Raw genomic sequence first — 144,179 nt, forward strand, 5'->3', positions numbered from 1 at the left:
TGAAAGCAGGGGGTTTTAATCTCACACTGTGGGCTATAACATCAAATGAATGTTAAACATAAGCTGTTAAACCACAAATTTCAAGGTTCAGGTCGGTAGCAAAATAATTGAGAGCGATTAGATGCTATGTTCTCCATTAAATTTTATATGAATTTCATCCAGCCCCATGAAAACGGCTGCTTTCATCATAAAACATTTTTAAAACTGAATTCACCTTCTGTCATAGTCAGCATTACTTACTATCATAGAACTATATGGAGCTGTATTGTATCTAAATCATACTATATGACTATACACATACAACACATATTAAAACTGCTATTATCACTCAAAATAGATTGTTTTACTAGTGAACATAGAGTTGATATTTGCAGATTAACATACTACTGATGTTATAAGGGGCAGTTGCCACAAACACAGAAGAGGACACAAATGCAAAAACCTCAAGACGAACAGATAATAAGGAAAAATAATGTCTTTTATTTTAAAACGCAAAATCACTGGAATGAGACCAGGGCCAGGAAATCAAAAGTTAAGCAACCAAAAAAAAAAAAAAAATCATCCGAGGGGGACAAAAGCAAACACCAGTCCCAAAAACTCTCAAGTCCTTACTCAAGTCCAGGAGGTAATGTAGGCAGGGGAACAGGGCAGAAAACACAGACCACAGGACGGACACAGGAGGAGCATGACAACATACAAACTGACAAGAAGACAAGGGAATTCCAAGACTTAATTATAGTAGGGTAACAAGCAACAGGTGAAACCAATTAGGGCGGGGCAGTCAATCAAAAAAAGGAGGGAAACCAGACAAAGACAGGAAGTAGACTGAGACAAGATACTAAACCAAACTGTAAACCCAGGAACCAAAACACAAGTAACAGGACTAAAAACTAAACCCCAGAAATACCAAACAAAACCTCAGGAGCTAAAACAAGAGTACGTGACTTTAAAGAAAAAACAGCAACTCAGGAAACTGAACAGGAATTCACATCAGCCCAAACCAGTTCCACAACAGTTCCAGATAGTCCAACATGAGTTGCAAGAGTCTATATAATCCAAAAGCTGCTGCAAACGGAGCTGCAAAACACACATGACGTGTTACAGGTAAGTTCCACAACCAGGGGGTCCGTGAAGGTGTTAATCCATGTGTGTCCTGTGAGGATAAAGAGATGAAAAGGCTGAAGGGAAACTGGTTGACCTGCTGCGGGTGTGGTCCAGCTGATGTGTGTGTGTGTGTGCGCTCTCTGTGATTATCAGGGTCATGTCTTTGAATAATACATGTTGGCATTTAATGCAGTCTGTGTGGACAAATTGCTGTTATGGTGCCAGGGGAAAGAGAATGGAAAATTATGAGCCAACACAATGGCACAGTTTGCACTGTACGTCCATGAAGTTCCATGATTCCCTGCTCCTGATGAAACCAAATATACACATCAGGAAAGAGGCGTGTGTGTGTGTGCGAGTGTGTATGGGCACGCACGCTCCTCCTTGGCAGCAGCTCTTCTAATATGAATGTGAATTAATGTGATTATGTAGCAGGAGCAGTGTTGTTTGTAATTAGATGAGAGATCAAGCAGCGACTTCTGCTGAAACCATAATTGTTGAGTCTGGCGTGATGTGCTCCCCCTTGAAATGTTTCCATAATTAGAACTCCATGTCTCAGCCTCTTTGTCCTCAGTGCTCCTTTCAACGCAGATCATTTTGCCAAAAGCTTTTATACAACTCTTGTGATTGTAATCACCGAAGGAACAAAACAGGATGCGCCGTAATGTCGGCACGGCCTGTAAATCTCAGCGTCGCTGCAGGTAAGATTACTGGAAATATGAGGGGTGAAGCGTGGGGGGCGAGGTGGGTGCAGCAGTGAATAATTACAGAGAACAGGGGAAAGTGGGCATTAAATGGAACAGAAAAATGCTGTTTCTGCTACAGCTAAGGTACCAGTGCAGGTTAGTAGTACAGCTCAGTGCGAGTGGGAAGGTGGAACTGATCCTTAAAAAGTCAGACACCAAACATTTAATTAATGTTTGCCTTTGATTCCTCCCCAAGACGATGTAAATAATTACTCTTCTTAACTTAACTCTTCTTAACTATGTCTAATTATTTTTGTAGAGTACCTCAAAAGAGTCAAACAAATGACGAATGGAGAGAATATATTTATAATCAAGGCCATAGCTGCCATTTAGGACACTGTGGTCATGTCTTATTCTTTGGGGGTTTAAGCGACAAGGGTATTCAACTGGATCATTTTAGTATTTTTCGGCCTAGTTTAAGGCAGGTTTTACAGCAATGAATGGCTCAGTACTTCATATAAATGACATGTGAGGCGGAACATGTGATGACATGGTTGATAAAGTACTTCTATTGTGAACACTGTTATTACATTGAGCACATCCTCCACATTTGTAACATCTAAAGGACTGTCATCACATGTTCCACTTCACTTGTTGTTTATATGATCAAACGTCCTTGTAGTAATATCAAATCCATTAAAACAGGGGATATGTGAACACGAAAGTTCCATAAGGAGCAACAACATTTTAATGATTTTCTCTTTTTCAGTTTTATATACATGAGATATTGTATATGACAGATTATACATGTGTCAGGGTTGGTTGTAGAGAGACACTGCCCCCACACCTGTGCACACGAGATGGGTGGAGCCTTATGTATTTAAGATCATGGTTGTAAGAATTTGTTTTAATACTCTTGATGAAGGTCCAGAGGGATGGGAACGTTAGTATGATTAATAAATGGTGATGCTGAGCAGGAGCAGTGTATCACATTTTTGTTTCATGACAGTTGTCACTGGAAAATGGAGTGCACTGTGTCCCCTGTTCTTGGGAGTTTGGATTTGAACTCGCAAGGATGAGAGCTGAAGAAAGTCAGAGGTTTACTCGCTGACTTCTCAACTAAATAAATGCCAATTAGCAAGCGAGGACCAGAGCGTTTATTCCAGTCCCCCCTACTCTTTTCTAACCATGCCTCTTTTTCATCCACTGGCTTCTGTTCTTATCTATACGACATGAAAATCGACATCTTATCAATCCCAGTAATTATACGTTCTGAGGCGATTTATTGCTTCTAAAAATCATTTTAAGGTCTTTTTGGAACCATAGCTCTTCACCTCATTGTGTTTCACAGCTTTTTCATCCCCCCTCCAACAAATGATTATTGATTATTGCTCAATAATGGAGGACAAAACCGTGTACAGCAAAACTTTGCAGAGGGAAATGAGCTCCATCAGTGTTGCTGCATTTCTTCCTTGTCGCCAACAGAGGTCATAGATGGATAACAGTTGTCTTCAGTTATTCTTTTATCTAAGGACATGATTTTGCTTGCAGACAACCATAATGATACAGTGAAAACACCTCATTATATTGAAATATATTGAAAACACCTCATTATATTGTAGAAAAGAGGAGACAGGTGACACTGGTAGACTAGAGGAACAAAATGTGTTTTTTCTTTGGGATGTTTTTTATTTTGTGTAATGGTATCATGAAGGCAAAAATAAGGAGAATTAGTGAGATGTATTCGAATGTTGTTAAATTTTTTTAAGCATCAGTAAATATAGAAGGATGTGGAAAGTCCACATCATCTGTCGGGGGGCGGTCCACAGAACTACTCTCTTCATCTCACTACAAAGCTCTAAATGTCAGTGTTATTAAATGTGCTGGCCTGGGGAGTGACCACTGGCCAGAGGTCATTGTCTTACCGCTTAGCTTAGCAGGCGACCCATTTTTCTCTCTGATTAATTCCTGTGTGTGTGTGAGAGAGAGAGAGAGAGAGAGTGCGTGTGTGTGTGTGTGTGTGTGTGTTCTGTAAAGCGGCTGTGGGTGGGACATGGCTGGTTATTCCCTTGTAAGGCTGCAGCACGTTTCCGCAAAACTCCCGCATCATGCCCCATCATGGCGACAGACCAGTTGCCATGGAGATAATCTCCTCTGCGATACACTTTGATCACAGCGCTTGTAGACAAGGCGGTGCTTGTTGGGGAAAATGGAAGGGGCAGGGTGGGGTCATTGTCTGATACAGCTCGTGGAAAAAAAAAAACAGTGCATGTAAATTTATTTTTCATATTGATTTGGAAGATTTGGACATGTGCATTCATGCACATTCGCTTTCATGCATATAATAAACAACAAATATAATTAATTTCATTCTATTAATTAACAACTTTTGATCAAATTTCCATGTGGTCTCTGTTTACTGATGCACCAGTAAATTTCTACTTCAGCTGCATACTCGGTTTTGCCTCCTTTGCAGGCAGCCAGTGGGTTAGTTCTTATCTGTATATGAAAACTCCTTTGCGTGGTCATATACCTTCCCTGTCACAGGCAAAGATATGGGATTTGAGTGTGTGGTAATGTAACACAGATTTTTCAAATCAATGAATTTTCCAAAGGGAAAAAGGTCTTTTAGTGATTTGGGGGACGGACTCTGCATTGTAGACAGACTCTGGCCTTGTAGTGACAGTTTCAGTTCCAGTGGAAAGTAACGAAGTACATCTACCAAAGTTATTTTTTCTGCTGCTTTAAATTTCTACTCCCCCACATTTCAGAGGGAAATATTGTACTTTTTCCTCCACTACCTTCATCTGACAGGCATTTCAATGCGCATCGATTTTTGCTGAAACTGAATGTGTATTATGGTCTTAGCTTGTCGTCCTCGTGGAGTGATCTGTCAGTTCCTGACATGTCATGGTTCACCTGAGCTGAGTGTGTGTGTTTAAATGCTCTGAGCAATGAAATACAACACATCTTCACTGTAGCGTCCATGTGGTTTCTACATTCAGACTTAAAAGCACATGAACACACCAGAGTTGGAAGAGCGACTTCCTCACTTTGGATATGGGACCATCCAAGAAGCATGTGAATGATACAACAATATACTCTACAGTTATTAATGGTAACAAAAGAACTCTACAGTAATAATGAGATATATTTTCCCTGCTACGTGCAGGTATTTTGGGTTTTTTTTTTTTCCTGAGGTTATTTCTAAGGTGGAGTACATTGGGAACTGGAACCTGAACTTCCCTACTAAGGAGGACCTTGAAGTGAACTATGATTTAGCTGGAAACTGAACAGTCTCCACATCGAAACTAATGAGGGTTAAATGGTAATGTAATTTCATTTGGTTGAAATTCTTTGAAATGATGATTTGTTTTGTGATAAATCTGTTAGCTGTGTCAAATATCACAATATATTGTCGCTCTGTGGAAATTCATTAGTGGGTGCTTGTTGTGTGTTGCACAAGAAATGATGTAATAGTCCCATGGTGCATGTACACATCTGTGTCATAGTCTGTAAATTTATGTCAAGTTATGTTTTTGTCTGGTGTCTATATTGTCTTGTGGGTTCTTGTTTTATTTTGAAATCATTGCCCTAGTGTATCTTGTCTTGTTATACTTCCTGTCTTTGTCTTGTTTCCCTCCGTTGTAATTGTTTTCCCCCGCCCTAATTGTTTCCACCTGTTTCCCCTTACCTGTTGTGTGTATATATAGTCTGCGTTTCCCCTTGTCCTGTGCCACTTCGTCTTGTCAGAGAACCAGCCTTTGTCCATGTTTACCTTGCCCTCGCCAAGTCAGGTTGTGTATTTTTGTTACTTTATCCAAGTCTTTACTAATGTTCTCGTTGTTAGATTTTCTTTGTTACTTTGTTTAGCACGTTTGCTTTTTGTCCTCGAATGAGCAATTTTTCGTTTCCTGTTCTTACGTTTACTCATTGCCTCTTAGAGTGATTTTCAGTTGTTACTTCGTTGCCTCTTAGAGTGATTTTCAGTTGTAAATAAATAGTTTTCTTTGTACTTTGTTGGTGAGTCGTGCATTTGGGTTCAAGTCCCAGCTCAGTCTTATCAATCTGGAAGCATGGCATTACACTTGTGTGTGTGTGTGTGTGCACATGTAGTGAAATTATATAAATAATAAGCTGTTTTCATTCTAGCACTTTTCGTTCCTGCTTTTATGTAAAACTCAATGAGGACGCGTCACAAAGGGAAAAATGTGGTTTTCAAAATTCCAGTCAGCGGCTCTCGTTTCACTCGAGCTGGAGTTTTTGTAACCTTCATAACTCAGCATCGCTAAAGGTCAATAACAATAAACTGAGTGAAGGCTGAACGCGCTCATCTCGATGAAACAAAGCCCTTCAGACGCAAATCAGATTGAAAGGCTACTGAGCGAAATCCTCTTGACAGCATCCAGGGCTCCCTGAGCTCTGAATGGAAGCTGAAGTGGCAGTCTGGGGTAAGTGGAGTTTTGAGAGTCGGTCAGGAATCAGACTGAGCAGAGACTGGAGCTCAAATTAATTTATATGTCCTGGATTAGGGTTATGGTGATAAATCATGCTGGTCTTGGTCTTTAGAAAAAAAGCTGCACAAGTGTGCACAATTTCAGCAAAGGGTTCCAAGCACAAAACTCTTTGATTTATGGGCTTTCAATATCCAGCAATGCTTTAAAAGGTGATGTCTTCCTGTGTGGAAGGATCCTGATCACACAGGAAACTTGGCGTCAGTTTAGTGGATCTAAATGTTCTTTTTCTTACTGTATATATGGAAAAATTATGTATGAATTCAAACGTTAAAGCATTAAAGTAAAATCCAGACCAAAACTAAAATGACTAACAAAGTTTTTTTAATGCATATGTATCAATACAAATTCAAGCTGTGAGAAGTGACTGTTTGGGAAGAGATGTTTGAGTCTGTTGCACTTCTATGTTGTGGTGTATAATCTTCAGTCCTATTTGCAGTAATTATAAATCAGAGCGAACAAAAAGAAAGATAGTGATTTCCCTAAGGGACGGTTCTTGGATCTCTTCTGTGCAACTTCTCCCTGGTCCCACCAGCTCGTATTATAGAAAACAACAAAATATCTTGTTATAATTATGCAGACAACATGGATCTACACAACAACACTGCCTGTGACTACAGTCCCATACAGTCACTAAGAATATTGAGTAAGTCTTAAATAACTGATTTTGGTCCCAAACAACAAAATTATTAACCAGAGCTCACCTTGAATCCTTAATGTCTGAGACCACAAACCAAGCCAGAAATGTTGATCTAGTACTGGACTCAGACTTAAATTCACTGCACACATACTGACACCTGCAGCAGCGGATAACTGGTAAACATTTTTGATTTTCTTTGGAATCAACTTTTGCCTCAGTCACTTTCCCGTCGTCTTACGACGTTGCCTTCTCATTAACACAGATCCAAAATATTCTGGTTTGTAGCACAGTGGAAAACAAGGCAGGACTTGAACCTAGACCCAACCAGATCATGCTAAGATCCAGGTTATTAAGTTCCTTGATATCTTGGTCTTCATGCCTTTTATTTCTTGTATAAAGCACCTTGAATTGCCTTGTTGTTGATGCTATACACATAAACTTGCTTTGCCTTAAAAACAAATGAATTTTTAAGTAAATTAAAAAGCATTTTTAATTAAATGTTACCTTTTGGGAAGGTGGTTCTGGTCAGGCACTCCTAATACATCCCCCTCTTTCTCTCTCTCTCTCTCTCTCTCATGATGTGCAGGCACATGATTGCTTCATTCAGGGGAAGCAGCTTTCAGACTCCTCTGGGTAGAGGAGATTTCCTCTTAATGAAACGATTCTGCTCATTTTCCTGGATCACCTCCAGCTCTCAGATGCCTGAGGAATAAACGGGTATCCACGAAGAAGAAATATGTTCACACAATGCTCTTATGTGTGTGTACATTTTTTGCTCTTGGCGTGTGTGTGTGTGTGTAAGTGTGTGTGTTGCACTTGGCAAGACAGGCTGACGAATTAGCCTTCAATGAAGCGAGGTAATGAGCAATTTGAAGCTCTCCCATAATTCCTCAGTGGCTTTAGTGTTTCAGCACATCCGTTCTGATCTGCAGAGCGACGTTTGGCTGAATATGAAAACACAACAGCAAAAATGAACATTTGTCCCAATATTACCGCAGCGATAGCTCACCGATATCACATCTAGCTGAGGGATAAGAGAAATCTGTGAGATTACGAAGGTAAGGCATCATCTCAGTTCACACACACACACACACACAGCGAGAGGAAAAAGCTGAGCCTGCAGTTCTGGCCGTCGACCTGCAAGAGCTGCATATTGTCATGGAAATGAGAAGCAAATGTCATTGGTGGAGGAGCACAGATGAGAATGGATCCTCTATCCCTCTGGGGCAAGAGAGGGAAAAGAGCAAATGATAATGTGATAGCTTATAAAGTCATAAGTTGGTCGGTTACGTCACATATTTCTTTCCAAATGAGTCAAAAAAAATGTACTAAAATCATAACATTCCTCTGCATTTACTGATAGTTCTGAGACGTGTTCAGCGTAGCTTAGCAAAGCAACTGACCATATGGTTGTTGGACTAACTACACCTAAAACTACACTGTCTCATATTAACTTAACCTTTTTTTTTTAACAAATCAACAAGCTTCAAACTTTGGAGCTTTGAAAGGAGTACTTTCATTGTGTTTATGAAGCTTATTTTAAGCCCTGTTTTTTTCTGTCACCTCCACCAAAAACCTTTGTGCAACACTTCTTTCTTCCTGTGCAGACGCTGGACTTTGCCTCATCGTACTAGTTCTCAGCTCACCTCACTGGAGCTGATTTACATCCACGGTATTTAATTGGCTTATTTTGGAACAAAGGAGCGCAGGAGTCAAGAGTCACCAGACTAATTCAGCTGCCTGTCAGTGAAATGATCAAGAAAAGAAAGACTTCTTATTAATTCAGTTTTTGCTATTTCATTTTTTCCTGAAAATGAACTGCATGACTTCACCAGGCTGACAGTTTTCTGTGTTGTTAGTAAAAAAAGGACTTAGTAAATCTATCACAAAAAGAATGAAAGGGTATTTCCCCTAACCCTCAGGGTGAAGCTGCGCCACACTGACCCTGGATGACTAACCTGCCTAGTCTCAGCAGGCCTACCTTGAGTTTATCATCCTCCTAGGAACTGCAGGGCACTGGAGCCACCATCTGCTTTCCCTTCCATTTATAGTATAGTCCTGCTTCTTCCCCCATTTCCCCCACTTTCTCTTTCTATGTCTGCGTCTCTCTCTCTCAAAGTTTTCTTAACGTTTCACATTTTTATTTAGAGCAAGGGTTAAAAAGTTTGCTGCTTTGATGGACCTCGTGAGAGGCTGCTGCAAATGATGAGACTCCCACAGATAGATGGCATTATCGCCGCCTAATTCGTGTGTTTTAAAGCCAGTCGCCAAGGGATTAGAACATCATTACTGCCCGTCATGAGTTCATCGAAAATCTCCCACTGAGCGCTGGATCAAGAGGGAGGAAACTCACAACAAAACCATCAGGCAGTAGCACGCTGTTTACAGTAGGATGTGGTGAATGTTGTACAAACTCTGCGAGTGAAGCGTGTTAATTGCTCAACCAGCAGATGTTTCAAAGATGTGGCATGTTCTTCGCAGTCCCCCTTCGTCAAGCTCCTTGGGCTAAATGCAGTGCATTAGGCATACATTCTGTTCTTTTTCTAGCACCTGCCATGTTCTAATGAAATGCATGGAAATGTGAGTCAAGAGTTGGACGTACACAGGCTCTTGAAGACTGTGTTCACAAGAACATTATTCAGGAAAGTCGGGAAGTTTTTGTTTTTTTTAACCATGTCCAAAGTTGTTTCCTAATCTTGATCAAATTGTTTTTTTTATCCCGTCTTTCACAGTCATACAAAGCATTTCAGTGATAGACGTTTGTAATGGTATTGTGTTGTGTTCCTCAGCTGGGTTTCATTGGGAATGTAGACAGGAAGAATTTAGGTTCATTGAACATGATTCTGATGGTCCAGTATTTACTTTCCTGTCAATTTTCCAGCCTACAGGGACCACCAGCAGAGCCTTTTCTCGTTGGACAGTCTCAGCTGAGACTGAACAATATTCTGTGTTGATTCAATTTAACTGTCAAAACGTGAACTTTTTTTTTGTCAGCGTTAAGGAGCATGGAGGCTATTTTTAAGTATTACTAAATACAGGCTGAGCTGAGTCTCTTCATGGGGAAACATGGCGCTGCCTTATTGGAAGATTCAGTTTGCAAAAAAAAAACATCACTGAATCATCACTATTCGAATTCATAAATTGTGAATCAGCATCAGAAAAACTGATCCCTGTGGGGAAATTGCTTTGTTACAATTGTTCAACACTCATTCAATAAAGGAAGTAAACAAGCAAATAGTCATAATAATAACAAATATGCAGTTATATGTGGAGATATGAGGAGGAATGTATCAGTAAATGAACCATAATGTTCCAAGGTAAAGTGAATGAAAAGTATAATGTAGGTCAGCAGTAAATTAACGGTCATTTAACAGCAGAGTGCGGATGGCGATGTGTTTAATTGGATGGCCACAGGAAGGAAGGACCTCCTGTGGAGCTCTTAGTCATTCTGAGCCTCTGGCTGAACGTGCTCCTCTGGCTGACCAGAGATACTGTGTGGAGGATGGGAGATGTTGACCATGATGGAGAGGCGTTTAGACCACATGAGGAAGACAGAAAACCAAATTTCATGGCAGTTTGGACAACTCTAACAAAAAAAAAAAAAAGGTCAGCAATCAACCATGTGCATCAAGGAGGCTTTATCTGTCTTACCCTGACTTATGTAGCTAAGTCCCACTCGTCCAGCAGATTCATTTAGAGCTCGTCTATTTCCTCTGATGGAGAGAGAGTGACACGACTGAAACAGACCAGATAAGAGGCTGAAAGCTTCACTGGAAGGCAGCATCCCAGGTCAGACTGACGCTGCTTTCGAGGTCCTGATGTATAGGTCTGGATTAGTGCAGCTGCTGGTCTGGAGATATACTGTTAGGGCGAGTGGAGATAGGAAATTGTTGAATCAAATCCCATTAGTGCTCTGATCTCACTAATTGTTATAGCGATAAAGTCTGTTTGCATGAAGGGCATCAGGAAAGCATTTATGTAAAGTGCTCTTGAAAATGATTGCTGAGATGGAGATAATAATGTGCTCCTTTTAGAAAACTGATGAAATCTTTTCAATTCAGTACCTGAGTTTGACACCCTGTTGTGTTTGATCAAAAGGCAGAACCTAACATTTGATGGGCTACGGGATATATCCAAGGATATATTTACGCTGAAAATGATGTGAAAAGAATGATGCATTTTGAAGCAGGCGGAGAAAGTAACAGAAGGGGACAGGGGTGGGATGAAAGAGGCGACAGTGGGAGGTGGTGGGATGTGTGGATTTGTTTGCTATATTGCCTAATCCCGGCAGCACTGCATCACACACCAACACCATCTGTCACCATTCACATTTGGAGTCAGCTGCCTGGACTGGACTGGACTGCTGGGTCCTGACGGGTACTGGGTAACAGAGGCGGGTACCGGAGGGGGAGGTCTGGGTTCGCACACCCCACCCCTCGCAGCCTGTGGTCTGTGCAGAGCGTACGGGGGTATGTGTTTCAAACCAGAGAAGAGGCGGAGGGGGGATTTCTGATTTGCCAACCGGCATCGGCGGCACTCTGATGGTTCGGTGCGCTCAGAGGGGAGCGGGGAGGATGCAGAGGAGGGAGAGACAGAGAGAGACACGGTGATGCGGTGACACATGGCTGCCCGTACCGCCTGCACGCTCTGACTGCGGCTTCCACTTTCCATCCACCGGGAAAACGGGAGAGGCTGGACTCTCTGGGATGCCGAGAGGCGCTGCTGGAGGCTGCCGCAACCACCGACCGGGATCAACCACACAAACACGCTCTGGAGAGACTGGGGACCACATAGACTGCTGATCGGACAGCCTGCTGATCATACTGCCTTTTGGTAAACCCGATTCTGGCTCCACCTGTCATCCCCTGCAGTTTTGTTTTTTTTTTTTTTTTTTACTAATTGTAGCTGAGGTTGCTGATATAATGATCAATTTTGCAGCCATCATCAACGTGCAGCAACAATTATTCTTCTGTTTCCACTGAGACAGTTTAATCTGCATTTTATTGTTCTCACTCCATCCTCACATTTTGTTCCAGCATTGGTCACCAAAACAAAGAAGGTGATGTAATTTCAGCAATTTCTAAAAGCATAAAAAATGTTTTGCATATTTTTTTTAAAAATGTCATAAATTAACCATTGTCGGGGCCTATATGGAAAGCTTAGCCTACTCAAGGTGACATTCATTAGCTGAAGTTTTTTTTTTCCATTCAGGTGTTAAACTTAATGTCTCAATAATGGTCGATAAGCTGATGCTGCTTTAATTAATATATTTGAAAGTTTAAGCTGGGAAAACTTTTTCTTTTCTGATTTCCCATCAGGTAATTTGCCCTGGTTTTTATAAATAGGTTATTTGTTGAGAAATGTGAATTTCTAAATAGAAAACTTAAATTCTGATCATTACAAGAAAGCAGTATTAGTTATATTGTCTTCAAAATAAACGTAATTTTTATTGTTCATTTGTATATTACTACTTTATCATTCTTAAGCCTACATAGTTATTCTACTGTAAGGTTTGAAGTTTCTTTTTTAAATTGGCTGAAATTCATTTAAACATTTTGTTCTGTCTTTAGTATAATGAAAAGTAGCCCGGGATATAACTTTGCATGAAGACTTTAACACATAAAAACACATTTTCATGACCATATTCCATTATCATATCATTCATTCGTGTCGCTTTGGTGTGTTTTATCATAAAACAGTCAAATGTCTGAAGCGCGATTGCTTATTTCCACTTTAATGTCCCTACAGTGTGCCTGAGGATTTTTATCCCTGCCGAGCCACCGTAGCGATGGGAGATAACATGTCCAAGCGACTGAAGCTAATCTCGGCTACAGAGGCAGAGATGGAGGAGCGCTCTTTTCCAAACCCGTACCCTGACTGGGACCAAGGAGTCGTCACCTCCAACTCCGGAGCAGACGCAGACTACAATGAACCATTTGATGCTGAGGGAAAGGTGAGAGGTTTTTGCGTTCGCAGTATTTTTTTAAAATATAAAAATAACATCTGTTGACGTGCTAACACGAACAGCAGCTAGCTTGGCCCAAACTTTCACTAGTGTCGCAGTTTGCGAGATTTGCCACTACTTGTTGTAACGTTATATTTATCTGTAATGAGTGAATTAGAGACATTTGAGGCAGTGGTGGCATGTGGGGTTCATGCTAAATGGCGACATCGAGGACAAATGGTCAACAATTCTTCGGTCTCATCAACTGATGAAGTATATATATATATATATGTGTGTTTTTATAAGTTGGTTAACTTCATTGCGTATCATAGTAATATCTGTTATTTATTTGGATGCTGGTATAGTTTGTTTAGTGCCTGAAGAGCTTTTTTTTTTTTTTTTTACCTTGATATATGTAGAGTATTGAGTATTTTGAGCTGTGTGATGGGCGTTGCGCACCTTCAGGGCCCTCACAGTGCAGAGCACGCTAACATGATGTTTAGCTCTCAGGTGGAAGTGAAACAATATGCATCAATATCTTTCTAAAGTAATAAGCTGTCGGATACATAAAACTCTTAACTTATTAAATTAGTGTGTTTTTACTTTATTTAACTGTGACAATTGTGTTGATTCTACATATGTACTTTTACAGTAACTAAACAAAACTTTACCAACTGATGTGTTTATCATATGATGACGGTTGCAGAAATAATAAAGAACATGGAGACAGTTTAAGTATTCAGTTCAAAATGCAGAGCAATTTTTAGCATCATCAGCCAGTGAACGTTGTGCAACCAAACTGCAGCAGGGAGTCTCTCCAGAGTCTGCAAGCAGCAGGAATCAGGAGTAAAGTCCACAGGGCCAACAGGCACTGAGTCTGCTGTGACTTTGGTACAAATCTGGCGAGCCCCAAAGCTCCCAAGTGGTCTCTTTGGGATTCTTCTTCATATGGTCTCCAGTTCGGCATGTACGGGAAGTGTCGAGGGCTGGTATCACCAGCAGCTGAATCGAGTTGTGTATGGTGGATTGTAGGACTGTACGGTCTCAGAAGAAAACACGTACAGCTAACATTAAGCTTCGAGGGGGAAAGCATGTGACAGTCAGTCACTACCTGCGCTGCTTAAAGCAAGCTAATCTTGTCACACGGGACTCAGGTGAGCTTGTAACACAAATTCAAGTTGTAGATGCTTCCATCTACACAGCTGGCAGGTTAGTGGCATAGAAAACCAAATAGGTTAGAGAGGGCAAGTGCTTTTGTCATGTGAGAGGCAGCATTTTAAAGGTTGGCGGGTCATGACAGCTGGCAGCCAGAGGCCACTAGGCTTCCACATGCAAACTGTACTCTCAGGCGTGGCTGCAGGAATGGATCCCAATATCTCTAAACTGTGTAACTGTGCCATTAAAACAAAACGAGTTGTGTTGACATTGTTACATCAGGTGCCAATGAGACGATGACAAGAGATCCAGGAAGGTCAATTTGAGTCGTGCGTCTAAGAGTTTGCAGATGCATTTTATAATAACATGAAACACCACAACAGAAGTCACACACTATCACTTAGCTTAAAAATATAAATACAGCTTTCTTGTTATAAAATAATCTACTAAGAATGTGCCCTTGCATGTTTTTAATTGGCTAGCAGAGTGCGTTTCCGAATGATGGTGAATTGCGTTGCATGTTGCGTTTTGCCAGATGACCTTGCGTTGGCACTCCTGTTGCACCAGTTCACATTCAAATGAATGATAGGGCTGTGTTGCTGTCGTGTATATGAACATGGCTTTGTATTTTTTTGTGCACCTAATGGTAAGGGTCTAAGAATAACGCAACTGTCAGCATGTTGTTGGTTCCAAACAGTAATTTAGTACTGTGTATATTTGTGTGTAAGATACACCCAAATCCTACTAATAATTAATTATGCATTGTATAAATTGTTTATATTAGTGGAGCTTTAGGCTTTTCAGTCTTGTCTAACACTTTTAGTTGTACTCTCTCATTCTCCTCTTGGCTTTTCTGAACGTTCCATTGTTATGCTAAACAGTAACGTTTATTCTTGTGAAACAGTCCTGTCTGTCACTTTGCCTCTGCTTTGTTCTCTTTCCTCCACCATCCATCCCTTCATCCGTGGATGACTGCGGCAGTGAGTCAGAGCGGGGAGAACAGAAAGGCTTGGTCATAATCCTCTCTGTTTGAGGACAGAGGGCACACTCTGGTCAGCCTCTCTGAGTTTTGGCCTCAAGGGCTCCCTGTTCTTTTTGTACTACACTGGGGGGGGGGGGGGTTCTCTGACCGACGAGTGACTTCTCTGGATCAGAATGCAAACTTGGGGCAGACTAAAGCAGTTTTATCGATGGTAGTGTTTCCTGGAGGATAACAATACAACATGGTCAGGGAAAGTTTTACCACCAGTGACATAGCAATCAGTTTAGAAGGAAGATTATGTATGCTACCCCTCCTCCCTCCTCTGTCGGAGTTCAGAAGGAAAAACAGCCACCAGTTCGAGTAATCATGTTTCCTACAAAAGACTGAATTTCTTCTTGTATTTTTGTTTTAATTCCTATCCTTACATGACTTTTTTTTGGGTTGAAATGACTCACTTGCAAAATTAGATTGATTGATAGATTTATTGTTGTTGTGGGCAGATTTCTCATCAAAATTCTTAGAAATTTTTGAAATAATGCAAAAGCAGCTACTCATTTTCAGTTAGCGACTGACACTGTACTTTATTGGTCATATAGCTGTTGGATAATGTTGCTGGGGTTGCATTCAGGACCATGTTCCATGCAGCGAGAATATGGGGGATGTGTTATCCTGAACAGGATTTTTTTTTTGTTTATGTAACGTATCCCTGGAAACGAACGTGAGAAGTTAATGTTGTGGTAAGCTAATTAGCTGTACATGCTAATGTTTGCATTTTGAGCAGATAATAGTTTTTTTTTTAGTTTTTTACACATTCCTTTCTTTATAGATGGAGTTTCTGTCCTTCTACAGTCATGCAACCTGCTGTGCCTAGTTACGGTTTCTAAGCTATGATTGGACAAGTGCTGTTCAGGGGATGGGTTTAGCTGACGGTCAATTGATTAGTCATTGACAGCAAATAAATAATGAGTGAAAACACATTTGCCGGAAGCAGCATTTGTGAGGATTTGCTGCTTTTCTTCGTTTCATAATAATTAATTTCCGATTACAATATTTACCTTATAGCCCAATGTGCATTGAGTAAAATCAGATCAGAAATCAGATGCAGATAGGTGCCAGCTTGTGAAAAACTTTTTGCACAGGATCGGCTTTCAGCAGCAGAACAGAGAAATCCATTCTCTAAGCGGTTCCTGTTAATTTATCAGGCCAATGGATAGAGGAGTAAATGGGCCTTGAGTGCAACAAATAGCCCCTGCGTTCCTTGTTTGCTCCCAGACTCCCGTCTGTGTTCGTTTGAGGAGCTGGGTAGTGAGAGACACTCACTGAAATCTCTGTAGCTGCTTTGATTCAGGAAGCTCCCGAGTCCTTCTTTTCATACAGTTTCACACTGTAGGCTGAATGTGACTGGGGCCTGTGGAGAATTAATTAAATCCATATCCACGATCAGAACCAGCCTTTGAAGCATGTGCTGACCTGTGATGTTAAATCTGTAGAGGGTAAATAGAGCCTTGTGGAAAATTACCTCATTAATATAACATGTTTCCTGAAATGAATCCTCATAATTAAGAGTTTGGATCATAACCTTCTCCCTGATGTCTGAGAAATTATCAGGCTTACCATCTCTAATGGTAGATAATGGACAGGACACACTTTCAGGCATTTTATGACCTCTGGAATTAGCAAAGCAGATGTAGCCCTGCAGCTCACGGGTTATTTTATCACTTACCTGATTGAGTCATTAGTAGCAGTGTCGGGGAGGTCAGAAGTATAATCTGTGCAGGTGACATTAGCAGTCAGTTAAGGGTATGGCATCTCTGTTTGGGAATCTGACTGACTCATGCACAGTTGTAAGTAACAAATGAGTGATGTTTGACTTCCGTTTAGCTGCTTCATTTCATTTTATGTGTATGCTGGCCCACTAGAGGATTTGAACTGGATTTTGAGAAAATCAGCCAAAGAAAATTTAATTCATTTGCATTTCCATCCCCCTACTGTTGTGTGAAGAGGAGTTGGTTTGTCGGGATGAACAGCTGGTGTTGCTGATTTTCTGAGTTGGGTGCCATTAAAACTTTGCGGAAGCAGAGGAAGGCGCAGGAAAATGACAAAATTAAGTGTTGCTCAAATCACAAATGTAGAACATTCTCTCCTCCTCAGGTGAGTGCAGCGTTCCAGAGGAAGGTCCAGAGTAAGATCAAAGACCTCCTCCAGCAGATGGAGGAGGGCCTGAAGACCGCTGACCCCCACGACTTCTCCACTTACACCGGCTGGACAGGTCTGTCGCCGGCTTCTGCCCATTCCATGTTTCCGGTTCAGCCTACCACTCGTCTCCAAAGAACGGCTCAACCGTAGCATCCGCTATTCATGTGCTGTCTTCACTACAGGTATTGCCTTGCTGTACCTGCAGCTGCACCGGGTCTCCCATGAGGCCTCCCACCTGCAGAGGGCACTGGACTATGTGAAGAGGGCCATGAGGGTCCTCAATGGCCGCAAAGTGACGTTCCTGTGTGGTGACGCGGGGCCACTGGCCGTGGGTGCGGTGGTCCACCACAAACTCAACAACACCGCTGACAGCAAAGACTGTGTTTCTAGGTGAGTGACTGTGGATGTTGGTATGAATCTTAGTCTTTTTTTTTTTTTTTTTTAAACTGTATTTCTGTGTCTTAAATGACAACCTCAACCCTGTCAGCAATTGTGTGTTTCTGTCAGACTCCTCCAGCTGCAGCGGTCAGTGCTGAGTCCAGACTCCGACATGCCAGATGAGCTGCTGTATGGCCGGGCCGGCTACCTTTACGCACTGCTCTACGTGAACAAAGAGATAGGAGCTGACACGGTGGATGAGAGCACCATCACAAAGGTGAGACACACGGCAGAAACACATGCATGAAATGAGAGAAACTTTGTACAACATTTATTTTTATTCCTTAGTCAAAGCACGTAGAGTGTCGAGCATCTGCCGTTCCTGGAGTTTAAGCCCATGTTACAAAGAAATATTGCTGGTGTTTCCTCCCTTACTTGAAATTACCATTTTTACAGACATTACAGTGTGTCTCACAGGTTGAGAATTTACTCGTGGTTGGTGGGTGGCGCAGCATGGGACCGATATGCATCTAAAGACTCATGCAGTTTGGTGGGGTACACACAGTGTCCATGTCACTCTGCTCTGCAGCGATACAACAAATTGATTCCTTTAAAGTAAATCCAGGTGTCAGCCCGTTTGAACAGAACCGCTCACTGTCTGTCCTTCACTTGTTGCAGCTACCTGTGGTCCCCATTCATTCAGAAGCTGATTCACTCACTTGTTCACTAAAATGCTGTCCTGTCTCTAGGTTTAGCTTGAGACAAGCTGCTAAAATGTCTGATCAGATTAATGCTATAATAATCTCTCAGCGAACGTCTGTAGAAATATTTAAATGGTCGACGGCCGACATGAAAGCTTCTCTCATTCCTACTGAGCCTTTAAACAATAAAAATTAAAAAGCAAAAAGGGAACTTTTTGGTTTCCTCAGGTCAGGAAAGTAAATTCCGGTTTTTATGTGTTAATAAAAAGTGTAATGCATTTTGTCCTAGTTTTATTTATTTATCTATTTATAAGTACCGACTGTATCAAGAGTATAAACACACATGCATTATATATGTGCGGTTATACAGAATTTATAAGTAAATGGATGTGGACGTGCTCAGTAGAGCCTGAGCAATATTAGAGTTTTCTTGTGATACTGACATTTTTATTTGCGAATTTAAAAGAAGAATCCAATAACAAACTTTTAGCTGATAATAAAGTTTTTTTTTCCACATAATCACATCATTTCTGATAAATATCCCCGTAATTTGGTTATTAAACATTCTAACCAACATATGTGCTGAGTAGGACATTTTACCACACTTCTAAATTTCCTCAAACACATCTCTAGCATTTCTTACTGTGAATTCTTGTTACTTATTGGCTCTAATATATGCTACCAATAAAGTATTACCTTGCCGACCAGCTCTAGTTTATGTCCACTGAAGTGATTTTGCAGGCAGAAGTCTCTAATTTTAATTTTCTTAAAGACAGCAAAATAAATTTTCTAGTTCTCTGTGCTTCACCGTTACAGCTGTTAAGATCGTTTTCAATCTGATAAATAATGAGGAGGGAGGTGAGACTGTGCATAGGAAGGATCTTCAGATGACAGACATCATTTTCCTCAGTAAGGCTGCTGTAATAACCATATGCTCACACTGAGCGGGGACAAAAGTGGACTAGTGGACACACACACGCACACACACAAACACACAGTGGATAATAATCCCTCCAAACACTATTTTGACACACATACACGCTGCAGAAACTGCAGGACCAGCTGTCCCCTTTGGTAAAGTGCCAGGCCAAAAAACACATATACTGTACACACACACAGACACACACACACACACACACACACACACACAGGGACAGAACGGCTGAGCGAGTAGGCAGCAGCAGTGGGGTCGTAGTGGCTCTGGTTATTTTCAGAAATGTTAGAGGTATTTTTATGACCAATGAAGGAATAAAAGTTTTGAAGCTTTAAAGCTCCGGTTTCCCTGCAGCACAGCCAGCTCTTTTCATTTCGCCCATCATTTGTGTTCATATACCTGTCACCAGCACACACAGCACAGCAGCGCTCAGCAGTCTTTAACAAACAGTGACTTTGCTCTGGGGTGCTGTTTAGAGATGCTTTTGTCTTCGTTCTCTTACCTCGGCGTTGCTTTCTCTGAAGCGTCGTGAGACATGTTCTCCTTTGTGTCAAGATCGGCGCTCTAGTTTTGTTCGTTCTCCCACTCTTTGGGGTATTTTCTGTGTGTGTGTGTGTGTGTGTGTGTGTGTTTAGCCTGTTACCTGTATACATAGTTTTCTGCCTGGTCTGGTTATGATTGCTAGTTTTTCTTCTCTGACTGACGGCTTGCAGTGCAGGGAGTGTAGCTCAGTGCTGATTTTGTTTGGGTTACAGCCAAATACAGTATGTCTGCTTCGTGACAGAAACTAAAATATGAGGAAAAATTAAAAGCTAGTATTTGTCTTTTGCAGCTGTTGGACAGCTGGGTCCCCCTCCATGCAGACTGAAGCACACAACTCTTTAATGCTGCTTGTCTATTTAAATGTTGTGTACATGACTGGTGGATTAGGAAGATGAAGTACCAGATGATATTTTGTGTTGATAATTTCATACAACAGATTCGACGGTTTATTCAGTATGTGTTCAGTGTTAACTCCAGGCAGGAAAAACCTTGGTGAGACAGATGACGCTCATAATCAATAGCGATTAAGGACAGCATTTGCAAATCGTTAGAAGAATAAAGATCGCCCGAATCAGCTTGAATCGGACTAATATCGGCCCAGTGTGCTGACAAACTGACGGAGTCTGAACATAAATGAGGTCAGTCTCCAGCCTCTGCTTGTTCTGACAGCACTGACACAGTCTGAGTCTGAATCACTTCAGATGCACATGAAGAATTTGAATATTTAATTTAATTAGTTTGAATCTGTTTAGCCAGTTACAGTCAGGGCCTGTCCAATCCCCTCGGTGCTGAATCCCACTGGCTCCGGTTTGTTTGCAGTGATTAATTTACATGGCAAACAGATTCATTTCCCCTGAATAACATTTTCTCCCTTTAACAGAAACGACTGATTGCTTATTGAGGCTTTTGTGTTTGTGTGAGAAAGGGTCAGTTAAAGTTAAATGTATGCGGAAAGCCTTGAATATTCATACGTGTGGATAAATTTAAATAAAACTAAATGTTTTGATTTAGTTTTGATTTCCACACACCGGGAAATGTATGTTTTGAAGAATTAGTTGTTGTAGGGAGAAAGAAAGGAGCATTTGAGGCAAGCAGAGGGAGTGATGGCAGTATGGATGTATAGAAGTGAAGGGATGTGTAAATGAACACGCTGGCTCTAAATCTGCTTTGTCATGAGGGAGGTGTTACTGCTGCTGCTGCAGAACTGTTTTCCTTTCTTTTTCACTCACGCTGTCTTGCATTGGGACAATGTAAACTGCTGACTCAGAACCCCCAGCCCCTAAACACACACACGAACACACATATACACTGTATATAATCTAATCTAATAACATTTATATAATTCATTACAAAACGTTTCCTTACCGGGCTGAAGCTTGCTGTTTCGCAAATCTGCCTGCAACACACAACATATGTGGAGGCAATCAGAGAGAGAAAAGATAAAAAATAAAAATAAATTACTTTTACACAACAAACTGACCCAAAAGGTTGCCTGATTTGGAAAAAAAACAAAAACGATGCCCATAGAGAAAATGATTTGATCTCTGGCTCCCCTGTTTATTGAGTTCAGCTGTTGACCTTCTCAGATAATTTGCTCCTCTCAGGGCTTGCCTGGCCTTCTGTCACATTTCCACATTGGCCCTTTAATTATGGGAGGCACTGATGCATATGTATAGGTCTCAGTTAGCCCTAAACAGATTTGAAATGTCAGTGGAACCCACCATGTGCAGCCTTAAAACTAATACTCAGATTTACCAATTGCTTCTTTATATTTTAGTGCCCAGCAATGGCCTCTTTACACATATTAACTGCATTAAAGTGCACTGCATTAAACTGCATTAAATGCATTAACTGCAGGAAGGGCAAACTTCATGCAGTTCTAGAATTCCCAAAATGCGCCTCGCTAATAGGAGAAACAAAAATCCTTCAGAAGCAGAACATTGAATCACTGATCAATAAATTTTTTTTTTTTTTTTTTTTTTTTTTTTTTTTGGATCAGATGTGACAATGGGCCTTGTAATAATAAAAGAAAGACATAAAATTCAGACACAATATAAGAGAGAATTAAAGTCTAAACACACACACAGGTTGTGAACAGCGTTTTAAAAAAGGTGTTTCCACAGATTTTAAGTCCAAAGAGGAAGGAGCTCCAAAGCAGGAGACGTCACTTCAAATCCTGATTAGATATTGTTAGATATATTAGATGATTTCTTCAATCTTCTTTCGAAGAATTCTGTTCTAGTTTTGAAGACTCTTTCAGAATCTCTCTTTCGATTTTTCCATGCATATAATTTCTGGATAGGGCTGTGCGGTGATGTAGAAGGGCTCGTGGAGGTAATACCTCATGTGTAAACTTTTACAAAACAACACCAAGGCCTCGGCTAGTACGGTTAGTTGTGTAGAGACAGGCGGGCTGTTGTCTCTGTAGTGATGTCCACAGTGTGTGGTTGTCATGTTGTATAACTGGCGCTGCATCTGAATCACTGGAACTACTGTGACACGAGCGTAGTGAGGTGAGATCCCGGGTGTCAGATCTTTTTCTGCCTCAGCAGTGTTTACTCAGCATGAATCTACGCTGTATAAGGAGGCGGTGGTTAAATGTAGTAGGCTCTGAATCTACAAGAGGCATCGCATCAAGATGCGTGTTCTCGGTTTTTGGGGAAAGGGTGGAAGGAGTCAAGGTCTCAAAATGGAAATGAGATATACTTTATTTTCAGACAACCACAGAACTTGAGTTAGAGATATGAAAGTTGGAGAAATAAAGTCCCTCACAGGGGCAAAGGCTTTTTTTTTATCTAATCGAAAAGAATATATTAACCTTAAAATGAAGACCATCTTCCATATTTCTTAATATTATCTTAATAATATCTGCAATATACCTTGTAGACTGCATCAGAAAGCTGTTGATTCATTTCTATCATGCGATTTCAGAGTCATGCTTCTTTACACAGTCATACAAAATCAGACCTCAATAAAACATTCCAGTGGACTCTCAGTGGATGTTCTCCGGGACAAACCTGAGGACACATCCTGTTCTCAGAAATGAAAACAACTAAAGGACCAATTAGTTTTCCTCTCAAATCTTCCCCCCTCTCTCTCTCTCTCTCTCTCTCTCTCTCTCTCTCTCTCTCTCTCTCTCTCGCTCTTGCTCTCCGGTCTTCAGGTGGTGACAGCCATCATGGAATCGGGGAAGAACATGTCAGCGGAGCAGAAGAAGACAGATCGCTGCCCTCTGCTCTATGAATGGCACAAAAAGCAGTACATCGGGGCGGCCCACGGCCTGGCTGGCATCTACTACATACTCATGCAGGTGAGTAGAGGGCAAGAGGCTGAATGGGTCAACGGGCTGGTGGGAGGATGAAAGGATGGTGGTTATGTTTGCCTGGATGAGCCAGTGTCTCAAAGACATAGTTCGTCTTAGTTGTGTTAAAGCTGTGTGCAGTTCTGACTTGTGCACAGTTCCTGCAGCACTGCTGTGACTGAAAAGGCAGTGCCACACTTAATTTGTTCACACATCAGCCATTTTGCCTGCGACAGCGCGCTCGGTCTGTGTCGGTCTGCCATTTAAAAACTAGGAAGAAGGGATTCAAGTGGTTTCAGTAAGCATCACATGTGCTTTACACTTAAATCTCTCATCTCACCTCAGAGGATATCCCTGAAACAGTCATAAAACATGGCATAGATAAGTAGACTAACATAATGGTTGTCATAATATTAACACTGGCACTTTGTTAAATTAGATCCACATTTCCCATAAACTTTGGTGCAGTAAAGATAATCGTCAGTCAGAGCTTAGACCCACGTGGCTTTCATTTATGATAATGTTCTCAAATTGGCTTAAGATTCATTTCATCACTGGACTCATTCCAGTACAAACTGCAGCAAGGAACATTCATCGGTGGCTTAACGTTGGTGTAATGTCTGAAGTTTGGAGGGCTGTGTTGTCCTGGGCTGGGAGCCAGCGGAGCTGCTAACTCCTACAACCAGGCATCACGTAAGTGCTGTCGACTGCTTTGCTAAATCAGTTCGTTTTGTGGGATTTTATCAAGGTGGTGGGCTGCACGAAGTGGATCTTCGTCTGCCGCTTAATTATTTCTCGGCTGCATTAAGCATCAGAGAACAAATTAAATCAAAAACAGATATGAAAGTCGATGTAGGAATTGTTTTCGCATCTGTGTTTCATAGTTTGATATATGTGCCATAAAAAGTGTCACATTAGTGCCACTCATAGAAATTGAAACTGAGTCTGTTCTGATAATTCTGCTTGCGTTTAAAACCGGTCCACAGAGTTTACTGTGTCTCTGTGCATGTTCATTGATGTTCTCATTAACACACTGAACTCCTTCTTGTTGGAAATTAATAATTCATTCCTGCATCAATCTGAGGGTGTGTGCCGAGTCCATCTCCTGAAATTCACTTGGGAAATGTCCATAAAAAACAATGTTTATTGATAGTCAACAAAAAAAAAAGAATATTTACCAGTGCAATTCATTTGTTATGGACTTTAGTTTCATATAGCAGAAGCTTTTTTTATGATTACGTTACGTTTTAAACTGATCTACCCCAGCTCCCCGGGCTCCTCCTAGGGAAGGGAAGCCCCCCTGCCACAGCGTCTCTAGTGCATGTGCATGCTTGTGTGTGTGTGTTTTTCATTCACATAAGTGGAGACACAAACTGTGCAGCAGCCGGAACACAAGACAACCACATCCATCCAAGCTTGAGGATCAGTTTATGCTCAATCAGAGCTATTAAATTAAAGAGCAATCGAAGAAATCAGCATTGTTTATAGTTGTTCTGCAGGCAGTTCTGAAGAAGTGTACTGGCTGATTGAGAGTTACATCATGAACTTGGGTTCCCTGCATGACTAAAATGACAATAATGTTACTACATTATGCAGAGATGTTATAGTATGTTTCTTTTCTCTGTGTTGTGTCTCCAGAAGAGGACAGCATGAACTGAGTTGACCGGTAGAAATGAAACTAAGCTCTGTCACTGTCTCTGTCTTCCAGCCAGGAGCAAAGGTCCATCCGGACATGCTGTCAGAGCTGGTTCGCCCCAGCATCGACTACATCCGCCACAAGAGGTTTCGTTCGGGGAACTTCCCATCATCCCTGAGCAACGAGAGTGACCGGCTGGTTCACTGGTGCCACGGAGCGCCTGGTGTCATCCATGTGCTCATCATGGCTCATAAGGTAAGAGTGGTTTGGGCTGTGTGTGTGGTTCGCATCTTGCAGCACCGTCTGAACAGACCTGTCATTAAAGCCTTTTGAAACCACTGTGCCCATCTCAAGCACGTGAACAACACTACCACCTTGTGGCACAGCTGCGCACTGCACGGACAGTAGGTTGAAATGTGTAGTATGATGCCATTTTAAAGGGCTGTGAGCAGTTGACAAAGTTAGGATGTGACTACTTCCTTCCCGACTGAACACCAACTGTGCACACACACACACACACACACACACTGCAGTAATGCATTGCAGGCTAATTTCTTCTTTTCTTGGCAATTAGGGAGCCACTTGGCAGCTAATATGCAGCTATTCTGGTATTCTCATTTCTCTCACTAATGCAAAGACTCTTTGGCACCACAGGGAGGAACGCACAATAAGAGACTAAATTGCTTATCGCTAGCTCACAATGAAGAGAACAAACAACCAATCAGCCATTTGGTGTTTGCGGAAGGAGCGTTTCAGTGGGACCATGCGCCTATTTTGTTAGTGGAACATTTCAGGTAAACTTTTGCAGCTGTAATGTCTGTATTCCATTTAGGGCTGCCGTAATGGAGTTTATTACCCACCAAACATCGATTTACGGCAAACTAGAGGCTGCGTGATGGAGTCATTTTCAGAAAACATGAGCATATTCTCAAATATTCTCATCTCTAATGGAGATCTGTTACTATAAAGAGAATCTTGCACACAAGCAAAGCACTGGAGCATCTCCAGTAATATAGGAAGATGTCAAAGAACACAAGGAGCCTTACGTCATTCATGTTGCTATGCAACACAAATTTGTCAATATACCAGCTATGTGATAAACTGTCTCACGAAATAGTGATGTATTTCCCTTCGAAACAGATCAGTGAGGGGGTCGTTCTTATGTGTAAACCAATGGGCTGTGCTTGGACTTTTTAGCTACGCTCACTGGTGTAGGATGACATTGGCTCAGCACTGTTTTCCAGCATGTAGCAGTATTCCAGGAAGTTCAAGTGCCCATTTCACATGAGCTTTAATGGTGCTTTCAATCAGCGAGTTGTTACCACTTCCTAAAATCACAGCCATTTTTTTCCATTTTGCCCTCACAGCTTTTGATGTGTGACCATGGAAACCATAGGAACCACACTAAAGAAAACGATGTACAAGTTCGACATCTCGCTGAATTCTACCCAGCAGTGAATAAACAGGGGGATTTTACTTTGCTCTGTGTTACGCAGCAGCTTCATGTACACAAGCTGCAACTTTTAAAAGAAGTGCTTCCTGTTTGAAGCCGTCAGGGACCTCAGGCTGCTGTTGCAGGCTGGCTAATATAATAGCATCTAATCAGACAAACTGTCAGACTTCCACTGCGTTCTCGCCCTGTCTCGGTTCGTCTCATCAGCTGACAGGTAATCTGTCGGCTCTTTTATGAAACGTAGAAACATCGCGCTGCTCTGGTTTGGATTTATTACCTACTAATGAGGTCTGGACATGTGGGAACATTTAGTCTTTTATGCAGCTCTGCTCTCATCTCTTCTCCAGGGAAAGATACAACATAACCAACCAGCCTGTCAGGAAGATGTTTTCTACGGTGTATGGCTTAAGTGATACAAGGATTATAGCTCATACTGGTTGTTTTGGGTTGAGGCTTATGTTTTATTACAAGGGCTGCCCCCAGATTTTTCTTGTCAGCTTGTAGTTGTTAATACAAGCCATTAGTCACACATTTATGATATTAATTTAATAATTTAAATCTATTTCTTTTCCAGGGGAAATAAATATATTTTATTTATATTTATTTCCTATTTATTTATTTATTCTTGTGACCAACAGACCAATCAAACCTGTGTTGACTAAGACTTTACAGTTTTAGGTTAAAATACACATGTACCTTTTGTTGTTTTGTTTAAGTACAAGGGTGTCTCACAACACCTGTCACCTGTCTTACAGCAACAGCGGTTGTTCAAGCTACCCCTTTGCCTCAGGTTTCATTTGGCTCCATCTGTGTCTTTTCTAGGTGTTTAAAGAGGAGAAGTACTTGAAGGAAGCGTCAGAATGCGCTGAGGTGATCTGGCAGCGCGGCCTGCTCAGGAAAGGCTACGGTATCTGCCACGGCACCGCTGGCAACGGCTACGCCTTCCTGTCCCTTTACAAGATCACCCAGGACAAGAAATACCTGTACCGGGCCTGCAAGGTAAGAAAGAGGAAAAATACAACAAAAAAAAACATCTCTCAGTCTCAACCCTACCATCTCCAACCTTTATTTGGTGAGCAGTGATATTATATTGTCCTGTTTCCTTCATTTTCATGCACTTCTATTCTTTTTGTCCATAGAGAGCATCGGGGCTCATGATTAAATTATAAAAGCGGCTTTTAAGTGGGAACCCCATCAGTTTCCCACATCAGAGTGTTTCTGGCTGTTGGGAACCAGTGCTGCGTATGTGAACATAGTTGTGTAAAGCCTTTTGTGTCTCCAGAGGGAGCTGTGTGAAGTCTGATAGATGTCCTCAAGTGATGCTACTTAAGTCTTGGGGGTGTGGAGTTCGAAAGAAGTGAGCTTACCAGACCTCTGCATTCCATTCCTTATCTCTGCTTGAGGCTAGAGGCTCCAGGCTACATTAACCACTACTATCGTAACAGACCCAAATGTCCATCCAAGCTAAACTGTCAGCGGTCCAGTTGCATTGTGGGTACTGACCCTTAATCTTTATGTGGTTTGATTGTAGGCACCAGGTTCCTAAAAACAATATCTGTGGATCTGCTGCATCAGTTTTGATTGGAGTGTGATTCTCAGTCAGTGGACGTAATCTTAAGGCAGTAGTATAACAGCTGAGATACTGGTAAAGGTTTATGGTAACAGGCTAGGAAGATGATGCTTGTTGAAAAGTATTGAGATACATATATTGTGTGTTTACCAGCCTTAAAAGCTGCTGATGTCACATACCCTCATCAGAGGTCACATTATTTCACAATGCTGTTATTTCATAGTTTTCTTTTGAGACCAAAACAGCCGTCACACAAATGAAGCGTGAAACTAATTATTTCTGTTATGAAACCAGCAGAAACTGCATTGTGTTACACGCCAGGACTACATTAAAAATCTAATTTTCCTCACCATTAGCAACCGGTAGCCAATGGTATGCTTACTATTAACTGGATATATTTTATATATTTCATACAAGTCCTCCTCCCCAAAAATCTCATCAGTGGAGTTATCATAGCAACAGTCGCTAAAATGATCTAAGGAGGCTTTTTATTTCTCTTAGCATAGAATTAAAGAACATTTCATTCCCTGAAATGTGTTGTTGGTAGCAACATTTTAATGAAGTAATTATTTGAGGTATAATTTTCTATCTTTTTTTTTTTGCATTTTCTCAATTACATACTAATGAATGTCTATAAACATGTTGCTGTTACCTTTCCCCAGTTTGCTGAGTGGTGTTTGGACTACGGCACCCACGGCTGTCGCATCCCAGACAGACCCTACTCTCTTTTTGAAGGTACCAAATATTTATTATTCAGCTTTCCACCACGCCGACAAAAAAACTGCTGAGCCATTTGTCTTCCCATCATAGAAACCACATCTTCTAAATCGATGTAATATCGGACCTGTAATTTGTGTTTCTGACATTTAGCCTTCTGTCCATCAGAGGCCAATATTACAGCAGGCTGACTAGTTTTGTCTGTGTGAACTTAGAGTGGCCTTTCACTTAGCTGTGATGAAAGAATTAAAGACACAGTTGGCAGCACAACACTGCAGAAAAGCTCCTTTTTGTATTGTTGGAGATGTGGAGATACAATATACTTCTTATTTGTTATTTTTTTCGAAATAATATTGGGATTAATTTCTCTCATATTAACCCAGAGAGGCTTGCAAATAAGAAGATTTGTATTATTGAAACACAGCGTTTTCATCAGCTGCTTGGCTACCAGCTGAATAGTAACGTCCAGTAACACTGATGCATGTAATCTTTTGAATGTCTCACTACTCTGCTACGCTCATGCTAACACTGTTCACTGCCACAGCTTCCTCTACGACCCCACCTTCGCTGTTAACTCTATGCGTTCACATAAATCTTGATGTAGATTTCATTATGTGTCATGCTGAAATTTAGCACGAATTTCATCTTCGGCCCATGTCATCAAGTGTCGTGTCTGTTAGGACCGTCTGCATGTACCCCAGTTTGTGCGTAAAGTTCACTATAAGTTCTTGAAGGATTGGTGCACATTTTGGAAGTGATCGGGGACAAAATCCAAAGTCCCTGTTCTGTGCAAAAATATAGTCCAAAGTTCATATTGGGTTCAGCAGTCTGAGTTAGCCAAACCAGTGAAGTATCTTCCAAAGTTGCGGCCCTTTTTTTTACGGCCTCCACTGCAGGTCAACAAGGAATCATCTATCATCCATCTAGGCTCTAATACAATATATTTAACTTAACCTCCAATCCTTCATAAATACAGGTAAGCCTGTGTAATTTCTGAATGCATGCACTGAGAAATATGTGTTTCACAATTAGTAGTATTAGTAAGTTCTCACACTTATCACTGTTAACGGCTCATACATTAGCAAGGTTTGGTTGCACTCACACATGGCCGTCAGGAGGTGTACAAAATAAATAACTAATCTCCATCTTAATATTATAACTAGCCTGTGTTTATGCGGAGAACAGCTGGTACAACAGTCTGTCCAGTCTGAGTGTCCACGTGCTATATAATTATTTTACAAATGTCTGCATTTTTTTTTTCCCTCTTGTGGCTTTTATCAAGAATGAAGGCCAGTGAAATGTTTAGCTGGCAGTAATGGATGTGTTTCCTCTTCAGGTATGGCGGGGGCCATCCACTACCTTTCAGAAATGGCGAAGCCTGAAACTTCCTGTTTCCCGGCTTTTGAACTTTGACCTGCCAACTCAACTAGCGGGACTGAGGATGATGAAGGGGGACAGGGAGAAATGGTTTCTGGAGCTAACTTGAGTTTTTTTGTTTGTTTTTTTTGCTCAAACACTGGACAAGTATGTGTTTGTGATATAGCTTTTCAGCCATGGCCATCGGTGAGCAGCGACCAAATTGGACGGAAGTTAAAGAGGAGACTGGAACTAAGCAAAGTGCAAATCAAAGAAATATCAATAAGGATAAAGGGAAGATTATTTTTGGACAAAACTGCAGGTTGAATCTTGTTGATGCAGTGAAAACAAAAACAGCACTGAAGAGGACAGTGTTAATGGATATTTCTCTTCTTGCGGCCGGTCACTTGCTTCCTGTGCAGCTTCCTGTCATTCTTGTGGTCCTATGGCTCAGAGGTCCCCTGTCGTCCCTCGTCACCCATTACAGTTTATTGCCATCTGGCATGGACACAGAGGAACACACCCTAAGCCCTCAGCCTTTAATATCGTAGCACCTAGGCCAAGAAAGAGGGTGTGTGTGAGTGTGTGTGTGCGCGTGTGTGAAGTGAAGTGAACTAAAGCTGTTTTGGTATTTCTATGCCCCTGCATGCTCACCGTAAATGGCTTCTGGTGCCTCATATCCTGTCAATGTAGTGATTTCCTCTTCCTGTATTTGTAGCTGTGCTGTTGCAGTTCTCCAGGTATTTGTCACATATTGGAGGGGGGGCGAGGGAGTTTGTCTCATCTTTCGTTTCACTGAGAAGTCCAAACTGGCTTTGTACTGCTTATTGCGAAGACGACCCGTGTATCAGCTGTAAAGTCAAACGTTAGCTATCAGTCTTTAGCTATTTAAACCTTCTGTCCCTTTACAAGATTGGCCATCTGACAGCATTCATTACCACCAGACGTCATGAGGGAAGTGCTGAAATTGCAGATGGGGTTTAAGTTAAGCAACAGCTAACAAAAAAACTTCTTATTTATGGTAAGTTATTTTCATGTAGAAATTTCTTAGCAATTTTCTTAGCAAAACTGAATTTTAATTTCAGTTTGAAGTATGAAAGCCAAGCATACCATACATTCACAATTGTCAATTGTCAGTGATTCCTTGACAAATGAGAAATGTATGTGGTATTTAGGTTTTTTGTGGCATAGAAACTGTACTAGCTAGGTAGCTAGTTATCTAGGTAGGAAATTTTAAGTGAGATGATTTTTTTTCCCACAATATGACGAGTGTCTGATTAATTTAAATAAAAGTTAAAAGTCTTCTGCTAAAGAAGTTTTTTCCATTTGTTTTTTTAGGTACCGGGAAAAACAAAGCCTTGTTTTATTGAAAACCAGTCCAAGCTAGCTTGTTAGCTTGCAGCACGTGTTGGCGTTCAGTCAGGTATCAGTACATTATAAAATAAATAATTCAGTTGTAGGTATTGCCACACATTCATTTGGGTACGATAGATTATGCCGTGATGGTTTAAGTAATTTAGGAAGGGGAAAGGCCTAAAATTTGTGTTTTTAAACCATGTCCACTTTTGTCAGCTTAAGTACAAAGGCGTTGCTACTGGCGTTAAACTTTCTCTACCACAACATGTGCTAATCCTGTTTCTCAGGTGTCCCTCACTTTAGGTCGTTACTTCACCTACTACTGCTTAATGTACATAAACAGCTGTAAAATCAGACATCTGTCTTGTGCACATTCATGAGGTTTTTGAACAGAAATGGAGCCAAACACGGAGGTGTTGAAGCATACTGGCATATATATCATTTGGGTTAGATTAGCAGACTCAAACCTGATAGTGAGAACTACTCATGTTGTGGTTTAATGAAATCTGCATCCGAAGTAATATCTGCATTATTAGCTCAGATAGTTGTGCCCCCAACTTTTATTATTTTGTGTACCATCTAGAAATAAGACAGGCTGCAGGGTGTTGCTACCACGTCGGTTCAGGTGCCATCTGGGTTCAGTATCGTATCAGAGCTAGGCTTAAAAATGACATGTTTCGTAAATGTATGGCTGAATGCTAGTAATCCAACCACTTACTGAATAAACAAATACTTCAAGAAAAATCCCATTCTGAAATAACACAATCAGGGACTGCATAGCGATTGCCAAAAAGGGTTGCCTGAAACAGCTGCAGCAAAAAACTGAATTAAAAACAATGTAATAACATGCAAAAACGTTTTGCTACCAGGTTTTCTCAATAGCCTTGTCACCATTGAAACATTATGTAAAACATTATCTAAGTTAAAACTCTCTGCTGCACAGTATATTATGTTATTACTTAGAGTGTATGGTTTTTTTTTCATCAGACTTCCCACATTAGGCAGTTGAGTAGGTTTAGTTTAATCTGCACTCCATATGTCACTTTTAGGCTCAACTATAATGCAGCCCTGTGCTTAGATGGTCGCCATGGACTGTGTGATATCAACATAGAGTTAAAATCCAAAAATGATACCTGTACAGTATATCCAGTATTTCCGACAGCACATGAATGCACATAAATGCCTAATTCTCTTGCGGAGATCTCGTCACGAATGTCATTGCATGAGGATAATGTCACATATAAAACTGCGTGTGTGTGTGCGCGTGTGTGTGTGTGTGTGTTCTTCTGTTAGTGTGTTTCCAGGTTCACTGGTCCTTTATAAATGTGTTTGGTGGTGATCTGTCCTTTGCTGCCGGTCCCAGCAGCGAGGACTCTGGACATTAGTGGAGATGTGTTTCGTGTTTGACCTTTGTCCCTGTCTATTTGTTCTGACTCAGCCTAATTGGTGTCAAGTAATGAAGGTGTAAGTTTATTTTTCCTCATTGAACTCTTTGGCTTCAGTGTCAGAGCAGAGTAACATGTCTTAATTGTTCTTCTTAACATGCTTTCAGTGCTTACGAAGGTCATGTGAGGGAATTCAAGCAAGGTTTGATGTTGTTGGAAATAAAATGAACAGAGCTTCTGTAAAACTCGTTTCTTGTTTTATTAGTATGATTTCACACAAAATTACTTCACATATGTTGCTTTCTAGAAATATGGTCGTGTTTGTTCCTCGATTTTGTGTGTAAGGGGGCATTTTGAGCACAGATTTAAGATTTTTGTACGCACATAGGACAATTTATAGAGAAATGATAATTAAAGATCAAATTGATTAAGCAAACAAATCCCTTTTGTGTGCGATGAAACAGCTAATCAAAAATGTCCTACTCCAATCCTTTAACAGGCTCTCATGGTGGCTCGCTGTGTCCGTCAGGCACAACACAAATGAAGCTGTTCAGCACAGTGATTTTCGTTTTGCTCAAATTCAATTGGTCCTTGTGTGAAAATGTTTGCTTTACAAAATATTATTTATCTGTGCACAAAAAAAAAAAAAAAAAGTTCAGAATATCTGTTCATAATTTTGTTCCTGCACTTTTTGACAGCTTTGTTCCTGTTTACAGAAAGTGGAAACACTTGATTGAGCTTGGATGTTTGAAATGAAAGAGCGATGGTCATGTTTTCCAGGTAAGAAAGCTTTAAAACTTTAACATTAGCCTACTGGTTATCTGTCAGGGGACTGGTTGCTACCACTTTGGTGCTGTGGTGAATGTTTCTTCTGTCACTGAGACCTGCTCCTAACACTTTGCTCCCTGTTATTTCACAAAGAAACTGGAGGTAATGAGGAGGACATTTCCAACCATTTTCAGAACAGGGCCTAATAGTTGATGAAGAATTGATTCACTCAGAACTCAGGGTCACTTCCATAGCTGCAAATTCTTAGATCATAAATTCAAGCTTCACACAATGTTCATTTTTAAAAATGCATTGATTCAACTAGATGTTTATTATTAAGATCTTTGTGGTGGTCTTATACACCAAACTGTATTATGTTGAGTTTAAAGTCTGTCATCTGCATATAATATGTAAATAGTGCAGTTAAGCAAATGTAAACGAAGTAGTTCAGTTTGAATGTAAATGCAGTGAAATGATATAAAATCCACGAGTCAGGATCACATTTTATCAGAAGTGAGGTTTATTTACATATTTCACAATGTATAATGTTTTTTTTTTCTTTATGTTGAAATCCTCAAAGCAGATGAAAAGGACATGAAGTTAACAAGGGAGAGAGAACACAGGGTTCAGATGCTTTACCAATTACAGAATCTGTTGCATAGTTTGACATAATTAAACACAACACCTTTGCTAATATTGTGCTATGTATTTCCAATATCAAACAGCCTGAGACCAAAAGAGACTCTGTTGCTGGAAGGGGCCCCAGGCTCGTTCTAAAACCTGCTAGTGGTTTCCTTCAGGAGCCCAGAAACCAGACTGGGGTCAGGAGAGTCTCTGAAGAGGCCTCCCATTGAATCTACAGACTTGTGTGCTCTACAGATGTTCTTTCACTGTGGAGAATCACCACAACTGTGTTGAGAGCAGGGTGGATCAGGGCAGGAATCCCCTCCAAAATGCCGTAAAACAATATTTAAAACTGAAAATGAGCAAGTGACAATTAAATTACCCTAACAAAGAGTCAATTCAGGCTTTTCTGTTGCACAGAGCTTTTACAACCACATCTGGTGCCACAAGGGGAGTTAACTTCAGGACAGGCTGTGGTCATTCTTTAAATTATGTATATCACAACTGGGCATGAAAAAGGAAGAAGTACACCCACATTTATTATTTTTTTTTTTTCATTTTAATGGAAACTAATTCAGAATTATGAGACACATCTCATAATATATCCCATAATATACACATACCATCTCAAAAGCGTATCTGATGATTTGGTAACTTGTTATGACTTGGCACATCATAAAAATGATTTAGTGTCTTATTATGTGACAGTAACTAAATGATGTTAAGTTTCTCATTATTATAAGATGCCATGTCATTTTTATCAGACACCAAGTCATAATAATGAGAACAAATATCAATTATTTAATTTAATTTTTCTAAAAAGAAAAAAAAAAAGTGATTAAATAAAAGGGTTTTTATTTTTTGTTTTGAAACAGATTGGCGCGGCACCTGCCAGAGGAACCTGAGGCGTTCTCAAATTCCTCGCATCTTAACAATTTTTTTAATGAATGAATAAGGCCCATTGTGTTTTCAGCGTGGTCGGTGCTCACCGAGGGAGTGCATCAATTGGGATTGGCGGTGGGGGACAATACTACGCTACAGAGAGAGCTCGGCTACCTCTTGAAACTACCACATCATCAGCTAAGTTTTTTTTTTGTTTGTTTGTGTTTTTTAATTGCAGCACAAAAGTCCGAAAGAGAAACAAAATCATGAGCTACCCCACTGGAGCAGTCATTCTGTTCTTCAGCAAAATGACACACGTCACTCTGTACACACTAGAGCTACAATGTTTTTGACCTTTTTTTTTTTTTCTTCTTTTTTACAAACACGCAGTGAGGAGTCAAATCCCGGGACGTCTCAAGATTCTCTTAACACAAGCAATAAGGAACCGTGAGTGAGTACATGTAAATTCAATTGTGATCCAAATTTGAACAGATACACTTGTTTGCTCAGTCGTGTGATAGTTGGGATACAGGCTGGTTAATTTTCACTGATTCTAATGAGACAAATATATTAGATTTCAATTTGTATAAATTATTATTTATTCTGTTGTTATCAGGGCTTTCACTCTGACTTTAAAGCCTTTTCCAGCCTGATAAGTACAGAGTTTTGGCATAAATCCTGATTTTTTTAATTTATTTTTTTGGCATAGAAATGGTCACACTTGGTGAAATTGCACAGCCCTGATCCAGGACCATAAACTACTAAGTCACAGAGCTGCTCATAGAATTTGTTACAGGAACACTGTTTAAAAAAATACTAAAAAAAGGAGGTTTAAAGGGGAAAAAAAAGGATTATTTATTCAGACAGAGCTGCCAACAGTGGCCAGAAGATTTATTGCAACAATACTTGTGATGAAAGGCATAGTTTGCTTTCTTGTTAAGATGGAAAGATTGATATCAGACATCTGTGAAGCTACAGCCAATAGCCAGTTAGCTTAGCTTAGCATTCAGACTGGGCACAGGGGGAAACAGCTGGTCTGCCTCTGTCTACAGGTAACAAATCCACCAACCAACACATCTACACAACAAAACAAATTTCATGAGCTGATCTGTGATGAAGATGCCATGCAGTGCAATAATACATACATGGATCAGGGCCAGACATCGTATGTTAGCACAGAGTAGTGAATCCCTCGTTGCTAAGTGTACGCTCGCTCTAATAAACACAGCTGTAACATGTGTGTGCTGGAGAGGTTCTACCTGCCTCTGAACCTGCTGCCTTCATTTTCATCTCTACTACAGGAAGGGTGGACGTTCTGCTGAGAACATTTAGCTATATATTCAGCAGGATGTCCCAGAGCACGACTGTAACAGACTTATCGTACCAACCAAGGGGTGAAGTCGTTTAGACAAAAAATTAAATAAAAATCAACATATTCTACTGATGAAAAGGCAGCCAAACTAAGTGCACTGTCAAATAAGTCAATGAACAGTAATTTAGTTAAATCTTAAGTTTTTTTTAAATATAATTTACATAAAGTCCTGATAAAGCCAAGTCCTTCCCTTCTCATCCTCCCTTTCCTCTGATTTTCATTAGATATTGCTATAACCGCATTGAAAAAACTGTTTGAATTGCAGTTAAGATTTGATTTACCTGAGCAGAAACTGTCGCCCTGACAACTTAACCATATTCTTCCAATCCAGTATTTCACCATTAACATGTTTGGGATGTTTGTTGCAGGCAGCCCCTTGAAGGAAAACTAAACATCTTAAGGAGACGAACGCAACATTTAAATGGCATCAGATAACGTGAGTGATGCTAAACAGCCGGTCGAGCAACTGATTCTCCTCTTCACGAGATTTCCACTGATTTAAACAGCCAGTTTCCTGAAGCTGCCCTGAGCCACTCTGAGCTCGCTCGGTGTGTATGAGGCTCTTGGCGCATAACACTCAGTGATTCAGCAGGAATCTCAGATGAGGGACGTGGATCAGCACTGCAGCTCATCCACAGCACAATCACCCTCAACATCACAACATCACACTCACAGAGCAGAAGAATACACTTCTCTCCTTCCTCTCCCTGTTATTTAAATCTCACATTCAACCGTCTACTCATTTATTTATTGTATTAATTTGAAGTATTTCTCTGTAATGTAGGCCTACAGTCCATCCATCCATTTTCTATACCGATTGATCCGTCAGGGTCGCGGGGGAGCAGGAGTCTATCCCAGCTGACTACGGGCGAGAGGCAAGAACCAGGTACCATCAACTATTTTTCCATCTCTGCGTCACTGACAATGTCTGATTCAACTAAAAGCCTTCATTGCTGCTAAAAGGAGAATGAGCCAGTGACTGCTGTGGCTGCTCATTATGTCATTACATAACTGGACTACACATACTGTGATTAAAAATGTATCGAGAACTCATCATTTAGTAAAAAGCTCAGGGTGCAGTAAAATGCTGGATGGAAAATAAGTTGGTGTCATCCTTGGGACTGGTTTTAAGAACCGACACTGTATATCAGTGTCTTTTTTTTTTATTTTTTTTTTATAATTACTTTCAATTAAAAATCATATATCCAGCATTTTAATACATTACGACTTTGACAGGCGTTTTCTGATTCACTTCGCACAGTTATGGCTGTAGTTGCACTGGGAGGGTGGAGGAGGGAGGTGACAGTGGGTGAATCCAAAACCTTCACCTGTCCTCAGTTCAACGAGGCTGGTACGGTCACTGTACACATAGATCCACATAAACCAAGAGTAAATTAAACACTCCAGATGAAACGTATGTGTGTGTGTGTGTGTTTTCCAAGTTTTACGTCCGAAATCCTTCCCTGCATCCTTCCCTCCGTCCCTCTTGCCTTGTCAAGTTCGATCTCCTTTGTGCCTTGCAGACATTACTTCTTATCGCTGTTTTGAAATATTTGTTCGTAGGGCGGCGGTGGGTGGTTGCAGTAGGACGGAGGAGGGGGATAGGAGGCCATCATCATGTGGGCGGAGCCAGGCTGTGCCGCGTACGCCGGGTGTGTCATGGTAACCCCTGGGTCACCACCTGTCATCCCGTTGACCCCGAATCCCTGCATACTTCCTGGCTGCTGGGAGACTGGAAAGAGGAAGAAGAAAAACAGTTATCAGTTAGTTTCAGTTCACTTGCTTACAGACTGTGGTCTACGGCTCTGTGATCATACACTGTCATCTTTTATACACCACATATGGTTCATCATCTGTTCTAGCAAGTTTGGATTCAGCTCTTCAGAAGAGGCCAACATGGCTTTCTAGATGTTTCAAATGATAAAAGATTTCAGCCCTGCTTGATTTGGCAACACCTGTGGTTACTGGTACAAATATTTTGCATCCATTTTTTGTGAGCACTTTGATTACTTCTTGTCCTTATTGGCTTAGGAGTTAATTCTTGGGAAAAATGTAAATGTGTCAACTAGTGTTTTTAAAAAGTCCTCTCCTTGGTCTCAAGGTTGTATAGTATGTAATATACCAATGTTTACACAGTTAAATACTAATGTTAACACAGCAACATTCTATAACAATCACCTCTGATACATACATGTATAATGTCCAGTGATTTCCTTGGTCCTGAGTGCACTATTTGAATTCCATGTGGGAATGGTGGATTCTACCAGTAACAATCCAATTTTTGATGTTATTATAATCTTCAGGATTACAAACCTTAATGCTCGCTGTTCCTACATCCTTTGATAACACTATCAATGACTGCTCACAACGCAGCACCTAACTCCAAAATACCAGCTAGATCGATGACGAGCTAAAAGGCTAAACCAAAACCATTGACCTCATTAAAAAAAGGGCTTTGAATGTAATCATTGACGTGACTTAAAACGTCTTTTTTGTCTAAGCTACCGCTGGTACTGTTACATCACCGAGATTCCTTATTTATCTCTTCTAGGATAAAATGTTTGGCTGCAATCCAAAGCCCCAAATGAACTCTTACGAAACCCCTTTCATGCTGTATTCTCAGAGCAGAGCGTGTCAGAAATTATTAGAGCAGGGAGCTTGTGATAGCGACTATATTTTGAGTTCATCATCAGAAACTAGTAATAACTTCCTCCTCTGGGTCACCTTTCTTGTATCTAGTCTGCCTACAGAACAGAGTTTTGCATTGCGGTTTTCAATGGAGCGCCTCCGTTCAATTTTCTGCTTGGCTGACTGACACAGAGTGAAATTCCTTTCATTTAATATTAAGACTCAGAGAGTTTTATCAACTGCCCCCCCCCCCCAAAATCTCAAGTTTTAAATGAACACTCAAAGGCCACAGTGTGGGTCAGAATGAACAGAACTGGGGTTTGGTTCATTTGGCAAATACTCATCAGACATAATCAAACATCAGAGTTTTAACTTGAGAGTCAAACTGAAAACACGGTATTTTGAATAAGTCTTCATTACTCAGTACACAGGAAACAGCAGTGACCATAAACTATCAGAAAGCAAATTCACCTCTTGAGCAGGGTACGCCAAGCCCTCATATTTCTTTAAGCTTGACTAGCTCTTTTTCATCAACGCGCTTTCCTCCCATTCAGCGTTTTAAATCTTCCCTTTCTACCTTCACAGAAAGGATTTCCACAAATCCATTTTTTTTTGTGAATGATTGCCTTTTCTGTACACATTTAACTCTTAAGCACAAGTCATCGGTAGATATTGCATATCTGATCTGCTCTCACCTTCTATTTCAAGTCAATTTCTGTTTTTTATTCTTGAAGCACTTTTACAGAGGACTACTCTATAAACAGATGTTAGAGGAAAAGGGACTGGTTAAGAATAGAGCACATCAAATACTGAATGTCATATTATCTTCATAACCATACTGAACTCACACGCACTGAACCCCACAGTCTATTCCCCTGAGCCCCGGGACCTCCTTCTATCCATTCACTGTGCAATATCTGAAAATATCTGTATACTGTGCAATATTCATTAATGTGCAATAACCCATACTTTCTTGAACTGTGCACCTTAGCCCCCTAGTATTTTGTTTTTTTTAACTCTCTTCATATTGTTGTATAGCTTTCTTTTTATATATTTTTCGACTTGCACTAAACTTATTTAATCTTACTTAATCTTATGTTATTCTATTCTATGTTGTATATTTATACATGTTGCACTGAAGAAGGAGATGCTTTTCATCTCGTGCATGTAAAAGATGTATAATGACTATAAAAGGCATTCTATTATATTCTATCTGTGACTGCAGTGTATAGACACAAATGTCCTGTGGACCATAAGGATGGACACTTCCAGCATCCATCCTATACATAAAAGTAAATAAAATTTAAAAAAATATATATGTGTGTGTGTGTATATATATATATATATATATATTTATTTAATTATTTATTTGACGCCTTACTATACTATGACGTTTTTTTATGACATTTTTTTATGACATTTTGAGGCCAAAAAATTTTTTGACTTTTTTTGGCCGATTTTGACGGCTTACTATACTATGACATTTTTTATGGCATTGTGAGGCCAAAATTTTTTTTGACTTTTTCTGGCCGATTTTGACGCCTTACTATACTATTATGTTTTTTATGAGATTTTGAGGCCTAAAAAAAAATTTGACTTTTTTTGGCCGAAAAAAACGGCATACTATACTATGACGTTTTTTATGACATTTTGAGGTGAACATTTTTTTTGACTTTTTTTGGCCGAAGGAAAAGCCTTACTATACTATGACGTTTTTTATGACATTTTGAGGCTAAAAAAATGTTTGCCTTTTTTTGCCCGAAAAAAACGGCATACTATACTATGACGTTTTTTATGAGATTTTGAGGTGAAAAAAAATTTGACTTTTTTTGGCCGATTTTGACGCCTTACTATACTATGACGTTTTTTATGAGATTTTGAGGCCTAAAAAAAAATTTGACTTTTTTTGGCCGAAAAAAACGGCATACTATACTATGACGTTTTTTTTATGACATTTTGAGGCCGAAAAAAATTGTTGACTTTTTTTGGCCGAAAAAAACGCCATACTATACTATGACGTTTTTTATGAGATTTTGAGGCCGAAAAAAATTTTGACTTTTTTTGGCCGATTTTGACGGCTTACTATACTATGACATTTTTTATGGCATTGTGAGGCCAAAATTTTTTTTGACTTTTTCTGGCCGATTTTGACGCCTTACTATACTATTATGTTTTTTATGAGATTTTGAGGCCTAAAAAAAAATTTGACTTTTTTTGGCCGAAAAAAACGGCATACTATACTATGACGTTTTTTATGACATTTTGAGGTGAAAATTTTTTTTGACTTTTTTTGGCCGAAGGAAAAGCCTTACTATACTATGACGTTTTTTATGACATTTTGAGGCCAAAAAAATTTTTGCCTTTTTTTGCCCGAAAAAAACGGCATACTATACTATGACGTTTTTTATGAGATTTTGAGGTGAAAAAAAATTTGAATTTTTTTGGCCGATTTTGACGCCTTACTATACTATGACGTTTTTTATGAGATTTTGAGGCCGAAAAAATTTTTGACTTTTTTTGCCCGAAAAAAACGGCATACTATACTATGACGTTTTTTTTATGACATTGTGAGGCCGAAAAAAATTTTGACTTTTTTTGCCCGAAAAGAACGCCATACTATACTATGACGTTTTTTATGAGATTTTGAGGTGAAAAAAATTGTTTGACTTTTTTTGGCCGAAAAAAACGGCATACTATACTATGACGTTTTTTATGAGATTTTGAGGCCGAAAAAAATGTTGACTTTTTTTGCCTGAAAAAAACGCAATACTATACTATGACGTTTTTTAAGAGATTTTGAGGCCAAAAAATTTTTTGACTTTTTTTGGCCGAAAAAAACGCCATACTATACTATGACGTTTTTTATGAGATTTTGAGGTGAAAATTTTTTTTGACTTTTTTAGGCCGATTTTGACGCCTTACTATACTATGACGTTTTTTATGACATTTTGAGGCCGAAAAAAATTTTGACTTTTTTTGGCCGAAAAAAACGGCATACTATACTATGACGTTTTTTATGACATTTTGAGGTGAAAAAAAATGTTGACTTTTTTTGCCCGAAAAAAACGCCATACTATACTATGACGTTTTTTATGAGATTTTGAGGCGAAATTTTTTTTTGACTTTTTTTGGCCGATTTTGACGCCTTACTATACTATGACGTTTTTTATGAGATTTTGAGGCCGAAAAAAATTTTGACTTTTTTTGCCCGAAAAAAACGGCATACTATACTATGACGTTTTTTATGACATTTTGAGGCCGAAAGAAATGTTGACTTTTTATATACTATGACGTTTTTTATGAGATTTTGAGGCCAAAAAAATGTTTGACTTTTTTTGGCTAAAAAAAAACGCCATACTATACTATAACGTTTTTTATGAGATTTTGAGGCCGAAAACATTTTTGACTTTTTTTGGCCGAAAAAAACGGCATACTATACTATGACGTTTTTTATGAGATTTTGAGGCCGAAAAATTGTTTGACTTTTTTTGCCCGAAAAAAACGGCATACTACACTATGACGTTTTTTATGAGATTTTGAGGTGAAATTTTTTTTTGACTTTTTTAGGCCGATTTTAACGCCTTACTATACTATGACGTTTTTTATGAGATTTTGAGGCCGAAAAAAATTTTGACTTTTTTTGCTCGAAAAAAACGCCATACTATACTATGACGTTTTTTATGACATTTTGAGGCCGAAAAAAATGTTGACTTTTTATGCCCGAAAAAAACGCCATACTATACTATGACGTTTTTTATGAGATTTTGAGGCCAAAAAAATGTTTGACTTTTTTTGGCCAAAAAAAAACGGCATACTATACTATGACGTTTTTTATGAGATTTTGAGGCGAAAAAAATTTTTGACTTTTTTTGCCCGAAAAAAAACGCCTTACTATACTATGACGTTTTTTATGAGATTTTGAGGTGAAAAAAATTGTTGACTTTTTTTGGCCGAAAAAAACGCCATACTATACTATGACGTTTTTTATGAGATTTTGAGGTGAAAATTTTTTTTGACTTTTTTAGGCCGATTTTGACGCCATACTATACTATGACGTTTTTTATGAGATTTTGAGGCCGAAAAAAATGTTGACTTTTTTTGCCCGAAAAAAACGCCATACTATACTATGACGTTTTTTATGAGATTTTGAGGCCAAAAAATTTTTTGACTTTTTTTGCCCGAAAAAAACGCCATACTACACTATGACGTTTTTTATGAGATTTTGAGGTGAAATTTTTTTTTGACTTTTTTAGGCCGATTTTAACGCCTTACTATACTATGACGTTTTTTATGAGATTTTGAGGCCGAAAAAAATTTTGACTTTTTTTGCTCGAAAAAAACGCCATACTATACTATGACGTTTTTTATGACATTTTGAGGCCGAAAAAAATGTTGACTTTTTATGCCCGAAAAAAACGCCATACTATACTATGACGTTTTTTATGAGATTTTGAGGCCAAAAAAATGTTTGACTTTTTTTGGCCAAAAAAAAACGGCATACTATACTATGACGTTTTTTATGAGATTTTGAGGCGAAAAAAATTTTTGACTTTTTTTGCCCGAAAAAAAACGCCTTACTATACTATGACGTTTTTTATGAGATTTTGAGGTGAAAAAAATTGTTGACTTTTTTTGGCCGAAAAAAACGCCATACTATACTATGACGTTTTTTATGAGATTTTGAGGTGAAAATTTTTTTTGACTTTTTTAGGCCGATTTTGACGCCATACTATACTATGACGTTTTTTATGAGATTTTGAGGCCGAAAAAAATGTTGACTTTTTTTGCCCGAAAAAAACGCCATACTATACTATGACGTTTTTTATGAGATTTTGAGGCCAAAAAATTTTTTGACTTTTTTTGGCCGAAAAAAACGCCATACTATACTATGACGTTTTTTATGAGATTTTGAGGCCGAAAAAAATGTTGACTTTTTTTGGCCGAAAAAAACGCCATACTATACTATGACGTTTTTTATGAGATTTTGAGGTGAATTTTTTTTTGACTTTTTTTGGCCGATTTTGACGCCATACTATACTATGACGTTTTTTATGAGATTTTGAGGCCGAAAAATTTTTTGACTTTTTTTGGCCGAAAAAAACGCCATACTATACTATGATGTTTTTTATGAGATTTTGAGGCCGAAAAAAATGTTGACTTTTTTTGGCCGAAAAAAACGCCATACTATACTATGACGTTTTTTATGAGATTTTGAGGTGAAATTTTTTTTTGACTTTTTTAGGCCGATTTTGATGCCATACTATACTATGAAGTATTTCATGAGATTTTGAGGTGAAAAAAATTGTTGACTTTTTTTGGCCGAAAAAAACGCCATACTATACTATGACGTTTTTTATGAGATTTTGAGGTGAAATTTTTTTTTGACTTTTTTTGCCCGATTTTGACGCCATACTATACTATGACGTTTTTTATGAGATTTTGAGGCCGAAAAAAATGTTGACTTTTTTTGCCCGAAAAAAAACGGCATACTATACTATGACGTTTTTTATGAGATTTTGAGGCCAAAAAATTTTTTGACTTTTTTTGGCCGAAAAAAACGGCATACTATACTATGACGTTTTTTATGAGATTTTGAGGTGAAAATTTTTTTTGACTTTTTTAGGCCGATTTTGACGCCTTACTATACTATGACGTTTTTTATGATATTTTGAGGCCGAAAAAAATGTTGACTTTTTTTGCCCGAAAAAAACGCCATACTATACTATGACGTTTTTTATGATATTTTGAGGCCGAAAAAAATGTTGACTTTTTTTGGCCGAAAAAAACGGCATACTATACTATGACGTTTTTTATGAGATTTTGAGGCCGAAAAATTTTTGACTTTTTTTGCCCGAAAAAAACGCCATACTATACTATGACGTTTTTTATGAGATTTTGAGGCCGAAAAAAATTTTGACTTTTTTTGCCCGAAAAAAACGCCATACTATGACGTTTTTTATGAGATTTTGAGGTGAAAATTTTTTTTGACTTTTTTAGGCCGATTTTGACGCCTTACTATACTATGACGTTTTTTATGATATTTTGAGGCCGAAAAATTTTTTGACTTTTTTTGCCCGAAAAAAACGCCATACTATACTATGACGTTTTTTATGACATTTTGAGGCCGAAAAAAATGTTGACTTTTTATGCCCGAAAAAAACGGCATACTATACTATGACGTTTTTTATGAGATTTTGAGGCCAAAAAAATGTTTGACTTTTTTTGGCCAAAAAAAAACGCCATACTATACTATGACGTTTTTTATGAGATTTTGAGGTGAAAAAAAATGTTGACTTTTTTTGCCCGAAAAAAACGCCATACTATACTATGACGTTTTTTATTAGATTTTGAGGCCGAAAAAAATTTTGACTTTTTTTGGCCGAAAAAAACGCCATACTATACTATGACGTTTTTTATGAGATTTTGAGGTGAAAAAAATTGTTGACTTTTTTTGGCCGAAAAAAACGGCATACTATACTATGACGTTTTTTATGAGATTTTGAGGCCAAAAAATTTTTTGACTTTTTTTGGCCGAAAAAAACGCCATACTATACTATGACGTTTTTTATGAGATTTTGAGGCCAAAAAATTTTTTGACTTTTTTTGGCCGAAAAAAACGCCATACTATACTATGACGTTTTTTATGAGATTTTGAGGCCGAAAAAAATGTTGACTTTTTTTGCCCGAAAAAAAACGCCATACTATACTATGACGTTTTTTATGACATTTTGAGGCCAAAAAATTTTTTGACTTTTTTTGGCCGAAAAAAACGCCATACTATACTATGACGTTTTTTATGAGATTTTGAGGCGAAAAAATTTTTTGACTTTTTTTGGCCGATTTTGACGCCTTACTATACTATGACGTTTTTTATGAGATTTTGAGGCCAAAAAATTTTTTGACTTTTTTTGGCCGAAAAAAACGCCATACTATACTATGACGTTTTTTATGAGATTTTGAGGCCGAAAAAAATGTTGACTTTTTTTGCCCGAAAAAAAACGCCATACTATACTATGACGTTTTTTATGAGATTTTGAGGCCGAAAAAAATGTTGACTTTTTTTGCCCGAAAAGAACGCCATACTATACTATGACGTTTTTTATGACATTTTGAGGTGAAAAAAATTGTTGACTTTTTTTGGCCAAAAAAAAACGCCATACTATACTATGACGTTTTTTATGACATTTTGAGGTGAAAAAAATTGTTGACTTTTTTTGGCCAAAAAAAAACGCCATACTATACTATGACGTTTTTTATGAGATTTTGAGGCCGAAAAAAATTTTGACTTTTTTTGCCCGAAAAAAACGCCATACTATACTATGACGTTTTTTATGACATTTTGAGGCCGAAAAAAATTTGGACTTTTTTTGCCCGAAAAAAACGCCATACTATACTATGACGTTTTTTATGACATTTTGAGGTCATACTAAAGTATGACTTTTTTTGTCCGATTTTGACGCCTTACTATACTATGACGTTTTTTATGACATTTTGAGGCCGAAAAAAATTTGGACTTTTTTTGCCCGAAAAAAACGCCATACTATACTATGACGTTTTTTATGACATTTTGAGGCCGAAAAAAATTTGGACTTTTTTTGCCCGAAAAAAACGCCATACTATACTATGACGTTTTTTATGACATTTTGAGGTCATACTAAAGTATGACTTTTTTTGTCCGATTTTGACGCCTTACTATACTATGACGTTTTTTATGACATTTTGAGGCCGAAAAAAATTTGGACTTTTTTTGCCCGAAAAAAACGCCATACTATACTATGACGTTTTTTATGACATTTTGAGGTCATACTAAAGTATGACTTTTTTTGTCCGATTTTGACGCCTTACTATACTATGACGTTTTTTATGACATTTTGAGGCCGAAAAAAATTTGGACTTTTTTTGCCCGAAAAAAACGCCATACTATACTATGACGTTTTTTATGACATTTTGAGGCCGAAAAAAATTTGGACTTTTTTTGCCCGAAAAAAACGCCATACTATACTATGACGTTTTTTATGACATTTTGAGGCCGAAAAAAATTTGGACTTTTTTTGCCCGAAAAAAACGCCTTACTATACTATGACGTTTTTTATGACATTTTGAGGCCGAAAAAAATTTGGACTTTTTTTGCCCGAAAAAAACGCCATACTATACTATGACGTTTTTTATGACATTTTGAGGTCATACTAAAGTATGACTTTTTTTGTCCGATTTTGACGCCTTACTATACTATGACGTTTTTTATGACATTTTGAGGCCGAAAAAAATTTGGACTTTTTTTGCCCGAAAAAAACGCCATACTATACTATGACGTTTTTTATGACATTTTGAGGCCGAAAAAAATTTGGACTTTTTTTGCCCGAAAAAAACGCCATACTATACTATGACGTTTTTTATGACATTTTGAGGTCATACTAAAGTATGTCTTTTTTTGCCTGAAAAAAACGCCATACTATACTATGACGTTTTTTATGACATTTTGAGGCCGAAAAAAATTTGGACTTTTTTTGCCCGAAAAAAACGCCATACTATACTATGACGTTTTTTATGACATTTTGAGGTCATACTAAAGCATGACTTTTTTTGTCCGATTTTGACGCCTTACTATACTATGACGTTTTTTATGACATTTTGAGGCCGAAAAAAATTTGGACTTTTTTTGCCCGAAAAAAACGCCATACTATACTATGACGTTTTTTATGACATTTTGAGGCCGAAAAAAATTTGGACTTTTTTTGCCCGAAAAAAACGGCATACTATACTATGACGTTTTTTATGACATTTTGAGGCCGAAAAAAATTTGGACTTTTTTTGCCCGAAAAAAACGCCTTACTATACTATGACGTTTTTTTATGACATTTTGAGGCCGAAAAAAATTTGGACTTTTTTTGCCCGAAAAAAACGCCATACTATACTATGACGTTTTTTATGACATTTTGAGGTCATACTAAAGTATGACTTTTTTTGTCCGATTTTGACGCCTTACTATACTATGACGTTTTTTATGACATTTTGAGGCCGAAAAAAATTTTGACTTTTTTTGCCCGAAAAAAACGCCATACTATACTATGACGTTTTTTATGACATTTTGAGGCCGAAAAAAATTTGGACTTTTTTTGCCCGAAAAAAACGCCATACTATACTATGACGTTTTTTATGACATTTTGAGGTCATACTAAAGTATGTCTTTTTTTGCCTGAAAAAAACGCCATACTATACTATGACGTTTTTTATGACATTTTGAGGCCGAAAAGAATTTGGACTTTTTTTGCCCGAAAAAAACGCCATACTATACTATGACGTTTTTTATGACATTTTGAGGCCGAAAAAAATTTGGACTTTTTTTGCCCGAAAAAAACGCCATACTATACTATGACGTTTTTTATGACATTTTGAGGCCGAAAAAAATTTGGACTTTTTTTGCCCGAAAAAAACGCCATACTATACTATGACGTTTTTTATGACATTTTGAGGTCATACTAAAGTATGACTTTTTTTGTCCGATTTTGACGCCTTACTATACTATGACGTTTTTTATGACATTTTGAGGCCGAAAAAAATTTTGACTTTTTTTGCCCGAAAAAAACGCCATACTATACTATGACGTTTTTTATGACATTTTGAGGCCGAAAAAAATTTGGACTTTTTTTGCCCGAAAAAAACGCCATACTATACTATGACGTTTTTTATGACATTTTGAGGTCATACTAAAGTATGTCTTTTTTTGCCTGAAAAAAACGCCATACTATACTATGACGTTTTTTATGACATTTTGAGGCCGAAAAGAATTTGGACTTTTTTTGCCCGAAAAAAACGCCATACTATACTATGACGTTTTTTATGACATTTTGAGGCCGAAAAAAATTTGGACTTTTTTTGCCCGAAAAAAACGCCATACTATACTATGACGTTTTTTATGACATTTTGAGGCCGAAAAAAATTTGGACTTTTTTTGCCCGAAAAAAACGCCATACTATACTATGACGTTTTTTATGACATTTTGAGGTCATACTAAAGTATGACTTTTTTTGTCCGATTTTGACGCCTTACTATACTATGACGTTTTTTATGACATTTTGAGGCCGAAAAAAATTTGGACTTTTTTTGCCGGAAAAAAACGCCATACTATACTATGACGTTTTTTATGACATTTTGAGGCCGAAAAAAATTTGGACTTTTTTTGCCCGAAAAAAACGCCATACTATACTATGACGTTTTTTATGACATTTTGAGGTCATACTAAAGTATGACTTTTTTTGTCCGATTTTGACGCCTTACTATACTATGACGTTTTTTATGACATTTTGAGGCCGAAAAAAATTTGGACTTTTTTTGCCCGAAAAAAACGCCATACTATACTATGACGTTTTTTATGACATTTTGAGGTCATACTAAAGTATGACTTTTTTTGTCCGATTTTGACGCCTTACTATACTATGACGTTTTTTATGACATTTTGAGGCCGAAAAAAATTTGGACTTTTTTTGCCCGAAAAAAACGCCATACTATACTATGACGTTTTTTATGACATTTTGAGGCCGAAAAAAATTTGGACTTTTTTTGCCCGAAAAAAACGCCATACTATACTATGACGTTTTTTATGACATTTTGAGGTCATACTAAAGTATGTCTTTTTTTGCCTGAAAAAAACGCCATACTATACTATGACGTTTTTTATGACATTTTGAGGCCGAAAAAAATTTGGACTTTTTTTGCCCGAAAAAAACGCCATACTATACTATGACGTTTTTTATGACATTTTGAGGCCGAAAAAAATTTGGACTTTTTTTGCCCGAAAAAAAACGCCATACTATACTATGACGTTTTTTATGACATTTTGAGGCCGAAAAAAATTTGGACTTTTTTTGCCCGAAAAAAACGCCATACTATACTATGACGTTTTTTATGACATTTTGAGGTCATACTAAAGTATGACTTTTTTTGTCCGATTTTGACGCCTTACTATACTATGACGTTTTTTATGACATTTTGAGGCCGAAAAAAATTTGGACTTTTTTTGCCCGAAAAAAACGCCATACTATACTATGACGTTTTTTATGACATTTTGAGGCCGAAAAAAATTTGGACTTTTTTTGCCCGAAAAAAACGCCATACTATACTATGACGTTTTTTATGACATTTTGAGGTCATACTAAAGTATGACTTTTTTTGTCCGATTTTGACGCCTTACTATACTATGACGTTTTTTATGACATTTTGAGGCCGAAAAAAATTTGGACTTTTTTTGCCCGAAAAAAACGCCATACTATACTATGACGTTTTTTATGACATTTTGAGGCCGAAAAAAATTTGGACTTTTTTTGCCCGAAAAAAACGCCATACTATACTATGACGTTTTTTATGATATTTTGAGGTGAAAAAAATTGTTGACTTTTTTTGGCCGAAAAAAACGCCATACTATACTATGACGTTTTTTATGAGATTTTGAGGTGAAATTTTTTTTTGACTTTTTTAGGCCGATTTTGACGCCATACTATACTATGACGTTTTTTATGAGATTTTGAGGCCGAAAAAAATGTTGACTTTTTTTGCCCGAAAAAAACGCCATACTATACTATGACGTTTTTTATGAGATTTTGAGGCCGAAAAAAATGTTGACTTTTTTTGCCCGAAAAAAAACGCCATACTATACTATGATGTTTTTTATGAGATTTTGAGGCCAAAAAATTTTTTGACTTTTTTTGGCCGAAAAAAACGGCATACTATACTATGACGTTTTTTATGAGATTTTGAGGTGAAATTTTTTTTTGACTTTTTTAGGCCGATTTTGACGCCTTACTATACTATGACGTTTTTTATGATATTTTGAGGCCGAAGAAATTTTTGACTTTTTTTGCCCGAAAAAAACGCCATACTATACTATGACGTTTTTTATGACATTTTGAGGCCGAAAAAAATGTTGACTTTTTATGCCCGAAAAAAACGGCATACTATACTATGACGTTTTTTATGAGATTTTGAGGCCGAAAAAAATTTTGACTTTTTTTGGCCGATTTTGACGCCATACTATACTATGACGTTTTTTATGAGATTTTGAGGTGAAAAAAATTGTTGACTTTTTTTGGCCGAAAAAAACGGCATACTATACTATGACGTTTTTTATGAGATTTTGAGGCCAAAAAATTTTTTGACTTTTTTTGGCCGAAAAAAACGCCATACTATACTATGACGTTTTTTATGAGATTTTGACGCCAAAAAATTTTTTGACTTTTTTTGGCCGAAAAAAACGCCATACTATACTATGACGTTTTTTATGAGATTTTGAGGCCGAAAAAAATGTTGACTTTTTTTGCCCGAAAAAAAAACGCCATACTATACTATGACGTTTTTTATGAGATTTTGAGGCCAAAAAATTTTTTGACTTTTTTTGGCCGAAAAAAACGGCATACTATACTATGACGTTTTTTATGAGATTTTGAGGCGAAAAAATTTTTTGACTTTTTTTGGCCGATTTTGACGCCTTACTATACTATGACGTTTTTTATGACATTTTGAGGCCGAAAAAAATTTGGACTTTTTTTGCCCGAAAAAAACGCCATACTATACTATGACGTTTTTTATGACATTTTGAGGTCATACTAAAGTATGACTTTTTTTGTCCGATTTTGACGCCTTACTATACTATGACGTTTTTTATGACATTTTGAGGCCGAAAAAAATTTGGACTTTTTTTGCCCGAAAAAAACGCCATACTATACTATGACGTTTTTTATGACATTTTGAGGCCGAAAAAAATTTGGACTTTTTTTGCCCGAAAAAAACGCCATACTATACTATGACGTTTTTTATGACATTTTGAGGTCATACTAAAGTATGTCTTTTTTTGCCTGAAAAAAACGCCATACTATACTATGACGTTTTTTATGACATTTTGAGGCCGAAAAAAATTTGGACTTTTTTTGCCCGAAAAAAACGCCATACTATACTATGACGTTTTTTATGACATTTTGAGGCCGAAAAAAATTTGGACTTTTTTTGCCCGAAAAAAAACGCCATACTATACTATGACGTTTTTTATGACATTTTGAGGCCGAAAAAAATTTGGACTTTTTTTGCCCGAAAAAAACGCCATACTATACTATGACGTTTTTTATGACATTTTGAGGTCATACTAAAGTATGACTTTTTTTGTCCGATTTTGACGCCTTACTATACTATGACGTTTTTTATGACATTTTGAGGCCGAAAAAAATTTGGACTTTTTTTGCCCGAAAAAAACGCCATACTATACTATGACGTTTTTTATGACATTTTGAGGTCATACTAAAGTATGACTTTTTTTGTCCGATTTTGACGCCTTACTATACTATGACGTTTTTTATGACATTTTGAGGCCGAAAAAAATTTGGACTTTTTTTGCCCGAAAAAAACGCCATACTATACTATGACGTTTTTTATGACATTTTGAGGCCGAAAAAAATTTGGACTTTTTTTGCCCGAAAAAAACGCCATACTATACTATGACGTTTTTTATGATATTTTGAGGTGAAAAAAATTGTTGACTTTTTTTGGCCGAAAAAAACGCCATACTATACTATGACGTTTTTTATGAGATTTTGAGGTGAAATTTTTTTTTGACTTTTTTAGGCCGATTTTGACGCCATACTATACTATGACGTTTTTTATGAGATTTTGAGGCCGAAAAAAATGTTGACTTTTTTTGCCCGAAAAAAACGCCATACTATACTATGACGTTTTTTATGAGATTTTGAGGCCGAAAAAAATGTTGACTTTTTTTGCCCGAAAAAAAACGCCATACTATACTATGATGTTTTTTATGAGATTTTGAGGCCAAAAAATTTTTTGACTTTTTTTGGCCGAAAAAAACGGCATACTATACTATGACGTTTTTTATGAGATTTTGAGGTGAAATTTTTTTTTGACTTTTTTAGGCCGATTTTGACGCCTTACTATACTATGACGTTTTTTATGATATTTTGAGGCCGAAGAAATTTTTGACTTTTTTTGCCCGAAAAAAACGCCATACTATACTATGACGTTTTTTATGACATTTTGAGGCCGAAAAAAATGTTGACTTTTTATGCCCGAAAAAAACGGCATACTATACTATGACGTTTTTTATGAGATTTTGAGGCCGAAAAAAATTTTGACTTTTTTTGGCCGATTTTGACGCCATACTATACTATGACGTTTTTTATGAGATTTTGAGGTGAAAAAAATTGTTGACTTTTTTTGGCCGAAAAAAACGGCATACTATACTATGACGTTTTTTATGAGATTTTGAGGCCAAAAAATTTTTTGACTTTTTTTGGCCGAAAAAAACGCCATACTATACTATGACGTTTTTTATGAGATTTTGACGCCAAAAAATTTTTTGACTTTTTTTGGCCGAAAAAAACGCCATACTATACTATGACGTTTTTTATGAGATTTTGAGGCCGAAAAAAATGTTGACTTTTTTTGCCCGAAAAAAAAAACGCCATACTATACTATGACGTTTTTTATGAGATTTTGAGGCCAAAAAATTTTTTGACTTTTTTTGGCCGAAAAAAACGGCATACTATACTATGACGTTTTTTATGAGATTTTGAGGCGAAAAAAATTTTTGACTTTTTTTGGCCGATTTTGACGCCTTACTATACTATGACGTTTTTTATGAGATTTTGAGGTGAAAAAAATTGTTGACTTTTTTTGGCCGAAAAAAACGCCATACTATACTATGACGTTTTTTATGAGATTTTGAGGCCGAAAAAAATGTTGACTTTTTTTGCCCGAAAAGAACGCCATACTATACTATGACGTTTTTTATGACATTTTGAGGTGAAAAAAATTGTTGACTTTTTTTGGCCAAAAAAAAACGCCATACTATACTATGACGTTTTTTATGACATTTTGAGGTGAAAAAAATTGTTGACTTTTTTTGGCCAAAAAAAAAACGCCATACTATACTATGACGTTTTTTATGAGATTTTGAGGCCGAAAAAAATTTTGACTTTTTTTGCCCGAAAAAAACGCCATACTATACTATGACGTTTTTTATGAGATTTTGAGGTGAAAATTTTTTTTGACTTTTTTAGGCCGATTTTGACGCCTTACTATACTATGACGTTTTTTATGATATTTTGAGGCCGAAAAAAAATGTTGACTTTTTTGCCCGAAAAAAACGGCATACTATACTATGACGTTTTTTATGATATTTTGAGGCCGAAAAAATGTTGACTTTTTTTGCCCGAAAAAAATGGCATACTATACTATGACGTTTTTTATGATATTTTGAGGCCGAAAATTTTTTGACTTTTTTTGGCCGAAAAAAACGCCATACTATACTATGACGTTTTTTATGAGATTGTGAGGTGAAATTTTTTTTTGACTTTTTTAGGCCGATTTTGACGCCATACTATACTATGACGTTTTTTATGAGATTTTGAGGCCGAAAAAAATGTTGACTTTTTATGCCCGAAAAAAACGGCATACTATACTATGACGTTTTTTATGAGATTTTGAGGCCAAAAAATTTTTTGACTTTTTTTGGCCGAAAAAAACGCCATACTATACTATGACGTTTTTTATGAGATTTTGAGGTGAAAATTTTTTTTGACTTTTTTTGGCCGAAAAAAACGGCATACTATACTATGACGTTTTTTATGAGATTTTGAGGTGAAAAAAATGTTGACTTTTTTTGGCCGATTTTGACGCCTTACTATACTATGACGTTTTTTATGACATTTTGAGGCCGAAAAAAATGTTGACTTTTTTTGCCCGAAAAAAAACGCCATACTATACTATGACGTTTTTTATGAGATTTTGAGGCCAAAAAATTTTTTGACTTTTTTTGGCCGAAAAAAACGGCATACTATACTATGACGTTTTTTATGAGATTTTGAGGCGAAAAAAATTTTTGACTTTTTTTGGCCGATTTTGACGCCTTACTATACTATGACGTTTTTTATGAGATTTTGAGGTGAAAAAAATTGTTGACTTTTTTTGGCCGAAAAAAACGCCATACTATACTATGACGTTTTTTATGAGATTTTGAGGCCGAAAAAAATGTTGACTTTTTTTGCCCGAAAAGAACGCCATACTATACTATGACGTTTTTTATGACATTTTGAGGTGAAAAAAATTGTTGACTTTTTTTGGCCAAAAAAAAAACGCCATACTATACTATGACGTTTTTTATGACATTTTGAGGTGAAAAAAATTGTTGACTTTTTTTGGCCAAAAAAAAAACGCCATACTATACTATGACGTTTTTTATGAGATTTTGAGGCCGAAAAAAATTTTGACTTTTTTTGCCCGAAAAAAACGCCATACTATACTATGACGTTTTTTATGAGATTTTGAGGTGAAAATTTTTTTTGACTTTTTTTGGCCGATTTTGACGCCTTACTATACTATGACGTTTTTTATGATATTTTGAGGCCGAAAAAAATGTTGACTTTTTTTGCCCGAAAAAAACGGCATACTATACTATGACGTTTTTTATGATATTTTGAGGCCGAAAAAATTTTGACTTTTTATGCCCGAAAAAAACGGCATACTATACTATGACGTTTTTTATGAGATTTTGAGGCCAAAAAATTTTTTGACTTTTTTTGGCCGAAAAAAACGCCATATTATACTATGACGTTTTTTATGAGATTTTGAGGTGAAAATTTTTTTTGACTTTTTTTGGCCGAAAAAAACGGCATACTATACTATGACGTTTTTTATGAGATTTTGAGGTGAAAAAAATGTTGACTTTTTTTGGCCGATTTTGACGCCTTACTATACTATGACATTTTTTATGACATTTTGAGGCCGAAAAACAATGTTGACTTTTTATGCCCGAAAAAAACGGCATACTATACTATGACGTTTTTTATGAGATTTTGAGGTGAAAAAATATTTTGACTTTTTTTGGCCGATTTTGACGCCTTACTATACTATGACTTTTTTATGAGATTTTGAGGCCGAAAAAAATGTTGACTTTTTTTGCCCGAAAAGAACGCCATACTATACTATGACGTTTTTTATGACATTTTGAGGTGAAAAGAAATGTTGACTTTTTTGCCCGAAAAAAACGGCATACTATACTATGACGTATTTTATGAGATTTTGAGGTGAAAAAAATTGTTGACTTTTTTTGCCCGAAAAAAACGGCATACTATACTATGACGTTTTTTATGAGATTTTGAGGCCGAAAAATTTTTTGACTTTTTTTGCCCGAAAAAAAAACGCCATACTATACTATGACGTTTTTTATGAGATTTTGAGGTGAAATTTTTTTTTGACTTTTTTAGGCAGATTTTGACGCCTTACTATACTATGACGTTTTTTATGATATTTTGAGGCCGAAAAAAATTGTTGACTTTCTTTGGCCGAAAAAAACGGCATACTATACTATGACGTTTTTTATGAGATTTTGAGGCCAAAAAATTTTTTGACTCTTTTTGGCCGAAAAAAACGCCATACTATACTATGACGTTTTTTATGAGATTTTGAGGCCGAAAAAAATGTTGACTTTTTATGCCCGAAAAAAACGGCATACTATACTATGACGTTTTTTATGACATTTTGAGGTGAAAATTTTTTTTGACTTTTTTTGGCCGAAAAAAACGGCATACTATACTATGACGTTTTTTATGAGATTTTGAGGTGAAAAAAATGTTGACTTTTTTTGGCCGATTTTGACGCCTTACTATACTATGACGTTTTTTATGAGATTTTGAGGCCGAAAAACAATGTTGACTTTTTATGCCCGAAAAAAACGGCATACTATACTATGACGTTTTTTATGAGATTTTGAGGTGAAAAAATTTTTTGACTTTTTTTGGCCGATTTTGACGCCTTACTATACTATGACTTTTTTATGAGATTTTGAGGCCGAAAAAAATGTTGACTTTTTTTGCCCGAAAAGAACGCCATACTATACTATGACGTTTTTTATGACATTTTGAGGTGAAAAAAAATGATGACTTTTTTGCCCGAAAAAAACGGCATACTATACTATGACATATTTTATGAGATTTTGAGGTGAAAAAAATTGTTGACTTTTTTTGGCCGAAAAAAACGGCATACTATACTATGACGTTTTTTATGAGATTTTGAGGCCGAAAAAATTTTTGACTTTTTTTGGCCGAAAAAAAAAACGCCATACTATACTATGACGTTTTTTATGAGATTTTGAGGCCGAAAAAAATTTTGACTTTTTTTTCCCGAAAAAAACGGCATACTATACTATGACGTTTTTTATGACATTTTGAGGTGAAAAAAAATGTTGACTTTTTTTGGCCGAAAAAAACGCCATACTATACTATGACGTTTTTTATGAGATTTTGAGGTGAAATTTTTTTTTGACTTTTTTAGGCCGATTTTGACGCCATACTATACTATGACGTTTTTTATGAGATTTTGAGGCCGAAAAAAATGTTGACTTTTTTTGCCCGAAAAAAACGCCATACTATGACGTTTTTTATGAGATTTTGAGGCCAAAAAAAATGTTGACTTTTTATGCCCGAAAAAAACGCCATACTATACTATGACGTTTTTTATGAGAGTTAGAGGTGAAAAAAAATGTGGACTTTTTTGGCCGAAAAAAAACGGCATACTATACTATGACGTTTTTTATGACATTTTGAGGCCGAAAAATTTTTTGACTTTTGTTGGCCGAAAAAAACGGCATACTATACTATGACGTTTTTTATGAGATTTTGAGGCCAAAAAATTTTTTGACTTTTTTTGGCCGAAAAAAACGCCATACTATACTATGACGTTTTTTATGAGATTTTGAGGCCGAAAAAAATTTTGACTTTTTTTTCCCAAAAAAACGGCATACTATACTATGACGTTTTTTATGACATTTTGAGGTGAAAAAAAATGTTGACTTTTTTTGGCCGATTTTGACGCCTTACTATACTATGACGTTTTTTATGACATTTTGAGGCTGAAAAAAATGTTGACTTTTTTTGCCCGAAAAAAACGCCATACTATACTATGACGTTTTTTATGAGATTTTGAGGTGAAAAAAATGTTGACTTTTTTTGCCCGAAAAAAACGGCATACTATACTATGACGTTTTTTATGACATTTTGAGGTAAAAAAAATGTTGACTTTTTTTGCCCAAAAAAAACGCCATACTATACTATGACGTTTTTTATGACATTTTGAGGCCGAAAAAAATGTTGACTTTTTTTGCCCGAAAAAAACGCCATACTATACTATGACGTTTTTTATGAGATTTTGAGGCCGAAAAAAATGTTGACTTTTTTTGCCCGAAAAAAACGCCATACTATACTATGACGTTTTTTATGAGATTTTGAGGCCGAAAAAAATGTTGACTTTTTTTTGGCCGAAAAAAAACGCCATACTATACTATGACGTTTTTTATGAGATTTTGAGGTGAAATTTTTTTTTTACTTTTTTAGGCCGATTTTGACGCCATACTATACTATGACGTTTTTTATGAGATTTTGAGGCCGAAAAAAATGTTGACTTTTTTTGCCCGAAAAAACGCCATACTATGACGTTTTTTATGAGATTTTGAGGCCAAAAAAAATGTTGACTTTTTATGCCCGAAAAAAACGCCATACTATACTATGACGTTTTTTATGAGAGTTAGAGGTGAAAAAAAATGTGGACTTTTTTGGCCGAAAAAAAACGGCATACTATACTATGACGTTTTTTATGACATTTTGAGGCCGAAAAATTTTTTGACTTTTGTTGGCCGAAAAAAACGGCATACTATACTATGACGTTTTTTATGAGATTTTGAGGCCAAAAAATTTTTTGACTTTTTTTGGCCGAAAAAAACGCCATACTATACTATGACGTTTTTTATGAGATTTTGAGGCCGAAAAAAATGTTGACTTGTTTTGCCCGAAAAGAACGCCATACTATACTATGACGTTTTTTATGAGATTTTGAGGTGAAAAAAAATGTTGACTTTTTTTGGCCGATTTTGACGCCTTACTATACTATGACGTTTTTTATGAGATTTTGAGGCCGAAAAAATTTTTGACTTTTTTTTCCCGAAAAAAACGGCATACTATACTATGACGTTTTTTATGACATTTTGAGGTGAAAAAAAATGTTGACTTTTTTTGGCCGATTTTGACGCCTTACTATACTATGGCGTTTTTTATGACATTTTGAGGCTGAAAAAAATGTTGACTTTTTTTGCCCGAAAAAAACGCCATACTATACTATGACGTTTTTTATGAGATTTTGAGGTGAAAAAAATGTTGACTTTTTTTGCCCGAAAAAAACGGCATACTATACTATGACGTTTTTTATGAGATTTTGAGGTGAAAAAAATTGTTGATTTTTTTTGGCCGAAAAAAACGCCATACTATACTATGACGTTTTTTATGAGATTTTGAGGTGAAATTTTTTTTTGACTTTTTTAGGCCGATTTTGACGCCATACTATACTATGACGTTTTTTATGAGATTTTGAGGCTGAAAAAAATGTTGACTTTTTTTGCCCGAAAAAAACGCCATACTATACTATGACGTTTTTTATGAGATTTTGAGGCCGAAAAAAATGTTGACTTTTTTTTGGCCGAAAAAAACGCCATACTATACTATGACGTTTTTTATGAGATTTTGAGGTGAAATTTTTTTTTTACTTTTTTAGGCCGATTTTGACGCCATACTATACTATGACGTTTTTTATGAGATTTTGAGGCCGAAAAAAATGTTGACTTTTTTTGCCCGAAAAAAACAGCATACTATACTATGACGTTTTTTATGACACTTTGAGGCCTAAAAATTTTTGAGGCCATACTAAAGTATGACTTTTTTGACTGATTTTGACGCCTTACTATACTATGACGTTTTTTATGACATTTTGAGGCCAAAAAATTTTTTGACTTTTTTTGCCCGAAAAAAAAACGCCATACTATACTATGACGTTTTTTTATGACATTTTGAGGTCAAATAAAATTTTGACTTTTTTTGCCCGAAAAAAACGCCATACTATACTATGACGTTTTTTATGACATTTTGAGGCCAAAAAATTTTTTGACTTTTTTTGGCCGAAAAAAACGCCATACTATACTATGACGTTTTTTATGAGATTTTGAGGCCGAAAAAAATTTTGACTTTTTTTGCCCGAAAAGAACGCCATACTATACTATGACGTTTTTTATGACATTTTGAGGTAAAAAAAATGTTGACTTTTTTTGCCCAAAAAAAACGCCATACTATACTATGACGTTTTTTATGACATTTTGAGGCCGAAAAAAATGTTGACTTTTTTTGCCCGAAAAAAACGCCATACTATACTATGACGTTTTTTTTGACATTTTGAGGTGAAAAATTTTTTTTGACTTTTTTTGCCCGAAAAAAACGGCATACTATACTATGACATTTTTTATGAGATTTTGAGGCCGAAAATTTTTTTGACTTTTTTTGCTCAAAAAAAACGGCATACTATACTATGACGTTTTTTATGACATTTTGATGCCGAAAAAAAATTTGACTTTTTTTGTCCGAAAAAAACAGCATACTATACTATGACGTTTTTTATGACATTTTGAGGCCTAAAAATTTTTGAGGCCATACTAAAGTATGACTTTTTTGACTGATTTTGACGCCTTACTATACTATGACGTTTTTTATGACATTTTGAGGCCAAAAAATGTTTTGACTTTTTTTGCCCGAAAAAAAAACGCCATACTATACTATGACGTTTTTTATGACATTTTGAGGCCATACTAAAGTATGACTTTTTTTGGCCGATGTTGACGCCTTACTATACTATGACGTTTTTTATGACATTTTGAGGCCATACTAGAGTATGACTTTTTTTGGCAGATTTTGACGCCTTACTATAATATGACATTTTTTATGACATTTTGAGGTTATACTAAAGTATGACTTTTTTTGAACGATTTTGACGCCTTACTATACTATGACGTTTTTATGACATTTTGAGGTCATACTAAAGTATGACTTTTTTTGGCCGATTTTGACGCCTTACTATACTATGATGCTTTTTATGACATTTTGAGGCCGAAAAAATTTTTGACGTTTTTTGGCCGAAAAAAACGCCATACTATACTATGACATTTTTTATGACATTTTGAGGTCATACTAAAGTATGACTTTTTTTGAACGATTTTGACGCCTTACTATACTATGACGTTTTTATGACATTTTGAGGTCATACTAAAGTATGACTTTTTTTGGCCGATTTTGACGCCTTACTATACTATGATGCTTTTTATGACATTTTGAGGCCGAAAAAATTTTTGACGTTTTTTGGCCGAAAAAAACGCCATACTATACTATGACATTTTTTATGACATTTTGAGGTCATACTAAAGTATGACTTTTTTTGGCAGATTTTGACGCCTTACTATACTATGACGTTTTTTATGACATTTTGAGGTCATACTAATGTATGACTTTTTTTGACGCCTTACTATGACGTTTTTTATGACATTTTGAGGCCAAAAAAATGTTTGACTTTTTTTGGCCGATTTTGACGCCTTACTATACTATGACGTTTTTTATGACATTTTGAGGTCATACTAAAGTATGACTTTTTTTGGCCGATTTTGACGCCTTACTATACTACGATGTTTTTTATGACATTTTGAGGTCATACTAAAGTATGACTTTTTTTTGGCCGATTTTGACGCCTTACTGTACTATGACGTTTTTTGGCACATTTTGAGGTCATACTAAAGTATGACCTTTTTTGGCCGATTTTGACACCGTATTATACTATGACGTTTTTTGGCACATTTTGAGGTCATACTAAAGTATGACTTTTTATGGCCGATTTTGACGCCTTACTATACTATGACGTTTTTTTGTCAGATTTTGAGGTCATACTAAAGTATGACTTTTTATGGCCGATTTTGACGCCTTACTATACTATGATGTTTTTTTGGCAGATTTTGAGGTCATACTAAAGTATGACTTTTTTTGGCCGATTTTGACACCTTACTATACTATAACGTTTTTTGGCACATTTTGAGGCCATACTGATTTTCTTTTCTGACCTTATACTTACCTCAATTTGCCTTTTGGTACCTACATGCATACATTCGTACTTATCATACTTGCCTGTGGAGAAGATTTATTGCAGCATCATGTAAAATTAACTATAATGACAATACTAATATTAAAGCAAACAGAGCTCTGGTATTGGAATAGTATCGGTATCGGCAGATATCCAAATTCAGGTATTGGGATCAGATTAGAAGTGAAAAAATGTGGATCGGTGCATCCCTATCTGAAACCCATCTAAAACTAAGGCTGTATCTCAATCAAGATTTTTTAACTCTGAATTGATAGTTTGAGCTTCAAATATTTTATGCTTGTTGTTAAGACTAGACTCCAATAACAGCTTGTCACACAGTTTTGCCTGAAGACATTTCTGGTCTATTACTCCTCTGAAGCTTCAAGCTTAGTAATAATGTCCAGAAGATGCAGCTTGATTTTCAACTCTGTTTTTAAGAGCATTTCAGTTTGTGTATTCCTCTGACTCTTACTGTACCTGGTGTGGTAACAGGGTGCCTGGTGAAGGAGACGTTGAACGCGGGCTCGTCTCTCAGAGGGGACGGATACATCCTTCTGCGGATGAAGAAACCAGCACCACAGCAGAACAGCACTCCCATCATCAGCAGCACCCTGAGAGAAAAACAAAGGAGAGTGGAAGCAGGATATAGCCAGGGTTTCAAATGAATTTTAGCGTCTAACGATAATCTAAGTGCTTTCTGAGTATTAACTGTACCACCATGACCAGTCACACCTCGATGCATGTAGCACCGAAAGAGGATTACTGTCTCCTCAGATGAAATTTACCCCCCTCTGCTGTGAATCCCTCAATAAAAACATGCAATTCAACAATATCTGTGTTCTCTGTGTGGATATGCTGACAGTAAGCAGATTTTTATTGGTGTGAAAATGCGCTCAACTTCTCATTCCTGGTGCATCTTTTTTTTTTTTTTTGTCCTCTCAGCAGCCCTGAACAATGGCCACAATAATCTACTTTCATATATCTATTCACCGCAAAGGTTCACAAGGTCACACAGTAATTTCCCCCTCTCCTCTCTTCGGACAACCTGTGGCTCACCCACCCAGTCGATTTGAGCGGCTTAACCGTGTGTGCTGCTTGTAATGAACACAAACTGTCATGGGTAAATAAAATCTGCACAAAAAATGTTTTAGGCAAAGATTTAATAAGTGTTATAATAAACCAGACGAGGAGATGACGAGGAGTTAAGGTGTATTGTAGAGCAGCTTTTGTTAACCCCCTTTTGCAAAGAAAGCTTTTGCAGCAACATAACAGCCAAGCCTTGTAGTTCTGTTCAGCTTTTAGCTATTACATTAATATCTTTTCCTTCCTGTCAATCAAGGTGTAGGGTTCCCTGTGCAAGAGCTGCAGTGAGTTTATGGCAGCACATTGAGGCAGGAGGACACAAGACTCTAAGGATAATGGTAAATATTTGATATGTTCACTGTGTAATTCAAAGAAATAATCCTGATACTTCTTCAGCCAGGTTCTGCTGACCACCTCGTGCCACTGGATACAGGTAAGCTGTCGTTAACTGATGTTCATTTTGTGAGTCAAATGTTTGGCTGACTGAGTTTGTGAAAATCGTCAGTATTATTGAAATTTCTGGTGGTTTTTTTTTTTTTTTAGGGGGTAATACTGAATCTTATGACTATATATCATTTTTTTCACCTTAAAGTGCTAAGATTTCTGAATAATACTGTAGTTTGCCTATAAAACATTCACCAAGTGTTAACTTTTACTGTGAGATGTAGATTCATACATGTACTTAACAACTCTAAGACTTGCACGTTTGTGCTTTGTTCACCAGCTACAGGAGATTTTTTTTTTATTGATTTATGTATTTTTAGGAGCAGTAACCCACGTCACCAGGCTTCTGAATTAGAGTGCGGCACTTTAACAGAGCCTTTCTCAACCCAGACTGTAACTCACCAGAAATACCATAGTCTCTGGATGGAGAGGGCTCTCACACAGCAGCGAGTCCCACAGCAGTCCTCATAGGAGCGACATCTGCAACAAAAAGCCACATGGTATATATAGGTCAGAAATGGCACATTTGCAACCGGCCGCGAAATAAACACTAATACCTAAACCCTAATACCTAAGACAGAGAGCACTCTATTAAGCTTTTTAAGCTTTGTCCCTTTAGAAAGCTTACTTGACATGCAGTCGTGAGCTTTTGTGTTTTTGGTGTCTGAATTCACACTGTGCTGTCAACCTTTTTTTTTTAAAGCACAAGTTACACGACATCTGACCAATCTTTGAGTAAAAAATTACTCTTCAAAGCTGCTAAAACGAACTGAGCTTTCTATGTGGAACCAGACAGACTCTTCCCCCTTTTTTTATCCAAGAGTAATAACCTCAAAACACAGCAGCAGTTTGTGACTCTCACTCAATATCTGAACTGAGACTGAGATTAGCTGTGAATCTAACTATAATTAAATAACAGACTTTTAGTGGCACTTACACGATTTTGCAAGTCATTAAACACTCATTTATACAAAGTCAAACATATATTTTGTATTAGATGCATTTATTTTGTATTAGAAGAATTGGTGGGATCAGTTGTAATGGTATCTAAGGCTGCAGTTGTTGTATTCATTTGCATTTAAACAGGCACTCATTGTTATAATTATTATTATTTGTTTTTAGAATGTGTGGAAACTCAAAATAATGCTGTCTTCATATGAGAATATGAAAAAATAAAATAACAATGGTGTCTAAAGAAGATATGTGAAGATATCAAGCCATTCCTTTGAGATGGTTAAGGTTAGTACAGGGCTAGAAAAAACCTTATGTCCATAAGTGTCCTTAGTTGTGCCTGAGTCTGGACCAGGAAGACCCACAGAGAACACACATTAAAAAGAAACAGGAGGAACTCTGGACCAGTCAGGAGTGAAAGCAGCTTCAAGGACTGGAGGAGGCTGAGAACAACAAGTCCTCATTCTTCATAGAGACAGGAGTGATCCTGTCCCTATGAAGAATGAGGATGATGAGCAGAGACCTCACAGCTTCATGAAAGACAAACTGAGACAGAGCCTCCAGTCAGCAGAACAGCTGAACAAGAAGCTGATGGAGAGGACTGTGGAGGATCAGAACCAGCCAGGAACTCAGATCCACATCGTCATCTACAACCAGGTACAGATGGCGAGGCCTCGGAGCCTTCAGAGACTCAAGTCCTGGGTCAGGTTTAAACACTGTGAAAAATAATGAAGTCCATGTAAGTGATAAAGGAGAAATCTTCTAACTGCTCTGAGTCTGAGTTTGTTCAGAAGCAGCATCTGCAGATACACGCAAGAGACCATCTGGTTATAACATGTGTGGGAAAAGATTTACACAACAGTGTAATCTCAAGAAACACATGAGAGTTCACACCAGATGGGAAAAAAAAAAAAAAACTGTGGGAGAAGATTTACAGAACAGGAGACAGGTCATGGAGGACCGCGCAGGAGAGACAGACCATCTAGTTGTGGTGTTTGTGGGAAAAGATTTGCACAACTCAGAGCTGTCAAGAGGCATGAGAGGATCCAGAGAACAGAGGGAGTCTCTGTCTGCGATGCTTGTGGGAAAGGTTCTACAAACTGGAGGGATCTTGTTTTAGCTCCAGTTTAAGTGCTATATACATGCAATACGAGTTTCGACACTGTATCGAACTTTATCAAGATTGTTGTTTAAAGAATTTGCTTTACATACTTTAGTATGACCTTAAAAAATTGATTGTTTAAAAAAAAAAAAAAATCTCTCAGCTGTCATACTGTTTTTAAATCAGAGATATCTCAAAAATCCAGTTGGGCTATGCTGCACTTGTACTCCCCCAATTTGCCTGAAAAATTAACGACAGAAACATGTTGAGATTCAAATGAGAGTCCACGTATGAGAAAAAGTATTTGGCACACATACATACACACACACTACACAGAACACAAGATTTTACCGTACAAACCCCCGTCTGTCACACATCCTCCCCCTGCATCCTTGGCCTTTCATTTGAATTGAGTATCGACATAATCATTGCTATTGTCGAGCCCTGGCATATCCAATGGTGAAAATGTCAGCTCATAAATTAATTTCTCTCCCCATCAGGAGATGCTGAAAGTGACTGAATACATTTACTGAAGTGCTGCTGCACATTTTTCATGCCCTCAACTTTTATTCCTCTACATCCAAAACAAACCAGTTTTTATTTTGTACATCAAGCTTTATTTACTAAGAAAGAAAAACGAAAGTGCATGTATTCATTTTAGAATTAGAGTTTGTACCTGGTAGATTTTTCATATTAAATACAGACTGTTTCACAAGTAGAAACTGTTTTACAATAAAAGTAGATCAGCATTAAAGTTTAATAGTTAATTAAAAAATCCTGCATATTACAAGTAGTTAATTTTGCAGCAGCAGTAGGTGGTGAAGAGAGAAGAGGAGGTGTTCTGTCGCTTTCTTCTAATAAAAACGTGTGTGGGAACTAAAAAAAGAAAGAGCAATTTGGTCCGAACGGAAGCTGTAGCCAAAACTCACTTAACCTCAAGTGCTGGGGGGGGGGGTTGGAAATTTCATAGCCAGTTTCACTCTGATTAACGTGGGATGTAAATAATAACTCATCACTGTAAATAAATCTCAAGTCATGTGTGTTTTTTGTGAGTGAATGTGGGCAATAATCTACAGTGTAATTCAAAAGTAGCCGGCTTCATTCACTGCGTCGTGTCCGCAGATATAAATGAAACTTGTTTGAATTACTGTACATGTACAGCGCACAGGGATGTGTCAGTGAAACAATATTTTACACTTGATTTAATTTCATCACATTTAACATTTGGCTTGAGACCAGTGAGACAACGTCATCGAAAAAACAGTGTTATTTCAGTGTTATTTGTCTGTGAGACAATGTTCTCCACATCTCCATTGTCTCTTACTTGCTTTCTAAACCAAATTCAAGTTATCCAGACAAAAAGCACCTAAGTTAATCTAAATAACTTTTAATCTGTACAATAAAACTGAACCTCCTGTTTAGTCATTACAGTAAGGAAGTCCAGTCCTAGAACATCTTTGGAACGAGAGCTGTTAGTACATCAGTCAATACAAGAAGCCCTTTCAATCCAGCATGCTATGAAAGGCCAATTCTTGCCTTAAACATCCATCAGCTGACTTTCTGGTCACTTCAGTTGTAACACAACACGGACATATTATCTTATGTTATATCTAAGCTTCAAACAGATGCGGATTTACACATCAAGAAGAAGATTATGATTCATTCAGAGTCATCTAAGTGTCCCGATGAATGCAGCTGCAATGTTCACTCTCCAGATTGGTTTCCACCGACTCCTGAGAACAATATGTTCTCTAGCTATTCCCCAATTTTGTCTGTCTGCAGTTTGGTAATGGGCAGGTTGTGTTTTTTTTTTTTTTTTTTTTGCTGCCTAGAAACAAAGTTGTTGAGAAAGACCAAAACAAAAGCAAAGAAAAGCTACCTAAACTAAGCTGAAACACCACGTACAGTTGGAGGGAACTGCAGAGGTGGTGAGGTAAGGACTGAAAAAAGGTTCATTCTCCAGTTGCAGAGAATTACTTCTCGTCTTTATGCTGTCCTCGCTTTAGTGCATGCTGACATTTCTTCCACTATAACAAGCCTCAAAGCAACACACACAAGTGCGTTGTAATGTAGCCATTAATCACGTTTTCTGCTTCGTAAACAAAACTTGGTTTTAAAAGTTTGGTTTTAAATGGCAAGCCTTGCAGCCTGGGAGCCAAACATTCAGAACAGAGGCCAACTGTGATTGATCAGACTATGGAGAGCAACAGGACACCTGCATTTATACTGCTGAAATAATAACAAGGTGTGTATGTGTGTGTGTTTGTGTGATAGATGACTGTGGATAGCCAGCATGACAGTGCATACCTCAGACTCCCAGTCCTGTCTGGCATTTCAGCAATAGACCAGTGATGAGCAACCACTGTCCCCGGAGGCCTCGCGAGTCCACAGCATGAAAACCAGTGAAATTCTCACACTGTGCCACACGGCACCCTGCCTGCTGAGTGCCTGGTGAGGCCTCACCGACAATATGGTTGTGTTGTGCTTGTGTAGCAGAGACAAAATTATTATTATTATCAAAAGAAAAATTCTAGTTTAAGGTTTGTTTTACCTTCAGTCTTAAACGAGTGGAGTTTCTTTTTCTTCTGGCCTCGTTATTTATTTGTACAAATCAAAACAAAATAACATGAATGAATGAATAAATGATTACTTCTATGTGGAAAAGGAAAACTGTGCAAAACTTTAAATGAGGCGATGCTCATTTATTGACTCATCTTATCTGTGTCGCAGCCATGTTATCCTTGAAAACCAGAAATTGTCCTTTTATCTGTCCGTCCTTACGACAGCGTTTTGTCCTCGAAGGGACAGGACAATACCCACAATCACACAGGGGAAAAGAGAGAGATTGAGACACTGAGTTAAAAGAATTATGGTCTTTTCTCAGGAGAAATGAACAGCAAGGCCTCAAATCCTCCGTATAAAGCTCTTAAATTTGGCTGCAGGCAAGGAAACGCGGCACTGTGGAAAAGGCAGAGGAGGAAGAGAAGATACGTTAAGAGTCTTACTACAGGAATTACGCTAAAGCCTTCTGGATAGATTTGGTTGGGGTTTTAACAAGGGGCATTAACAAGGGGCGGGGATATTTCACTTCAGCTTCCCAGTGTATAAAAATATGTGACTGGTGGACAGTGTGCAGGGTCACTTTCAGGGCAACAGAGGGTCTTTTTCCAGTTTACATCTGTGATGTCGTGTTATGGTTTGAGTGGTTTCAATATTCAGCTTACTGTTTGTATTAATACAACTATCAGATGCACTGCTGTGACACTGTCAGCGCCCGGAGGATAAATCCTACTGACTTTGGTATTTATGTCCCAGTACGGCAGCGTGCATGTACGGGAAATGAGGTTTACTGTTGGTTGTTTGTTTCCAAGTTGTTAGGCATTGTGATGGTGGCCCTAAGGTGCAAAACACAGCACTGGATGAACTGTTGTGTTGCTGCATTGTGCACATCAGAGCCACCATACACTGTTCAGGAACTCTCATTATTAAATCAAATTGTGGGCGAGTAAATTAAAAGTTACTGATTTATATTGCAAAGGTGAAGGTTTGGTTTCAGAAGTGTGTGAGTGTGTGTGTGTGCATGCTAAGTATATACAAGGACGACAAAGGTTACTTTCTTTATTTGAATAAATTTATATCATCTAGCAAATAATAAATTATTGATATCTTGCTTTCCATAATAATTGTAGCACACCAAAAAAAAATGCATCACTCTATTAAAATGCACTAAACCATCGATCACCTCTGTTTCTCTAATGAAGATTTTTTATTATATATAAATATTGTTATGATGTTACTATGCACAAGCTGAATACAGCCCCAAGAACCTTCGCAAAGAAGGCAGGGCAAATTGGACGTTGCCTGAAAGGTGAAAGGTTCTTGGAATCCAGGGCAAGAAAAAAGTTTGCACTTCACTTGCTATTTGTGAAGCTTAACTGCTCTGCACCTCTCCACCTTTGTTTTGACAGCTAGACAAGTAAAAGACTCTAATATAACCTGTAAAAATAAGGGGAACAAAATGTGGATTTTCAAAAGTAAAAAAAATGACAACCATTTTGTTTCCCTAACATACACTAGTTCACAGGTGGAGGGTTAAGGGGCAGTAATGGGGGTGTACCTTTAATGTAGTATATTACTGATATACTCAAATATTGTAAATCTTGCAATGTAAATATTACAGGGAAGATACTGGAGACAAGACAAATACAGGCCACTGAGACAAGAGCAAACATCTCTGAGTGATGCAGGTGTGAAATACTGTCAAGTCAGTTTGACTGATTTTAAAGGTCTGGAACTTTTATTGTGAAAAATGTTCTTTACATAAACCCTAATTTAATCATTGAAGAGAACACCGGGTTGTTTAGGTCCACACAGCTAAAACTAATGCAGTCTAATAGTCCTTCAGTAAATTCTTCCTTCGTGTAGGTTGTAATATTAATTTTCACAGGTTCTCATTCACTCAGCTGGTTATTTCTGAAGCTGCGGTTTGTGGTGCTGTTGAACATAATAATATATTGTGTTACAGTGTGTTATATTCTCCTGTTCCACCTTGCAAATGCAAAATAAATTTCCCTGGAAACACCTGGAGCAGACAAATAAAAATCAATGCTGCAATGTCGTTTAGGCTTTACTCATTTTTCTTTTCAGATACAGATTGATTTCTTTGCTTCTCTTTCCCTCGATGGTTTTTAGGAGCCGCTGCTGTTTTTGTATGTCGAATTTTTCCATCTTGACACCTGAATCAAACCGAGGGCTGAGAGGAAGAGGAGGAAGGAAGTGGAAGAGAAAAAAAAACAAAGCTACTCTCTCTTCACTGATTCTCTCTGTCTCTGTCTCTCTTCCTCCCTGTCACAGCTGAAAGTTAGAGCTGTGGGAGAAGCCTGTCGTCTGCCAGCATCAGTTAAACACGCTGTTAGTTTAAACCTGCTCTACATAATAACACTGAATCAAACCGAATTAAACTTTTGCTTACTGATCAGTTGTTGTGCATGCTGATGAAACCAACATGTCCCCCAACCTGAACGGCCAAATACTACCTCTGTCTCTACCTTCTAATAAGGACCATAGGCTATTTCTCCTGAAATAGTGCCCCTACAGCGGGAGGTGTACCAAACCTCTGTTGTCATGGTTACAGCAATAAACAGATTTAGTGCAGCAGCAGCAGAGTATCAGAGTATCAGTTCTTCTTCACACATTGGGCTGCACAGCAATGATGAAAATTCATTGGCGTAAAGTTGTAGAAAGGAACATTGAGGTACTCACATGAAGTAGATGGGGTATCCGCCTTCAAAATACCAGCAATACTTTTTTGCTTCTACACACTGTAAAAGAGAAGGACAGATAGAGGTTCTTATTAGAAAACTGACTGGTCAGAAAGCACAGAGACACAACACAGCACAGCTGTTAGGTGGTGGACAAATCTTCTGTCTATCGAGACAAGGGACAGAGACAGTTTGACACATCAGCTGCTTTTTATCCAGCATGGTGACAACTCTCGCGTACGAGGTCGAGAACCTCGAGTTTCCCCATCCAATGACAATGAGCCAGAAGATCACAGAGATCCTGTGTCGGATGCTGATAAATGTTTTTAAAGGCACTGTAATTAAAATAAAGCTACATTACTTTGACAGTGAAAAACAGCCTGTCTAAAGGTATTTAAACAGTATTTTATACGGAGGCTGAGCAGAACTTTAAAAGGCTAATTATCTTGTTTTCAAGGCTTGATATCTCACGTCTGTGTTTCATGAACTAAACCAGAAAAAAAATAATCCTGGTTCACTTTGTCAGGTTAATTCAAGAAGAACTTCTTGGACACCTACTGTGTGTGTGTGTCCAAAATATTTTCTCCACACAGTACATCTTGGGGTTGTCAAAAGAAAATCATGTCAACAATTTGCAAACTTAACACAGAAAGAAAGAGACTAAGAGACATCACAACAACAACAACAATAATAATAATAATAATAATACTGATATTACCCTTGGTTTCGAATGGATTTTCATTATAAATGTAGGCCTACATTAGAAACAGCAGAGATACCTAAATTCTTCTCCCTCATCCAACCAGGAAGGAATAAATCTACTACATCCTACAGGGAAACATCTTTTCTGTCAAATTCAATGCCGATCAACAGTAACAAACAGAGCCATCCACCCAGCGAGGATCCCCCTGCATCCTCTGAATATGAACCCCTCTTTTCCATTACTGGCTTTCAGTTCAGAACACACAGAGCACCCTGACGCTGGAAGGCTGGAGAGCGCCTTTAATTAACTGTCTTTGAAATGATCTGCTATGAAAATACAGCCTGCTTTGTAGTGGCATATGGAGGATTTTCGGCTTTATCGTTCCAGGACCTGCAAAGGAGTGGCACAGGACAGACTTGAGTGTCGGGATGAAAGAGAGGAAGCGAGAGGGGAAAGAGCGATAGAGGAGGAAAAGGAGCCGGATGAAGGCAGAGAGAGGAAAGCGTGCCAAATGAAGGGAATCACACTGCGGGGATACGCCGTGCCTCAGGGTGGCAGGCAGCACACACACACACACACACACCATCACTTTCCATTAAAGTGGAAACATCTTCTCAGAGATAACAAGTTGAACTGGAGTCTCTGCGCAAATGAAAACATGCAAGCATTTGATACGGCTGTGAAATTGATATGACATTCACAATCGTGTTGTTATGCACCGAACTCAATTAACTCCTGGTGGTGATTTAAAAGAAAAAAATAAACAGCAGCATTAAGCAATTTGGAAATTAAAAGTAGCACAATTGAGCTGTAATAGTTGTTGTGAGCCACTTCGGTGTTTCACCTGCAGGTACAGAAACCTCTCATTCACTGAAAGCTGCACTCCTCAATTACATGAACAAACTACCCACACCAGTCTGCAACGTGTTAACTGTTGTGTCCTCAGTGATGAGATTTATATATATTGTAGCTCCGTGTTGTCCTGTCAGATTTTTCTCACCCCGGCTCAGACAGTGCATCCGAACCAAGCAAGTACAGCACACAGCAGGACATCAGCGTCATCTTAATTGTCACCTACATTGAAAGTGTGATCGGCCATGTTGGTCTGGTCCTAGATTTTGCGTGTTCAGAAATGACTCAGTGGACACTGGTTTTAAGAGTTTTGTGTATCATTTTATGCTGTTGTGTTGTTTTATGCTGTATGCTGGGGTAACTATTTAACTGCCAATGATCTATGGAAGATTTTTGCATGCCAAAATTAAAATGAATCAAACAAAGAAACAAAGTGGAAAAACAATACAAACTTGTTTCTGTCTTTTATAACTGAATGAATTGTTTTTCATTGCCTTGTCCAGCAGGGAGCATCGCAGGCCTGTCGAGAGTGAATGTAATCACTGTCATTACTTTTCATGAAATGAAAGGACTCATCGTGTCATCATCACCAATCACCACTCAAGGGGACGGGGAAGAACTCATTACTGCTGACACAGGCTGATGGCAGCCGTGACACACACCCTTTTTTTACATTAAAACAGTTTCCTGTGGACCAGTCAGCTGTAGGGACACAACCATTGACTGTACATTTAGTTAGGGCCCGAGCACCGAGTGGTGCGAAGGCCCTATTGTTTTTGTAATGTTTATTATTATTAGGGCCCGAGCACCGAGTGGTGCGAAGGCCCTATTGTTTTTGTAATGTTTATTATTATTATTATTATTATTATTATTATTATTATTATTATTATTATTCCTCCCAAACAACTGCATTTTTCAACCCCTTCCCATGCTCTAAAACGCCTGAAATTTTGCACAGTCATCAGGTCTGGTGAAAAATTTGATATTTTGTGGTCGTTGTAAATGGGGGGGGCAAAATGGCTCCGCAGCGCCCCCTTGAAATTTTCAAAACCCCCCTCCCATTGGGCTTAGTTTGTCATAGGTGCATGAAAATTGGTACACATGTTGATCATACCGAGACACACCAAAAAGTCTCTTGACACCATGACCTCAACCCAACAGGAAGTCCGCCATTGTGGTCGGAAGTTGGCGATTTTGGCGAATTACACCATTGGTATGCGGACGAACTCGTGCTAGGGATTTCACCCGATCCACTTCATATTTGGTGGACCTCACCTCAAGACCATGATGATCAAAAGTTATCACAGAGTTTTCTCTAAGTTAAAGGGCGTGGCCTCTGTGGCCCGCCAAAGTTTGCTGGCGTTTGGTGAATTTGCCATGACATTTTGAATGGCTCTCACGTCCACATACTTTATCCAAACATCTTCAAACTTTATGAGCATGATCAGGGCTCTGCCCTGAACGCCTCCATATGTCAAACTCCCGCCTTACTCGTGGCGTCCCCTGCTGGTAACAGGAAATGACCTATTTTTACTCTGAAGTGTACTGCTCCTTAATAGTTGACACCATCGGCTTGGTTTCTGCTCTACAACCTTCCCAACTACTTGGTGAAGCTACATTATAAAGGCCGTGAAGCTGGGTGCAATGGCATCTGTGTGGCGGCGCGGCAACTGACGATCCCTCGCCGTGAAATTACGTTTGGATTTGTAATGACCTTAACCACCTCCTATGATCCTAAAAATTCATACACACGTTCTTGGGGGCTGGTCCTAGACTCTGATGGGGTTTTTGTAATTGGGCGGGGCAAAATGGCTCAACGGCGCCCCCTTGAAGATTTAAAATACCCCTCTCCATATGGGTTTTTTTGGAATACAAAGATGAAAATCAGTACACATAAAGAACACTTCGGGACGCACAAAAAAGTCTCTTGACACCATGACCTCAACCCAGCAGGAAGTCAGCCATTTTATTTTTGGCGGCCAAATTTGAGTGCTTTCCACCATTGGTATGCGGATGAACTCGTGCTAGGGATTTCACCCGATCAACTTCATATCTGGTGGACCTTACCTCAAGACCATGATGATCAAAAGTTATAACAGACTTTTCTCTAAGTTAAAGGGCGTGGCCTCTGTGGCTCGCCAAAGTTCGGTGGCGTTTGGTGAATTTGCCATGACATTTTGAATGGCTCTCACATCCACATACTTTATCCAAACATCTTCAAACTTTATGAGCATGATGAGGGCTCTGCCCTGAACGGCTCCATATGTCAAACCCCCGCCTTACTCGTGGCGCCCCCTGCTGGTAACAGGAAATAACCTGTTTGTACAATGACGTGTACTGGGTAGAAGAGGAGAGGACATAGGATGACTCTGGTACTCTTGGCTGCGCTGGCTGCAACTCCCGTGGGTTGCAAGGGGTGCGAGGGCCCGTCATCGCTGCTTGCAGCTTTAATTATTATTATTATTATTAGGGCCCGAGCACCGAGTGGTGCGAAGGCCCTATTGTTTTTCTAATGTTTATTATTATTAGGGCCCGAGCACCGAGTGGTGCGAAGGCCCTATTGTTTTTGTAATGTTTATTATTATTATTATTATTATTATTATTATTATTATTATTCCTCCCAAACAACTGCATTTTTCAACCCCTTCCCATGCTCTAAAACGCCTGAAATTTTGCACAGTCATCAGGTCTGGTGAAAAATTTGATATTTTGTGGTCGTTGTAAATGGGGGGGGCAAAATGGCTCCGCAGCGCCCCCTTGAAATTTTCAAAACCCCCCTCCCATTGGGCTTAGTTTGTCATAGGTGCATGAAAATTGGTACACATGTTGATCATACCGAGACACACCAAAAAGTCTCTTGACACCATGACCTCAACCCAACAGGAAGTCCGCCATTGTGGTCGGAAGTTGGCCATTTTGGCGAATTACACCATTGGTATGCGGACGAACTCGTGCTAGGGATTTCACCCGATCCACTTCATATTTGGTGGACCTCACCTCAAGACCATGATGATCAAAAGTTATCACAGAGTTTTCTCTAAGTTAAAGGGCGTGGCCTCTGTGGCCCGCCAAAGTTTGGTGGCGTTTGGTGAATTTGCCATGACATTTTGAATGGCTCTCACGTCCACATACTTTATCCAAACATCTTCAAACTTTATGAGCATGATCAGGGCTCTGCCCTGAACGCCTCCATATGTCAAACTCCCGCCTTACTCGTGGCGTCCCCTGCTGGTAACAGGAAATGACCTATTTTTACTCTGAAGTGTACTGCTCCTTAATAGTTGACACCATCGGCTTGGTTTCTGCTCTACAACCTTCCCAACTACTTGGTGAAGCTACATTATAAAGGCCGTGAAGCTGGGTGCAATGGCATCTGTGTGGCGGCGCGGCAACTGACGATCCCTCGCCGTGAAATTACGTTTGGATTTGTAATGACCTTAACCACCTCCTATGATCATAAAAATTCATACACACGTTCTTGGGGGCTGGTCCTAGACTCTGATGGGGTTTTTGTAATTGGGCGGGGCAAAATGGCTCAACGGCGCCCCCTTGAAGATTTAAAATACCCCTCTCCATATGGGTTTTTTTGGAATACAAAGATGAAAATCAGTACACATAAAGAACACTTCGGGACGCACAAAAAAGTCTCTTGACACCATGACCTCAACCCAGCAGGAAGTCAGCCATTTTATTTTTGGCGGCCAAATTTGAGTGCTTTCCACCATTGGTATGCGGATGAACTCGTGCTAGGGATTTCACCCGATCAACTTCATATCTGGTGGACCTCACCTCAAGACCATGATGATCAAAAGTTATAACAGACTTTTCTCTAAGTTAAAGGGCGTGGCCTCTGTGGCTCGCCAAAGTTCGGTGGCGTTTGGTGAATTTGCCATGACATTTTGAATGGCTCTCACATCCACATACTTTATCCAAACATCTTCAAACTTTATGAGCATGATGAGGGCTCTGCCCTGAACGGCTCCATATGTCAAACCCCCGCCTTACTCGTGGCGCCCCCTGCTGGTAACAGGAAATAACCTGTTTGTACTATGACGTGTACTGGGGAGAAGAGGAGAGGACATAGGAGGACTCTGGTACTCTTGGCTGCACCGGCTGCGACTCCCGCGGGTCGCAAGGGGTGCGAGGGCCCGTCATCGCTGCTTGCAGCTTTAATTATTATTATTATTATTATTATTATTATTATTCCTCCCAAACAACTGCATTTTTCAACCCCTTCCCATGCTCTAAAACGCCTGAAATTTTGCACACTCATCAGGTCTGGTGAAAAATTTGATATTTTGTGGTCCTTGTAAATGGGGGGGGCAAAATGGCTCCGCAGCGCCCCCTTGAAATTTTCAAAACCCCCCTCCCATTGGGCTTAGTTTGTCATAGGTGCATGAAAATTGGTACACATGTTGATCATACCGAGACACACCAAAAAGTCTCTTGACACCATGACCTCAACCCAACAGGAAGTCCGCCATTGTGGTCGGAAGTTGGCGATTTTGGCGAATTACACCATTGGTATGCGGACGAACTCGTGCTAGGGATTTCACCTGATCCACTTCATATTTGGTGGACTTCACCTCAAGACCATGATGATCAAAAGTTATCACAGAGTTTTCTCTAAGTTAAAGGGCGTGGCCTCTGTGGCCCGCCAAAGTTTGGTGGCGTTTGGTGAATTTTCCATGACATTTTGAATGGCTCTCACGTCCACATACTTTATCCAAACATCTTCAAACTTTATGAGCATGATCAGGGCTCTGCCCTGAACGCCTCCATATGTCAAAGTCCCGCCTTACTCGTGGCGTCCCCTGCTGGTAACAGGAAATGACCTATTTTTACTCTGAAGTGTACTGCTCCTTAATAGTTGACACCATCGGCTTGGTTTCTGCTCTACAACCTTCCCAACTACTTGGTGAAGCTACATTATAAAGGCTGTGAAGCTGGGTGCAATGGCATCTGTCTGGCGGCGCGGCAACTGACGATCCCTCGCCGTGAAATTACGTTTGGATTTGTAATGACCTTAACCACCTCCTATGATCCTAAAAATTCATACACACGTTCTTGGGGGCTGGCCCTAGACTCTGATGGGGTTTTTGTAATTGGGCGGGGCAAAATGGCTCAACGGCGCCCCCTTGAAGATTTAAAATACCCCTCTCCATATGGGTTTTTTTGGAATACGAAGATGAAAATCAGTACACATAAAGAACACTTCGGGACGCACAAAAAAGTCTCTTGACACCATGACCTCAACCCAGCAGGAAGTCAGCCATTTTGTTTTTGGCGGCCAAATTTGAATGCTTTCCACCATTGGTATGCGGATGAACTCGTGCTAGGGATTTCACCCGATCAGCTTCATATCTGGTGGACCTCACCTCAAGACCATGATGATCAAAAGTTATCACAGAGTTTTCTCTAAGTTACAGGGTGTGGCCTCTGTGGCCCGCCAAAGTTTGGTGGCGTTTGGTGAATTTGCCATGACATTTTGAATGGCTCTCACATCCACATACTTTATCCAAACATCTTCAAACTTCATGAGCATGATGAGGGCTCTGCCCTGAACGCCTCCATATGTCAAACGCCCGCCTTACTCGTGGCGCCCCCTGCTGGTAACAGGAAATAACCTGTTTGTACTATGAAGTGTACTGGGGAGAAGAGGAGAGGACATAGGAGGACTCTGGTACTCATGGCTGTGCCGGCTGCGACTCCCGCGGGTCGCAAGGGGTGCGAGGGCCCGTCATCGCTGCTTGCAGCTTTAATTAGGGCCCGAGCACCGAGTGGTGCGAAGGCCCTATTGTAATTCTAATGTTTATTATTATTATTATTATTATTATTATTCCTCCCAAACAACTGCATTTTTCAACCCCTTCCCATGCTCTAAAACGCCTGAAATTTTGCACACTCATCAGGTCTGGTGAAAAATTTGATATTTTGTGGTCGTTGTAAATGGGGGGGGCAAAATGGCTCCGCAGCGCCCCCTTGAAATTTTCAAAACCCCCCTCCCATTGGGCTTAGTTTGTCATAGGTGCATGAAAATTGGTACACATGTTGATCATACCGAGACACACCAAAAAGTCTCTTGACACCATGACCTCAACCCAACAGGAAGTCCGCCATTGTGGTCGGAAGTTGGCGATTTTGGCGAATTACACCATTGGTATGCGGACGAACTCGTGCTAGGGATTTCACCTGATCCACTTCATATTTGGTGGACTTCACCTCAAGACCATGATGATCAAAAGTTATCACAGAGTTTTCTCTAAGTTAAAGGGCGTGGCCTCTGTGGCCCGCCAAAGTTTGGTGGCGTTTGGTGAATTTTCCATGACATTTTGAATGGCTCTCACGTCCACATACTTTATCCAAACATCTTCAAACTTTATGAACATGATGAGGGCTCTGCCCTGAACGCCTCCATATGTCAAAGTCCCGCCTTACTCGTGGCGTCCCCTGCTGGTAACAGGAAATGACCTATTTTTACTCTGAAGTGTACTGCTCCTTAATAGTTGACACCATCGGCTTGGTTTCTGCTCTACAACCTTCCCAACTACTTGGTGAAGCTACATTATAAAGGCCGTGAAGCTGGGTGCAATGGCATCTGTGTGGCGGCGCGGCAACTGACGATCCCTCGCCGTGAAATTACGTTTGGATTTGTAATGACCTTAACCACCTCCTATGATCCTAAAAATTCATACACACGTTCTTGGGGGCTGGTCCTAGACTCTGATGGGGTTTTTGTAATTGGGCGGGGCAAAGTGGCTCAACTGCGCCCCCTTGAAAATTTAAAATACCCCTCTCCATATGGGTTTTTTTGGAGTATGAAGATGAAAATCGGTACACATAAAGAACACTTCCACACGCACAAAAAAGTCTCTTGACACCATGACCTCAACCCAGCAGGAAGTCGACCATTTTGTTTTTGGCGGCCAAATTTCACTGCTTTCCACCACTGGTATGCGGATGAACTCGTGCTAGGGATTTCACCCGATCAACTTCATATCTGGTGGACCTCACCTCAAGACCATGATGATCAAAAGTTATAAGAGACTTTTCTCTAAGTTAAAGGGCGTGGCCTCTGTGGCTCGCCAAAGTTCGATGGCGTTTGGTGAATTTGCCATGACATTTTGAATGGCTCTCACATCCACATACTTTATCCAAACATCGTCAAACTTCATGAGCATGATGAGGGCTCTGCCCTGAACGCCTCCATATGTCAAACTCCCGCCTTACTCGTGGCGCCCCCTGCTGGTAACAGGAAATAACCTGTTTGTACTATGACGTGTACTGGGGAGAAGAGGAGAGGGCATAGGAGGACTCTGGTACTCTTGGCTGCGCCGGCTGCGACTCCCGCGGGTCGCAAGGGGTGCGAGGGCCCGTCATCGCTGCTTGCAGCTTTAATTATTAGGGCCCGAGCACCGAGTGGTGCGAAGGCCCTATTGTTTTTCTAATGTTTATTATTATTATTATTATTATTATTATTCCTCCCAAACAACTGCATTTTTCAACCCCTTCCCATGCTCTAAAACGCCTGAAATTTTGCACACTCATCAGGTTTGGTGAAAAATTTGATATTTTGTGGTCCTTGTAAATGGGGGGGGCAAAATGGCTCCGCAGCGCCCCCTTGAAATTTTCAAAACCCCCCTCCCATTGGGCTTAGTTTGTCATAGGTGCATGAAAATTGGTACACATGTTGATCATACCGAGACACACCAAAAAGTCTCTTGACACCATGACCTCAACCCAACAGGAAGTCCGCCATTGTGGTCGGAAGTTGGCGATTTTGGCGAATTACACCATTGGTATGCGGACGAACTCGTGCTAGGGATTTCACCCGATCCACTTCATATTTGGTGGACCTCACCTCAAGACCATGATGATCAAAAGTTATCACAGAGTTTTCTCTAAGTTAAAGGGCGTGGCCTCTGTGGCCCGCCAAAGTTTGGTGGCGTTTGGTGAATTTGCCATGACATTTTGAATGGCTCTCACGTCCACATACTTTATCCAAACATCTTCAAACTTCATGAGCATGATCAGGGCTCTGCCCTGAACGCCTCCATATGTCAAACTCCCGCCTTACTCGTGGCGTCCCCTGCTGGTAACAGGAAATGACCTATTTTTACTCTGAAGTGTACTGCTCCTTAATAGTTGACACCATCGGCTTGGTTTCTGCTCTACAACCTTCCCAACTACTTGGTGAAGCTACATTATGAAGGCCGTGAAGCTGGGTGCAATGGCATCTGTGTGGCGGCGCGGCAACTGACGATCCCTCGCCGTGAAATTACGTTTGGATTTGTAATGACCTTAACGACCTCCTATGATCATAAAAATTCATACACACGTTCTTGGGGGCTGGTCCTAGACTCTGGTGGGGTTTTTGTAATTGGGCGGGGCAAAATGGCTCAACGGCGCCCCCTTGAAGATTTAAAATACCCCTCTCCATATGGGTTTTTTTGGAATACGAAGATGAAAATCAGTACACATAAAGAACACTTCGGGACGCACAAAAAAGTCTCTTGACACCATGACCTCAACCCAGCAGGAAGTCAGCCATTTTGTTTTTGGCGGCCAAATTTGAGTGCTTTCCACCATTGGTATGCGGATGAACTCGTGCTAGGGATTTCACCCGATCAGCTTCATATCTGGTGGACCTCACCTCAAGACCATGATGATCAAAAGTTATCACAGAGTTTTCTCTAAGTTACAGGGTGTGGCCTCTGTGGCCCGCCAAAGTTTGGTGGCGTTTGGTGAATTTGCCATGACATTTTGAATGGCTCTCACGTCCACATACTTTATCCAAACATCTTCAAACTTTATGAGCATGATGAGGGCTCTGCCCTGAACGGCTCCATATGTCAAACCCCCGCCTTACTCGTGGCGCCCCCTGCTGGTAACAGGAAATAACCTATTTTTACTCTGAAGTGTACTGCTCCTTAATAGTTGACACCATCGGCTTGGTTTCTGCTCTACAACCTTCCCAACTACTTGGTGAAGCTACATTATAAAGGCCGTGAAGCTGGGTGCAATGGCATCTGTGTGGCGGCGCGGCAACTGACGATCCCTCGCCGTGAAATTACGTTTGGATTTGTAATGACCTTAACCACCTCCTATGATCATAAAAATTCATACACACGTTCTTGGGGGCTGGTCCTAGACTCTGATGGGGTTTTTGTAATTAGGCGGGGCAAAATGGCTCAACGGCGCCCCCTTGAATATTTAAAATACCCCTCTCCATATGGGTTTTTTTGGAGTACGAAGATGAAAATCAGTACACATAAAGAACACTTCCTGACGCACAAAAAAGTCTCTTGACACCATGACCTCAACCTAGCAGGAAGTCGGCCATTTTGTTTTTGGCGGCCAAATTTCACTGCTTTCCACCATTGGTATGCGGATGAACTCGTGCTAGGGATTTCACCCGATCAACTTCATATCTGGTGGACCTCACCTCAAGACCATGATGATCAAAAGTTATAACAGAATTTTCTCTAAGTTAAAGGGCGTGGCCTCTGTGGCTCGCCAAAGTTCGGTGGCGTTTGGTGAATTTGCCATGACATTTTGAATGGCTCTCACGTCCACATACTTTGTCCAAACATCTTCAAACTTTATGAGCATGATGAGGGCTCTGCCCTGAACGGCTCCATATGTCAAACTCCCGCCTTACTCGTGGCGCCCCCTGCTGGTAACAGGAAATAACCTGTTTGTACTATGACGTGTACTGGGGAGAAGAGGAGAGGACATAGGAGGACTCTGGTACTCTTGGCTGCTCCGGCTGCGACTCCCGCGGGTCGCAAGGGGTGCGAGGGCCCGTCATCGCTGCTTGCAGCTTTAATTATTATTATTATTATTATTCCTCCCAAACAACTGCATTTTTCAACCCCTTCCCATGCTCTAAAACGCCTGAAATTTTGCACAGTCATCAGGTCTGGTGAAAAATTTGATATTTTGTGGTCGTTGTAAATGGGGGGGGCAAAATGGCTCCGCAGCGCCCCCTTGAAATTTTCAAAACCCCCCTCCCATTGGGCTTAGTTTGTCATAGGTGCATGAAAATTGGTACACATGTTGATCATACCGAGACACACCAAAAAGTCTCTTGACACCATGACCTCAACCCAACAGGAAGTCCGCCATTGTGGTCGGAAGTTGGCGATTTTGGCGAATTACACCATTGGTATGCGGATGAACTCGTGCTAGGGATTTCACCCGATCCACTTCATATTTGGTGGACCTCACCTCAAGACCATGATGATCAAAAGTTATCACAGAGTTTTCTCTAAGTTAAAGGGCGTGGCCTCTGTGGCCCGCCAAAGTTTGGTGGCGTTTGGTGAATTTGCCATGACATTTTGAATGGCTCTCACGTCCACATACTTTATCCAAACATCTTCAAACTTTATGAGCATGATCAGGGCTCTGCCCTGAACGCCTCCATATGTCAAACTCCCGCCTTACTCGTGGCGTCCCCTGCTGGTAACAGGAAATGACCTATTTTTACTCTGAAGTGTACTGCTCCTTAATAGTTGACACCATCGGCTTGGTTTCTGCTCTACAACCTTCCCAACTACTTGGTGAAGCTACATTATAAAGGCCGTGAAGCTGGGTGCAATGGCATCTGTGTGGCAGCGCGGCAACTGACGATCCCTCGCCGTGAAATTACGTTTGGATTTGTAATGACCTTAACGACCTCCTATGATCCTACAAATTCATACACACGTTCTTGGGGGCTGGTCCTAGACTCTGATGGGGTTTTTGTAATTGGGCGGGGCAAAATGGCTCAACGGCGCCCCCTTGAAGATTTAAAATACCCCTCTCCATATGGGTTTTTTTGGAATAAAAAGATGAAAATCAGTACACATAAAGAACACTTCCAGACGCACAAAAAAGTCTCTTGACACCATGACCTCAACCCAGCAGAAAGTCAGCCATTTTGTTTTTGGCGGCCAAATTTGAGTGCTTTCCACCATTGGTATGCGGATGAACTCGTGCTAGGGATTTCACCCGATCAACTTCATATCTGGTGGACCTCACCTCAAGACCATGATGATCAAAAGTTATAAGAGACTTTTCTCTAAGTTAAAGGGTGTGGCCTCTGTGGCTCGCCAATGTTCGGTGGCGTTTGGTGAATTTGCCATGACATTTTGAATGGCTCTCACGTCCACATACTTTATCCAAACATCTTCAAACTTTATGAGCATGATGAGGGCTCTTCCCTGAACAGCTCCATATGTCAAACCCCCGCCTTACTCGTGGCGCCCCCTGCTGGTAACAGGAAATAACCTGTTTGTACTATGACGTGTACTGGGGAGAAGAGGAGAGGACATAGGGGGACTCTGGTACTTGGCTGCGTCGGCTGCGACTCCGGCGGGTCGCAAGGGGTGCGAGGGCCCGTCATCGCTGCTTGCAGCTTTAATTCCATTTGTAGTTTTAAGGGATGGATTGCATTACAGGAAGCTGTATAAACAAACAGAGGGATCTTCTTTGCACAATCCTTGGTAAGTGTTTACTGATAGTTTTTTTTCAGTGCTGCTATTAGGATTTTCCATATTACATTTATGGAATTTATTTCCATATTTCATATACTATCTTCCACATTGCTTATTCTTTAAAAAAAATGTTGTGTGAAATCCTTGATATGTGCAATAGCTAACACGTGGGATGACTCCAGTATATTCACAATACAAGAACAGGGATGGAAAGACTGGAAACTGGTTTCAATGGAAACACAAAAATAAATTAACCTGGAACAGGGGAGAAAATCTGCTGCTGGTAGATGAGGTACATTTAATAAAACATATAATAAGGAGAATTTAGGACCATGATGACAAGTGCATGAAGACGCATGGAAACTAAATCAAAATAAGCTTTAATATCTAGCTCTAATAAATAGAAATAATGATGTTGCGTCGTATCAAATGCTCAAATCAAATGCAAATAGCAGGTTAAAACTGCTCTTGCTGAATGATACACATTATTTCAGCTAATGTGTAACTCCATTATCACTCCAGAGCATGTCTCAGGAGGATCACCTCTGTTTTTGTGCTCATCTTCATCTTAACCAAACTGAGAGACCTCTGGAAACTTTCATAAACAGCTTTTATTCTCAAATTTGCAGGTAGGATTAAAAATAAAAGGACTGTACTTTTAGCGCTTCTGCTTTTAGCAGAGTGATAAATGAAGGCCCAGAGGAATACAACAAAATCCAGCCACATCTCTGACAGTGTGTGTGCAGAGAGCAGAGCTGCAGGGCGGCGTGGCAGGTCGAGTTGTTTTGGTGGCTCTCACAACGTGCCGGCACAATGGGTTATTTGTCAGGCTACTGGTGGAGAATGGGACCAAACTGTGTCACTTGGGCTGAAAAGTAATGGCAGAAACACACACAGTGTGAGAGGGACAGAGACGATGTGGATTCACTCTATTTGTACAGAATGTGATGTTATCACTGTGGTCAGTCGGTAGTGGGAAATCCCATCCACACAGGAAGTGCAAAATCAAATCTTCAAAGTGTTGTGATCTGAGGAACAGCGAGCCAGTCCGCTTGATCTTTTTGTCTTATTTCTCATCTTTTTTACATACTTTGATTTCAAATCTAAAGAGCCACAGAGCAGCTCGATTAATGGCCCTGATTTTAAATGACAGCCCTAACGTTCAAGCAGTGAAATACGATACAACACCTGACCAGGGATGCGGCACAAGAGTGAAGGTGATGGGGTTATTAAAACCATAAGGGTCCATCCTCACAGAGGCATCACTGAATTCTGCAGATTTAATGGTAATCTATCTGTAATATTACGAGATATCATGTGACATTCTGGCCCGTAACATCTACTACATCCACCACGTGCTAACATTTGCTCATTAGCACTAAAAACAAAGTGAAACTGAGGTTGATGGGAATATTATTAGATTTACAGGTATTTGGTAAATAAAACCAAAATACAGGAAATTCTTTTAATTTTGACCTGACCAGATGATGCTAAACGAAAAGTCAGGGATCATCAGAGTCATTGGGGTTTATCCTCTGGGGGGACCATGGACACCTGTGCCAGGTTGCTTGGCGATCCATTAAATAACAGCTGGAATATTTCACTAAAAAACTAAAAAAGTAAAGTCATGTTGAAGCAGAAAACGTTAGGTGATCATCAAAGTCCCTAAAATATATCATCTGGGGACTTTGAAATGTTTGTACCCAATGTCATGGCAATCCATCCAATAGATGTTGAAAGGTGTTGAGCGTGGCTACAAATTGCAAGGGTTCATCCTCTGGGAAACATGCATGTGCTCAGTAATTTAGATTTAAAATTTCCTGCATTTAAGAACTTGCTCCACAGCAAATTAAGCGGCATTAAACAGGTTCTCACACACTTCGATGTGGCGGAAAGTTTTTGTCAACGGGAAGTTTCGGTGAGATTGTGGTGCTACAACAAATATTACAGGGTCACCAACGCCACTGAGATTTATCTTCTTGAGATTGCGGATATCTACGTCATGCTTGTCATCAGTCAGAGCTTTCAAACAAGAGTAAGTGCTGAGCCTTGAGGAAGACTCATCGCCGACTTCATGCAAGTACCATCCATTTATCTGCCTTCCTCTCTGCATTAATACGTCCACTCTTCTGGCTGCAGTCCACGGCCGTTGCTGGCCTCAGTGCTGCTGAGGCAGACCCCGTGTACAGCCCACGCTCTGATATGAACACTCTTGATCCTCCCTCTCAGCTCTCCTCCGAATCTAATAGCTTCTGGCCTCTCATCTCACACTCGGATAACAATTTCACCTCTGGGGTGATATACATGAGTGGAGGTGAGATAAATGAGGGACTATTTCATCAGCATGCAGTGTGCAGAATGTGGAGACAAAGGACAAAACTGCTCATATGTAAAATAAAGTGTATGTATAACAATAACAATAGCTAGAATTAAGAAAAAAAAAAAAAAGCTTTCATTTCACAATTCTTGACTTTGTTGCCATCCATCTACTATTAGCTTGGATCCGATCGGTTTCCTGTCCTCAACACTCTGCCAGCCATTTTCACTGTCCAGCTCTGTTCATTGTCTTCCCCTAATTAGAGCCCCAGTGAAAGCGCTGACAGGAGAGGAAAATGTCCCTCTGTGCTCCTGCAGGACAAAAATGACCGTTATGCAACCAGAGAATGTGTTTTCCTGCTTTAAAAGCAGCTCAGATGGGTTTTTGGCTAGAGGACATTTGAAGGGATGAATAGTTCAAATGGTTCTACACTGCACATTAAACCTTTAGAAGCAGGTGTGTGTGTGTGTGTTGATCAGGATGTGCTTTGCCTTTGAAGTTGGAGGATGCTGTAGATGAGATTGTGAAGGGAGATGGGTCAATAAAGAAGCTCCCTGTGAAAAGTCAAACATCACTGACCGCTGCGTTGCTCTCATACCTCTAAACTCAATGGAGTTTTTGCACGCTTGCAGTGTGTGGGACATTTTTTATCACACTGAATTAAAATGTTTTCTTATTATCCTGGATTCCAAGGCAGTTCAGTGTCTCATGACAAACTCTAAATCCCTGTGATTTTATATTAACAACCACTTTTCTGACTTAAAAATCATCAGGAAACATCTTGACTTGAAAATGATCAAAAAAGAGACTTCGGATATTTACACAACCACATCAGTATTAGCCTTTATAAACCCCTAATTTTCCTTCTTTATTTTCAAAATCTGTTTTCTTGCTTGATCCTTACATTGTTTCATCTCTCCCACTCCTCTGTATTTCGCTCCTGTCTTTGCTTCCTCTCATCTCCCATCCATCTACCTCTCCCTCTCCTTCCTGTCTCATTGATCTCCGCTGACCGCACACAGAAGACTCTGCCATTAGCGAGCAGCAACAGGCCAACAAGCATCATTTGATTGTCAGTGTGTGTTTGGCCTGATGCAGAGACAACAGTGAGGAGGAAACAGAGCCGGAGGAAGGCAGCGGGGAGGGAGGGGGTGGGGGGTATCATGTAGAAGAAGCACATCTGTTAATCTACTGCTCTGCCTGGATGTATTAGTGGGCAGTTGTTACTGGTTCTCTACTGTCAGAATGGCAGGTTTTACTGCTTAATACTGGTCAAATTCTAATTTAAATACAATGTGCAGCATGTCTATAGTCTCATCCCAGGTATAGGAGGTAAAAAAAAAAAAAAAAGAATTACTGTGGTGGCGCCTAACCTGCAGATCTGCACAATGTTACGTATCATCAGATGGCCACAACAATAAAGGTTCTAATCTTAAAAAAAAAAAATAGCTTTTGAACCAAATGTAGTCTAGTTTGAACAAAATTAAGATCTCAAGATCTCAAAATCTGAACACGCCTAAATTAAAACAAATTAAACGATGAATCGAAGCAAAATACAGCACACGTTGTTAAACGTAGTTGCTTTCTGTGCATTTACTGCGCTATAATTAAAAGAAAAAACATGTTAAAAGGACAGTTATTTGGCTTTTTGTCTCAAAAAACTGAATCAATACTTTTATTATTTAAGTCACAACATGCGTTTCAGGGTCTGGAGCAGAGAGCAGCATAGACCTGTCAGTCTCTAGCACGCTGGTTACTCTCTTCAGTTTCCCGTCAGACTTTACTGATACCGGGATACTTTCACATCCAGACTGTGGAGGTTGAACAAAAAGTGTAATGTTAATGTTATTTATCCCTAAGCCTGTGTGCATTCATATAAACAGCCCTTGTCTAACAGAGGGGGGCAATTCCCAACAATGATCAGTCCAAAACATCTCTGCTTTTCAAATATGTGAAACATTTTTACAGTGTCACTTTCGCTTCGCTTCGCTTTCAGATCCTATATTGAAAACAAACAGCAGAGAACAACCCTTGATCAGACACTGCACAGTAATGAGACCTTTTTTCTAATTATAGGCACAGAAACCACAGTCTCACAGGCCTGGAAATGGACTCTTTACTAACCGGATGACTGCACACAGCGAGGATGCTCCAGCGCAAGGAGGGATCTGGTGGCCTAAACAGGTCACATCGAGAGCTCCTCTTTGTCGAGTAAGAAAACGACAACATGACAACACTTTGAGAAGACAGAAACACTAAGAAGAAGGAATTACGATGCAGCTACCTTCTGCATTAACTGAGCCATTTTTTTTTTCCTTCATGGCGTCTGAACATGAAAAATGTGGCACGTCACCAGATTGACACTCTCAAGCCGCCATATAAATACACAGCAGTGATCTTTCCTTATGAAATCTATCCATAGCTGTACAAAGAGTGAGTGTATGTATATTTGTTGAGACATAAAAAAGTCCTGATGTTAGGATACTGATGTCTTAAAACTTTTGTTGACACTGAGGGCACCAAAGTCATCCCAGATGTAACCAGCACCAGCATGAAGGCAACACGACGCATGAATGAACCTCAAATGTCCACAACAAGGTAACAGACACACACACACACAAAAAAAGGTGATGGATTACCTCACACTAGGAAACTTCAAGGCACTTTCAAATTCTGTAAAGTGCTTTAGTGGATAATAAAACATTCAAACAAAGAAGCAACAGAAAAAGAGAAACAAAGCAAACACTTGAAATAGCTCAGAAAAAGACGAGTTATATATGGAAGCAATAACGATGAAGAGACAAAACAGCTCATTGAGTTTAGGACAAAATGACTTCAAACAGCAAAGAGTCAGTGCAAGATCAACAGGCCGAGGCTGTTTAATGTGTAGGTGCATGTTTTACCTCATATATCCTATACTTACATGGCCAACACGAGCATCAGACACAAGAAGAACTATTTAATTCACAGGGAACTACGAAAACACATGCACAAAGCTAAGACAACAACGACCACAACGTTTCCTCTGCAGACGGCAAGATCATTTTAGTAGAAGAAAAGAAGTAAAGGACTGAAATTTTATGCTGAACTTCCCAAACATTTCTTCATGAAAGGCAGATGCAGATGCCGGCATGTGACCCCGGCATCGCACCAGAGACGGAGATAATGAGACAAACAAAAGTCACCCGAAAGCAAAGACGAGGAAATATGACTTGCTAGCCTTAGCCACATCTTCTAGCAACTAATACCAGCTCGAAGCTTTGTGTGCAAGGAGTAGTAGTAGTAGTAGTACCAGAAGTGCCTTCATGTATTGATTGACATCCATAAGCTCCCACCCCTGTCGTTGTCCTTCTCTGATTGGTTAGAAGGGCCACTCTCGCTCAGAGTCTTTACAATGGAATATCTCTGCCAGGATGTTCAATGAGTCTGAATCACAGAAACCTAGCTGATTCTGTTTTGGAGCATATTTCAACACTAATGCTTTGCAGGGTTTGCTGGTTGTGCTAAAACAATGCTTGGGTTTAAAAAAAAAAACAGGAAACTAAAGTACAAAAATCAATAACAACCAAACCAGATTCACAGAACACAGAAAAAAAGGCTCTTCACAGATAACAAAACCACAGAAGCCGTTCACAGCGGGGCTGCAGATCTTAAAATAATGTCCAGCCTCTTTGTACCTGAGGAGGAAAGAGTGGATGTGCCCTGCTGCCACTCAGCTGCAGATTGTGTAACATTTTAATAATTATCCTGCAAAGTGTCCCACAGCACAAAAAGGCCAAAAGCTTCTAAAATGATTCCAACATCTGTGTAAAAAGAGGTGTTATACAACACCATGGAAACAGCTTCTTAAGATTCTACCGCACTGTTCAAATGCCGTTCACATGCTTGTTTGTTTAGGACAATTACATCCTAATGTACAAAGCTCTTCTGACAACAATGTCCAAAGTGTCTCTGGCAACACAAACTTCTTCGCATTGTAAGGGTTTGGCCAGTCAGCAACGGTAAAACCTGACAGATGTGTGACGTCGGGCTCACAGTCCGTCACTGGAGGTAACTTAACCCCTGATTCTGAACGTGCACAGTATTTACCCTCCCATCATACCAACCCTGCCTGTCACACAAAAGACGTTTGACGCTAGATAACTACTCCATTCAGCTGCTATTTAACTATTCAGAATCCATTAGCAGCGAGTATTATACAACACCATTTTGAGCCGTCATGAATAAAATAAAATGAACGTCTGTGAGTGGCTACCTATGGGAATCCTTTCCGCCCAACATTGAATGTGAAGGAATCTTAAGACCACGCATGTAATGCTGTATTCATGTCATATATAGTAGTTCATTCTAGAAATACATATGAAGTTGATCATGATTTGTTTGACAAAAAAAAAACTTTTTACCCAGAAATCAATAACTTCTAACACACAGCGGCAGTGTAGGTTTAATACATCACTCCCACATTGTGTATTAAGGCCAGATTTCTAAGAAAACAATACATGTGATGAATTATTTCTACCTATTGCTGAATAATTTACCATGTGAGATGGTTAATCAGTGACCGCTGATCATTAATCATTTAATATTACTTCTAATAAAGCTATACAGTATGAAATTAACCTCAGAAATTAGTCTATTCTGTGCGCTCTCTCTTTCCTAATGAGCACTGTCCCAGCCATGCAATACATACTAATTGGGCACTGGCTTCCTCCTGATCCTGCCTTCATGTGATACAAGTAAATGAGTGTTAAAGGGGGGGGGGGGGGCAGTGAGTGGGCGGCAGCAGAAGACAGCTCCCTAAAACAAATAAAGCACTGAGATTCACGAGTGATTTGCTGAGTAGCCGATCCAGACCTCACACCAGATAGAGGGGGCTGTCCCTGTTTGTCCGATACGACCCACAAGGCAATCTGACAGGAAGTGTACCACCTATAAATGCTGAAAAAATCGCTGTAAAATTGACAGTTTTATTGTCTGACAATGGTATAATAGAGTCTGGTTCGCTTAACAGCTTGGGTTAAAATAAAGAACAAGAACACTCTACCTATAGCCGTTGCCAAAACATTAGCCAGTCAGCCCCACTGGTCCAGACCAGGAGGTGGCAACAACACAACCAAAAAGAGATTTGTTAAGTTGTTTTATAAATCTCAGTCTTTGCGAAACTGGGAAAGTATTGCAAAGGTCTGATTTCCGCTCCCACAGGTTGCTATAAATGGATGTAGACCCGCCTTCAATCAGCTGTGTTCATATCAGTATCTCCTGCCTGCTCCATGCTCGTTAGACCTGTCAACGAAACAAGCGACTAAAGACGAGACTGTGCTGTAACGGTGAGCAGGTGTCACTACACACAGCTGTATCATTAATTCATCACATGTACCTGTACCTGAAGTGCACACACTTTTTTTTTTAAAGTGTGGGGGGGGTGGAAATTGTTCCCACACTATCCAGTCACTCCCTCCAGAGACTGGCTGCTCTGCACTGAGATCCTAACTCTTCCATTCCCATCAAAGATCAGAAAATCACAGCAGGGACTGACAGCCACCATCTCTCTCTCTCCAGCTAGCTTTCATCCTACGGTTGTGTGATATGCACCAGCTGCCCTTCAACTGAACAGAAAAGCCGCCATCATCATCATCATCATTATTTGGCTCATGTCACTAATGCTACAGATAGACATGTAGTCAGAATCAGCAGGTGAGAGAGATCTTTAGAAGCCTCTGTCCATCAGTCCACTTAAACCAACATGTGACAAGTGTTTTGACACACAGATCATCTCTGAAAGTGGAAAGCTTCATCGTTCCCTATGAAAAGAAAAAAAAAATCACAGATGACTCTTATTATTCTGAAAATGAGGGAGCTCATCATGGATCTTCCAATCTGTGTTTCCATAAGACTTGGTAAAAAGTTTTGCCAACACAAAATGTTAGAGAATATACCAGATTAGCTCTTAAACCTGTATAAATCACCATCATCTGTCTGAATGCTACAGAGGCTTCTCCGCCACAAAAGACATAAAAAGAGAGCCACACTTCTGTCGGTCAAAGCTCCCGGAAATGAACTAAAACATCGGCAGTCTCCCTTCAAGTGTTACAGGATGTCAGAGCCACTTATCAAAGTGAAGGCAGCAGAACCAGTACAAGATCCAAGGGCCTGACTCCCTCAAGGCTGCCTGCTCACATTCAAAATGGATGTGCTCACTAGGTCAGCTGAACGAAATCAAATAATAATGATGAGAGTTAATAATACATGAAGAGACATGAGTGTCAGAGCTACCGGACTGACAGGAAGAGTGGGGACTGTGACCGCGTTGTGGTACCTTCAGAGACCTATAAAATCAAATCACATGTGAGCTCACTGTTGTCCCCCCCCTCGTCCTCCTTAAATCCCAGGCGACGTGTACATAGGTGTGAAGCACATTTGTTTTCCTGAACTGAAAAATCACATAACATAAAGGGAAACGCATTGAAACAAAGGAAATTTGAATATTATTGCCTAGAATTGGATTCAGCCTCCTACCTACTGTATACCTACACTGTGTGAGTGTGTGAGTGTGTGTGTCCTACAGGCCCAGTAACCTAGTGAGTAGTTATGGGGTCGAGGCACAAAGACAAAGGATGTCAGAATCACAGGTAACTCTGGCAGCCTGCCTGGCTGCACTTACCAAACCATGAAATGTCCACATTCTCCTCTCCTCCAGTCATCAAGCGTATTCTCCATCCAGCATTATCTCTATTTGATATTCCTCTTTTTGTTCTCATGTTCTATTCAGGGACTTATATGACAACCGAGCATCAACCTAAATCCAAAAGTTAAGATTTTATATATGTACAGTCTCTCTTAGTGGATCATTTGCATGCCGAAGTTAACAAAAAATGCCACATATGTTATAAAAACCTAAATTTGTCCTCTAGGATGTGTTTCATTTTGGTGCTAAGTGAGGGAATATCGAATTATGTCAGATTTGAATTGAGTTTGGCGGCCAACGCTCTGAAAACAATGCCGAGCGGCACGTATCGGAGCCGCATCACAGGCAGCCTGCTCGCACACCGACAAGCCGCCAACCAAACGACTTATTGTCTCTGTATGTTGCACACACACAAAGGATAACACTATTCATCCAACCACACTCGGCTGTCTGTCAAAGCTCCAAACAAAACGTCGCTCATGTGTAACAACGGCAGGCGTCGCTCACCTCTAGAAACAGCCAGAATGTCAGGGCTAAATCGGCCAGTGGGTTCCTCATATCTCCGCCGGTAGGTAGAGTAGGAAGCTAAGCTCCGCTTCTGGAGAAGAGAAAAGACGGAGGAGGAGATGCTCCTTTTATTTTTTAATCACTACGTCGGTCTCATCCCGCTACTGGAGACACCCAGAGATCCGACCCAGGCGGTCCGACGCGAAGTCCTTCGGGTGACGGGACGGATGAAGGCAACCTGGGTGACGGTCGGACGCTCCACAGACGGAGATTGATGGCATGGTGGGAAACTGCATTAGCCTGTGATGTTGGCTTATTCCACGCCCATTTCCCAGCCCCCCCTCCCCCTTTACCCCCCGCGCCCCAAACATAAACACACAAACAAACAACAAAGCTTTATCGCTCTTTATTTACACTTCCTATTTGACACTTTCGTTGTGTAGCAAAACTTTTAAAGAATAACAAAAATACAAAGCTCACACGCCTAAAAGGAATATCTGCTTTTAATCTTTAGGATTAAATCGATTTTAAAAGATTTTCAAATTCCAGAAAAAGAACATTCAAATGTTTAGATTAGAAATAAACTTCATTATATATTTCATATTTTTAACAATTCTACTCCTTAAAATGAGGATAATTTAAGGGTTTGAATTTCAGGTGGTGCACTACAGAATGGACTGGGTTTAACAGCAAGGACTTATAGTGCTAATATATCAACACTAACATCTATCAATTTGCCTAAACGATTAATTAGCCAACACATAAATCATTTCTGGAAAGGTATACAGGAAACATTAACAGCTTTTATCTGATGTTCTCTCAGAAGAATTAGTCGCCTAAGAGCCAAATAATAGTAGATAAACAGTAAAGAGTAAAAACATTTGCACTTTCAAGACCCACCGGTCTGTCTCTTCTGTTTAAGTCTGGTCCTGTGCCCGAGCATTTCTGAAACTTTTAGGTTTAGGTAAAGATCAGGGTTTGGGTTAAAACGAGTACTTTGCTGAGGTCAGGTGACCTTCCCTGTCATTTTTATAGTCAATACATGGTAAAGGTCGTGGAGCGGTCCTGGATAGAAGAAACAATAAGCTGGAACCATGGGTCATAACAAGCTGCCCTCACTGCCAGGGTGTGTTAGCTGAGCTCTGGCTTGGTAACCCCAGGCCTAAGGTGGAGTGACAAGGCTGTTTGGCATTAGAATCTGATCATTTTTAATGGGATAACAAGTGGCATTATTCTATTTTTGGTGAAAGCCAAAGACCAGAAACACAGAGACAGAGAGACAGAGTGGGTTATGACATGCAATAAAGGCTAACATGTGCAATCAAAGTGAGGACGATGCAGTTTTATTATATGTGTCTTAACCATTAAGGCCTTTTTCCATTTTGTGTCAAACCAATCCCATTAACAACAATTAACCTTTATCAGTGGCAGCTGATTGGCAGCTGGATGTGTACTTAGCTTATGCATCTAAGCAATGAAGGACTGGATAGATGTTTTTGCATATAACTATACATTACACATATTGTCTTTATATGGCAACAGTTACTTAGAGCATGTCTGCTTTCATAATGGCTTATAATGGTTCATAGATTTTAATAAAGGGCTCTGTATTGTTTCCTCTGTCCATGCATCTGTCTTTCTCCACTGTCAAATGATCGTTCACTGTCCCAAATCAGCTTGAGTGTGAAGGGCTTTATATGCAGCATGTCAGTCATGTGGCAGTGTAACAAGAGGGGCCGGGGGGGGGGGGGGGGGGGGGGTCCAGATTCAGCACCACGGACAGCACCTGATCTGACCCAGCCGCTGAGACCGTGGAGACAGCTGGGACAGAGGCCGACAGGAGACACAGTCAGAATATGCAGCGCCGGTTCTGTCTTCGGTTGGTCAAACCGAGCAGGAAACCACCGGGGGGTGGTGAGGCCACAGGATGGGATTGCAGGTCACGTGACACACACTGGTCAGGTCAGGTGTTACAGTAAGTTGTGGTAGTGTGACAGTGAGCCAGCATGAACATCACCAGGACCCTGAAACTGAAGCCGGTAAACGGACTTCATCATTGATTTTATTATTTAAACCTGGTGATGATGATGATGATGATGATGCTTCCCGTCACCTGTCTAATCATCCAAACACCAGCTGTCACACCAGCTATCAGGCTGCGGCCAGTGTCCCGGCCTGTGTGTCACGCCACGTATATATGTTTGTGTGTTAACTATTGATTTCACTCTGCTGGCACCAGACTGCAACACTTTACATCCCGTTGTGTGGGTGATGAGGCTTTATGCTCTGCTGTTGTTTCCACTCTGCGGAGGGCAAACATAAAGAGACCAGCAGTGAGTGTGTGTGTGTGTGTGTGTGTGTGTTGCAGAGCAGCAGATTCTGACACTGACAGGACAGCACACACAATGGCACATGGACGGGTGTAATGGTAGCATCCTTCAGGGGGGAGAGACCATGGTGGATGTGTGTGTGATGGGGTGAGTCAGCGAATGAAGGTGATATAATGACCGTAGATTAAATATATCTTGAATAATAACAAAGCACAACTTTTAATGATGCGTCTTATGAAATCACTAACAACTGGATGGGTATCACGTCCTCCCCCCCCTTCATTTCCCCAGACCTGCCATTCTTCCTCCTCCTTCCTCCACCTACCAGATGTCCCCCGGACTTTTTTTTTTTCCTGTCTCGTCCACCTGCTCAGCTGTTTTGCATTTGCAATCTTCTCTGCCCACTCACGTACCTGATCCCAGTTCCCTCATCACCCCAGTCTGTATTTAAACCTGCCATCATCACCAGCTCCATGTCGGCTCATATTTTTACGTTTCCTTGTGTTCCCTTGTGTGCCTGCTACCTCGGTATAGAAGCCTGTTGTCTGTTCCTTCCTGCCTGTCGACTCACCTGCCTGTTCATCCTCCCATCTGCCTATAAGCCTGTTTTTCTTTCATTAAAACTCCTTTAATTTTATCAGTCTTTCCCAGCCTGTCCTGTTATCATCAGATTGTGACAGTTGTCTGTCTTAACTTGTGCTGAGATGTTAGCAACTTGTTTTCTGTCCTGCCGATCACAGCATGTGCTTTGACATTTCCAAAGCAGCATCAGAGGTCTCAGCTGTTCATAATGGTTCATTTTTTTTTAAAATGACAGTTTTTAATACAATGATTTAACATATCGTGCTTGACGTGAAAATTAACTGAAGTTTATCTGCGTGATTTTATGAATTGCACTGCTGCCACATCATTGGTTGATACAGGTGTTCCTAACAAAGTGCTCACTGAGCATTTGCTGGCAGAAAGGCCCACATCTCAAAGATGAAAAATGTTCATTGTCAACCTATTTTTCTTGACACAAATGAGACAACAGTAAAAACCACAGTAAAAGTTGCCTTTGAAAAGAAGAACTGTGATGAAATATATTACAATTAGCAAATGAAAACTAAACCATAAAGTCAAAGTCTTGCAAAGTCTTATTCAACAACCTGCGTCTGTGGAATCACACACTGTAGCTCCTGATTAGTAAAACTGTTTCCTCCACCACCAAAAATATCTCTTCTTCATAAAATGATTTAGACACTTGCTCCAAAACCTTTGAAAACTTATGCCTCTGTGATTAATGATACTTTCAGTCAGATATCTCAAAAAGAATTAGTAAATTCTAGTCACCAGTGACCACGTAAGTCTCCCTCTAGATGTTCCATAAACAAACAGTATCGCTGTTATGCGTCTCCTCTCAAACAATGTTTTCGTGAACAAGTGAGAGAATCCAGCTCCTGAATGAGTCACTGCTCTGCAGTGAGCAGCACAGGTAGCTGCAGTGATGTTGGCTTAGCTGGGCTGACTGTACTGGATTAGACAGTATGAAACCAGAGTGACACGGACACCTCATGACGGACACCATGGTAACCACACAAAGAAGACACAATTGAAAAACGCATGATGAAAACGAGACAAATGTGACGCTGACGAAAACTAAAATGTCTTTAGTTTCTGTCGACTAATCCAAAAATGACTAAAACTCATTTTTATTTTTTTTCAAAAGACTAAAACACCATGAAAATCAGGCACTGCATGTATCGACAAGTATTACTAATCACTATTTTCACTACTTTTATTTTTATTTACTTTTGGTCTGCTTCAATTAATCATCAAGGGAAAGAAGACTGAGTAGATGTGGCTCTGCTGCAGCCAGTTGTTATTTGACATAAAGATTGAATTGAACGAAAATCTGCAGCAGTGCTAATAGAAAAAAATGTTCTGGGGGGGAAAACACACACACACACACACACACACATCCACTTTAACAGATTCTTCAGTGCTTCAGTCTTTCATCTGTTTCATTTCCAAAGCTGCCCCGAGACAAATGAACCCTGATGTAGTAATTACCGGGTATCAGAGGATGTAAACACTCCCGCCCGTGTAGCAGAGCTTTGCAGCACCACTCAGGAAGATTAGTCGGCTATTTCACTGTGTATCTTAGTGGGTTACTTTGCCATTGTAAAGGATTAACAGCACAGTACTGTATAAGCCCACTGTAGGACAGGAAAATCAAGAAATCAATTTTACAAATGTATCAAAAATACACAGAAAACAAAATACACAGGAAAAAAAAAGCAGCATACAGAGTGTACTATACTCTTCAAGTAAAATGAAACTGAGCAGGTATTTCCATAATCTCCATTTGTGTATGAAGCTGATTTATGATGCCGCTGTGGAAGGAGGAGGCAGCAGCAGCAGGCTGATGGATGAACGTGAACTCCACAGATGATTTTGCCAATGAAGATGATTTGGGCTGTTTGTCAAAACCTCCACATTAAAGTCTCCAGGAATATCACTTTCTTTTTTTGCCAGGTAAATAACAACCAGAGAACATAAATAACTGGTGATGACAGCAACACTGTCTTTCAATAAACTTGCAAACTGTACATGTGTTACAGATGTAAATGCTCACTGTTGTCACAGGTTTAGCGAGTTTGATTCATATGATTTTAGGCGATTAAATAAAAATAACTGCTGGGTGAATTGCTACAAAGCTTTGTACAGACATTCATAGTCCCCAGGGGATGGATCCTACGGACATTGGTGATCCACGGACTTGTCCTCCGGTGCCATTGTGTGGTTGAGAATTTTGGATTTCACTGAAATATCTTGAGAACTGTTGGATAGATTGGAATGAAATTTGGTACAGACGTTCATGTTCCTCTGGGGATGAATTATACTCTTCACCTGTGGCTGTGATCTGGTCGAGATGTCGGTTTGTCCAATATTTAATTGTGATCAAAATCAGTGTAAAACTAATGACATTCCCATCAGCCTGATGTGTGCGGTAGAGAAAAAGCTGATACCAGTCGCAGATGAGGCGACTGCCACATCCGAGCTGTGCAGTAATCTGGAAATGTAACACACCATCCAGCCAATTACAGTTAAGAATCAGGATGTTGTGTTGCTATGGCAGAAAGAAGAAGAAGAAGAAAGCACTGGCTAACGACATGTGGCTGAAAAAATGTTTTAAACTGCACAGTCTCCTGGAAGAGGATTCATATGCATCACACAAATGCTGACTGAATGATCAATAACCAATAAGTGAACAGTCAAATCGATGTGAACTAATGTCACCAGTAATAACTGCAGGTTTCCAGTCCAGCAGTCAGACTCAGGTGAGTAAAAGCAGGTGAACGCGTATCTGAACACATGCTAGCACAGCTGTGTCCATCTGGTCAGAGAGTTGTTTCCCTCCCCAGAAGCTCCACTCGTCTCTCTCTCTCTGCTGCTGACTCGTCTCTGCTCTCTCCTCTCAGACTCCCCTGTGACGTTCTTCTGCTGTTGGGTTGTTTATGGCCTTCGGGCTCATCTGTAGTTTGACTGTATATTCACTTTGTCCTGCTGTGAAGCTGATTCAGCCTCAGTTTGATATTATTGTTTCCACACTCACTTTCTCTCTGAGGCTGCCTGCGAATGTTGCGTTTGTAGCATCTGTAATTCAGTGCCGCTGCTGCTGGTTCAGTCTCACCTCCCCAGAAACATTAAAACTGCACCAGGAGAAGTTTGTATGTGCTGCAAATTATTTTTTTTACTGATGTATGAGTCTGAACCACAAAAGAAAGCTGCAAAACAAATTTGTTCTGAGGGATTTTGATGCTGAAGCTTTTTTTTTCTCCCTGTCTTTTGTGACACAGTCTGAGATCTGAGCTTTACCTCATGGTAAACCTGCAATGATCATTTTACATGAACAGTATGATTGTCACAACATGTCTTCTAATATTATTATATTCTCTCAGATTATGTGAGAAAAAAAAGATCGGTTTTTATGTGACTACTTAGAATGAAATGGATAAATGTATTTGTTTCTGTTGTTGTGTTTGTAATAAATCTCCATATTTAAAGTGAAAAGTGAAAAATCCCTTTAGTTACTCTACAGTCTCTCATTTCTCTTTCTTGCATTTGTCTTCATGTATATTAATTTCTTTGTCATTTCTGCCACAAGGCCTCGTCTTTGAGGACCGCTGCTGCCATCTAGTGGTCACTTGAGGTAATGCCGCAGATCAGCAAAGTGAATTATCATGGAATTCCTCATCAGGAGTCCTCCACTGACTGACTGCCTGATAGGCGACCTTTGATGTCATGTCAACATCTGCCGCTTATTTGGGTCCAGGCCCAGGTTGCGGGGGGCGACTGCCACAATGCCCCGAAGTGGGCCCATGGGAGGTGGTGCTGTCCGGAGTGGGGCTCAAACCCGCGACCCCAAGAGATCGAGTTTCATGTTCTACCAACTGAGCTAACCAGGGGCATTTTATCATGTATGTAACCATATAACAGTATATTATCACTATATTATTGTCATTTAGCACCAGCATGTGTAAAAAATGTGAATCGTAAGTGTTAAATACAGCTGGATCCAAACAATTACATTTAGTAATATTTGAGTTTATTTCATAAGGTAAAAGGCATCATGTAAGCATCACATCAACTGAATTATTTAAGATATTAAAACTAGATTTTGACACTCTTTAGATTTCCTAAAAAAATTGAAGTTTACTCATTTATAATTAATCATATTCTCATGAAGCAGCTGGCACACGGACAGCCTGTCATAAAGCCACATCAGCCAGTTATCAGTACAATCAAATGATGCTGATTCACATTCACATGATCTTGATTACTCACGTTGCCTTTATTTCAAAGCATGAACACAATATTATTCAAGTTAAATTCATATAAGATTAACAACTGATCCTCTGCGTTAGCTGGATCAATTTAACCTGATAAATAATCAAAAACACACTTTCTGCACGCTGGATCACAAATGATAAGCACAATTCTTACCAGCGCTTTTGAAATGTTTATTTACAGTAGGGGACATTCATGTACAAATCTTATCCCATAGTAACAGAGCTTATTGTTTCATGGACACAAATTTACAGTACAGATCCAGTGGAAGTCTATAAGTGCTCGCTGTCTACACGGACAAGTTTAAAATGATCTGTTTAATACTTCAGAGAGGGCTGAACCCCTCGAAGGTCGGCCCTTAAATGTGAGAAGAATATGTGACATGGCTCTTTAAACAGTTTATACGCCTTAAAAACAACATAATTCGCACCATTACAGAGATTTAGAAAACTCCAAAAATTCAGAAACGGCTGAAATAAAAAATAAAAAAAAAAGAGCAAGAGCTAAAATAATCAAATATTATCTCAGAGCATGGCACCAAATACAAAATGGAGAGAATGTACAAACAGGATTGAAGTTAGGAGCAGCTGGTTCTGTTCAGAAGAAAAGCAGCAAACACGAGGAAAAAACGGACAGAAATCAACACAGATTTGGCTTTTGAATTCAAAAATCATGAAAAAAAAAAAAAATAATAAAGTAAGAAAAGTGAGCTTCTTCTCACTGTTGTGTAATAAGTGCGACAAAACGGTCCCAACTGCAAACCATCGCAGTCATCAGTATACATGCACATATATGATGACTGGAACTATATATTTGTGCTATATACACATCTTTATTTCACACTGTAGAGAGATTCCCACCTGGCAAAGTGGGACTCTGAGTGTTAGCCTACACCTCTTCAGCGCTGTCGATACATTAAATAGAAAGTTGTACATTTCATCTGGTATCAGTGGCAGGAATGAGTCTGTTAGCTTCCTTCGACCTGACTTGTCTTTGTCTATGTGATTCAGTGACGTCTCGTTTCCCAGAATGCCTTTTTTGCCCTGTCGCCAAAACATGACGATTTCGTTTTCAACATTTAACCCCATGACCGACGCCACCTGTGTGCTTGGCACAAGAGCCTGAGGATGCTGTGAGATACTTAAGCGTTACCATCAGTGGACCTGATAAGAATTCTCTGTTCTGATTGGCTGACCAGTGTCCATTCATTTCTAGGACTAGGTTTACTATGAGTGTGGCGTGGCTTTGCAATGAACAAATTAACTGCAGTGGGCCACACAACATGGAAGCACACCCGGGAGCTAGGAAACGTTTTTGGCTAATGCACTCTACGAGCAATTTGCATTCACTGAGACACTTTTTGTCCTCCTCTAAACATTAACTTTGACTGTTACTTATTTAGTCATGGATGTTTAACGCAGTAACCAAAACTGCTTTTTATTCCACACATTCTCCTCCTCAGGTTTTTCTGAGGGTTAACGCTGAAACCGAACCAACATGTTGATCAGTCTGTTTTGTAGCTGTGCATTCTGGTCTGTCTTCTGCTCCTCTGAGTTTGTCTCTGCTTGAATCCAAATGTCCAGGCTACCCAGAAGTCTGGTGTGGACTTCAGCAGACTGAAAATGACCCCCCCCCCCCCCACCCCCCCAACAAACACACACACACACACACACACACACATACAAATTTTCATCCTTATGGATGTGACGTTAAAAATAATAAGGACAAAAATAATGAGTGTCGAAAAACAGACACAATTTAGATCTATGGAATAAATATTTATTTATTGTTTATTCGAAACAATCTCACCACAATGTTCATGCTCCAGAGGAAATATTAAATGGACCTTGTGGTGAGATTGTTTGGTCAGCACTGTTTCCTGTGTAAAACATGAACTGTATTGAGACAATGTGAATTGCATTCAGAAAAATTAGGATTACCTGTTAAGATTTTGGGAGTGTGGTAACATCCATGGCATCTACTGACATCTAAAATCCAGTCATGGAGCACTTAGCGTGCACCCTTGCATATTTAAAGGTCTAGTCCGGGAAGGTGGATTATTTGGATTCAGCGTCTGTCTGTCTCTGTCTCTGCCTCTTTCGGTGCTGGACTTCTCCCTGCTTGACTGTTGAGAGTGGGTTTAGAAAGACGACCTCACTCTTCAGAGTTTAATTTCCAGATTTACAGTAGCTCGTGGAAACATCTCAGCGTGTCACACCTGTCTACATTTGGCCAGTTATTCGGCAGAAAAGTCAAAATTACAACAGCAAACCAAATGAAACACAAGTGACATGAACCTACTGTTGCCGTGTTAGGACGTGGGGGGGGGGTGGGTGGGCGTCGAGCAAGGTGATGCATTATGGGAGAAATAAGCGAGCAGGTACTTAAAAAAAAAAAAAAAAAAAAAGCACTTAAAATCCAACTTCTTAAATAAAATCAGTTTGACTGTGCAACAGCATCTGATTATACACGTACGGTATATACTGAGGGGAGTTTGAATAAGCAGGTTTTTATTACCGTTACCGTGACAACACTAACTTTTCCTCCTCAAACAGGATTGTCAGAGGTTGGTGGTGCAAATGTGGCGGGTGGGGTCAGTAGATGAACTCCCCGGGGACCTCCTGCAGGGCACTGAAGGGCTCCTCGAACTTGAAGCGCTTAGAGATGGCCTTCTGCTCGGCAGCCAGAGCGTCCTTCTCCGTGGTGGAGGACTGGCGGCACTGACCCAGAGTGTAGGCGGCCATGACTATCAGCTCCTCCGTCACCGGGCGTTCCTCCTCGGATGTGGCCAAGCTGCTGGGAGGCTCGGGGCTACTGGCGGTGCTGGACGCCTCCACGTCCTCCACTGGGAGGATCTCCTCCGCCGTCTGGGTTTCCTGAGACTCTGAGGACTGAAGCCAGGGGTGTTTGAGACACTGCTCTGCTGTGGCCCGATCCCTGAAAACACACAAACACACACACCAATACAGCTGGACATCTCACATTGTGCTTCTGTTCTGTGTTGCGTTCATGGTTTCTAATGGGTAGACATACAAGTAAAGAAAACAAACCTTACTTCTTTACCTGGGTCTTCATTCTACTCCTCTACTGAGTGTTCAGCTAACTGTCTATTCATGCTCAGTGAGCGTGCACAGTAAATAACAAAGATTGTTGAAGATAACAGGGAATATATATAAAAATATTATACTGAAGATGATAGAAAATATGTATAAACACTGTTAAAAGAATCTCAGTAATCTACCAGTGTGTGAGGGGTAGTCAGGTAGAGGAGAGGACACACCGTCTCTGAGAAAACCTAAATATTTGATTGCACCATCACTGGCACCTGAACTGTATATGCTTTTCTACCAGCAGGTGGTAAAATAGTTTACTGTTTATTTCCTGGTTAGCAAAGCATAAAAATGCATGTATTTTTTTTTAATTTTTTAAAGACAGTTGCACATAACTTTATGTGTCTTGTGGACAAGTGAAGTTTGGACTGACTGTGGCTGTTTGAGGAGCAGCATCTGGATGAAGGACAGGGCGGCCTGGTCCAGCTGCTGCAGCTCCTCCTCTGTGTAGCTCACATTGAGCTGGGAAATGTTGAGAAATGTCTCCTGCTTGTCCTCGCCCAGGAACGGAGAGATCCCTGTCAGCATCACGTACGCCAAAACACCCATACTCCTGAACACACAACATGGAGCACAGTGTAGGAGACATTGCTGAAAAGAAGATGAATTACTTGAAACTGTTAAAGGAATCTGTGAGATGTAAAGGCTTCTTTTTTTTTTATTACTAAGATTTAGAAATGATGCATACACCAATAAAACTGACAAAATGAATAATATATTTCTTTAAATAAAGGGTAAGGTGAGTGGTTCGCAACCTCTTCCTCCTCCTCTACCCAACGTCTTTCTCTTCTCTGCCTTAATCTGTGTTGTCATTCATGGTCTTAACAAGCTTTTTATTGTAAAGCTACACAAAGGTTTGTTGTTGTCCCTATTTCTCTGTGTCTCCTGTCTGTATTTTGAGCTACTAAAGTTCAGCTATCAAGAAAACAAAACTATGTCACCAACTACAGTGATTAAAGTTCACAGACAATTACAGTGTAATTCTAATCAAGTAAAATAAATTAAAACTATCTGTATAAAAATGAGAAGGTGGCAGGTAAAATTGAGGTCAGTGTCTTTACTGATTCGACCACTAGGGGAGCCAAAGTTGGAAGCAACAAATTGTACACACAATAGGTTTCAGGGTGGAAAGAAAGCTGAGCAGCCACTTCAGTGAGACGTGTGGTTATAACTGTGAATGCAACTACTATAAATAAAGTTTAACGTTTACAAAGGAAACTGTGGCAGTTTTACAAGGAGATAATATTAAACGGGGATACTGCTGACCCTCAAAATGAAAAAAGAAAAAAAAAACCCCGTATACTCCTACAAACAGAAAGGTCCAGTGTCCATCTTAAGTCTATGACCTTCCTCATGATGTTTAACTCATCACGACAAAAATAAACTTTCAAACAGGAGAGTTTCCTCACCACATATCTGTTGCTGTGCTTATGGGCTCATAGTTTAAAATCTCAGGAGCTGAAAAAAAAAACACACAAACACAAAAATGACATTTAATTTAATCAGAATTAAATTACTTCACAAAGCAGTGTGGTAGGTGGTAGAAGTGAGGCTGAGCAGCAACTTACCAACATACTCTGGGGTTCCCATAATCTCTCGGAGCTCCTGGTGGCTGCAGACCATCCTGGACAGACCAAAGTCCACGATCTTAATGTCGCCCAGAGGAGAGCTGCTGGTCAGCAGGATGTTCTGAGGCTGGCAGGACATCGCAGAACACGTTAAGGTCCGACAGTATCTGTCTAATCTGTACCATCTTACCTCCTCTCCTTCATGGACAGCACATCAGGTTTTATCTTAACTGATTGGTTTCACTTTGGTGAGATCATTAAGGAGTAAGAGTGAGACTGAATGGATTTTAAAAGGAAAACAAAATAAAGGTCGTAGTGGAGAATTGTGTGCGTTTATCTCCACTAACCTTCAGGTCGAGGTGGACTATGTTGTTCTGGTGGAGGAAAGCGACTCCCTCCAGGATTTGCCTCATGAGCCTCTTCACGTCCTCCTCGCTGAAGGCCTCATCCTCCCGATCTGACACACACTGGTTGAAGATCTCACCTCCAGCGGCACTGCACAAGACACAGATGAGAAACCATATTAACCTGCCCCCTTTTGGTGTAAAAGCATCAGACATCAGCCACGTTTGCCTTAAGCACCGATCTAAGGATCAATCTTTGCAAAAATGTCAGGGAGGCTCAGGGAGTCTGGACGGGTCCCCAATCTCATACACGGACAGACAAACACATTTTCCCTGTAATTTAGAGTTTCCAGTTGACTTAAGCTGCATGCGTTTGAACTGCGGGAGGAAACCAGATCACCGTCCGGAAACCAAAACTACAGTCTGGGTTGCCTATTTCATCCACAGCCTCACCAAAATGATTATGAAACTTGTCCTGCGTCAGGCTTTTTATAGTGAATCCCACAAGACTCCGTGGAAATAAATCACTATGTAGGCCCAGTGTGTGAACGAGCATGTGTTTTGACTTGCTGGAGGTGGTAGCAGAAATAGCACAGCACCTCCAAGTATAGAAAACTAATTATGAGCTTAACTTGAATAAGGCCATACGCTCTGTTGACTGATCACTTTCTCTCCACCTCTGACATGAGAAAACAGGGCTGGGACTACGAAAATAAACAGCAAAATAAAAAATGTCTCAATGTATTGTTAACATTTAAATCTACTGCCCTCCTTAAAGCACCCTTAATTTCCTCTGACCTGAGATAAACTCTGATGGACAAACTCAATTAGAAAACCCAAAAAGAAAAAGTGGGGAGGGCGGTCAGGAATAGACAAGGTGTTCCCTCAGGGTGCTGATGAATTAGGCTTTATCTCAGAGGAAGCGCGGAGAGGAGGGGGGGAGGAAGAGGAGGGGTGAGCGAGAATGTTTGGGGTTTTCAAGGTGAGAAGAAAGGGCCTTTAACCTGAGTAGAGAGAATGAAAACACGAGTAAGAGTGTCTGGTGGCTAGACCTAATGAAAGTCAAACAGTTCCTCACAGGACCTCCATTCTACGCACTTATCAAAGCAGGTGTGAGGAAACAGTGCAGGCTGGCGCCAACCTGTGCTGCACACAGAGGTAAATGTAAACCTTATTTCAAGTGTAATACTGCTCAACGATTTGTGTAATTTCAACCATCGGTCCCATCAGTGATAACAACACCGTACTTATCAAGTTAACTGTTGGGATCTGGGAACAAAGTAATGTCACTTAAAGTAAGACAAGGCGATAAACAAACCTCCAGGTTAGTCAAATCTTATCTGGACAAGACAATGAAGGCGAAACGATTTTTCACCAGAACCGTCCACTGTAGACATCCCTCACACTTCACAGACGTCCTGTCCAACTCACCTACCACACTCTACTGTAACTCAAGTTTTTCTGACATTTTATATGTGCTCTTTTCTAGCCTGGCCTTGAAAGAAAAACTGGTTTAAATAATCTGGGTACATTGTCTGAAGCCTTATCATCGAACTGCTTGTGTTATTTGACTTTGACTGAACTTGGTTCAAACAACTTTGTGTGCGTGATCTTGTGTTCACTTCTTGAAAGAAACATCTTGTGCTGGTAAACACGCTCGTTTTTCTTTGCCCGTGTTACATAAAGAAAACAGAGGAAAAGAAGTTTTTATTTCAAGGCAGTTGCTGTTGTTTATGAAACTTAAAACATAATCCAACATCCAAAACTATATAAATAAGACCCAAGTTGTCACGAATGGGACTTATCCTTTAGTGTCAGGGAGTCAGCATGGACAAGGGAGAGGAAAAGAAAACGATGAGGAAGTACAGAGACAGGCCATGATGATACAAAGAGCAGACAATCAGATTAAATGTAATATTGCAACAGTGGGCCTCTGAGGGAAGCTTGAAGCTGTTGCTCTGGGCAGCAAGAAATTTTTAAGAATTTCCCTCAACAGCCTCCATGACACTGAGCACTTAAAGATGCCATTTAACCTAGGTTAACCAACCAACCAACTAACTAACTAACTAACCAAAGAAAGAAAGAAAGAAAGAAAGAAAGACATTTCAGGAATTCAGGAGAGAATTTTCTATAAGCATAGTGAAATTACATTTGATAAACTCAACAGCAATACGTCAGGTTTAATACCACATTTTCATATTTTCTAAAAGCTTATTAACTTTGAATGTCCCAAATAAAAAAACTTTGCCTCCCTGCAGCTATGAAACCTCACCACAATAATCTCTATTAAATAACCGACGGCACAAATGGTTTGTGGGAACTTTCACTTTATTACTTTTTTTCTATTCTTGTCCATCTTAGTTGTGGTTGAGAACAACAACCATGTGTGTTTGCAAGAGGCTTAATGCAAGAATACACAGTCACAAACTCAGCTGTAATGGTTTAACCAGTCTCTGCACACAAATACACACCCTTACTATATGGACTTGAGTGTGTGCACATCCAGAAACCATGGTCTGCAGCTTTAAAGAGAAAACAGTGTGTATATGGAAGAAGTACCAGAAACCAGAGAGAACCAGAAGACGAGAATAATGATTAGGTCAGCTGAAGGAATGTGTGTGTGTGAAATGACTGGTTTCTAATCTGTGTCACCATTGCACACACACACACCTGCACACATGGCTGCTTTCGGCACGTGCATTAAACCGCTGGAATCAAAGTTCATTCCTCAGAGGATCAGACAGAGACTAATCCAGTCTGGCAAACAGAAAACAACAACTACAGACTTCCCGATGTATCCGCTCTGCTTTGGATGGTCCCGTACACAGGAGCTTTCTTTAATGACTGATTAGATTAGACTCGTATCTGGGTAATTTGGCCTCTTATTAAAAACATCCATTTATCGTCCATTTATCTCTGACTGGTTTTTACACAGGATTAGCAGTGTGTAAAACTTGAAATGAAACCCACCTCATCTTCTGAAACTAATGAAAGCATCAGCAACAGCTTCGAAACACAGTGCTTTGTCTGAGTGTTACCTCAGATAAATACCATTTCCGTGGAATATACTTATCAGAATTTCTTCTGCATTCAACAAGTGAGCGACAATGTTGTTTCGTTGAGCTAAAATTGTGTAAAAGTTCACATTACCAAGCTAAATCCTAAATTCAGATGCTTCGATTAAGTACAGGCATCCACTTTAATAATCACTTCGAGCTCCGACAGGACAGAAACTGAAACCCGAAACAATCTGATATCTGCAGACAGCTGTTTGCCAGTGTTAGGGACAGACTGAATAAAGCAGAATCCACACACTGTCTAGTCGACTTCCACGGCTTCATTTTTTTGTGGCCAGAGATAATATATCCTCATCAAACACAAACTGATCTCAGATCAGTGTGCAGAATCCTTTTTTCAGTCTATCAGTCTTAGTTGCGGTCTCTAGATTGGCCACAACCATCCTGAGCCACACCAGTCCTGTAAACTGCAGCCCGTCACAGGTTATGGTTATTGATTTCCACTGCATGTAAATTTCAAACATCACTCAGCCTGAACGGAAACTTTTACATCCACTGATTAAGACTTTTAATCATTAGTGGTTAATTTTCTACTGACTGACTAAAACTAAAAGTGTTGAAGCTTAATGTATTTCTTGTCTAATCACGGCCAGATACAGTGATACAGGCTGATAATTACAAAGTATTGAACTTGATCTGTTTTTAGATTTTGGACAAATATAACAGATCTCACCTGGTTTCACACACATGGGTGTGAGGGTGTCCAGATTAGACTACTGTCTGGGTGTATACTGCTTAGTGTGGAAGATCCTGCATGCCCCTTGTGCTCAACCACAGCCACCCTCAGGCACATCCTCACTAGTTGCAGGGTGAGCCTCTCTCAAGGCAGGTACACGTGTAGGCACAACCAAGTGCTGAAATCCCTGGCTGCAGCTATTGAGACGAAAAGAGCAGCCACCAACACCGCTCCCCCCCCCTCTTTGGATGAAGAGGATTTAGGGATGCGTACCCAGGTTGGATCACCTGTGGTGGGCCTGCTTCAGCAGAAGGTGTATTGGGAGTAAAAGGCAGAAACACCTGATGACACAGAGGTACACAACTGACGATGTGTCCCTAGCATCTGCTGGAGGCCTGGCATAACATCAGTCTTGTGTGGAGGGGCCTCAAAAGATATACAGGATTACTACCATCTTGTCCTTGTTCTGGCAAATAAAATCAGAAAATTAAAAATAATACAAAAATAAAATACACTAAGTTAAAAACAATAATAAAACAGACGATGTATGTATGCATGTAAGAAAATAAAACATCATTAATAGCCTTTGTAAAGATGTTTGTTTTTTTAAATAGATTTTGAGAAGTGAATTAAAAGAGGTTTTGAATTCTACAAGTCTCAGATCGTCAGGCAAGGAGTTTCAGCAGAAATAATTTATGAACATAATTTCAAAGAGACAGAGTTGAACTGTGAGATTTTATGCACTGGTCGTGGGTATTCGACTGTCTTCACATGACTGTGAGAAGACAGTTAAATACAGAGGAAGAAAAGATGGGGAGAAGGAGCTTGTTCTGTAACAACAGCCTGCCAGGAAGCAACAAATCAATCTTCTAAATAAATCAATTGAAGTTAACACACTTGTAAATATTTATATTGAATGAAGACCTCATTGACCAAGGGGCCTCGCGAAATGGGTCACCCACACCAGCAGAAACAGACACACACTCAAAAAGAAAACACCTCCATTGATATGATCCCAGACAAAAGCATACTGGCCCTCTGCCTGTGAATTACCCCTGAAGCCTGACAGTGGCTTTGAAGCCTAGTGAGAGGTCAGGTTCATGCAGGCCAGAGGGCAGTCAGTCAGAGTTTGATTGGTGAGTTGCTAATGTAATTAATGAAATCAGTGTCAGCACAGTGCTGTGGGAATGGATCAATTCAGCTTTGATCAGCCACCCGTTAAGCTCAACCTCAGATGGTTTAGTAAAAAAAAAATAATAATAATAATAACACCAATGTCAGCTGGCCTAAATATTCTGGCTTCAGTCATAACATAAATATAAACAGGGCAAATCTAAAAGTATCGGACATTCCTATACAAGTACATCTCACAGGGACTCGTGGAGAACGAGTGGAGAAATGGGTCTCAGTCAAACTCTAATTGTGCCGTCACAATTAAGGCAGAAAGAGACAGGCAGCAACAGGAACAGATCAGCGGAGAGGAGGAAACCATCTCCACAAAGGACAGAAGGGACAAAGAGATAAATGTGCGTGACAGAGAGAGGGGGGGCGATAAAGTCAGAGCGAGGTCAAGTGAATGCCTCGGAGCGACCCTCCATACCGTACTCATAATGTATTCATGTCCAGCAAACTGGAGTTTCCCACATGGTAATGGCTCCATTTACAGCAGAAAAAATAGCAACTTACTCGTTTGGTTATGGAGCCGCATTGGTCCAAATGCCTGAAAACTGACATCACCACTAATTACATGTAGGGCCGAATTAACCTAATATGGGGCCCCATGGCAAAAAACGAGCTGTGGGCTCCTTCTGAACCAACAACGTGATCCCTGATGTCCATGTTAGCCCAGAGCCCCAGGACCTTAACAAGGATTTCTAACTTGGAACAACTAGTCCCAAGCTATATTATATGAATAAAGTTAGCTAAAGATAGAAAAGGATAGAAAAAGGTTTTTAAAACCTTTACTTAAAGTACCTGTCACACAGTGCATGAAGTGCAGCTTTGGGTATGCTAGATACTAGGTTAGGTTAGTCACCTAATCAGCCAGTTGACAGTAACACAAATGTAACAGAAACCATTTTTACTTTACATCTGAACACTAAAAGTACTGAAGAATGTTTAGAACATTAAATTGACTTCAACTTTTTTGACTGCTGGAATTTGCTTTGCTACAAACGAGTATTGTGTGTGTGTGTCTCCAAAGTTTGAAAGTACTGTGCAAATGTTTTATGGACTAAAAGTGAGGATGCTTTCAAATAACTAATGTCATGAATAGTTAACTTCAAACAAAGTGCTGTAATCAGAAAAAAAACGAAATCAAATATATGGTGAGACCACCCTCTGCCTTTCAAACCGCATGGACTCTCCTACGTAAACTTCCACACAGCTTTTCAAAGCACTTGGCAGTCAGGTTGCTCCAATTATCTTGGGTAAATTGCTGCAGTTGTTCTGTGGATTTAGGCTGCCTCGGTTGCTTCTGTCTCTTCATGTTATCCTAGACTGTCTCCATAACGTTGACATCAAGGCTCTGTGGGGACCATACCATCTGCTGCAGGACTCCTTCTTCTTCCTGTCACTGATGATAGTTCTTTATAACTCTGGCTGTATGTTTGGCTTCATTGCTACTTTGCAAAATGAATTTGGGACGGATCAGAGGCCTCCCTGATGGTACTGCGTGATGGATAAGAATCTAAACATCTAAAATGCCTTAAACTTACTTACTACACAGTTTATTTTGATCCATTCCCACATACATTGGGCTGCTGGCCCAAATACTCATCGGAGCCCCAAATGTGGATTAATCCTCCACATTTACAAATGCACTACTTCCTCTATTTTGAGTGACACCTCGCAAAAACTACAGTTGCCAGCTTTATGAAATTACTGAGCCTTTTTTTTTTTTTTTTACTGAAACCATGTATTCGTGAGCCATTCTTAAGGATTTCTTTGTTTGTCCTAAAAGCCACAGACAAAGTAGGGAAGTCAGAAAGTATGATTAAATGAACTAACACACTGTTCCTTTTGGTATCTTCACAGAATCTGTTGACAGTAAGAATATAGAAAATCCAGCTTTATCCCTAATGTATGACAAACCAGACCAGGAATCAACAGAGAGCTTCAATAATAGAATCTATACAGTTACAAACAGTGTAAATATTAACGAGTCGATCTGAACCGTCAAGTCATTCCTGTGTTTTGTTTCCCCTCTATGACTCTCTCTCTCTCTCTCTGGGCGAGTGGCCATGCTTCGGCTGATCACGTGCGCTTGTGCGGCTCAACTGACATAATGAACTCCCAGCTGGAGCTCAGCCAGCAATGAGGCCATGGAGCTCTCTATCGCTTTCATTCATTCTCTCTGTACGCCTTCCTCTTTCTGTTTAACCGCTCTCTCCATCACACTTACACTATTCTTGCCTCTGTCTCATTTTTCTCACTCTTCGTCGCTTTCTTTCTTTCTCTCCCTGCCAGCCTGAAAAAAAGCTTTAGGCCTCTTTGCCTGTTTTCCTCACCGATCCCTCCCTCCCTCCCTCCCATCATGGCATGAATAGTTTTCTATGTCAAGTTGACCCTCATTCGTAGAATATCTGCCCCCTCCTCCCTCCATCTTTCCTTCAATCCTCCTTCATCACCATTTACCCCAGTACCCGAAATATCTGTCAGCTGTCATCCAAATAAAAGATGGGGAGAGGGAAAAAAAGAAAAAAAAAAAAAAAAAGAAAAAAAAAAGAAAGACGAGTGTGTTGTCAACAACCCTCCCCAGAAAGAATGAAAGCATTCTGCTCTATTTCCTTCCGATATAAATAAGCACAGAGGAGACATTTAAAAAAAAAAAAAAAAAAAAAGGTGGGGAGGGGGGTTTACATGGATTAAATGGTGTTGACATGAGCTCTAGCAGTGACACAGGGATTGCTTCCACTGAACACGCATCCCTTCATTCGTACGATTTATATGATCATATCATAGACGTGAACTGGTCTTCTTTCATTTGGCTGTTTATAAGCATTTATTAGGGTCTAATATAAATAATATCAGTGCTATTCTCTCTATGTTTTCAATATTTAAATCATAAATGACTCATGCAATCATCTCCAGCCCAAACAGCAAATAGGATTCATTTTTGTGACCATTTGATCATATTTCCTGCAATGTCATAAATTGCTGGGACAGCCCGTTTGAATGTCCTTGAATATATTCTATTTTCAGTGTCCTCACATCTGATGCAAGAGTCAGGAGATGACAGACAGCCTTTCTGAGACATGTAGCCCACATCAGGGATCAGGGACATTTAGGGATCTAGAAACAGCAAAGACCTCATATCAAAAAGGATGTGCCGCATTTACCATATGTTACAAACATGTAAACAGTGACAACATGAATTATGACACAAATAAACATTATGTTGTCTGCTAGAGGTGCCATACTAGAGTCATCAAAGTGAGAATTATTCTTTAATTAACTTTTGTGTAATTTTAAGAGGAAATAATAATCAAATTACACCAGCTACACTGTGGTGTCTCTCTGCGTTAGTGTGGCTTGATCTGTGTGTGTGAGTATGTGCCAGTTGATGGTGTGTGCCTGACGAGGAGCACTATCCTCACTCAGGGCAGCAGTTAATTCTGAGATTATCCTTTTAATGAACAATGGCTAGGATTAGGATTATGGACTGAGGTGGGGGAGGACGGGGCCAACTGGAGCATTTAAAGGGGCATTTATGGGATCTCCTTAACAGGACGGATTGCATTGTATGGCATGTGCTGCTGATAGCAATGCAAGACTACAGTCATTCATTTAAACTTTAAACCATGACTAACATTAAACAGGCTTGTCAAAGTCAAAAGCATTAGGAAGAGGGAGGATCTTTTTTTTTTTTCATATGTCAGACAGATACTAGGAACTAAACCTCAGGACAGAGTTGCCTGACTTTGTGGAAGGGCGATGCTAAAGCGGAGAACCGTTTCATTCAGGTCACTTCAGAACATTAAGAGGCACATTACAGGCAAGGTGTAAGGGATTAAGTTGTCCTTTATCCCATTCAACACATAGGCCAGCTGGCCTCCAGTTTCAACAAAGTAGTTTCAGTCTCACCGCCTGATATAATCTGATGCTATGAAAAAAAAAAAAAAAACACAACTGAAGAGGTATTTGGCATGTTACATGAGCTTTGCTGCACATTTGTATTGTTTTATTGCTTGATGCATCTTTCTGGCATACTAAAGTATATGTGTGCAGTGAAATCAGAGCTACACTTTATATGGTGCATGTGCAGAGGTCATGAACGATGACAGCTGTCCAGAATGTGTCGATACCATCTAATCCAGCAGTTAGCCTTCAACTGTTTGAACACAGACTCTCATCTGTGTGTGTGTGTGTTTATGTGTGTATGTAACTATGGTGAGGGATGCAGGCAAAATCCAATTTGGCATGTAGGGAGAGGGAGACAAGGACAGAAATAGAGAGAGGAAGTGAGAGAGACCTTCTTGATCAGTCGGGCGTGCCATGAACACACCACGCACACACACACACACACACACGCACGGACACACACTTTCTCTCTCTATGGGAACCAGGTCAAACACTGCCCAGGCATGACCAGTGAGATGAGATCATCGACAACTGGTGTGGCTAGTGTAGTCAACACCATACAGTATCACGTGCATGTGTGTGTGTGTGTGAATCCCACATACTGGGTCAAACTGAGCTGTGCTCCAGTTGGTCGTCACTGTCACCGATGGATTTAACACATCAAACTGCTGTCGGTCTGTCTCTCTCCTTCACCTCGCAGGCACAGGCGTGGGACACAGGAAACCCAATCCACCCATATCCTACAACACAATCTGTGGGTGTGTGCAAAGGACACAGGCGAGGCACATTGTTGGAATAGCTAGTGTTTGCTGGAGCATTAAAGCTTGGCCTGAAGCTCTGCAGGACCAAAAGGCTGCAGCTATATCGGCCCGTTCCCTCTCACACTTTTCCTTTGAGAATATCACACTGTTCACTTCCTGTGGGTTTTCTATGTTTAGTCACAGGCAAACCAAATCTCAGTGTACTCACCGGTCACAGTCAGACACAAACATTTATGGCCCTCACTCTAAAAAAAAAAAAACCAGCCCTGTACACAATGTAAAATATAATACTGAACTACGTACATTGCCTCAGGAATAAAAAGGAAAACTAAAAACCAATAATTACAACCCGTCACAACCTGTAATCACAGAAAGGAATTAAAAAAAAAAAAAAAAATGAAAACAGCCATGAGACAACAGAGCCTTTTACACAGCAGCATTTTGAAGAATATAGCTGGAAAAGCCCAGGTGTCACTAATAATATTACCAATAACGGCATCACATTCAGTTGACTGGCATGGGTTGGTGTGAGAGAACAATGGAATGGAATCTACATTGTTGGTTTTTTTTTTTATAAAAGAATTAAAACTGAAAGGTAATAAAGAATGGAAAATACATTATTATTATTATTTCAGTATGATATTAAATGTTAAAAAGGAAAAAAAAAAAACATGTAGGAAACTGGATACTGAAATGACAATGGGATTTTGTCAAACACAATTGGAAAACGAAAAGTGAAATTTAAAATCCAGGGGCTGGTTGCACCAGCTGGACGTAAAAAAAACCCAAAAACTTGGGTGTAAGCTCTACGCAGGGCTTAGCTACATCTTGGCAAGTGATATTTACACCTATTGCACCATCTAAGATAAGATACACCTTTATTAGTCCCACAATGTGGAAATTGCATCCGTCAAAACTATGTAAAACTATGTCTAGGCGTGAGTAGGCACAGCTACGTCCAGTGTGGCCAATGCACCACCAATCATGAAGGTAACACGGCCTCTTAAAAATAGCAGGCTAATAAAAAATAATAAGGCTAGTAATAAATCTGTTTCCAATGGATGTACGGTAATCATGAAGCAAGTTGTATTTTAATGAAGAGAATCCCAGACCACCTTCAGGACCAAGGACAGCTCAGAAAAACAGAAAGTAGCAATAAAACCAGATCTCCAATCTGTGTATTACAGAGGACTTTTCTCTTGCATTAACAGCTAGGATTTTTATTACAGCCTTATTATAGTCTCATAATTCATTAATTTGTATTTAATGACCTGTACCAGTATTTTAGTCTTAGTATTTTAGCCTACACTTAAGTGTAGTGGGGTGGGATTGTTTCCTTCCCTGCTCTGAGCTATGGTACTATGGTATTATGACAGGTTCCTGCTTTAAAGGATAGCCACTGTCGCCAAGCATTATGCCACATAACTGTCCCCCTCCCCTTTCCCCTGCGTGAGTCTTGGGCAGACCGATACAATCGTGCCACCACATCAACTGATTTCATGTCAGCATCGCACACAACCCGGAACATTAACTGAGTGAAAGCCTTTCCTGCTTACAAAAGGTTTTTAAATGGTGCCTGGATGTGCATGAGTACCACTGATCCAGCTAATAATACTGGGTATGCTGGAATCTCTGTGTGATTGCTCCTTGGTATGTTTGGTCTCCAGTTGGTTGGGTAGGCGAACATATTGGTGAGTCTTGAAGGACCGGAAAAACTTGTCGTGTCACCCGGCATGCTGTACTCCTCCTTATATTCACCAATCCAGAGGATTGTTGGGGTCTCTTGTTGCTCTTTACCGCCTGAAAGCCCACTCATTGTGCAGCCTGTGTATTTGATGCACCATTGTATCAACTGTTTTATTTTCATCATGGAAAATAGTCAAGACTTTTCACTTTACATCTACCTTTCATTATCCTTTTTTTTTGATTATACATCTAAGTTAAAGCTTTTGCATTAAGACTTTCAAGTAATGTGTCGACCAAGAAAAACTCATTCCTACAGGATTCTGATGTGGACAAAAGTTCAGAGTAAAGTGACAGTTAATGCAGAGTAATAGAGACATTTCATAGTTTAGCAGAATCACATTTCCTACTACTGTATTGGGTTGGATACTCACAACTCCAGGACCAGCACCATCTCAGAAGCCATCTCATACACCTGGTGGAGGTTAACCACCCGGGGGCTGACCGTGGCCAACTCCAGCACCGCAATCTCATGAATGATGTCCATTCGGCAGTCCTGGCCTTTCCGTCGCTTCCTCATGAACTTTGCAGCATACTCGTGGCCTGTGCATTTCTCCACACACTTTCGGACCACAGCAAACTTCCCCCTGGAAAACAATAGGACCATAAGCGCTGTATACACACTGGCTATGTTCATGATTTTATTCTCTTTAATGTTTGATAAACAAGACCGACCATTTTCTTTCAGTGCACAAGACTAAACTAAACGAAAAATTCTGAGTCAGAAAATGATGTACAAACATGTCTAACAGCTAAATTCAAATCTGACAGAGTAGAAAGCAGAAGTGGAATTTACTAACATGCGATGCCAGTGTTTGGCAGTACAGAGACAGACTTTAGATATTTCTTTCAAAGATCAAAAGCATCATATGTTTTCCAACTAGGCAGAGGCTGAATCAAATATAGCTTGAAACACAGCTTCACAGATTGGTATTTTAAAAACGTAAGTTAAACACATTCTGAGAACCTGGCTGTGGATGCTCTTGGCAATGTTTCCTTTTCTTTTTCCACCACAACAGCCTGCCCTGACCCAGTTGTATTGCAGAATGGGGGTGGGGTCTCGCGTAAAGATCACATAGTGCTGTGGTGCACACACATGTGTATGGTGCCCAAGGGAAATCCTCTGAAAGGCAGCTGGTGATGGAGATGACAAGCCCACATCATGCCTTCCCTCTAGCTACGGTTGTCAGTCAATGCTCCAATAATCAGCAGCAGCACCATCCCGACTGAACCTGACCGATCCACAGTCAAGACACATGCACACTGACATATCAAAACTGTTCTCTCTGCTTCTTCAAATGCAGCTAGGAATTATTCTGTGGCATAACATAAATGAGGATGGAGTACTGAGATTGTAGAAAACAGAGTTTTTTTCTTTGCAGTTTTATAAGCAGCTATATATGCAGTTCTATAAGCAGCTATATATGCAGTTTTATAAGTTGTCAGAAGAATTACACCACTGACTTCCATTCAAAACCCTTATCAAATCTTTCAAAGTAGTTTGTTTGGTGGGGAATAAAGAAATCTGACTGGCACAATAGGCCTAAAATTTTAAGGTTTAAATTCTCAAAAATGGTTTTTATTTTGTCTGCACAAATGCACAAAAATGAACAATGTTGTGTGATGTTTGCACAAGGATTCAGTAGTATGTCCTACAGATTAATTAAACGCCCAACCATCCATCCATCCATTTTCTATACCAGGGTCACGGATAGCTGGAGCCTAACCCAGCTGACTACGGGCGAGAGGCAGGGTACCTGGACTGGTCACCAGTCAATCGCAGGGCTGACACACAAAGACAGACAACCACGCACTCCCACCTATGGGCAATTTAGAGTATGTTTTTGGGATTGTGGGAGGAAGCCAGAGTATCTGGAGAGAACCCACACAGGCACAGGGAGAACATTCAAACTCCACACAGAAAAGCCCAGAGCAGGGTTCGAACCTGGAACCCTGGTCTGCTGTGAAGTGACAGTGCTAACCACTGAACCACCATGCCGCCCCAACGCCCAACCAATTAAAGCAAAATGTGCAGATATTGTGGCAGTGAACAAAATAGGCTGTGCAACGGTGTAGCCTAACACATATACCTAGTAACCATTTAGCTTGGATCGTAACAATCTCTTTGCCATGATTCAGAAAACTGCAAGTGCTAACCAAGTTAAATAAGTTAAAGACTTCCCATATGAAGAGGCAGGTACGTGGTGTATAATTGGCAAATGCTGCTTCTACAATGTGAACTGGCCAGCAGCTGCACATGCACTCGCAAACAGCCAATACTGAACTGCTAAAAGGTGACATCCCCAGTGCTTACATGCATGCATTTGTTTGTGGGTGTGTGGTAGGGTCCCTTTGTTTCACACTGGCCACAGTCAGCTGCACAAAGTGCAGAAAGCACAAGTTGCGGTGGATATGTTCTGTTGCGAATATTAACGAGTGAAATTTCAGCAGCAGTGTTGACAATGAAAATTTACCAAAAATAACTATAAGGACGAAGGTAAGACAAAGAAGAAATATTATCAAGGCAGAAAAAGGTAACTTAGAAATTCAATCCCTCATATGGTCGACATATCAACTTTAATATGACCTTGGTAATTTATACAGCACAGTGAGACAATGCTCCAGAGAGAGTGCTGAGAGGGTGGTGACGAAGACTGGAATTGTGACACAGCAAATACTTTTTGTGGATCTGTTGTCGTGGTGTGGTTTTTCTTGTCAGCTGATTTTAATGCCAAAGTGACACTTTATTGAGGCTTAATTAATACTTAGAATAATGAGGAGGAACCTAAAGATCTTCTGCACTTCTTCATACACACTGGATACCATAGCATTAGTTGCTTTCACCTCTTACACTTTTACGCAACAGTACAGCTGGTTTCAGTCTTTAAATGACAGTTCAGTTGATTTCATATCTTGCTCTTTTTGCTGAGAGTTCACCTGCTTTTAGTTCGTACTCTTCAATCTCCGTTCGATGAGTGCCATATACAAACTAATAAATACTCCACAGATTAAACTTGAAACTAAAATATGATATGCTTTCAGTGAATACATTCATTGATTTCAGCTCGTACACTTCAAAAGACACTTCAAACTCTTTCGGTGCTACTTTAGGTGCCACTTCCATTTCAACATGTCACATGCAGACAGTAAGTATTTGTAAAACTGTGAGCCTGCAGTTTTAAACATAAGTTAGCAAAATAAAATTTTCTTCTGGAAAAAAAAATCCTCCTAGTTGTTACAGTTTTTTTTGGAGTGTACAGCTTTAAAATAAAATCTTTTTTTTTTTGTTTTAAAGATAAACCAGTGCTTTAGATACAGCAACACTCATTAAAACTTCACAGTGGATGGACTTATCCCAACAAGAAATCGAGGATTATCTGGACTTTCACAAAGAGGAGTACTGTAATCATGCTGTGCTACAGGCGTAGTAAAAATATTAATTATGGTTAGAACTAGCTGGCCAGCACAACAAGAGCAAAAGAGATCTCTAAGATGAGTAATTCAAGTCATTCTTTATGAAACCACAGCTAAGAGCAAGAACAGAGGCTGTGAGATTAAGACACAATAACAAAGACTGTGTGGCAGCCATAAAGGACTTGTGTCAGGACACAGTGCATGATGAGTAGCTATGGGCCTGAAGCACCACAACTGAGCTGCTTCATCCTCAGCTGGCCTCATGTGAGAGTCATGGGGCTGAAGCAGCTGGGAGCTATACAGATTCCAGCATTTAGACATGTTTTTGATTATGAGATTGAACATCGCAGCAGGGACTTCTTACACATCTATCTGCTGGTGCCACTGGATTCTCCATCTGTAAAGTAAATCTGATAAACCCCATTACAAATGGAAAGGTTCATCTTTGGGCTTTGGAGTGGACCTCAGGTAGCTGTGAAATGTGTCTAATCTAATAATGATGGAATTTTTTTAGTTGCAGCCGTAATCTCTTTGACACTGTCTTTTTACAGTTAATAATTTGGGAATCACTTTTTTTTTTTAAATATAAGTCATTTGCTCAAGTTGCCCAACCCAAACTGTCACTGTAATTACTGTCTCATTTGATTGACAAGCTACCTTCGCTGTAAGGCAGCCGCAAAGTCAGCGAACAGCTTTTATCCACAATTTCACCATCTATGCTGTTGAATCCCAAAAATGCGTCCTCACATTACCTCTCAGATGGTTTGGTATGATTGTCCATGACTGTCCATTCATCACAGCTCCGTTCTGGAGAAGGGCAACAGGGCATGCAATGGGTCAAATGGACATTGCATTTTTGGACCACTACCCAGAGCACAACGCTCCGCTGCACTTGTACTATAGATTGTGATTTTTCACAGTATGTGAGAGAGGAGCCACGTGCAAACACGTGGAACTAAATACCATCCAAATATCTATGCGTGGTAAAGATCACTGACAGCCCAGCAACTGGCATGTCAGTGCAATCAGGTGAAAAGAAGGTTTCTGGTGATATCTCATCAAGGGAGAATGCTTGTGCTAAAAGGATGCAAACACCTTAACACTTTAAATTTTAAAAATGATGTGAAAGTGGAGAATTTTGATAGAATAGTGGCTGATCATTACACTGAGAAAAGTGGAGGGAGGGGTTGAGTTAGAGGTAAGGAGAGACATTGTTGCAGACCTGTATTTAATCCATGAATTCAGAGGGCTGTGTTACTCATATACTTAAGTACTATGTATTGTAGCATAGGCACAATACAGCATACATAACTGCTTTGTTCTTGGGGACATATTGTGGCATAACAGTTAATTATTAACTTCAGAATCAAGCTATGATTTTTCCATTCTTCCTGACTGAGCTGTTGTGGTTCAAAGACCCCTGGAAGCAGTGTGCCTCAGTCTGGGTGTGGCCTGGGATCAGTAGGCAGATGGTGTTTAGTTTGGGAGTCTGGGCCTGCTCTTTAGAAACCATACTGGGCCACCACAGCCTTTTCTAAAGCAGTGTCAGCACATTTCCAAAGCCAGCAGCCTCATTCACAGACTACACCCTGAAAGAGATGGCTTTTGTGTGTGTGCATGTGTCAGTACTTACATGTCTTTCTATGGTTGTGTGGACAAATTTTGGTTTGAAACCACTGTTTGACATTTAGAATTATGTTTAGGTTAGGTTTAAGGTGAGGCATACAGCTGTGATGGTTAAGGTTAGGGTAACGCTAAAGGGCTAGGGAATGCATTATGTTAGTGAGTGTCCTTACAACCACTGCAAGACAAGAATGTGTGTGTATACACAAAAACCACCAAGCCAGAGGTGATGGCATGGTTACATTTAATGTAAAGAAACCATCTAATGGATGCAGTGGGTGGCTTTGGGAGGTTACAGCCCAAAGCCAAGCTGCAGCAGAAAACCTTACAGTGTTCTGTGTGCATTAATACACTGATTAGGTTTGAATACACCTAATGGAAAGCTGCACCAAGTGTTTATTAAGAGCAGATTTATGCACCACTGATTTAAAAATTTTCAGCACACAAACTAGGTCTTACACAGAGCTTAGCTGTAAATGTAAATATTTACACTGGAGAGTTTAACTCATGTCCTTGATCTTTTCTCAACTGTAATGACTTCTTACAAGCTGATATTTTTCACACTGTTTTATGACTAAAAAGTCATAATTTGTCATGCTCTCTGTACTGTGACAAGTTAAATTACAGCTGTTAATTAAGGATAATTCATGTTGCTGTAAGTCACTAATATGACACCAGAAAAAATGAAAGCCAACAGCAGAGTAAGACATAAAAAGCTCATCAAAGGTGCTCTTATAATGTCAGCTACAGGTAAGTACCGGTATTCTCTTTTGAGTCTGTTTTTTTTAAGCTTGTATTTGTTTCCATTTTGTCAAACTGTGGTGAATTAGCTATTAGCTGATCCTGTTTGCAGTTGCAAGTTGCTGTTGATGACAGGGAAAACTTTATTCCCTAGTTCCCCAGTAAGGTTAATCCCATCTGAATGGGGCTTAAGTGTTCCAGATAACAGAAATGTGTTAACGCCCACAACAAAATATTAGCTTTCAAGGATTTCAGTTCATCAGCTTTCTAAAAACCATGTCAGTGAATCCCTGCTCTTAGCCATGCGGACTGTGGAGGCTGTTTGCAGTCTCATAGCTGGGCTCTGTGACAGGCAGCCAGACAGCCCTGGATGCATTTAATGAAATAAAGATTTTTGCTGGCTCGCGGTCAAATACTCCCACTAGCATCAACAGATTCCACATGTGCACACCAGGGCTAGTTGATAATGTGCATCCTCCTGTCAATTTGCTGTCATCAAACATGTCAGTAATCTCCAAGCCGCAGACACACAAGCAGGATGACCTTAACTGAGATGCAGTTCTGGAAAAAGAAAATGATCAGCTAGAGACAGTGTTCCCAATCCCTAGAAGGTAAGGACGGTATAACCAATATGATAGATAGATTAGATAAACTGTGATTAGTCTGAAAATCAATTTTTTTCCACAGACGTGACAATGGGACAGTTACTAAGAAGGGGTTCCTATTGTGATAGCCTAGCTAGGTTAGCTATGCAAAGTCACTAAAGAGCTCTGCCCAGGACCATATGGGCTAATAAGAGAGAGGCCATTTCTGTCACTAAGACCCATTATGAAAAAAGCTTTGGGTCTTAACCATATGGAATTCAGTGACTGCTTCACCATTGTCCTAGTCACTAAAGGAGCTTGACTGCAGGCCATCTGGGACTCCCACTGCAGAGACGTATTGGAGGGTATTACCTTAAACTCCCCCATGTTTAGCAAACTTCAACCCCTCAAGCATAGTGAGCCAGTTGCTTTTTATGCACTACCCAATTCTTATCATCCTTTTCACAGTATCCACTTTCTTTATTGTTTCTGTTCAATAATAGAGATTTCAGCAGTACACACTGTAACTGGTGAAAGTTCTTTCAGCTTTTTGACTTGTCTAAATAAAACCTAGCCCTATGCTTGAATCCAAACATTTTTTTATGCAAACACATTGGAGAGTCAGTTTAAGCAGAAATGGATTTTGTTGAGTTTTTGCAAATTTGAATTTTTGTTAAAATAAGGATAAGATAGGAAAAAAAAAAGGAAAATCAATGTGAGCGAGTGAAAGATGGAGGGAAATGTCTGCAAGTTTACAGTATATTCTATCCATGACACAGGACCTTACTGATTTCTAGATCTGGACCAAATCCAAGACCTCATTTACACAAGAGAGGTGGTAAGTAAAGAGACATAAATGAACAAAAAAAAAGTGTGGTGCCAGTGCACAAACTCAGGGCTGAGGAATTATTCACTACGGGTTTTACTGCTTCTCAGATTTCAGGGCAGAATGTACAACCTATTAAAGGGAAGCCTCAGAAAGATGCCCTTATTTGTGAGTCTTTTTCACAGCATGTTTGCATGGTGCTTTGAAGAGGTTTCACAGATCTCCCAGTTTAGCCGACACTGTAATGTTGTCTTCTTTTTCCTTGGATTTAACTGTTGCTGTGGGTGGAAACTTGAAACGTGTCACATCCTGTAACCTGAAGGTTTTGTTTCTGAGAAAGCGTGAGCTGAGCAGCATCCATCTGCATCTCAGTCCGGGAAACTGCTCATCATGCACATCACACTTCACTCTTTATAAAAACACACACTGCTAGAACGCTGTGCGACAGGTAGAATGTTCTGTGAACATTCTACATGTGAATTTCGCCAGCAGAGATAAACCACAGAGAGAAATAATGTGACAGAACCTTCCACACAAAGAGAGCGGATTCAGTTTCACCTGAATAAATAAATAAATAAAGCTGAACGGACTCAATATAAATACTGAATTCAGAAAATTAAAAAGTAATGTCTATGTTCCTGGTGGCACTAAATCTCATCTTGTACGTTTGAGCACATTCACAGTCCCCAGGTAAAAACTTACAGTCACAACAAACTAGCAAAGAGCAGTGCACGGGCCGACCGGTTTACATCCAAGCCTTTAATCTGAAAAGGCCTCATGAATGGAATTCCACCCCTGAGCTCAGAGGGCTCAACCAGGGAACTGGCAAAGAGTCAGCCAGGGAATAAACACAAGTTGTATGGTCAAAGAACCGGAACACCTTCATCTGTTTTTATGCTGATTAACCACGAGATCAGGTGTCCCTGCTGAAAACAGCCTCGGCAACGTGTTGACCACAGAGGGAAAAAAAAGAAAGAAAATCATCTGAGCCGATATGATTTGATTCTTATCTATTTTGTTGGACCCTAACCTTAAGTTGAAGTTGTAGCCCTGAAGCAGCAGAGGTCAGTAGCTACCTATGAGTACTCATTTGGAAGAATGATGAGTTGACAACAGAGCCCTGTGATTATGTGAAAATAAGGGTCACCAATCGGAGAAGTTTGTCTTTTTTTTACCATTAGTTTGGTGGGGCAGATGGCTAGGTAGATGGCTAGATGGCTGTGGAAGAGAAGAAACGAGTCAGAGGTGCAAATTACACTGGTGATAAAAGTTTCACTGTTGAATCTGTGCTACAGCTACAGCTACTGAATTTTTAAGCTTGATGATTGGGTGTTTCTTGCAGAAATGCACCTCTTTCCACATAAACAATCTAGTCAAATGTAAACAACAGTCAGCTGATGGAAAACTAAGAGACTAAGAGTTTCAGAGTCAGTTAAACGTTTGAGCATGGCACATCATCGTTTCTAACTTGTGACCTTAAAGGATAGGGTCTGTCTTCCAACAACAGTCAGGGGCCTATATGAAAAATGAAACCGTTTATCTGTGATTTTATCATTCCTGCTATTAAAAGATCACTTCCTAATGTAAGCAATTAGGGACAAAATCTAGTCCTTGTTTTGTGCAAAGATATATTGCAAAGTTTATTTGAAGTTAATAAGAGGGATAGAACTTTTGTATGAAACATTTTGTGCTGAAAAGGCATCCGACGTCAGGCTTCATCTTTTTGTCAATATTACAATAACTGGCCAACTATGTGGTTGTTAACAGTAAAAATACCAGAGATTCTGACTGTCGTGATTATTTGTGCACATTACCAAGAAAGGTCAAATATAATATTACTGTAATATCTCAACAAATTCATTCATAACTCATAAAGAAAATACACACTGATCACAGCACTAATACAAGAAATGACCCTCACATGAAAAATCTGTAATCTTAAAATGTGTGCATTCACACATACCACTAAATAAAATGACAAAAAAAAACAAAAAAAACAGAAAGAATAACTTTATATGGAATGAAAGTCTTGAATGAAAATTTGTGAAAAAAAAGTCTTGATTGCCAGCAATAAAGTTGATTTATATCATACATAAAAACACATAGAGAGAAACAGAGAGAGAGCTCCTTACTCTTTTCAGCAGTTATGAGCATAGTTACATCAGAGTACAATAAACACAACATGTTTGACCCCCAGTACCACCTTGGTGTACATGAACCTGAACACATGAACTTGTGTCAGCTGATCTGTTGACTACAAAGCAGCAGATCAGAGTAGTGCTGCAGCTTAATGTAACCTTTCATGTTGTTCTCTGACAGCTAATCTCAGTCACAATGTCATGTCATGCGATGCAAAGCCAAGCGCGCGCGCACACACACACAGCCTTTGTTGTGGTCCTCTAAGATTCATACATACATTGCTAACATAACTGTAAAACAGCAGATTAATGGCTCTGAGTCAGCCAAGTCCAAACTCAGTTCTTATCTCTGATATTGAACCTGGGTCAACACACCACAACCACAATACCGTTTATCTTTGTCAAAAAGCTGACAGAGAACCAATTCACACCGACAATGTGACTCAAGTCATTCTGCGGGTGATTAGTCATGGTAACAGCATACTCTCACCAAAAAGGGATTGGCCTTGTGACTTTGTTAGGGGCTATATCCCAGATCAGTTGAGCATACAGGATAGAGGGCATTTCCTCTAATAATTAACCTTTAAGAAATCCTGTGAAACATTAGCTGTTTGAGAGGGTACACAGCTGCCAGATCCCTGGCATCAAACAGTGCACTTCTGACTTTCTTCAAGAACAAACAGACCAAAAAAGAAAAAAAAAAAAACAAGATCACTAAATGACAATCCCACAATCATCTGAATATTATTTGAAAAAAAACTATACTAAATGACACAACTATATTCAAATGATAAATTTGCTTTTGAATCCATGTATGTCAATATTTATGTATTTCTGTGCATCAGTTTATCATTATTGCAAGTCAAAGTAATTCATCACTCTTCAACTTTAAAAATAATAAAATGACAAGAGGAGTAACTTTTTAAAACCGAGGGTTATTAACAATCTGTTCAGTTTAAGATAGAAGATATGATTTTTCAGGACTGTAGTAACGAAATGCCTTTAAATAAATAAATAAATAGATTTTAACTGTACATCTCTGTCTACTATTACAACCCAATCAAACCAATCAGGCATGGATACAGGAGCCTGGCAGACAGCCTAACTGCTTCAATGCCAGCCCTGTTCAGAGACTGAGCTGCGGGGCCAAGCTAACGACAATAGCAAAAAAAATCGCAAAATATAAATACTTAAAAAACGCTTAAAACTAATTTATTTATCATAAATAGCAAAGGGATGGTAGGATATAACCGGCAGTGCCGGCTGTTATCCTGACATACAACTTAAATTAAAAAAAAAAAAAAAAAAAAATCACAAGTGTCATTTTTAATCGACTTTAGGACAAAGTTCTCGCTTAACCGCCCCCCTCTGCGAATAACGAGCGCTCCCATCACTTCGTCTTACCTCCCGAGCTCTTTGCCGGGGATGATGGTGTAGTGGTCGGTGAAAGGTTCGTCGCTGATGGTGGTTTTGATTTCGGTCAACAAGCCGCTGACGCCGCGGCTCTGGCTCGGTTCGGCTGCAGGGCTGTACACGAAGCGGGTCCGGCTTCTCGAGTCCCCGGCGCGTGGACATTCGGGGATCATGGCGTCGCGCGGTCGGAGCGGTTGGTTAGCTAAAGTCCAGATGAAAACTTACACTAACGGAAAACTAACGTTAGCACGCTGATATTAAACAACGCAGTCGACTAAACGATGAGAGACAACTTCTTCAAAAACAAAAAAAAAAAACTGCTGTGTGACAGAACAGTAAAACTGTGCGGCAGCCTAAGAGTTAAAAGCATCCGCATAGTTTAATATATTAACAATTAACACGACTCTCCAGCTCATTTTAGTGAAGTTATTCAGCCAGCACTTCTCCTCTCATTTGTAAACGGTCCTCAGTGCGCTTCACTGACAAACCGAGCTCGTGCTGTGCTGTCAGTTACCATGGAAGCTTGTGTTGATTGACAGGCGGGCTGGCCTATTAGAGGGAGCAATAGTGGAGGGTCGTGTTTTACTCTGCGTTCACATGGACAAAACACAAAGTAAAGGAGCCTCAAAATGTTCGGAGAGTAAATAATTAAGTTATTATGAAATAGTTAAAATAATGACATTAGAAATGGTATAAAAATATTACTTTGAAATGTTATTTTATCATTATATTGATTTTTTTAAAGTCTGTTTTTATTACAGAAATTCGATTTCAAAATTTTAAAAGCCTGTTTTTATTTCATGATATTTTTCCCATTAACACTTTTATTTCATGTCTGTGAGCGATATTAAAAAAGAATATTTAAAAAAGGACAAATTGAAAATATATTTAGAACTTTAGTCCATCCAGCTATCATCCCCTAGAAACAGGGAGAAAACACTCGAACATAAACGGACAGTCTGACAAGGAGTTTGTGACAGTGGCAGGTAAAAATACAGAGGGTGGTAGTGATGGTGGTAATGAGGAAATAAGGAACACATCTGTGAGTGGACAGGGAAGCACAGGTGATTGCCAATGAGAAACAGGTGAGCAAGTGGAACTAAAGACAAGGAAAATGTCTGGGGACATCTAACTCAGTGATCAGGTTGATATAGGTAATGCTAAACTTCAAGAGGAATGGTTTATCGAGGACTCCTCATTGACACAGGAGGGTGACAAAACTTAGCTGAATGCCATATCTGTACTCTAGGTGGCTGAGTGAAAGAGGGATGAACAGTAGGTGTGCTCTGGACCAATCAGGAGGGAGAGCTGCCTTAAGGGCTGGAGGAGGCTGATAACACCAAGTTCCCATTCACTCCTGTCCCTATGAAAAGTGAGGACAATGGAGAGAGACCTCACAAGATCAAATGCTCCAAGTGTGGTAGAAGATTTGTCATGAAGCACCATCTGCAGATACATACGGGAGAGAGACCATTTGGTTGCGGCGTTGGTGGGAAAATATTTATCCAACAGTGTAATCTCAAGAAACACACGAGAGTTCACACCAGAAATGATTGAATGACTCAGTGGAAATCATTCACTAGTTGCTCGAGCTGAGAAAACCAGTGTGTTGTCGAGAACAGCAGCAGTAACTGAAGCTGCTGAGCTGCTGGTGATGGTGAACATTTTAACAATAAAAGCTCAATCTGTACAATACATCCACACAATGGCAGCAAAGTAGCAAAGTGAGCTTTTTATTGAGATTCATAAACCGTTGTATGGTAAGATGGAGTGTTAGCACAGCCTGAGTATTTAGCAACCTGTTCTCAAACAAAAAAAGAGCTGTACTTTTCAACATTATGTACAAATGTGTATAACACACACACACACACACAAAACTAGAAAGGAAACCAAAAAAATCTGCATGCTTCAGTGTCACCTCCCAGCAAAGTTGCCATCATTCATCCAGTCATTCACATATTCCCTTTGTAAAATTCCCTTTTTTTTAAATAAAAATTGCACAAATCAAAAGCTTGAAAGGACACAAAAAACCAAACTGCCGCTACAATTTGCCACCACCTCATCTTTCTGTACACATCCCATTAGTTTTTTACTGCTCCAAAGGCTTATTTAAACATTTCTATAACAGCTTCAATCAGTGCACTTACATATCAGTGTTATGAGAGTGTTCTTAACCGTTCTTTTTTCCAGAATAAATATCAGTCTTCAAGATCTACAATGTATGTATTCAACATTTCAGCCCAATAAAAGCAAGACTTCTGTACAACATCTTTACAATTTCAACAAATTACATACAAAAAATATCACATTTTTATGCATGTGATTTGCTGTAAAAACCTGCTCGAAGCACACATTACTCGCTGAATACGCGCGGCTCTGAAATTTATGACACAGTGAGACATCTCTGACATGGAGGGAAAAACTCCTGAAAACACTGACAGAACCTAAATAATGACACTGACAGGGGAAATAAAAAGACGCCACGGCAGCACATTTCCTGCACTGAGCAACAGATAACCAGCTAGCTTAACAGGTAATAGAAAAGACACGTATTTTTAATTTGTCACAAAGGCTTCAAAAGTGAAGGCAAACTCCTCGACTGATGCTTCTTTTCACATCATCAAAAAACGGCAAATGAATAAAACATTCAAGGAAAGCTTCAGTGCTTCCCTTTACTCATAATTACAATACAGTATAAATAACAGTACAAAAGATTGTAGAAAAAAAAAGACAGGGAATACAACATAATCACAGCCTTGTCCTCTTGGTTGTAGAGATGCATGGATAAGGCCTCACCACTGCCAAGGATGACTGCTGTACTAATGGTCTGACTGCCAGTACAGTGATTCCAAACAAAGTCATTCTTAAATTTGCTTTGTCCAATCTTCACATTTCTTGTGGTCTATTCTCCTGCAACAATTAAACACGAAAATCCTGTATTTATGTTGCTTTTGCAGTGTCTCATTACCCCATTTTGATCATTTTTGTAGCTGGCGAATAAATAAAGCAGGACTCAGGTGATATAACATCTTTTGGGCGGTTTAAATAAAAATTATATTTAAAAAAACATTTTTTTTAACCTGTTCACCTGTTGTGAAATAGTATCATATCATGTGGGGAACAAAGAAGAATGAAATCAAACAGGCTGCTGATGCTTAATAAAAAAATCAGCTTTTGCCAAATTGTCCAAATTGACAAATGTCAATATGTGTGTGAAGCACTTCAGAGGTCTTTGTCCGTTCTTTACAGTCGCTTAGTCCTGTCAAAGGTTGCGGGGTCAGGGGTGATTTACTAAATCGGGTTTCACCATTACAACAAATGTTTTAGATAGTACAGACTTTAGTAATGTGTAAACCTGTTGCTAGGATACATCTGTAGGGCTGTCCAATCAAGAGCCCTCAACTATGTGAACAGGAAGTTGCCGTAGCAATGCAAGCTAGCATAACTTCCAAAAATTACAGTTTTAGGGATACAAAACATAAATCTTTCTGTATATTTTGAGAAATCAGTGTTTCAGGGAGCATAGTTTTCATACAATATAGAATGAGTGGAAAATATCCAAGTGTGCCAATCTAATTGATGTTATTTGCTAATTTAGTTAAATATTATAGTAAAATTTGAGGTATATTGTGTTGTTTTTGTGAAATGTAATTTAAAATCTTAAAGTATTACATTATAAAACATGTCGAGTATGTCAACTGATCGAACTAAATGGCTCAGATATTCATTTAATTATTTGTTTAAGCTAACTACACAGCAGTTGCACCTGGCAGTTAGTGGATGTATGCATTTCGTGACAACTAATCTCTATGTAAGAACTAGTTTGTGTGGTGAAACCCATTTAATAAAAAAAAACCACTTTGTGAACATGTTAAAACTAGGCTAAGTTTGAACCTATGTACAGCTGTTGCAACCGGCTCCAGGAGAATAAATTAAGCTAAAAACGGCTTAGCTAGCTAGTTTGAAACTCTCAACCAACTAACACAAAACAGGTGGACAACTCGCGTGAATGGACAACAAATATGCAGAACCAGAGATATCGTCTTTTTTATTCCCCACAGTCTTCGTCCTTGTCCTTTCCTTCTTCCTTGCAACTGTCTGTTATGCTAATAGATGCTTATGTAGCCTCAAGCAGACATGGGGAGTGGGCTACAGAAGTCTGGAAAGCTCTCATCTTTCTAACTTCACACTCCCAGATGTTTTTCATTTCTGACCTTTAGTCCTCAGACCCGTTGACTCGAGTGACATCACTTGAGGACGTTTAGCAGACTTCATACAGCTCCCTCTGGAGATACAAAAGGCTTTGTACAACTTTATTCACATATGCAGTAGTACCACCAACACCTGGAAACATGCTTTGATGTGTAAAATCAAAGGAGTTTCCTTTTAATCTTACAGTTCAATCAATGGCTGCGATGACTAACTGCGTAGGTACACTTGGGAGAAGTACAGATAATGTATGTGGCTTTGAAAGATGAAAGCTTTTATACTTTTTCAATATCTGGCTAAACTGTGTCAGACTTCAATGCTTCTGGTTGCATTTATACTTGGCTTTTCAGATATTAGAGAGCTTTCTGCCTGTGAAGACGCATGAAGTGGCTCAGTGTAAATTGGGTATCAGAGTTTCCATTAAGCCTGACTTGTGTTTGGAACGTGACAGGGAACGTACGCCAACACTAGGAGAACATGCAAACTGTTTAAAAATGCATATATCTGAAGTCAGGACTTTTCTTATATGAGGCTCAAGTGCGAATCGCAAAGCCCCACAAAACCACAGGCCACGTATGAGGCAGTAAGTAACTGAGGCACAGTTTCATTACTGGACTTGAGATGTAGACAAAGGGCTGGGAATGCTGAGGGAACACTGCAGTCAGTCACTGTCTGAAAGAACACGGCAGACTGTGAACAGATTTAAGTTAAGGTCTTGACTATTGCATATATTACACTGGTTCGTCCAAGGGCCCCTGTCCACATTGTAAGTTTACACCAGGGGTGGGCTGGATCGTGACAAGGAGGCCGATCCGACGAAGCCCTTGAAGACCCACATGCTGCTTTGAACCAGTCACGTTGTTTGAGACAGTAAAGGTTCAGATACTGGAGTACCTGCTCCGTGCACAGAGCAACACCATGGTGATGGTACACAGACAGAGAGAAGTTGGAAGTGGAAGACTTGAATAAGAGTACAAAGAGCTCCCATTCAAACAGCAGGGCCAGAGATGCTGACAGGTGAAGCACCATTCTGGCTGACAAGATTCATAGAAAGTCCCTTTTATCCAGCCGGAGTGTCCACATGTGAATTCTTGGTCATCAAGGATTCATGAAGTACCTGTTTGCGAGATCACACTCAGTCTCCACAGAAGGAATCCCAGAAGCCCTTGCGTTGGAATTGATGGCTACTTTGTTAGAGGAGACATGACATCGTTGTCTCTGTGTTTGAAAGCCTCACTGAACAAGAAACATTGCCGTCCATCCAAAGGAGAGCATGAAAATGTCTGTGCCCAGCTACTTTGGACCAAACCACAAGGACACAGGGAACAGGAAGCTGCACGAGGCCTTCCTGGACGATACCAATACTTCATGAGTATCAGAATCAGACAATGTATTGTAGTAGTTTCACCCATTAGACTCCCCAGTTTAAGAGGGTGTACTACACCCTTTACCTGGATTTGCTGTCAGTATACTTTATCCAAACTAAAGGACAACTGTTTATGAAGTATTCCTATATTACTCTTTCCCCAGGTTCAGTGTGCCAGATCACTCCTATTTCTAAGCACATTCTCAATTTCCTGAAAGACTCTCAGCACTTCCTCAAGTGTCTCTGCACATTACTGAGGAGCTCGCTGAAGAACAGCACTGGCTTTCAGATTACTAACATTGAATTGCTATACTTAACTGAGAGCATAGCCTCAGAGGTCCAGGTCTTCCTAGTAGATCATTTTGGTCATCTTATCCAAATCCTGGGTTCTGTTTTCGCATTAACTAACAAGCTTCCTCCTGGATTCACTGTGTCATCTGCAGACATTTATCTGATCTGCATCTGTCTACCAATGCTTATGTCTTCGTCCTTAGACCTCCGCAGCTCTGGATACTTTCATCTGTTGTCCAAATTCCCTCTCCCATCGCGCATGTGCTGCGACTACTGCTCTCATTAGAGCAAACAGACAAGAGCTATGCAATTTAAGAATCTTTATACTGGTTCAAATTTTAGATTTGATTGTAAGGTTCTACTGATCACCCCTAAGGCCTTGGAATGGCTGGTATCTGACTCAGTGTTTCTTTTGATCCCAGTCTGAGATCTAAAGGCAGGATCCTATTGACTCGCCAAGGTCCAGACAAAATACATAATAATCCTAAACTCTCCTGATTAAAAACTAGACATGATTGTTCCTTTTGCATTAGGGTTCCTAGACCTCTGCATCATACTTTGAACCACTTCTTTAAAGCCACATTTATAGATTATCTGAAATGATAAATAATTTACTTTTATCTGAATGTATAAGAGCAGCAAACCACCTGAGAGTTTGTGTGCAGGACTTTGCACAGTTCATTAGCATTCAAGTTCGAATTCACAGAAAAGATTTACAAATTCACAGAAAAGATTTACGAATTCATAAGTCAACGTTCAGATGTGTTACAAGCTGCAACTTTCCCAATTATAATTTGATGTGTTGAACAGGTTCCTATTAATGCTTGTCTTGTCTGTATTTCTTTTATTTTTCCGTCTTTACTTTATTACTTAAATCTTTTCTGTCAATTCAAATTTTCGACTCAGGTGTGAGGATAAATTTAAAGATAAAATCCATCAAGTTCTCAAGTATTTAGCTGTCATAGTTATGTTTTAGATTTTACGTAAAGGTCTTGTTTTCAGTTGTTTTTTCTTACTTTCTGTACATTTCTCTTTACTTGTTGCTGTTAGTATTTGTTAGCATTTGTTATCACTGTAAATATTTTTTATCACTGGATGGATGATGCATTTTGGTACATGCAAACTATAAATGATCTTGATTCCATTTTACATACCCTTTCTTTGGGTATACGTTTACCATATATATCATTTCCTTTTTAAAAAAAAAAAGCCAGTGTAGTGTTTCATATTCTCCAGTCTTAATTATTAATATAAAAATAACTGTAGTCCTGCTGTGGTGTCCTAAGTGCAGGGTGCTCTCATAAAGATCGATCACGTAACGAAGTGAAAGACTTCACCACATAGTACCGTAACAGTGACGTACATATATCCATACGTCCCAAAGCTTTGTTGAGTACAATCCATATATCTTTAGGACATAATAAGTCCATAGGAGCTGTTTTTTTCTCCACAGTTTGGCCCAGCCAGCGTTCCATGAAGAGGGATGCAGCGTCGATTTGTCGCTCTTTTCTGTCTCACTCCAGACCAAACGTGCTGGTTTCCTCCACTGCGATCAGCAGTTTCTCATACAGCATGGTGTATGAAGGGTATGGAGGCAGGTCCAGGCGGTTGAAACAGGTATGAGCCCTGAGAGAGCGAGAACGAGAGTAAGAGTAAGAGAGAGAAACAGGCAGATCTGTTAGACATTGTATAGAACCATGACAAGAAAGGAAGCTCATAACACCTGTTTTACTTTTGTTTTCTTATTCACTTTGACAAATGTTTAGGAGGATCAGGGACACCAGCAACAAGATGCACCTATCTTACAGTTGCTAACATTTACATGTTTTTAGATTTATGCAAACGGGTTCCTTCAAAACTAAGGTATAAGCAGCTGGAATGAGGGCCCAAGAGGAATTCTTCATTTCTACACAACATGTAGTATTTACACTCCTGCCGAGAGTCGGATGAGAAGATCGATACCACTCACATGTCTGTACAGTAAATGTGAAACTACAGTCTGCAGACGGTTAGCTTAGCTTAATATAAAGACTGGAAATAGGACCAAACAGCTATGTTGTTCTTACGCTTCAGTTCCAGCCTTTATGCTTCTGGCTCCAGCTTCATATTTAGCATATAGACATGAAAGTGGTATCAACCTTCTCAACTAACTCTATCCACACTTATAGTCCATGCAATCATACATTTTGGCTGCTGCTTGTGGACACGGGCAGATGACAAAATTTATGTCACACCCCACAAAGATATATGGATACAGAAACTAAAAAACTGGACCTAAGACCACTGTCTGTGTGGACCCCTAAACATTTCTAAAGAAGTATCTGACCTGTCAAATATCAAGACCTTGTATCACAACAGGCTTACGATAATAAACTGATCTGGGATCATTTATCTAATTGCCTCTTGAAAAACTTGTTTTAAGTTCTTTTTTTGGCAACAAATTCATTTTTTAATTTGTAAGAAGAAGATCAAGTTATTTCTTCTTTCAAAAGTTACCTAGTTCCATTTAACATCACCTCAGGTGTCAACACAAACACACTATCACCAAACCTCTTTTTATTGGTAGACATGCAGTATACTTTAATGGCTGATGCTAAATCTTCCACCGTCCACAGTCAAACCTTGGCACTTCTCCCTGCTCTGCAGTGAAACCTGAGCCCTGGCCTCTGTTTCTGCTGAGCCCGCTCACATTTTAACTGCTGTTTACCAAATTAGTGTCCTGCTGTAAGGTCAGAGGAACACACCTTGTACAATATCACATCTACTTACACTGCAGAGGAGGATAAATACTAAAATAGCTCTTCTGCTGAGTTGGTGCGTTGCTGAGAACTGATGTGGGCAATGTCAGCGCATTTATATAAGGCTCCAAGTACCAGTAATGAAATAATATCTATATATATACGAAATGGCCGACAGTTTTACTCTTTCACATACCACGTTGCACTTTTGAGTCAAAGGAAGAAGCTCAATGACACATCTGCAGTCCAATCCTCTCAGTTCAGTACTCTTACTCTCCAAAGTGCCATGTACAACACTCAGAGAAGGACATGTGTCTCTGCCCAGGCTTCATAATACAGAATATTTAGAAATGATAATCAGCATCTAGATCCAGATATTCAGTGATGGATAATTGTGACATGTGATCTCTTTCATTAGTTTGAGTGCATTACTTCATTACTTCATGAGAAAGTTACAGAAATATTCACAGACATGGGAGGGGGGGGGGGGGCAACTTCTTCATGTTGACAGATTCTAGTTGTTGCCATAGCAACTGCAGCTGTTGAAAGAATAAGGCTGGTGTGATTCTGTGTGTTTTTTTGTTTTTTTTTGTTAATCACAAATCCCATGAAAAGACCAAAACCAACAATGTGTTAATTCATCTCTAAATATTTTTTTTTTACTTCTGTGCCTTGTCTTCTGTGGCTCTCAGCTCCAAGCCCATTGAAAGTCTCTAAAAATGGGTCACAAAGTTTTACTTTTTAAAAACTCTCACAAATTTCCAAACACAGCCAGACACTGTAGTTTTTTACAGTTCTACAGTTTCTAATAAATTGAACTTTACTTTACACCTTACATCTAGCTCGGAGCGGCTGTCTGAGGTACCAGATAATGAGGGAAAGGCAGGAGAGTATGAACGTGGCTTTATGGGAAACAAGGTTAGATACCTGGGTAGCGATGTGACTTTGCCCCACTTCTCGATGCAGAAGCGTCGGAGGCCGTTGGATCCCCGCAGGGCGGCGAAGCCTTCGTAGGGCACGCTGGATGTCCCTGTGACAAACTGCAGCAGGCGGAGCCGCTGCTCATTGTTGAACCGCTCGACGGCGGCCCAGAACCACCGCATCACGATGTGACCGTCATGGTAACCTGGACGGGGGGAGTCAGGGAGTCAACTCACGTTAAGGGCTTTACACAGACATTGTCCACCTCGACTTAAACTTCTAAATTATAACTGCATGCTGTATGTAATAGAACGACTGTATGCAATTTGTTATTAATGTAAATATAAAAAATTCTAACATTTTCTCCCATCACTAAACTGGGAAACTCAATTAAGACATTTTACTAATTTAAATTAAAAATTAAAAAGATGCTGCTGTTGTTGACCAATCAGGACCCAGTACTGTGAAGGTTAATTTACAATACTGGAGACTAGAACTTAATTATTTTCTTTCTTTCATTTTTTGGGTCACTTTAGGTCTTTACTTGAGAGCTTGACATGATGAGGACTTATTTACTTTACTGTTGCAAGAAGATTTATACCATTCACAGATCTGCACGGTGAAGCTCAAGCCAGAGGCTGGTTAGCTGAGCTTAGCATAAAGACTGCAAACAGAGGTAAACAGCTAGCCTGGCCCAAAAGCAAGGGTAAATCCGCCACCAGCATCTCAACAGTTGGCTGAGACTCAACTCCAATGTGAGCCAGACTACATCCAGGTGTGGTCAGGCTGATCTGAAAACCTGCATTTTTTTAATGACCCAGGTCCAGATACAGATGTGTACACCAGGTGTAAAAGGGGTCTATAAGGTGTAAGGTGCACATACACACCTCCTCTGTACTCTGTGTTGCTCCTCCAATCACCGAGGTCGATCTCAACTGTCCCGGCAATAACCAGCTCCAGCTCCCGTGCATCGAACACAGACACCAGCCTGGAGTCTACCACCTGGGATGGAGTCAAACAAACACAGGTAAATGTTTCAGTTACACTGAGTGTCTATGGTTGCATTCATATATGTTTGTATTTTGATAGTGCGTCATTTTGTGAATTAAAACATATGTTATTTTGTAGGGTTTTGTTTAAAGTATTGCTTCCTCCAGCTGGCTACACTCAGCCTACGATCTTATTTCTGTTTTAATAAATGAGGGAAAAGAAAATGGGTTCTAGTGTTTACCTTCAAATAATGTAAAAATAATTTCATGGTCACCGTCTGAGAGCTGATTACCTCGTAGAAGCCTCTGACCAGTGCCTCAGTCTGCTGTACCACTCCTCTCTCCACCCTCCACTTGGCCATTCGCTCTATGTAATCCTTCTTGTTCTTCTCAGTCACCTGCAGGTTGGAACCACCTGACTTCAACTCCCGCTCCGTCACCTAGCAACATCAGGAAGGGTGTAGTTAACAAGCAAGTTATCGGAGTAGTATAGTAAAAGTTTGCTTGTAGATACCTAGCTGGTGCTGCCATCCACAGTGATAAATACAAGCAGACACGCACACTCACACACACACAAGCTCACCTGGCCAAACACTTCCTCATTGACGGTGAAGGTGAGGTCCAGGATGTCTGTGATGTCGTTGTCTTTCATCCACTGCAGAGACTGGTGGAACTCCTCGTCCAGATACTCCAGGTCAGACAGGTCTGTCGGTCTGTAGGACACAGCACACAGCACACAGACGCAACTCACAAAGCTGCTGTATATGAACTGCTACACAGAGCTTGTCTAAGAATCTGTTGGATGGAGAACGTTCATGGAATCGACATGTTTGAAGAAAATGAATCCATGGTGAAAAAGCTGATTTGATCTGAATGAAATTACACAAATAGATAGTTAGATTCAAGCTGCAGATGCATTGTCAGTTTTCATTACAGTGTAATGTAAGTGTGTTACTACAATCCACCCAGAGTGAGTGAGTGAGTGAGTGTGTACTGACAGTCTGAGCAGGGCCTTGTAGAAGGGTCTGGTGAAGAAAGCATCCAGCAGGTACTGGTGAATCAAAGCCAGGCCCAGGATACGACCGCTGAAACGGAACCTGGACACACATGGACGCAGAGGCAAATGTGCAAGAAACCAGTAAGCCAATACTTTGACACTGTCACATGAAAGCAATATTCCACCACACTTGTATACAAAAGCACAGTGGGTCCATTTTGCCACTCTCTCTCACAGACTAATATCAGCCTGTCCAACAAAACACATTCATTTCAATACAAAATAAATAACCTCAATGGGACTTTAATCTTTCTTTCTAACACAAGTTAAAGGCTTAATCTGCAATCACAGTGCAGCTCCATCATCCGTTACATGTGTATGCTAAGTATTCAATATTCCAACTGTATTTGTACTTGATAGTACATCCACTCTCATACTGTGGTATCATTTATCAGGGGTCGACCAAGATGGTTGTTTCAGGGCTAATTATTAATGCGTACTGGTAATTAAGGAGACCAATAACTAATACAAAACTAATCAGTACAGTGCTGATTGGATATTCATATAACCAATCAAAAATTTGTATTTTGCATATTTGGCCTTTTTGGATAGCCTAACAGTGAAAGGTCCACTGCCAAAACTGAAGTGGGCATTTTGCGTCAAAGTTATATGGTATGAATCTCATGACCATGATGCCCTGACATGCTTAGACATTTTGTATTTGGTATTCAGCCCTGCGCCCAGGCGCCTCTCGCCAGGTGAGCCTGTTTGGTAATGCATCGGTGTATTCAAGCACCATAGGGAAACAGTTTTTGATTACATTCAGAAAGTTTCCCAGCTTAACTGACTGAGTCCTCATCTCTCATTTCATTGAGGGCTGTGAAAACACACACTCATCCAAGTGACTAAATTAGAAGAAATGGGAAGGAAGCTGCACAGTCCTTCTGTTGTGCAAAAAAGACATGTTACTGCCGCAATATATTCCTCCACCATGACTCAGCAAGAACAATGAGTAAGGGGAAACAAAAAGAAGTTTCTAATAAAAACACTCAATTAGGTTGATGCAAACTGATGAAATCTCTGAGAAATGTAACTGCACATAAATCTCTAAAGATGTCCTGTGTCCTCACTGAACTGAGACACAGTTCTACATGACCATACAGCCAATACATAAACAGTTTTTAACCATGTCTAATACTCAGCAGGTCAGTAATGAGTTCTAATTGAGGTTTGTTGGAATAAATAAAAGAAGCTGTTCAGTAATTTCATTGTTTCATAAAACACAGATTCACTGTATGTGTGTGTATTGTGCAGCTTACCATTCCAGATGGTTCTCTACAAATGCTGACATGGGGCTGATCTGAACGGTGTAAGTGTCATTGGCTGAGTATTCAAACAGACCATAGTACGGATTAAACAGCTCCTGAGACAAGAGGAAGAAGAACTCTCTGGACGGGCCGCTGTAATCTAATCTGAGGAGACAAGAAGACAGAGAGAGGAGGTGTTTTTATATATTTGGTTGATCAGATATTTGGAGAGTTAAACTGATAATATAACCTTTTGGCCTATTTAAAAACAGTTTCATAAAATGATAGAGTCCGATGATATTAAATGATGTTTCACAGGGTTTTACACCCCATGAGTAAACTTTGAAGCAGCAGTAATTGATTTTTAGCCACGTGGGCGCAGCAGACAAGCTGTAACACAACACTGATGCATAAACATCTGACATTCACTCTGCTGTCCGCTCTGTGTTGTACAATTGTTTTATCAAAGTATTTTGATAAAACAACAGAGCTATTAGAGTCCAAATAGCTGTGTAGAGCTACAGAGTTGAGTACTAATTGTTTGTGGGTTTATCATTACAAGTGAGCCCACTGTTGTGTTAGGGACAGGCCAAGTGGAGCTGTCATGCTAGCGGCATTACTGTGCACATTTTCTTGGCGGTAAACAAAGCTAACCTAGATGCTAAAAGAGATAGAATGACCTCTTGCTGCCCTGCATTAAATGGAAAACACCTAATTAACTGATTTCCTCCTGTGCATCTTAGTTCATGTATATGGTTGTGTGGGTGAGTAGTACCTGTCTGTATGTGAGTGAATATGCACCTGTACGCAGTATTTATCTATTTCGTCCTCTTTGTCACAATTTCTTATTCAATGCAACAAGATAAAAACAGGAATGTTGGCATTATAAATCACAAAAAAGTGTACTGGTGTGTATGTGTGTGTGTGTGTGTCTCACCCCTCCTCCCCCAGGAAGGTGACGTAGAGTTTGTTCCTTTGCAGCTCTTTGCGGGAGTACGCCATCACCTGGTTAAAGGTTCCTTCCAGCAGGTGTTCTCTCCTTATCAGCAACCTACAACAACAACAACATATCACACATCACAGTGCAACTCCATGTACTTCAGAAATACTGAGGTTACACACTCTGATTTTGGAAAGTCCAAAAGTAAAGTCTATAAAATCTTTCAATAATTTAACTTTTTCATATCTTATTTATCCAACTGTTCAGTTAAGTCCATTTTTTCATGTAGAGTATGTCTAAAAGCAGGTGGATGGTTAATTGCTAGGAGGAATTATATTAAAATTTCTATTATTGAAACCCAAATTCCATGAGGAGAAAAATCCTCATTGGCCAAATATTTCATTTGATAATTGTAAAAAATATTGTAAAAATATACTAAAATATTCTATAGATATATATTTTTCGTACAGTAGGTGTGATGATGGTGAATTAATATGTATTTAGGATCAGATTAAGTTGATCTTAAAACTGCTATGAAAGTAGAAAGCAGTTTGAACTGTGCCTTTTTTCGAATTACCTTGATCGGTATATTTACCAATACATCTGCTGCAACTGCTCCAATCTAACAGGAGCAGATAATAATACGGTATTTTGATGATACAATAAGTTGTTTCATATGTGTAACATGCAACCAGTCTTACTTGATCTTGCCTGGTCCTTGGCCATAGCCCTTGGCCTCTAATTTCCTGTAGAAGTTTCTGAGCTTGGCTTCAAAGTCTCTGCGGTAAGGAGCTGGAGCCCTGGCTCTCTGCAAGCCTGCACACACACACACACACACACACAGACACACAACAGAAATAAACACAGAAAGAAAGGAAAAAATACAATAACAAAATCAATACACTGCTTCTTGATGGTTCATATGGGAAAGGATATCTGAAAAATTATAAGGACATTAAATATTACCAATAAAACTTTGTAGACGACAGACAATGTGTGTCATACATAATACACAAGAGGCATAAAATATGAAGCCCCAGTGTGATCAAAATTAAATAAAAACTTTTTCAAATAATAAACAGTAGAAAGTAACAAAAAGCTTAAAGTTATTTGCTGCTTGGAACAAAAGCTGGATGAAACAATGTTCCACAATAATGAGAGTTTTTAACACATTAGATTATTTCACAGTGTTTTGACACAACATTATGAAATGTGTCTGTATTTATTTACATGATATTTATCACATAACTTCTAATTAATTTATTTAATATTGAACACTTTGGGCCTCCACAGTTTTCTGACTGAACTCTGAGGACATGAAGTTGCAGCAGTTTAGATGTGTTAAAGTGAAAGTGTGGGCTGCATTTACAAGGTCTGCAAGAGAGAAAATTACCCAATTTTCTCTATGTCTATATTCTCCAGGACCAAGTCAGGAAAAAAGGGCAGAAATTCATGATTAAAAAAAAAATAGCAAGAATAATCACCTTCTATTGATATTTTTTTGGTGAATTTATTTACAATCAATAGAACGACAAATCTGCTGATGCGTTTTGGTATAAATCCTTCCTCAGAGTAATTTTTGCCTTTTCCTCTATGGACTTGAGTGCACACCCATAGACAGAAACATCATTCCCAAATTATAGGCTGCATATTTCACATTTATGACAATCCTAATGAATATGAGATCATTTCACCTTTAATTAACAGATTCTTGCATATGTATCGAGCAGGAATACGTTCTCTGCTCCGTACCGTAAATGGTTAAACTTTGAGCACCAGCCATGAGTTTGTTTCCTGAATTTGCTGCCTGATATCTCACCAAACAAGAGGAGTCACAACCATTAAGCCCGCTAAACACCAGAGTTTACTCTGCATACAGCAACTGTAGCACAGTGAGCATCGATGCCCAGTGGATGTCACACAGCTTGGCCTTGTAGCTGTGCTGATCATTTTCTGTTGGGGGGTTACGATTGTACACACATTACAGAGTGTGAGCAGAAACACACAAATCAAACAAACAACCCTGGATGCTATCATTTTAACACTTTAGAAGAAAGAGCCTCTGGGTCTCATTCAATCCGTTTTGCACAAAGACAACATTGTCTTTATATTTCTGAGTGTTCTGGAGAAAATAAATCCTCCAGGGTCAAGACGCTGACCATGTAGTCCCCCTGGTCTACAGAGTCTAGTCAGGGTCTTTTGTTGCACTCCATTAACTCACATTTTAAAAGCCAATAAGAAATGAACTGACCTATGATGGATCTTTCTTACAGTGAGACAGAGTGACACGGAGCAGTTCAGCTGAGCTCACAACATCTCTTACTCTGTTTTTCCAGGTCAGGTTTCCACAAAGACAATAGCACAAATAACGAATGAAGCACAATTACAAGCCAGGCCTCCCTGCTGTGACCCAATTTCCCTTTATAGAACCTCGCATCAATAAATTGCGCACCCCAACACACACACACACACACACACACACACACACTCGTGGCCAGCTTGAGGTCTAGTGGAGCTCATTAAGATGACATTAGTGGACCCTAACATAGCACAGCAGGCTCTGTCAAACAGCAATGATTGCTTGATTACTATTATGGGTTTTTTCTGTGTGTGTGTGTGTGTTTCTATGTATAACAGAATCCGTATAGCGTGATAGATTCGTGTGCATCTCTACTATCAACAGGGCTCCAGAGTGTCTTCACTTCACTTGCACATGTGGGTAACTACCTGCCCGCTGGTTCCTGTGATTGCACCCATGGCGGCTTCAGATGACAGGCAGATAAAACCCATATGTAGGTGAAGGATGCGTCTGGAACCAGGGGCAGAAAGCTTGTACCACCACAAACAACATTTAGTTTTAATGTCCCAGCTACCTCACAGCTGTCCAATGCCTGAAACTATTATGAACATATAATGCATTATGAAGTAATCTGTAACGTTCTCCTGCATGCTGTGA

General features: G+C 39.7%; 4 protein-coding genes across 9 annotated transcripts in view; 1 reads left to right on the forward strand and 3 right to left on the reverse strand.

Annotated features, from left to right (window-relative positions):
- Positions 1 to 12,732: 12,732 nt before the first annotated feature.
- lancl2 (LanC lantibiotic synthetase component C-like 2 (bacterial)) lies at positions 12,733 to 37,040 on the forward strand. 6 transcript variants are annotated; one of them, XR_005896522.1, is made up of 13 exons: positions 12,733 to 12,897; positions 17,177 to 17,294; positions 17,404 to 17,611; positions 17,729 to 17,876; positions 22,941 to 23,087; positions 24,787 to 24,969; positions 26,990 to 27,166; positions 28,400 to 28,472; positions 29,791 to 31,233; positions 33,268 to 33,331; positions 34,917 to 35,276; positions 36,566 to 36,633; positions 36,982 to 37,040. XR_005896522.1 is itself a non-coding variant. In XM_041065565.1 (9 exons), exons 1-9 carry the CDS (start codon positions 12,733 to 12,735, stop codon positions 29,865 to 29,867), a joined length of 1,296 nt encoding a protein of 431 aa, XP_040921499.1. In that variant the 3' UTR covers positions 29,868 to 32,796. The 6 variants fall into 6 exon arrangements, 1 of the variants encoding a protein (XP_040921499.1); XR_005896524.1 differs by lacking the exon at positions 36,982 to 37,040 and having other exon boundaries at positions 29,791 to 30,831; positions 31,149 to 31,233; positions 36,566 to 36,665; XR_005896525.1 differs by lacking the exons at positions 33,268 to 33,331; positions 34,917 to 35,276; positions 36,566 to 36,633; positions 36,982 to 37,040 and adding an exon at positions 32,460 to 32,796 and having other exon boundaries at positions 29,791 to 30,831; positions 31,149 to 31,233.
- vopp1 (VOPP1 WW domain binding protein) lies at positions 37,038 to 93,449 on the reverse strand. Its single transcript, XM_041065566.1, has 5 exons — positions 93,203 to 93,449; positions 70,663 to 70,721; positions 63,750 to 63,827; positions 62,298 to 62,431; positions 37,038 to 37,929 (listed from the first exon to the last, which is right to left on the reverse strand). The coding sequence occupies exons 1-5, from the start codon at positions 93,251 to 93,253 to the stop codon at positions 37,724 to 37,726; spliced, it is 528 nt and encodes a 175-aa protein (XP_040921500.1). The 5' UTR covers positions 93,254 to 93,449; the 3' UTR covers positions 37,038 to 37,723.
- An 8,590-nt stretch (positions 93,450 to 102,039) lies between these two features.
- On the reverse strand, positions 102,040 to 127,885 carry stk17a (serine/threonine kinase 17a). Its single transcript, XM_041065912.1, has 7 exons — positions 127,457 to 127,885; positions 117,101 to 117,313; positions 105,391 to 105,538; positions 105,044 to 105,170; positions 104,885 to 104,933; positions 103,849 to 104,028; positions 102,040 to 103,302 (listed from the first exon to the last, which is right to left on the reverse strand). Exons 1-7 carry the CDS (start codon positions 127,636 to 127,638, stop codon positions 102,960 to 102,962), a joined length of 1,242 nt encoding a protein of 413 aa, XP_040921846.1. The 5' UTR covers positions 127,639 to 127,885; the 3' UTR covers positions 102,040 to 102,959.
- Positions 127,886 to 129,207: 1,322 nt separating this feature from the next.
- Positions 129,208 to 144,179, reverse strand: part of LOC121200655 (E3 ubiquitin-protein ligase HECW1) — a 66,835-nt gene continuing 51,863 nt past the window's right edge. The window contains exons 23-31 of the mRNA XM_041066074.1: positions 141,925 to 142,039; positions 141,221 to 141,334; positions 140,296 to 140,448; positions 138,978 to 139,076; positions 138,563 to 138,692; positions 138,273 to 138,419; positions 137,878 to 137,992; positions 136,997 to 137,195; positions 129,208 to 134,957 (exon numbers count right to left, since the gene is read on the reverse strand). Of these exons, the coding sequence (XP_040922008.1) occupies positions 134,846 to 134,957; positions 136,997 to 137,195; positions 137,878 to 137,992; positions 138,273 to 138,419; positions 138,563 to 138,692; positions 138,978 to 139,076; positions 140,296 to 140,448; positions 141,221 to 141,334; positions 141,925 to 142,039 (1,184 nt within the window). The 3' untranslated portion in view covers positions 129,208 to 134,845. The remainder of the gene's footprint in view (positions 134,958 to 136,996; positions 137,196 to 137,877; positions 137,993 to 138,272; positions 138,420 to 138,562; positions 138,693 to 138,977; positions 139,077 to 140,295; positions 140,449 to 141,220; positions 141,335 to 141,924; positions 142,040 to 144,179) is intronic.

Source organism: Toxotes jaculatrix, chromosome 20 (assembly GCF_017976425.1).
Source record: "Toxotes jaculatrix isolate fToxJac2 chromosome 20, fToxJac2.pri, whole genome shotgun sequence".
NCBI lineage: Eukaryota > Metazoa > Chordata > Actinopteri > Toxotidae > Toxotes > Toxotes jaculatrix.

Excerpts from the sequence above, each read along its gene's own strand:
- lancl2 (XM_041065565.1), top strand. The coding sequence starts at position 12,733 with ATGGGAGATAACATGTCCAAGCGACTGAAGCTAATCTCGGCTACAGAG. Across the intron at positions 17,612-17,728 it reads AGCAAAGACTGTGTTTCTAG|ACTCCTCCAGCTGCAGCGGT; the intron begins GTGAGTGACTGT and ends TGTTTCTGTCAG. Across the intron at positions 23,088-24,786 it reads TCTACTACATACTCATGCAG|CCAGGAGCAAAGGTCCATCC; the intron begins GTGAGTAGAGGG and ends TCTGTCTTCCAG.
- vopp1 (XM_041065566.1), bottom strand. The coding sequence starts at position 93,253 with ATGAGGAACCCACTGGCCGATTTAGCCCTGACATTCTGGCTGTTTCTA. Across the intron at positions 70,722-93,202 it reads CATTCTGGCTGTTTCTAGAG|TGTGTAGAAGCAAAAAAGTA; the intron begins GTGAGCGACGCC and ends TCTCTTTTACAG. Across the intron at positions 63,828-70,662 it reads GGATACCCCATCTACTTCAT|ATGTCGCTCCTATGAGGACT; the intron begins GTGAGTACCTCA and ends TTTTTGTTGCAG.
- stk17a (XM_041065912.1), bottom strand. The coding sequence starts at position 127,638 with ATGATCCCCGAATGTCCACGCGCCGGGGACTCGAGAAGCCGGACCCGC. Across the intron at positions 117,314-127,456 it reads CCCGGCAAAGAGCTCGGGAG|GGGGAAGTTTGCTGTGGTCC; the intron begins GTAAGACGAAGT and ends ATTGTTTTCCAG. Across the intron at positions 105,171-105,390 it reads TAGTCCACCTCGACCTGAAG|CCTCAGAACATCCTGCTGAC; the intron begins GTTAGTGGAGAT and ends ATGTCCTGCCAG.